We start from the raw sequence: 125,834 nt of genomic DNA, 5'->3' as shown, positions 1-125,834 counted from the left end.
TCACAAATTTCAGGGTTTCGGAATATAAATTTCAAGGTTTCCAGTATAGGGACATACACAAATGTGTCATTCACTGGAACTTGACTATACATGCCAGTTGTCCCATTACGTCTCGTGTCATACCTAACACCTAAAACAATTTCTAGAGGTTCAACAATACCCCATTTCTCACCAAAGTACTTCACTCGTTTGTATTCTGAGTTTAAACCAGAAAATGGGTTTTGAAAATCTTCCAATGTTTGCTCAACTGCTGGTTTCAAAAGAATACTATCCGGAATGACTGATAGCACAGTTTGCTTAATTTGGGAATGCATTTCAGTTGCAAATTCTTCCAAATCTGAAACAACCGATGTGACTGTGTTACTGGATGCACCACTTCTCTGTATCTTTGAAACAATTGCTGCACACATGTCTTTTATTTTCTCTGTATTGAGACCTACCCCACTGTTCTCAAAATTCCCTGAATGGGATGAGTCTTGAACTACAGAACTCGACTCAGAGAAATCAAGCCTTGACGAGTCATCAGAAGGAACATTTAACTCAACAGCCAGGCTACTTACACAAGTCTGATCTACCTGATGACTACAATCTAAATGTTTACGAAATCCGGCATATCCAGCAAATTGCTTTCTACATGTTTGCTGTGAACACATTACTTTGAAACTCTTGTTGGGATAAAAACCATGTTCAAACCGTAAATGAGTAACAAGAAACTGGCTGGTTTCAAAAGTGGATTGGCATTTAAAACAAAAAAACATGTTTAACCTAGTTGATTAGTTTAGCACGAAGTTCTTTAACTCTAGGCGATTCTTTGGTTTTCCCAATGTCAATTTTATATACTGTTGTCTGCATGAAAGTGAAGAAGAGCATCGTCATACATTAAGTTGAAGCAAAAGTGGATTTTGAACAATTCATCAAAGGCAGAGAGGGAACCACCCGCCTGACAAGGAATGAGCTTCTGGTCAAGAGCTATGTAGTACTGGTCGATCTGGCGGGGTGATCCTCCTACAGCAAGCAGATAGGGTTGTCGACCTTTCCTTTGGCGCAGGTGTTCTTCTATGCTGTTGCATGACTATATGGAGAAACAAAAGATTTGTTATTTATTTTGTATAAATATATTGTGTCAGGTTTGACTCAATAAAGGCCAGGGCACTCGTATGAAAGGCAAACATTCTAATTAAACCATAGGAGAGAAGCTATAGCACATAATTGATACCTTGTGATGCACAAGAATCCTGCTGGCTGCATCCACTGCACTTATCTTCAGAGCCCTCTTCGCTCCAGATTGGGGTGGAAGAAGATGAATCAGCAAAAGCAGCGTAGCCATATCACTGTCCCAGTCTGAAATGATGATTAATACATTAAGAAGTACATCCAGACCTTTTCCAACTTGAATGTTAGGACCTGTGCATGCATTTTAGACAGGGCCCACATTGACACATTCCAACTTGACATATGTTTAACACTTGCTGCAAAACCATGCATTGCACACAGAAGAACAACACTAGGCATGTTCCTTATAGTTACTACAGAACTTACAAGTACATACACAGTTCAAAGTTCTACACTTAACTAGAATTTCTTACTGGAGCAATCTTGACTGTCTGTTTCGTTTTTTGCCGACCGAAGAAGGGAACACACAGCAGGCGTTGAAGTGATGGACATGGCTTCACTGATGATCTTCTGCTTGAAAGTTGTGTCCCACCTTTCCAGCAATTTTGAAGCAGTCTCGGCATCAAAGAGCAGTTTGAAGTCCTGGTTAACCTTCAAGACAAACTTTCTTAGAACATAAAAATCCCTCACCACAATACCCAACTCCCTCAACTAGCTTAACAAGGTCATCCCAACATGTAAAAAGAAAGTCCTGAATACTCAGATTGCACATTTCAGTCATTGCTAATTTGAAACGTAGCAGGGGGAAAACACTCATCTTACCAGTCCTTTGGTGTTCAAAAACCTTGGAAAGATCTGTAGTATATCAGCGGCCTTGTTTGGGTCATGGACAAGTGAATTTCTATGCTGAAAAGTTTCTTTCATTTTTTGGAAGATCTGTGCTTCATCTGAAGAATGGGTAAGAAAGGCAATGGCCTCCCTTACAGCATCTTCATCAAGCTCTTCGGGATAGGTACATCTGTTTAAGGAAGGTCCAAAGCCAGTTCTCTCCCCCAGAGGGATGCTGGCATCCAGGTTTGTTCGGGTATGATGGGATATACTCCTCTGCACAGTTTTAAGGCGCCATGCAATGTAGCCAGTACCGCCATCAGGATCGTAGAAGTGCTCCTACAGAAATAAAAGCGAACATTTGCAAGACACAATCAATGAGGTATTAAATGCTTTGGCGTTGCACAGCAGCAGCTATACTAAATAGAGCCATCAAGACTACTGGCATCACACTGAACCCAGGCAAGATGGTAGTCAGTAGGAGACCTTATTGGTTGTTGGAGACAACTGGAAATGTGTAAGATGCTCTTTGGTTCTGGGAAGACTACTTTTTTTTTTTATAAATGCAGTGAAACATGTTAGTTAAGTACTTACATAGTCCTTCTTTGAAAAAGGATCTTTGAACGATGGGAAAAGTGTTACAATTCCAAGAGCATATTGCTCTTTCTTATTCTTTGTGGGGATTCTCCTTAAACGGGAAACAAAGAAAAACCCACGCCCTTAGAAATTAGATGTATCCAGTCATATTTGCCACACATACCAGTACCTTAAAACAATTTAAAACATTCCTTACGATTCGTGGTTTACCAAATTATGTTCAGTTCTGTTTATGTGTAAGATGTTTTACATGAATCTGTTTTTTAAGTTGAGGAATGTTACTTTAGAGCCACATTGGTTCCTTTAAAAAATAAATAAAAAAACTTACCCATGCATCTCAACCATGTGTCCAACAAGTATGTTGACAAGAAGTCGTCTTGTTTCACTTGACAGAGAGGTTTTATCTTTGTACTCTGTTAGGATAACATCTCCCCCTGCTTTCTGCTTGAGGACAGCAAGGACCATCTTCAAAAACAACAATTATAATGTTATGTTTTAAGCACATTTAGTGTGTGTAACACATACACAATGTCCATCTGTATAAATGTACATGTAAGCTTATTAGAAAAAAGTACAGGTTACCTCTTTTGCCTCAGATGCTGATTCATCTGATGTCCTGGGTCTCTTGTGAGGACGTTCTGGGCGACTAGGTGTTCTATCTTGATCACTTGAGTGGCTAGACAGCGACACATCTGTGCAGGAACTCCACCATGTATCTGAAACTGTAAGGGCTGATTAGAGGAGGCATCCACACAACTATACCAACAAGGCCAGTGCATGACAGCATACCTTCATTTTGGTCTTTGACCGTTAACATCAGGTTAGGTTTTTCGTTCAGTAATTCTTCCAGGACATCCTCCTCTACTTCAGTTTCAGTGTCATCATATATGTGAAGCACTGTGTCAGACGCTAGGCCAAACTTACTCTGAACTGCACAGAAACATGCAAATTAAATATCTCAATGATAAGGATAATGTAAATATACAGTTAAATATGCCATTGAAGGCAAATCACCTTCTTTTATGAAATCCGCGTGTGTGAAGCCATCTGGAAGTTTGATGAATTTTTTGGCGTTCTCAAATTTTACCTTTACTAACATCTTTAAATTCTGAAAGACAATAAATGGTTAACAATAGTTAATACCTAACTATATTAACTTAATGTTGCTCCTTGAGTTTGCCGTCTAAATCCTTAAACTATCTTTCCTATTTTTTAAATCCATTGCCACTTGCAAAGTACATCATATTTCCCTCAGAAAATGAAATAAACTATAAAATGAATACTTTTTTTCTGAAATGGGGGGCTTGTCTTTTTTCAGAAAAATTAATATGATCACATTTTTCAAGTAAATATATCACAAATAATTGGTTCAAGAAAACGTTTCGACTAGCAACTATGCGCGCCATTCTTAGCTTCTCATGCTAGTTACCTAGTTAGCTACCGTAGCCAGCTTAACCTAGATATCTAGACCTAGCCTAACTCGATAGGCTACAGTACATTAAAGTAGGCTAGGTCTACCATGTTATTTCACCTAAATTACTCACCCACTGCATTAAAATAGCTTGTGATTTAACTTCGATACATGCTCTTGTAGCTAAATCACGTGAAACGCGATGGTGTCGAGGTCTAGGCTAGCTACTGTACCCTGACTCTAGCTGTTAGTAATTCATTTTTTCGATGAGCTATAACTTGAATTTGTTCGGAATTTTTCATTTCCTTTGTCAAAATAATGAATTGATAAATTACACAATCTTAATGTCGATATAACACTAGCTTGCTGATATATTTTCCAAAATCAATTCACTCACCCGTGTGCTTTCTCCTGTCCTCCTGGGCGAGAAGCTGGTTTTGACCGTTGGTGTGTGACGTGCGCAAACGACATTTTTACACCACGAGTGTAAGTAGCATTTTCAATCAACTCTAGTAAATGGAACTCTGCTCCACAGCGCCCCTTGTGGCATATTTTAACACCACCAGTGTTGCAAGTATTTTTATCAACTCGGACATTAACACTGGTCAACTCTAGGCTACTTAACACTGGAAATTTAACACTGTTTTTACTGTGTATGTTGCACTGTTATGTTTTGTTGTGCAAGAAACAGCACCTGTACTGTTGATAGTTCGCACTTACACCTACTTACAATGCCAAGTCCCTTGGAAAACATGCCTCTATATTCGCCATGTAGAATAGAACATTTAATTTATGTATTCCTTTTCACATGGTATATGGTGTGTTTATTTTTTGTATTCTTTAACATGCACAGAGAATGAAGCACTGGATTCAGGGGATTGTCTAAGCAGGCATGTTTATTTTGTTTATAAGTTATAAAATAACACTATAATAATATAATTTATGAATTTACTTTGCTGTTACAATAAAATTTTGATCATAAAAAAGGAATTGCTATGTGTATTTTATTCTGGCTAAAATGAATTAAGTTACTAACACAAAGTTAAGGTAACAATTTGCATGGACATTTCTGAGTAGAATGGAAGCAAATTAAATAACTTAAAATGGCCTAAATTAAATAATTTGAAAACTTAATATTACCTAAACATTTTCAGGAAATGTAAGTAGATTTACTTTAATTACGTTTGTTAGTCATGTTGGTTGTACTTAAATAATTGAGTTAGTCTGACTATAAAAGAATCACGGAATTTACTCAATAATGGCTGAGTTGGAACTACTTAAAAAAGTCCATGCAAATTGTTACCTTAATTTTTTTAAGTTGAGCCACTATAATTTTCTTTAGAGTGTGTATCTTCTTCAAACACGCAGAGCAGTTTACGTCTTCCCAGTGGGGGGAGCTGATAAAAGTCTCCTACCGCCAGAACCGACATGCCACCAAACGGTTTCTTACTGCCTTTGATTTGCTGTAATCTCCAGTTGACTTAGGCAAACAAGGGCTTTGAAATCATTGACACCTCGTCAATAATGATGATCTCGGCGTTTGACAGCTGGGCCCTCACTTCATCTATAAGATTTCCAAGTCCTTGGTACGGTGGCTTTAAACACCGTGGCAACTTTAGGACATAATGCAAAGTGTTGCCTGAAATGTTGAAAGCAGTGGTTCCTGTAAATGCAGTCAGTAAAACGGTTGGCATGGATATGTCGGTTTCCTCGCATAGTCTAGGCAGTTTACTGAGTATTTTTGTTGCCTCAGCATGAACACACTTTATGAGGTGAGATTTTCCTGTGCCTGCGCCACCAGTGACAAAGTAAAAGAAAGGGTCAGGATTTAGGCCACGCACACGGTTAACGCACCAATCACGAACCAAGTAGAATGTGCCAGCTTGTGTCCGGTTAAGGTTTAGATACATTTTGCGAACAAAATCTGGGCACATTTGTGGGGCCTTTACAGTAAATGCAATCCCCCCAGTGTGCTTCTCACGTGTAAACTCCGGAACATCATCTTGTTCATTCTCATGAAGTGGTTCTGCTTGTTTTCGTTCTTCTATACATTCCAACTTGTCCAACTCAGCTTCCGGGGCAAAGGTGTTCCAAGCATCTTCCACAGGGCCGTTCTGCATGTAGTCGTTTAAGACTTGTTCCACTATCTTACTGTGTTGTTCAAAATTCTGTTGGTTTATTTGAACAATTGCAGTGTCTGCGCATATCTTGTGTGTTCCTGGTAATCTCACATAGACATGTTTGTAAAACTCCTGGTGTGTGGGGAACATTTCCGTTTTCAGCGATGACTCTGAAAGATGGGGGAGGTAGAGTTTGAGCAATCTTCCGTAGAAGTTCTCTGGGTCCTTCTTTTCTGAAAAGCGAGCATATCTGATGACTGCAGGCTTCCCTCTGGTGCGTTTCTGGATCATTCCCATGTTGTTTAATAGACTGACACGCTTGCCGTCTTCCGTTTCCTTTCCGTAGACAATCCTGTAATGTGATGCAAAGTCTGCTAGACACATGTTTTCAAACTCTGGCGTTTCAGGCCTGGCTCTGTATTTGTCGGGTATACCCGTCATCCACACACTCACTTTCTTCTGGTTTCTTCTGCAACGCGCTAAGCGGGAGACTCATTCTCAGTGCGTTGTCACTCGTTTGTAGAAATAAAACCTCGCGTGAGCAAGACTTCATTTTTAGGCTGCACGTACGGGCCACAGACTCCTGGGCGATGACCTCTCTGTGTTTTGAATAAGCCTGAAGAACACCTTTCATTTCTTCTCGTTCCGTCTGATTTTCTGGGCTCATGTCTTTGACTATCGTTTTGAGATGGTCACTCATCTCTCGCTCTGGCTTGGATATGTAGGAGAGCATGTACATGATGCAACCATACTCATCAAGAATGTACTGGATGTCCATGTTTGCGTTCCACGCCATTAGCAAATTTGGATTGTAGTTGTTCACCCAGCAGTCCTTGACATCACGCTTCATTAAAATGACGCTTGCGGAGGTCAACGACTCAACATGTGTCGTACTCATCAAATGTCATATTACACTGCGCCAATAGCTGTGACATGTCTTCAACCTGTGCTTTTGGGTCGTTTAGCAAGTCCCAGACCGGTTTCAGGTTGTTCTTGGCTGCTTGTGGTGCCATTGCATGTTCTTGGGGTGGTCCTTCCTCTTCTTGTGGCATAGGGTAAGTTACGCGCGGTTTTTTTTATAGGTGGTTTTGGAAATCCAAATCTGCATACTTTGTTACCTTTCCTGCATGAGTTGGAATGACTTCTGCTGTGCATTTGAACGTCCGTGACATATCTGTGAAGTAAGGGTTGTTTGTCTTCATCAGGTAGCTGGCATGAAATGTAGCGATCCACAAAGTCACATACCTCGTCATCCCGGTCTTCTCCGACGATAGGAGCTCCTGCTACCCAACAGAGACAATGTATATGGGGGCTTCCTTTCGCCTGAAATTCTACCCGGTAAAAGTAATCGATAACTTCACCGATTGGCTGCGCAGGACCCAACAGCAACTGTCTCATCAGAGCATCAACCCTCTTGTCAAACATGCGCATGGTGGTTACAGGGTTACTTCTGAGAATGTCACATTTCTCAGCCCAGTCCAGCTCAGAAAAATCCACCCATTGACCTTGTTGTGCTTTGATGGCTGTGATTACCTCTGGCCATCTGAATTCTGCAGCAGAGAAGGTCAAGAAGAAAGTTGGCTTTCCTAATTGTCTGACCATGGCTAGCAAATCCTTCAGAGTTCTATCCCAGTAAGCTTGAGTCCCTCTCAGTGGTTGCATGAATCTTGTAGCATCTCTGTTTCTCACCAACCTCTCAACCTCACGTTTGTCCTGTAGCAACTTGTTGGATATTTTCCGTCCGTCCTTGGTCTTGGATTTTCCTTAACTGAATTGACATGACATTTTTGCCAGGTGAGTCTCTGTGACAAACTGTGCCAAAAACAGGTAGCTTTGGTCTCTTGCAAAACGAGTGTCAACACAGAAAAGCCTTGCATTGAAATACATGCTCGGGGATAGTTTGACTTGTCTTGTCTCGTCTAATGTATTCTTTCCAGTAGGGAACTTAACAGGGAAAGCCATTGCCTCAAGCCTTGGGAAAAGCTAACAGGCGTGTTTCCTTGTGCTGGGGCAATGCTGAAAATCCCATCCCCATAGGTCAGTGTTTCTTCTCCAAGGTCAGGTGGCTGTAAACAACTGTCCAAGCCAACTCCAGGTCTTAGTGCAGCTTTCTCAGTCTCTGCATTGGGAGGTTGTTGGTCATGGTCTTCGTGTTGCTCATAAGCAGGCTGTAAAGCTGCAGACTTTACCTCTGATAGATCAGCACTTTCTATGCGATGAAGTACCTCCATCATTTCTGTTTCATCATCGCTATCAAGGTCCATCGGATCATCATCATCCGTTTTCTCATCAGCTCTGATTGTAATGTTTCTGTAGTCAGGGTGTGTGTCAATGAGCTTTGAGAGTCCCGCTACAAAATTTCTCATGTTTACAGTGTGAAACAGCTGGTGGCCTTTGTAAACCAGACGCATTTTCAGCTTCACTCTGTATAACTGGGATGAGCTGCATGGTCTTGGTAAAGTATTTACCGTTGTTTCCACCTCGGATGGCACACACACCACAGCCCCATGTATAGCTGCTTGTCGACCTTTAGGAAGTGTGACAATCTTGGCAAATGGCAGTATTTTGGCCAAAAGTTGTCTTTCCAGCACGTTCAAATCACAGAGCTCTGGGGGAATGGGCTCCAGCTCCAGGTTGTTAGCCACAGCAATGGATGATTTGTTTCCTGCCTTCAAACGGGAATGACAGCTGTGACAAATCCACTCTTTTTTCCTTTCTTCTGGTACAGCGCATTGTTCAGGACCTTGACATTGACCCTAACCCAGCAACAACGTGTGGATTCTTCTTGTAATTGCTGCGATTGCAACACATTACTTGGTTGGGGAAAAGGGTGCGATGGCTCTGTCCATTCGCGCACCTCACAGTAGCGAATTGATCAGACAAGAAGACGCGCTTATCAACTCGATTACTATTGATCAAAACAGAACGAAGGTTCGGCTTTAACCTACTTGAAAAATACTATTTGAGAACATATTCACTGACATGCATTGCACGCGTGATGAACACAGCTTTTATTTTTTATCGCAGACTTTTTTTTTGCCTTAGGCGCTCGGGATTTGTTAACGGTTTAGGCGCGCGCCCAAATTTTCTCTATGCAGGAATTACCCTGGTAATTGTTTATCCTTGCTAAATAATTCTCAGTAAAGCCATGAAAAGTGAAGCATCGTGTCTTGTATTATTGTTAAATGTTGTCCCTTACAGGAGTACTACAAGTACAGTTATAGGAGAAATAAAGATTTACCTTCACAAATGTCACTGGGCAACAGGGCTCAGGCTGGCCTTCTGGAGATGCAGAGCACAGATCAGGAACTATTCGAAATAAATAAAAACATAATTTGCACAGAGACCCAAAAATGCAATGAAAAGTCATGAGAACGTTTTATGACCAGATATGCTTGCCATTTAAGACGGCCAAGCACGCTGAACACGACAACGGACAGAATTCTTACTGTAGCATAGGCCTACTGGCTAGAATTGCCATAAGTGCTGGATAACTTTAATATTTCAGTCTTGACATGAAATACTGTTAATATTCGTTTTTCTATTCAACTACTGTACTGATAAACCAATTAAATCAAATAATGTGTATTCGTAAGCAAATTACCAGAAGCACTGAGACCGCTAAAACGTTTCTTTGACAACCACTCGAAATATTTAACTACAATATAAATTCTGTGCAATCAATATTAGAATGTATGGCCGAAATAGGTCTCTGTGATATTTGATTTCCCTTTAATGTCATTTAAATACATTATTTCATTGAAAATACACTTATGTGAAAAGTCAGTTAGCGTTAGCAGTTTATTGCACATTTCAAAACGGCTGTTCTGGTAATAAACAATTTTTTCACGACAAACTATAAATTTAGGTATTGTTCTTGCATTTTAACTGTTCCTTTACTAGCTAAATATTTAAAAAGCCCAACTAGCCCGAGTGGCTACAGGTTAGCTGCTGGCTCCAGATATAAGCGAACAATGCAAACTGTGGCAAATTAGTTAGCTAGAGCTAGCTCGCTCTAACTAGAAAAACGGCTCTGGTCTGGTTTCATTCGGTTTGCACTGTTACCGATCACAATCCTAGCTAGCACTACTGTACCCAGCTACATTTTCCTGTCAGATTTGTTGACGCTAGAATACATATATATTTTCTTGTCTAACCTCTGTGACTGAAAAGCAAATACTTGGCAAAATATGTAACTGTATCAGTAGCAACAATGCTAGCTAGCATTACCCAGTTACATTTTCCTGTCAGATCTTTTGACGCTAGAATATATACATTTTAATGTCTTACCTCTGTGAGTGACGATTGAAAAGCAAATAGTTGGCAAAATATCAGTAGCACTGAAGATCAGGAACGTGAAGATAAAAGCGTTGGGGAAATCTCAATTGACAAGCCGTTTGATTTTGTCAAGGTTTGCAATGCCGGTAGCGTAGCTCGAAAGCCAAGTGACCGGATTGCTTGTCATACGTCAGTATATACCATGGTCAGGGTGAATACTCGATTCTTATTGGCTGCAGGGGTGTCCGTATAATCAGGTGATAATGAACGCAGACTAAGTAGTTCCAGTAACACTGTCTGTTCACCGTTCTAAATTATTGCGCTGGCTATGAGCCTGTACAAATTGTCTGAAAAAAGTAACCATAAAAAAGGGGACGCAGTCAAAGCCTCCGTTGACTTTAACAAGCTAACATGTAATTACAACGAGTGACTTCAATAGCCTATTTCTTGTAACGTAACCTATATTTGGTCCCGATTAAACATTATGAAGAGTTATTTAATAACTAAACTATCGCTATATGTATAGCATAAAGTAGGCTACTGGACACGCTTGCAATGTAGGCTACAATGTATTTACATTTAGTCATTTGGCAGACGCTCTTATCCAGAGCGACTTACAGTAAGTACAGGGACATTCCCCCGAGGCAAAGTAGGGTGAAGTGCCTTGCCCAAGGACACGTCATTTTACACGGCCAAGAATCGAACTGGCAACCTTTAGATTACTAGCCCGATTCCCTAACCGCTCAGCCACCTGACTCCCCGTATGTATGTATGATGCTGCTTTTAATTACACACTTCAAAAATTTAAAGATGGTACAACATGGAAGGTGAAAGAAATATGCTGCTCCATCTCTATAATTTATTTGCCAGTTTAGTTAGTGTACTTCAGGTACAAGTATTATCACTTAATAGATACGCGTCACAGTGTGTTCACACAACATGTTTTCCATTCATTTTCTATGGCCAATCGGAGTGTTTTCTTGTTTATCGTAACGTAGCAACCATGGTGAACATTTCTAGCTTTCTAGGTTTCAAGGTGGAGGAGAAACTAATCGTTTGTGTGGCTGCTTACCCAGTCCTGTACGATACATAGCTGTATTCGTACAGAGATGTATGAGATTGTTTTCAATTCTAATACGCGTATATGTACTTACCCGGGCTAGTGTGGACGGGGCCTAAGCGGTGGAAGGCAAAACTGACATTTTTGGTCTGTCCACCCAACCGAAAGTAGATCTAATGTCAGCGTACCCAGAAATTAATTATTTTCATGAACAGATTGACAACGTTTAGGCTGTGGCAATGAAGTTCAGGTTAGTAGTTAGATAGACTTTTGATTTAAGTAAGGGGAGTGCCGAACATGTTCTGTCGCCGTTTGACTTCCTACAGCTGTGTAGATGTTTTTGTAGTGTCTCGCGTAGGCTACAGCATTGCAGTGAGCAACACTGGTTTGAAACCACAGGTAATGATAATTTCACCCACAAATCGTTTACTTGTAATGTAATGTCATAATAAATCCTACAACGAAAATGTATTTGTGAGGAATGTTTATTTTAAAGATTGAAAACAAATGCATCATAGACCACTGTAGTATGTGTTGCCCGGGCAACAGAGGCTAATGTCATGATGCTAATGCTTCAGTGAAATAGTAGACTACCGTTTCCAAAAGTAGATGTGGGCCTACTTCCTTAATAATATCAGCTAATATTGTACATTACATTTCATAATTGTGTTTCACATCACAAAGTAAAATGAGTAAATAGTTATCACCCTGGCCTCTTTGCTTGTGGCGTTCCTGCAGCTGCCTTGCAGTAAAGCTATAGATAGCCTATCTATCCCCCAAGTTAACAGATGTGAAACGAATGTTCTGCTACAGGTAGTCACGCGTGTTTTCGTGACGTAGTGACGTTAGTAACGTCAGTGACTGTGGCTAGCAAATTAGCCACCGTTAGCTTCACTTTTCACCACAAAAACGCAATTTCTACTTAAACCATGCAACGGAACGTAAATAAAAATACAACCAACGCAATCGCTACCAAGACAAACCTTTTGACACCGCCGTTGTGTATGTAGTCCAAATATTGACTGATCCTTAGGGGGGCGAAAATAAATAATAATAATAAATAAATATATATGTGAGAGAACAATGGTTGTGCTCTCGCCGAAGGCTTGAGCACACCCAAATATGGGTCCCCAGAAAGAAGGTTTGGGAAACACTGCTCTATGCAGTGTGGTGAAGATGTGGGATGAGAGATGGGCTTTCAGCCGCTGCAGGTACACCAAGGAATTAGGTGCTCAACGATTTAGATGATGTTCAGCAGGGATGGGTCGCTTTGTGCTGACCTTACTTGCTCTGCACACCTGAGAGAAGGCCATGTAGTACTATACATGGACAATTTGTACAGCAGTGCAATCCTCTTTCAACATGTCTTTTGGTACGGGGCCTGTGCGGGCCAACATTCACATTCACCTGTAAAATTAGAAAGGGAGATGTTCAATATATAGAAAACGGTCAACAGCAGGCATTCCAAAAACGAGAACAACTTACGGCTTTTAAAGCTCTTCAACAGCAATCAAGATCCATCATGCTGATGACAAACAAGAAGGGACTCAAACCCTTAATCTTCTGATCCGAAGTCAGACGCCTTATCCATTAGGCCACGTGGTGTCTTGCTTAAGAATTAACCACAAACATTTTGAGATAGCTTGTTTCCAATTACAAGAACACCATTCCTTAATTAGGCATCTTCAACAGCTTGAGAGGAGTCAAGATGGATCTAGTTCAGAGAAAGGAACACAATTCTGTGGACAACCAGGAAGCGATTCTCAATCTTCTCACTATGAGCCAGACGCCTTATCGGTAACGACATGTATTCACTTCTTGCTAATTTAACCACACACACTTTGAGACAGACTGTTTCCTACAACATGGGAACAATTTTTCCAATCAAGCATCTTCGACAGCTCGACTGGAGACGCGATTCATCAAGTTCAGATCAATACTTTGAGATGGCTTTTTTCCAAAAACGAGACCAACTTATGGCTTTTAAACCTCTTCAACAGCAATCAAGATCCATCATGCTGATGACAACCACGAAGGGACTCGAACCCTTAATCTTCTGATCCGAAGTCAGACGCCTTGTCCATTAGGCCACGTGGTCTCTTGCTTAAGAATTAACCACAAACATTTTGACATAGCTTGTTTCCAATTACAAGAACACCATTCCTTAATTAGGCATCTTCAACAGCTTGAGAGGAGTCCAGATGGATCTAGTTCAGAGAAAGGAACACAATTCTGTGGACAACCAGGAAGCGACTCTCAATCTTCTCACCATAAGCCAGACGCCTTATCCGCAACGACATGTATTCACTTCTTGCTAATTTAACCACACACACTTTGAGACAGACTGTTTCCTACAACATGGGAACAACTTTTTCCATCAAGCATCTTCGACAGCTCGACTGGAGTCGCGATCCATCAAGTTCAGATCAACACTTTGAGATGGCTTTTTTCCAAAAACGAGACCAACTTATGGCTTTTAAAGCTCTTCAACAGCAATCAAGATCCATCATGCTGATGACAACCACGAAGGGACTCGAACCCTTAATCTTCTGATCCGAAGTCAGACGCCTTATCCATTAGGCCACGTGGTCTCTTGCGTCAGAACTAACCATAAACATTTTGAGATAGCTTGTTTCCAATTACGAGAACACTATTCCTTAAGTCAGATGCCTTTTCCGTAACGACATGTATTCACTTCTTGCTAATTTAACCACACACACTTTGAGACAGACTGTTTCCTACAACATGGGAACAACTTTATCCATCAAGCATCTTCGACAGCTCGACTGGAGTCGCGATCCATCAAGTTCAGATCAACACTTTGAGATGGCTTGATTCCAAAAACGAGAACAACTTATGGCTTTCAAAGCTCTTCAACAGCAATGAAGATCCATCATGCTGATGACAGCCACAAATGGACTTGAACCCTTAATCTTCTGGTTTGAAGTCAGACGCCTTATCCATTGGGCCACGTGGTCTCTTGCTTAAGAATTAACCACAAACATTTTGAGATAGCTTGTTTTCAATTACAAAAACACCATTCCTTAATTAGGCATCTTCAACAGCTTGAGAGGAGTCAAGATGGATCTAGTTCAGAGAAAGGAACACAATTCTGTGGACAACCAGGAAGCGACTCTCAATCTTCTCACCATAAGCCGGACGCCTTATCCGCAACGACATGTATTCACTTCTTGCTAATTTAACCACACACACTTTGAGACAGACTGTTTCCTACAACATGGGAACAACTTTTCCAATCAAGCATCTTTGACAGCTCGACTTGATTTATCAAGTTCAGATCAACACTTTGAGATGGCTTGTTTCCAAAAACGAGAACAACTTCTGGCTTTTAAAGCTCTTCAACAGCAATCAAGATCCATCATGCTGATGACAACCACGAAGGGACTCGAACCCTTAATCTTCTGATCCGAAGTCAGACACCTTCTCCATTAGGCCACTTGGTCTCTTGCTTCAGAACTAACCATAAACATTTTGAGATAGCTTGTTTCCAATTGCGAGAACACTATTCCTTAAGTCAGATGCCTTTTCCGTAACGACATGTATTCACTTCTTGCTAATTTAACCACACACACTTTGAGACAGACTGTTTCCTACAACATGGGAACAACTTTATCCATCAAGCATCTTCGACAGCTCGACTGGAGTCGCGATCCATCAAGTTCAGATCAACACTTTGAGATGGCTTGATTCCAAAAACGAGAACAACTTATGGCTTTTAAAGCTCTTCAACAGCAATGAAGATCCATCATGCTGATGACAGCCACAAAGGGACTCGAACCCTTAATCTTCTGATCCGAAGTCAGATGCCCTATCGATTACGCCAAGTGGTCTCTTGCTTACGAATTAACCACAAACATTTTGAGATAGCTTGTTTCCAATTACAAGAACACCATTCCTTAATTAGGCATCTTCAACAGCTTGAGAGGAGTCAAGATGGATCTAGTTCAGAGAAAAGAACACAATTCTGTGGACAACCAGGAAGCGATTCTCAATCGTCTCAGCATAAGTCAGACGCCTAATCCGTAACGACATGTATTCACTTCTTGCTGATTTAACCACACACACTTTGGGACAGACTGTTTCCTACAACATGTGAACAACTTTTTCCATCAAGCATCTTCGACAGCTCGACTGGAGTCGCAATCCATCAAGTTCAGTTCAACACTTTGAGATGGCTTGATTCCAAAAACGAGAACAACTTATGGCTTTTAAAGCTCTTCAACAGCAATGAAGATCCATCATGCTGATGACAGCCACAAAGGGACTTGAACCCTTAATCTTCTGAATTGAAGTCAGACGCCTTATCCATTAGGCCACGTGGTCTCTTGCTTAAGAATTAACCACAAACATTTTGAGATAGCTTGTTTAAAATTACAAAAACACCATTCCTTAATTAGGCATCTTCAACAGCTTGAGAGGAGTCAAGATGGATCTAGTTCAGAGAAAGGAACACAATTCTGTGGACAACCAGGAAGCGACTCTCAATCTTCTCACCATAAGCCAGACGCCTTATCCGTAACGACGTGTATTCACTTCTTGCTAATTTAAACACACACACTTTGAGACAGAATGTTTCCTACAACATGGGAACAACTTTTTCCATCAAGCATCTTCGACAGCTCGACTGGAGTCGCGATCCATCAAGTTCAGATCAACACTTTGAGATGGCTTGTTTCCAAAAACGAGAACAACTTATGGCTTTTAAAGCTCTTCAACAGCAATCAAGATCCATCATGCTGATGACAATCACGAAGGGACTCGAACCCTTAATCTTCTGATCCGAAGACAGACGCCTTAACCATTAGGCCACTTGGTCTCTTGCTTCAGAACTAACCATAAACATTTTGAGATAGCTTGTTTCCAATTACGAGAACACTATTCCTTAAGTCAGATGCCTTTTCCGTAACGACATGTATTCACTTCTTGCTAATTTAACCACACACACTTTGAGACAGACTGTTTCCTACAACATGGGAACAACTTTTTCCATCAAGCATCTTCGACAGCTCGACTGGAGTCGCGATCCATCAAGTTCAGATCAACACTTTGAGATGGCTTGTTTTCAAAAACGAGAACAACTTATGGCTTTTAAAGCTCTTCAACAGCAATCAAGATCCATCATGCTGATGACAACCACAAAGGGACTCGAACCCTTAATCTTCTGATCCTAAGTCAGACGCCTTATCCATTAGGCCACGTGGTCTCTTGCTTAAAAATTAACCACAAACATTTTGAGATAGCTTGTTTCCAATTACGAGAACACCATTCCTTAAGTCAGACGCCTTATCCGTAACGACATGTATTCACTTCTTGCTAATTTAACCACACACACTTTGAGACAGACTTGTTTCCTACAACATGTGAACAACTTTTTCTATAAAGCATCTTCGACAGCTCAACTGGAGTTGCGATCCATCAAGTTCAGATCAACACTTTGAGATGGCTTGATTCCAAAAACGAGAACAACTTATGGCTTTTAAAGCTCTTCAACAGCAATGAAGATCCATCATGCTGATGACAGCCACAAAGGGACTTGAACCCTTAATCTTCTGAATTGAAGTCAGACGCCTTATCCATTAGGCCACGTGGTCTCTTGCTTAAGAATTAACCACAAACATTTTGAGATAGCTTGTTTCCAATTACAAAAACACCATTCCTTAATTAGGCATCTTCAACAGCTTGAGAGGAGTCAAGATGGATCTAGTTCAGAGAAAGGAACACAATTCTGTGGACAACCAGGAAGCGACTCTCAATCTTCTCACCATAAGCCAGACGCCTTATCCGTAACGACATGTATTCACTTCTTGCTAATTTAAACACACACACTTTGAGACAGAATGTTTCCTACAACATGGGAACAACTTTTTCCATCAAGCATCTTCGACAGCTCGACTGGAGTCGCGATCCATCAAGTTCAGATCAACACTTTGAGATGGCTTGTTTCCAAAAACGAGAACAACTTATGGCTTTTAAAGCTCTTCAACAGCAATCAAGATCCATCATGCTGATGACAATCACAAAGGGACTCGAACCCTTAATCTTCTGATCCGAAGTCAGACGCCTTATCCATTAGGCCACTTGGTCTCTTGCTTCAGAACTAACCTTAAACATTTTGAGATAGCTTGTTTCCAATTACGAGAACACTATTCCTTAAGTCAGATGCCTTTTCCGTAACGACATGTATTCACTTCTTGCTAATTTAACCACACACACTTTGAGACAGACTGTTTCCTACAACATGGGAACAACTTTTTCCATCAAGCATCTTCGACAGCTCGACTGGAGTCGCGATCCATCAAGTTCAGATCAACACTTTGAGATGGCTTGTTTTCAAAAACGAGAACAACTTACGGCTTTTAAAGCTGTTCAACAGCAATCAAGAACCATCATGCTGATGACAATCACGAAGGAACTCGAACCCTTAATCTTCTGATCCGAAGTCAGACGCCTTATCCATTAGGCCACTTGGTCTCTTGCTTAAAAATTAACCACAAACATTTTGAGATAGCTTGTTTCCAGTTACAAAAACACCATTTCTTAATTAGGCATCTTCAACAGCTTGAGAGGAGTCAAGATGGATCTAGTTCAGAGAAAGGAACACAATTCTGTGGACAACGAGGAAGCGACTCTCAATCTTCTCACCATAAGCCAGACGCCTTATCAGTAACAACATGTATTCACTTCTTGCTCATTTAACCACACACACTTTGAGACAGACTGTTTCCTACAACATGGGAACAACTTTTTCCATCAAGCATCTTCGACAGCTCAACTGGAGTTGCGATCCATCAAGTTCAGATCAACACTTTGAGATGGCTTGATTCCAAAAACGAGAACAACTTACGGCTTTTAAAGCTGTTCAACAGCAATGAAGATCCATCATGCTGATGACAGCCACAAAGGGACTTGAACCCTTAATCTTCTGAATTGAAGTCAGACGCCTTATCCATTAGGCCACGTGGTCTCTTGCTTAAGAATTAACCACAAACATTTTGAGATAGCTTGTTTCCAATTACAAAAACACCATTCCTTAATTAGGCATCTTCAACAGCTTGAGAGGAGTCAAGATGGATCTAGTTCAGAGAAAGGAACACAATTCTGTGGACAACCAGGAAGCGACTCTCAATCTTCTCACCATAAGCCAGACGCCTTATCCGTAACGACATGTATTCACTTCTTGCTAATTTAAACACACACACTTTGAGACAGAATGTTTCCTACAACATGGGAACAACTTTTTCCATCAAGCATCTTCGACAGCTCGACTGGAGTCGCGATCCATCAAGTTCAGATCAACACTTTGAGATGGCTTGTTTCCAAAAACGAGAACAACTTATGGCTTTTAAAGCTCTTCAACAGCAATCAAGATCCATCATGCTGATGACAACCACGAAGGGACTCGAACCCTTAATCTTCTGATCCGAAGTCAGACGCCTTATCCATTAGGCCACGTGGTCTCTTGCTTCAGAACTAACCATAAACATTTTGAGATAGCTTGTTTCCAATTGCGAGAACACTATTCCTTAAGTCAGATGCCTTTTCCGTAACGACATGTATTCACTTCTTGCTAATTTAACCACACACACTTTGAGACAGACTGTTTCCTACAACATGGGAACAACTTTATCCATCAAGCATCTTCGACAGCTCGACTGGAGTCGCGATCCATCAAGTTCAGATCAACACTTTGAGATGGCTTGATTCCAAAAACGAGAACAACTTACGGCTTTTAAAGCTCTTCAACAGCAATGAAGATCCATCATGCTGATGACAGCCACAAAGGGACTTGAACCCTAAATCTTCTGATTTGAAGTCAGACGCCTTATCCATTAGGCCACGTGGTCTCTTGCTTAAGAATGAACCACAAACATTTTGAGATAGCTTGTTTCCAGTTACAAAAACACCATTTCTTAATTAGGCATCTTCAACAGCTTGAGAGGAGTCAAGATGGATCTAGTTCAGAGAAAGGAACACAATTCTGTGGACAACGAGGAAGCGACTCTCAATCTTCTCACCATAAGCCAGATGCCTTATTAGTAACGACATGTATTCACTTCTTGCTCATTTAACCACACACACTTTGAGACAGACTGTTTCCTACAACATGGGAACAACTTTTTCCATCAAGCATCTTCGACAGCTCGACTGGAGTCGCGATCCATCAAGTTCAGATCAACACTTTGAGATGGCTTGTTTTCAAAAACGAGAACAACTTACGGCTTTTAAAGCTGTTCAACAGCAATCAAGATCCATCATGCTGATGACAACCACAAAGGGACTCGAACCCTTAATCTTCTGATCCTAAGTCAGACGCCTTATCCATTAGGCCACGTGGTCTCTTGCTTAAAAATTAACCACAAACATTTTGAGATAGCTTGTTTCCAATTACAAGAACACCATTCCTTAATTAGGCATCTTCAACAGCTTGAGAAGAATCAAGACGGACCCAGTTCAGAGAAAGGAACACAATTCTGTGGACAACGAGGCAGCGACTCTCAATCTTCTCACCATAAGTCAGACGCCTTATCCGTAACAACATGTATTCACTTCTTGATAATTTAACCACACACACTTTGAGACAGACTGTTTCCAACAACATGGGAACAACTTTTCCAATCAAGCATCTTCGACAGCTCAACTGAAGACGCGATTCATCAAGTTCAGATCAACACTTTGAGATGGCTTTTTTCCATAAACGAGACCAACTTATGGCTTTTAAAGCTCTTCAACAGCAATTAAGATCCATCATGCTGATGACAATCACGAAGGGACTCGAACCCTTAATCTTCTGATCCGAAGTCAGACGCCTTATCCATTAGGCCACTTGGTCTCTTGCTTCAGAACTAACCTTAAACATTTTGAGATAGCTTGTTTCCAATTACGAGAACACTATTCCTTAAGTCAGATGCCTTTTCCGTAACGACATGTATTCACTTCTTGCTAATTTAACCACACACACTTTGAGACAGACTGTTTCCTACAACATGGGAACAACTTTTTCCATCAAGCATCTTCGACAGCTCGACTGGAGTCGCGATCCATCAAGTTCAGATCAACACTTTGAGATGGCTTGTTTTCAAAAACGAGAACAACTTACGGCTTTTAAAGCTGTTCAACAGCAATCAAGAACCATCATGCTGATGACAATCACAAAGGGACTTGAACCCTAAATCTTCTGATTTAAAGTCAGACGCCTTATCCATTAGGCCACGTGGTCTCTTGCTTAAGAATTAACCACAAACATTTTGAGATAGCTTGTTTCCAGTTACAAAAACACCATTTCTTAATTAGGCATCTTCAACAGCTTGAGAGGAGTCAAGATGGATCTAGTTCAGAGAAAGGAACACAATTCTGTGGACAACGAGGAAGCGACTCTCAATCTTCTCACCATAAGCCAGACGCCTTATCAGTAACGACATGTATTCACTTCTTGCTCATTTAACCACACACACTTTGAGACAGACTGTTTCCTACAACATGGGAACAACTTTTTCCATCAAGCATCTTCGACAGCTCGACTGGAGTCGCGATCCATCAAGTTCAGATCAACACTTTGAGATGGCTTGTTTTCAAAAACGAGAACAACTTACGGCTTTTAAAGCTGTTCAACAGCAATCAAGATCCATCATGCTGATGACAACCACAAAGGGACTCGAACCCTTAATCTTCTGATCCTAAGTCAGACGCCTTATCCATTAGGCCACGTGGTCTCTTGCTTAAAAATTAACCACAAACATTTTGAGATAGCTTGTTTCCAATTACAAGAACACCATTCCTTAATTAGGCATCTTCAACAGCTTGAGAAGAATCAAGACGGACCCAGTTCAGAGAAAGGAACACAATTCTGTGGACAAAGAGGCAGCGACTCTCAATCTTCTCACCATAAGTCAGACGCCTTATCCGTAACAACATGTATTCACTTCTTGCTAATTTAACCACACACACTTTGAGACAGACTGTTTCCTACAACATGGGAACAACTTTTTCCATCAAGCATCTTCGACAGCTCGACTGGAGTCGCGATCCATCAAGTTCAGATAAACACTTTGAGATGGCTTGTTTCCAAAAATGAGACCAACTTATGGCTTTTAAAGCTCTTCAACAGCAATCAAGAACCATCATGCTGATGACAACCACGAAGGGACTCGAACCCTTAATCTTCTGATCCGAAGTCAGACGCCTTATCCATTAGGCCACGTGGTCTCTTGCTTCAGAAGTAACCACAAACATTTTAAAATAGCTTGTTTCCAATTACAAGCACACCATTCCTGAATTAGGCATCTTCAACAGCTTGAGAGGAATCAAGACGGATCTAGTTCAGAGAAAGGAACACAATTCTGTGGACAACCAGGAAGCGACTCTCAATCTTCTCACCATAATCCAGACGCCTTATCCGTAACGACATGTATTCACTTCTTGCTAATTTAACCACACACACTTTGAGACAGACTGTTTCCAACAACATGGGAACAACTTTTCCAATCAAGCATCTTCGACAGCTCAACTGAAGACGCGATTCATCAAGTTCAGATCAACACTTTGAGATGGCTTTTTTCCATAAACGAGACCAACTTATGGCTTTTAAAGCTCTTCAACAGCAATTAAGATCCATCATGCTGATGACAATCACGAAGGGACTCGAACCCTTAATCTTCTGATCCGAAGTCAGACGCCTTATCCATTAGGCCACTTGGTCTCTTGCTTCAGAACTAACCATAAACATTTTGAGATAGCTTGTTTCCAATTACGAGAACACTATTCCTTAAGTCAGATGCCTTTTCCGTAACGACATGTATTCACTTCTTGCTAATTTAACCACACACACTTTGAGACAGACTGTTTCCTACAACATGGGAACAACTTTATCCATCAAGCATCTTCGACAGCTCGACTGGAGTCGCGATCCATCAAGTTCAGATCAACACTTTGAGATGGCTTGTTTTCAAAAACGAGAACAACTTACGGCTTTTAAAGCTGTTCAACAGCAATCAAGAACCATCATGCTGATGACTACCACGAAGGGACTCGAACCCTTAATCTTCTGATCCGAAGTCAGACGCCTTATCCATTAGGCCACGTGGTCTCTTGCTTCAGAAGTAACCACAAACATTTTAAAATAGCTTGTTTCCAATTACAAGAACACCATTCCTTAATTAGGCATCTTCAACAGCTTGAGAGGAATCAAGACGGACCCAGTTCAGAGAAAGGAACACAATTCTGTGGACAACGAGGAAGCGACTCTCAATCTTCTCACCATAAATCAGACGCCTTATCCGTAACGACATGTATTCACTTCTTGCTAATTTAACCACACACACTTTGAGACAGACTGTTTCCTACAACATGTGAACAACTTTTTCCATCAAGCATCTTCGACAGCTCGACTGGAGTCGCGATCCATCAAGTTCAGATCAACACTTTGAGATGGCTTGTTTCCAAAAAAGAGAACAACTTATGGCTTTTAAAGCTCTTCAACAGCAATCAAGATCCATCATGCTGATGACAACCACGAAGGGACTCGAACCCTTAATCTTCTGATCCGAAGTCAGACGCCTTATCCATTAGGCCACGTGGTCTCTTGCTTCAGAACTAACCATAAACATTTTTAGATAGCTTGTTTCCAATTACGAGAAAACTATTCCTTAAGTCAGATGCCTTTTCCGTAACGACATGTATTCACTTCTTGCTAATTTAACCACACACACTTTGAGACAGACTGTTTCCTACAACATGGGAACAACTTTATCCATCAAGCATCTTCGACAGCTCGACTGGAGTCGCGATCCATCAAGTTCAGATCAACACTTTGAGATGGCTTGATTCCAAAAACGAGAACAACTTACGGCTTTTAAAGCTCTTCAACAGCAATGAAGATCCATCATGCTGATGACAGCCACAAAGGGACTTGAACCCTAAATCTTCTGATTTGAAGTCAGACGCCTTATCCATTAGGCCACGTGGTCTCTTGCTTAAGAATTAACCACAAACATTTTGAGATAGCTTGTTTCCAGTTACAAAAACACCATTTCTTAATTAGGCATCTTCAACAGCTTGAGAGGAGTCAAGATGGATCTAGTTCAGAGAAAGGAACACAATTCTGTGGACAACGAGGCAGCGACTCTCAATCTTCTCACCATAAGCCAGACGCCTTATCCGTAACAACATGTATTCACTTCTTGCTAATTTAACCACACACACTTTGAGACAGACTGTTTCCAACAACATGGGAACAACTTTTTCCATCAAGCATCTTCGACAGCTCAACTGAAGACGCGATTCATCAAGTTCAGATCAACACTTTGAGATGGCTTTTTTCCATAAACGAGACCAACTTATGGCTTTTAAAGCTCTTCAACAGCAATTAAGATCCATCATGCTGATGACAACCACGAAGGGACTCGAACCCTTAATCTTCTGATCCGAAGTCAGACGCCTTATCCATTAGGCCACGTGGTCTCTTGCTTCAGAACTAACCATAAACATTTTGAGATAGCTTGTTTCCAATTGCGAGAACACTATTCCTTAAGTCAGATGCCTTTTCCGTAACAACATGTATTCACTTCTTGCCAATTTAACCACACACACTTTGAGACAGACTGTTTCCTACAACATGGGAACAACTTTATCCATCAAGCATCTTCGACAGCTCGACTGGAGTCGCGATCCATCAAGTTCAGATCAACACTTTGAGATGGCTTGATTCCAAAAACGAGAACAACTTATGGCTTTTAAAGCTCTTCAACAGCAATGAAGATCCATCATGCTGATGACAGCCACAAAGGGACTTGAACCCTTAATCTTCTGAATTGAAGTCAGACGCCTTATCCATTAGGCCACGTGGTCTGTTGCTTAAGAATTAACCACAAACATTTTGAGATAGCTTGTTTCCAATTACAAAAACACCATTCCTTAATTAGGCATCTTCAACAGCTTGAGAGGAGTCAAGATGGATCTAGTTCAGAGAAAGGAACACAATTCTGTGGACAACCAGGAAGCGACTCTCAATCTTCTCACCATAAGCCAGACGCCTTATCCGTAACGACATGTATTCACTTCTTGCTAATTTAAACACACACACTTTGAGACAGACTGTTTCCTACAACATGGGAACAACTTTTTCCATCAAGCATCTTCGACAGCTCGACTGGAGTCGCGATCCATCAAGTTCAGATCAACACTTTGAGATGGCTTGTTTCCAAAAACGAGAACAACTTATGGCTTTTAAAGCTCTTCAACAGCAATCAAGATCCATCATGCTGATGACAACCACGAAGGGACTCGAACCCTTAATCTTCTGATCCGAAGACAGACGCCTTATCCATTCGGCCACGTGGTCTCTTGCTTCAGAACTAACCATAAACATTTTGAGATAGCTTGTTTCCAATTGCGAGAACACTATTCCTTAAGTCAGATGCCTTTTCCGTAACGACATGTATTCACTTCTTGCTAATTTAACCACACACACTTTGAGACAGACTGTTTCCTACAACATGGGAACAACTTTATCCATCAAGCATCTTCGACAGCTCGACTGGAGTCGCGATCCATCAAGTTCAGATCAACACTTTGAGATGGCTTGATTCCAAAAACGAGAACAACTTACGGCTTTAAAAGCTCTTCAACAGCAATGAAGATCCATCATGCTGATGACAGCCACAAAGGGACTTGAACCCTAAATCTTCTGATTTGAAGTCAGACGCCTTATCCATTAGGCCACGTGGTCTCTTGCTTAAAAATTAACCACAAACATTTTGAGATAGCTTGTTTCCAATTACAAGAACACCATTCCTTAATTAGGCATCTTCAACAGCTTGAGAAGAATCAAGACGGACCCAGTTCAGAGAAAGGAACACAATTCTGTGGACAACGAGGCAGCGACTCTCAATCTTCTCACCATAAGTCAGACGCCTTATCCGTAACAACATGTATTCACTTCTTGATAATTTAACCACACACACTTTGAGACAGACTGTTTCCAACAACATGGGAACAACTTTTCCAATCAAGCATCTTCGACAGCTCAACTGAAGACGCGATTCATCAAGTTCAGATCAACACTTTGAGATGGCTTTTTTCCATAAACGAGACCAACTTATGGCTTTTAAAGCTCTTCAACAGCAATTAAGATCCATCATGCTGATGACAATCACGAAGGGACTCGAACCCTTAATCTTCTGATCCGAAGTCAGACGCCTTAACCATTAGGCCACTTGGTCTCTTGCTTCAGAACTAACCATAAACATTTTGAGATAGCTTGTTTCCAATTACGAGAACACTATTCCTTAAGTCAGATGCCTTTTCCGTAACGACATGTATTCACTTCTTGCTAATTTAACCACACACACTTTGAGACAGACTGTTTCCTACAACATGGGAACAACTTTTTCCATCAAGCATCTTCGACAGCTCGACTGGAGTCGCGATCCATCAAGTTCAGATCAACACTTTGAGATGGCTTGTTTTCAAAAACGAGAACAACTTACGGCTTTTAAAGCTGTTCAACAGCAATCAAGAACCATCATGCTGATGACAATCACGAAGGGACTCGAACCCTTAATCTTCTGATTCGAAGTCAGACGCCTTATCCATTAGGCCACTTGGTCTCTTGCTTAAAAATTAACCACAAACATTTTGAGATAGCTTGTTTCCAATTACGAGAACACCATTCCTTAAGTCAGACGCCTTATCCGTAACGACATGTATTCACTTCTTGCTAATTTAACCACACACACTTTGAGACAGACTGTTTCCTACAACATGGGAACAACTTTTTCCATCAAGCATCTTCGACAGCTCGACTGGAGTCGCGATCCATCAAGTTCAGATCAACACTTTGAGATGGCTTGTTTTCAAAAACGAGAACAACTTATGGCTTTTAAAGCTCTTCAACAGCAATCAAGATCCATCATGCTGATGACAACCACAAAGGGACTCGAACCCTTAATCTTCTGATCCTAAGTCAGACGCCTTATCCATTAGGCCACGTGGTCTCTTGCTTAAAAATTAACCACAAACATTTTGAGATAGCTTGTTTCCAATTACGAGAACACCATTCCTTAAGTCAGACGCCTTATCCGTAACGACATGTATTCACTTCTTGCTAATTTAACCACACACACTTTGAGACAGACTTGTTTCCTACAACATGTGAACAACTTTTTCTATAAAGCATCTTCGACAGCTCAACTGGAGTCGCGATCCATCAAGTTCAGATAAATACTTTGAGATGGCTTGTTTCCAAAAATGAGACCAACTTATGGCTTTTAAAGCTCTTCAACAGCAATCAAGAACCATCATGCTGATGACAACCACGAAGGGACTCGAACCCTTAATCTTCTGATCCGAAGTCAGACGCCTTATCCATTAGGCCACGTGGTCTCTTGCTTCAGAAGTAAACACAAACATTTTAAAATAGCTTGTTTCCAATTACAAGAACACCATTCCTTAATTAGGCATCTTCAACACCTTGAGATGAATCAAGATGGACCCAGTTCAGAGAAAGGAACACAATTCTGTGGACAACAAGGAAGCGACTCTTAATCTTCTCACCATAAGTCAGACGCCTTATCCGTAACGACATGTATTCACTTCTTGCTAATTTAACCACACACACTTTGAGAAAGACTGTTTCCTACAACATGGGAACAACTTTATCCATCAAGCATCTTCGACAGCTCAACTGGAGTTGCGATCCATCAAGTTCAGATCAACACTTTGAGATGGCTTGATTCCAAAAACGAGAACAACTTATGGCTTTTAAAGCTCTTCAACAGCAATGAAGATCCATCATGCTGATGACAGCCACAAAGGGACTTGAACCCTTAATCTTCTGAATTGAAGTCAGACGCCTTATCCATTAGGCCACGTGGTCTCTTGCTTAAGAATTAACCACAAACATTTTGAGATAGCTTGTTTCCAATTACAAAAACACCATTCCTTAATTAGGCATCTTCAACAGCTTGAGAGGAGTCAAGATGGATCTAGTTCAGAGAAAGGAACACAATTCTGTGGACAACCAGGAAGCGACTCTCAATCTTCTCACCATAAGCCAGACGCCTTATCCGTAACGACATGTATTCACTTCTTGCTAATTTAACCACACACACTTTGAGACAGACTGTTTCCTACAACATGGGAACAACTTTTTCCATCAAGCATCTTCGACAGCTCGACTGGAGTCGCGATCCATCAAGTTCAGATCAACACTTTGAGATGGCTTGTTTTCAAAAACGAGAACAACTTACGGCTTTTAAAGCTGTTCAACAGCAATCAAGAACCATCATGCTGATGACAATCACGAAGGAACTCGAACCCTTAATCTTCTGATCCGAAGTCAGACGCCTTATCCATTAGGCCACTTGGTCTCTTGCTTAAAAATTAACCACTAACATTTTGAGATAGCTTGTTTCCAGTTACAAAAACACCATTTCTTAATTAGGCATCTTCAACAGCTTGAGAGGAGTCAAGATGGATCTAGTTCAGAGAAAGGAACACAATTCTGTGGACAACGAGGAAGCGACTCTCAATCTTCTCACCATAAGCCAGACGCCTTATCAGTAACAACATGTATTCACTTCTTGCTCATTTAACCACACACACTTTGAGACAGACTGTTTCCTACAACATGGGAACAACTTTTTCCATCAAGCATCTTCGACAGCTCAACTGGAGTTGCGATCCATCAAGTTCAGATCAACACTTTGAGATGGCTTGATTCCAAAAACGAGAACAACTTACGGCTTTTAAAGCTGTTCAACAGCAATGAAGATCCATCATGCTGATGACAGCCACAAAGGGACTTGAACCCTTAATCTTCTGAATTGAAGTCAGACGCCTTATCCATTAGGCCACGTGGTCTCTTGCTTAAGAATTAACCACAAACATTTTGAGATAGCTTGTTTCCAATTACAAAAACACCATTCCTTAATTAGGCATCTTCAACAGCTTGAGAGGAGTCAAGATGGATCTAGTTCAGAGAAAGGAACACAATTCTGTGGACAACCAGGAAGCGACTCTCAATCTTCTCACCATAAGCCAGACGCCTTATCCGTAACGACATGTATTCACTTCTTGCTAATTTAAACACACACACTTTGAGACAGAATGTTTCCTACAACATGGGAACAACTTTTTCCATCAAGCATCTTCGACAGCTCGACTGGAGTCGCGATCCATCAAGTTCAGATCAACACTTTGAGATGGCTTGTTTCCAAAAACGAGAACAACTTATGGCTTTTAAAGCTCTTCAACAGCAATCAAGATCCATCATGCTGATGACAACCACGAAGGGACTCGAACCCTTAATCTTCTGATCCAAAGTCAGACGCCTTATCCATTAGGCCACGTGGTCTCTTGCTTCAGAACTAACCATAAACATTTTGAGATAGCTTGTTTCCAATTGCGAGAACACTATTCCTTAAGTCAGATGCCTTTTCCGTAACGACATGTATTCACTTCTTGCTAATTTAACCACACACACTTTGAGACAGACTGTTTCCTACAACATGGGAACAACTTTATCCATCAAGCATCTTCGACAGCTCGACTGGAGTCGCGATCCATCAAGTTCAGATCAACACTTTGAGATGGCTTGATTCCAAAAACGAGAACAACTTACGGCTTTTAAAGCTCTTCAACAGCAATGAAGATCCATCATGCTGATGACAGCCACAAAGGGACTTGAACCCTAAATCTTCTGATTTGAAGTCAGACGCCTTATCCATTAGGCCACGTGGTCTCTTGCTTAAGAATGAACCACAAACATTTTGAGATAGCTTGTTTCCAGTTACAAAAACACAATTTCTTAATTAGGCATCTTCAACAGCTTGAGAGGAGTCAAGATGGATCTAGTTCAGAGAAAGGAACACAATTCTGTGGACAACGAGGAAGCGACTCTCAATCTTCTCACCATAAGCCAGACGCCTTATCAGTAACGACATGTATTCACTTCTTGCTCATTTAACCACACACACTTTGAGACAGACTGTTTCCTACAACATGGGAACAACTTTTTCCATCAAGCATCTTCGACAGCTCGACTGGAGTCGCGATCCATCAAGTTCAGATCAACACTTTGAGATGGCTTGTTTTCAAAAACGAGAACAACTTACGGCTTTTAAAGCTGTTCAACAGCAATCAAGATCCATCATGCTGATGACAACCACAAAGGGACTCGAACCCTTAATCTTCTGATCCTAAGTCAGACGCCTTATCCATTAGGCCACGTGGTCTCTTGCTTAAAAATTAACCACAAACATTTTGAGATAGCTTGTTTCCAATTACAAGAACACCATTCCTTAATTAGGCATCTTCAACAGCTTGAGAAGAATCAAGACGGACCCAGTTCAGAGAAAGGAACACAATTCTGTGGACAAAGAGGCAGCGACTCTCAATCTTCTCACCATAAGTCAGACGCCTTATCCGTAACAACATGTATTCACTTCTTGCTAATTTAACCACACACACTTTGAGACAGACTGTTTCCTACAACATGGGAACAACTTTTTCCATCAAGCATCTTCGACAGCTCGACTGGAGTCGCGATCCATCAAGTTCAGATAAACACTTTGAGATGGCTTGTTTCCAAAAATGAGACCAACTTATGGCTTTTAAAGCTCTTCAACAGCAATCAAGAACCATCATGCTGATGACAACCACGAAGGGACTCGAACCCTTAATCTTCTGATCCGAAGTCAGACGCCTTATCCATTAGGCCACGTGGTCTCTTGCTTCAGAAGTAACCACAAACATTTTAAAATAGCTTGTTTCCAATTACAAGCACACCATTCCTGAATTAGGCATCTTCAACAGCTTGAGAGGAATCAAGACGGACCCAGTTCAGAGAAAGGAACACAATTCTGTGGACAACGAGGAAGCGACTCAATCTTCTCACCATAAATCAGACGCCTTATCCGTAACGACATGTATTCACTTCTTGCCAATTTAACCACACACACTTTGAGACAGACTGTTTCCTACAACATGGGAACAACTTTATCCATCAAGCATCTTCGACAGCTCGACTGGAGTCGCGATCCATCAAGTTCAGATCAACACTTTGAGATGGCTTGATTCCAAAAACAAGAACAACTTACGGCTTTTAAAGCTCTTCAACAGCAATGAAGATCCATCATGCTGATGACAGCCACAAAGGGACTTGAACCCTAAATCTTCTGATTTGAAGTCAGACGCCTTATCCATTAGGCCACGTGGTCTCTTGCTTAAGAATTAACCACAAACATTTTGAGATAGCTTGTTTCCAGTTACAAAAACACCATTTCTTAATTAGGCATATTCAACAGCTTGAGAGGAGTCAAGATGGATCTAGTTCAGAGAAAGGAACACAATTCTGTGGACAACGAGGAAGCGACTCTCAATCTTCTCACCATAAGCCAGACGCCTTATCAGTAACGACATGTATTCACTTCTTGCTCATTTAACCACACACACTTTGAGACAGACTGTTTCCTACAACATGGGAACAACTTTTTCCATCAAGCATCTTCGACAGCTCGACTGGAGTCGCGATCCATCAAGTTCAGATCAACACTTTGAGATGGCTTGTTTTCAAAAACGAGAACAACTTACGGCTTTTAAAGCTGTTCAACAGCAATCAAGATCCATCATGCTGATGACAACCACAAAGGGACTCGAACCCTTAATCTTCTGATCCTAAGTCAGACGCCTTATCCATTAGGCCACGTGGTCTCTTGCTTAAAAATTAACCACAAACATTTTGAGATAGCTTGTTTCCAATTACAAGAACACCATTCCTTAATTAGGCATCTTCAACAGCTTGAGAAGAATCAAGACGGACCCAGTTCAGAGAAAGGAACACAATTCTGTGGACAACGAGGCAGCGACTCTCAATCTTCTCACCATAAGTCAGACGCCTTATCCGTAACGACATGTATTCACTTCTTGCTAATTTAACCACACACACTTTGAGACAGACTGTTTCCAACAACATGGGAACAACTTTTCCAATCAAGCATCTTCGACAGCTCAACTGAAGACGCGATTCATCAAGTTCAGATCAACACTTTGAGATGGCTTTTTTCCATAAACGAGACCAACTTATGGCTTTTAAAGCTCTTCAACAGCAATTAAGATCCATCATGCTGATGACAATCACGAAGGGACTCGAACCCTTAATCTTCTGATCCGAAGTCAGACGCCTTATCCATTAGGCCACTTGGTCTCTTGCTTCAGAACTAACCATAAACATTTTGAGATAGCTTGTTTCCAATTACGAGAACACTATTCCTTAAGTCAGATGCCTTTTCCGTAACGACATGTATTCACTTCTTGCTAATTTAACCACACACACTTTGAGACAGACTGTTTCCTACAACATGGGAACAACTTTTTCCATCAAGCATCTTCGACAGCTCGACTGGAGTCGCGATCCATCAAGTTCAGATCAACACTTTGAGATGGCTTGTTTTCAAAAACGAGAACAACTTACGGCTTTTAAAGCTGTTCAACAGCAATCAAGAACCATCATGCTGATGACAATCACGAAGGGACTCGAACCCTTAATCTTCTGATCCGAAGTCAGACGCCTTATCCATTAGGCCACGTGGTCTCTTGCTTCAGAACTAACCATAAACATTTTGAGATAGCTTGTTTCCAATTGCGAGAACACTATTCCTTAAGTCAGATGCCTTTTCCGTAACGACATGTATTCACTTCTTGCTAATTTAACCACACACACTTTGAGACAGACTGTTTCCTACAACATGGGAACAACTTTATCCATCAAGCATCTTCGACAGCTCGACTGGAGTCGCGATCCATCAAGTTCAGATCAACACTTTGAGATGGCTTGATTCCAAAAACGAGAACAACTTACGGCTTTTAAAGCTCTTCAACAGCAATGAAGATCCATCATGCTGATGACAGCCACAAAGGGACTTGAACCCTAAATCTTCTGATTTGAAGTCAGACGCCTTATCCATTAGGCCACGTGGTCTCTTGCTTAAGAATGAACCACAAACATTTTGAGATAGCTTGTTTCCAGTTACAAAAACACAATTTCTTAATTAGGCATCTTCAACAGCTTGAGAGGAGTCAAGATGGATCTAGTTCAGAGAAAGGAACACAATTCTGTGGACAACGAGGAAGCGACTCTCAATCTTCTCACCATAAGCCAGACGCCTTATCAGTAACGACATGTATTCACTTCTTGCTCATTTAACCACACACACTTTGAGACAGACTGTTTCCTACAACATGGGAACAACTTTTTCCATCAAGCATCTTCGACAGCTCGACTGGAGTCGCGATCCATCAAGTTCAGATCAACACTTTGAGATGGCTTGTTTTCAAAAACGAGAACAACTTACGGCTTTTAAAGCTGTTCAACAGCAATCAAGATCCATCATGCTGATGACAACCACAAAGGGACTCGAACCCTTAATCTTCTGATCCTAAGTCAGACGCCTTATCCATTAGGCCACGTGGTCTCTTGCTTAAAAATTAACCACAAACATTTTGAGATAGCTTGTTTCCAATTACAAGAACACCATTCCTTAATTAGGCATCTTCAACAGCTTGAGAAGAATCAAGACGGACCCAGTTCAGAGAAAGGAACACAATTCTGTGGACAAAGAGGCAGCGACTCTCAATCTTCTCACCATAAGTCAGACGCCTTATCCGTAACAACATGTATTCACTTCTTGCTAATTTAACCACACACACTTTGAGACAGACTGTTTCCTACAACATGGGAACAACTTTTTCCATCAAGCATCTTCGACAGCTCGACTGGAGTCGCGATCCATCAAGTTCAGATAAACACTTTGAGATGGCTTGTTTCCAAAAATGAGACCAACTTATGGCTTTTAAAGCTCTTCAACAGCAATCAAGAACCATCATGCTGATGACAACCACGAAGGGACTCGAACCCTTAATCTTCTGATCCGAAGTCAGACGCCTTATCCATTAGGCCACGTGGTCTCTTGCTTCAGAAGTAACCACAAACATTTTAAAATAGCTTGTTTCCAATTACAAGCACACCATTCCTGAATTAGGCATCTTCAACAGCTTGAGAGGAATCAAGACGGACCCAGTTCAGAGAAAGGAACACAATTCTGTGGACAACGAGGAAGCGACTCAATCTTCTCACCATAAATCAGACGCCTTATCCGTAACGACATGTATTCACTTCTTGCCAATTTAACCACACACACTTTGAGACAGACTGTTTCCTACAACATGGGAACAACTTTATCCATCAAGCATCTTCGACAGCTCGACTGGAGTCGCGATCCATCAAGTTCAGATCAACACTTTGAGATGGCTTGATTCCAAAAACAAGAACAACTTACGGCTTTTAAAGCTCTTCAACAGCAATGAAGATCCATCATGCTGATGACAGCCACAAAGGGACTTGAACCCTAAATCTTCTGATTTGAAGTCAGACGCCTTATCCATTAGGCCACGTGGTCTCTTGCTTAAGAATTAACCACAAACATTTTGAGATAGCTTGTTTCCAGTTACAAAAACACCATTTCTTAATTAGGCATATTCAACAGCTTGAGAGGAGTCAAGATGGATCTAGTTCAGAGAAAGGAACACAATTCTGTGGACAACGAGGAAGCGACTCTCAATCTTCTCACCATAAGCCAGACGCCTTATCAGTAACGACATGTATTCACTTCTTGCTCATTTAACCACACACACTTTGAGACAGACTGTTTCCTACAACATGGGAACAACTTTTTCCATCAAGCATCTTCGACAGCTCGACTGGAGTCGCGATCCATCAAGTTCAGATCAACACTTTGAGATGGCTTGTTTTCAAAAACGAGAACAACTTACGGCTTTTAAAGCTGTTCAACAGCAATCAAGATCCATCATGCTGATGACAACCACAAAGGGACTCGAACCCTTAATCTTCTGATCCTAAGTCAGACGCCTTATCCATTAGGCCACGTGGTCTCTTGCTTAAAAATTAACCACAAACATTTTGAGATAGCTTGTTTCCAATTACAAGAACACCATTCCTTAATTAGGCATCTTCAACAGCTTGAGAAGAATCAAGACGGACCCAGTTCAGAGAAAGGAACACAATTCTGTGGACAACGAGGCAGCGACTCTCAATCTTCTCACCATAAGTCAGACGCCTTATCCGTAACGACATGTATTCACTTCTTGCTAATTTAACCACACACACTTTGAGACAGACTGTTTCCAACAACATGGGAACAACTTTTCCAATCAAGCATCTTCGACAGCTCAACTGAAGACGCGATTCATCAAGTTCAGATCAACACTTTGAGATGGCTTTTTTCCATAAACGAGACCAACTTATGGCTTTTAAAGCTCTTCAACAGCAATTAAGATCCATCATGCTGATGACAATCACGAAGGGACTCGAACCCTTAATCTTCTGATCCGAAGTCAGACGCCTTATCCATTAGGCCACTTGGTCTCTTGCTTCAGAACTAACCATAAACATTTTGAGATAGCTTGTTTCCAATTACGAGAACACTATTCCTTAAGTCAGATGCCTTTTCCGTAACGACATGTATTCACTTCTTGCTAATTTAACCACACACACTTTGAGACAGACTGTTTCCTACAACATGGGAACAACTTTTTCCATCAAGCATCTTCGACAGCTCGACTGGAGTCGCGATCCATCAAGTTCAGATCAACACTTTGAGATGGCTTGTTTTCAAAAACGAGAACAACTTACGGCTTTTAAAGCTGTTCAACAGCAATCAAGAACCATCATGCTGATGACAATCACGAAGGGACTCGAACCCTTAATCTTCTGATCCGAAGTCAGACGCCTTATCCATTAGGCCACGTGGTCTCTTGCTTCAGAACTAACCATAAACATTTTGAGATAGCTTGTTTCCAATTACGAGAACACTATTCCTTAAGTCAGATGCCTTTTCCGTAACGACATGTATTCACTTCTTGCTAATTTAACCACACACACTTTGAGACAGACTGTTTCCTACAACATGGGAACAACTTTATCCATCAAGCATCTTCGACAGCTCGACTGGAGTCGCGATCCATCAAGTTCAGATCAACACTTTGAGATGGCTTGTTTTCAAAAACGAGAACAACTTACGGCTTTTAAAGCTGTTCAACAGCAATCAAGAACCATCATGCTGATGACTACCACGAAGGGACTCGAACCCTTAATCTTCTGATCCGAAGTCAGACGCCTTATCCATTAGGCCACGTGGTCTCTTGCTTCAGAAGTAACCACAAACATTTTAAAATAGCTTGTTTCCAATTACAAGAACACCATTCCTTAATTAGGCATCTTCAACAGCTTGAGAGGAATCAAGACGGACCCAGTTCAGAGAAAAGAACACAATTCTGTGGACAACGAGGAAGCGACTCTCAATCTTCTCACCATAAATCAGACGCCTTATCCGTAACGACATGTATTCACTTCTTGCTAATTTAACCACACACACTTTGAGACAGACTGTTTCCTACAACATGTGAACAACTTTTTCCATCAAGCATCTTCGACAGCTCGACTGGAGTCGCGATCCATCAAGTTCAGATCAACACTTTGAGATGGCTTGTTTCCAAAAAAGAGAACAACTTATGGCTTTTAAAGCTCTTCAACAGCAATCAAGATCCATCATGCTGATGACAACCACGAAGGGACTCGAACCCTTAATCTTCTGATCCGAAGTCAGACGCCTTATCCATTAGGCCACGTGGTCTCTTGCTTCAGAACTAACCATAAACATTTTTAGATAGCTTGTTTCCAATTACGAGAAAACTATTCCTTAAGTCAGATGCCTTTTCCGTAACGACATGTATTCACTTCTTGCTAATTTAACCACACACACTTTGAGACAGACTGTTTCCTACAACATGGGAACAACTTTATCCATCAAGCATCTTCGACAGCTCGACTGGAGTCGCGATCCATCAAGTTCAGATCAACACTTTGAGATGGCTTGATTCCAAAAACGAGAACAACTTACGGCTTTTAAAGCTCTTCAACAGCAATGAAGATCCATCATGCTGATGACAGCCACAAAGGGACTTGAACCCTAAATCTTCTGATTTGAAGTCAGACGCCTTATCCATTAGGCCACGTGGTCTCTTGCTTAAGAATTAACCACAAACATTTTGAGATAGCTTGTTTCCAGTTACAAAAACACCATTTCTTAATTAGGCATCTTCAACAGCTTGAGAGGAGTCAAGATGGATCTAGTTCAGAGAAAGGAACACAATTCTGTGGACAACGAGGCAGCGACTCTCAATCTTCTCACCATAAGCCAGACGCCTTATCCGTAACAACATGTATTCACTTCTTGCTAATTTAACCACACACACTTTGAGACAGACTGTTTCCAACAACATGGGAACAACTTTTTCCATCAAGCATCTTCGACAGCTCAACTGAAGACGCGATTCATCAAGTTCAGATCAACACTTTGAGATGGCTTTTTTCCATAAACGAGACCAACTTATGGCTTTTAAAGCTCTTCAACAGCAATTAAGATCCATCATGCTGATGACAATCACGAAGGGACTCGAACCCTTAATCTTCTGATCCGAAGTCAGACGCCTTATCCATTAGGCCACTTGGTCTCTTGCTTCAGAACTAACCATAAACATTTTGAGATAGCTTGTTTCCAATTACGAGAACACTATTCCTTAAGTCAGATGCCTTTTCCGTAACGACATGTATTCACTTCTTGCCAATTTAACCACACACACTTTGAGACAGACTGTTTCCTACAACATGGGAACAACTTTATCCATCAAGCATCTTCGACAGCTCGACTGGAGTCGCGATCCATCAAGTTCAGATCAACACTTTGAGATGGCTTGATTCCAAAAACAAGAACAACTTACGGCTTTTAAAGCTCTTCAACAGCAATGAAGATCCATCATGCTGATGACAGCCACAAAGGGACTTGAACCCTAAATCTTCTGATTTGAAGTCAGACGCCTTATCCATTAGGCCACGTGGTCTCTTGCTTAAGAATTAACCACAAACATTTTGAGATAGCTTGTTTCCAGTTACAAAAACACCATTTCTTAATTAGCCATATTCAACAGCTTGAGAGGAGTCAAGATGGATCTAGTTCAGAGAAAGGAACACAATTCTGTGGACAACGAGGAAGCGACTCTCAATCTTCTCACCATAAATCAGACGCCTTATCCGTAACGACATGTATTCACTTCTTGCTAATTTAACCACACACACTTTGAGACAGACTGTTTCCTACAACATGTGAACAACTTTTTCCATCAAGCATCTTCGACAGCTCGACTGGAGTCGCGATCCATCAAGTTCAGATCAACACTTTGAGATGGCTTGTTTCCAAAAAAGAGAACAACTTATGGCTTTTAAAGCTCTTCAACAGCAATCAAGATCCATCATGCTGATGACAACCACGAAGGGACTCGAACCCTTAATCTTCTGATCCGAAGTCAGACGCCTTATCCATTAGGCCACGTGGTCTCTTGCTTCAGAACTAACCATAAACATTTTTAGATAGCTTGTTTCCAATTACGAGAAAACTATTCCTTAAGTCAGATGCCTTTTCCGTAACGACATGTATTCACTTCTTGCTAATTTAACCACACACACTTTGAGACAGACTGTTTCCTACAACATGGGAACAACTTTATCCATCAAGCATCTTCGACAGCTCGACTGGAGTCGCGATCCATCAAGTTCAGATCAACACTTTGAGATGGCTTGATTCCAAAAACGAGAACAACTTACGGCTTTTAAAGCTCTTCAACAGCAATGAAGATCCATCATGCTGATGACAGCCACAAAGGGACTTGAACCCTAAATCTTCTGATTTGAAGTCAGACGCCTTATCCATTAGGCCACGTGGTCTCTTGCTTAAGAATTAACCACAAACATTTTGAGATAGCTTGTTTCCAGTTACAAAAACACCATTTCTTAATTAGCCATATTCAACAGCTTGAGAGGAGTCAAGATGGATCTAGTTCAGAGAAAGGAACACAATTCTGTGGACAACGAGGAAGCGACTCTCAATCTTCTCACCATAAATCAGACGCCTTATCCGTAACAACATGTATTCACTTCTTGCTAATTTAACCACACACACTTTGAGACAGACTGTTTCCTACAACATGTGAACAACTTTTTCCATCAAGCATCTTCGACAGCTCGACTGGAGTCGCGATCCATCAAGTTCAGATCAACACTTTGAGATGGCTTGTTTCCAAAAAAGAGAACAACTTATGGCTTTTAAAGCTCTTCAACAGCAATCAAGATCCATCATGCTGATGACAACCACGAAGGGACTCGAACCCTTAATCTTCTGATCCGAAGTCAGACGCCTTATCCATTAGGCCACGTGGTCTCTTGCTTCAGAACTAACCATAAACATTTTTAGATAGCTTGTTTCCAATTACGAGAAAACTATTCCTTAAGTCAGATGCCTTTTCCGTAACGACATGTATTCACTTCTTGCTAATTTAACCACACACACTTTGAGACAGACTGTTTCCTACAACATGGGAACAACTTTATCCATCAAGCATCTTCGACAGCTCGACTGGAGTCGCGATCCATCAAGTTCAGATCAACACTTTGAGATGGCTTGATTCCAAAAACGAGAACAACTTACGGCTTTTAAAGCTCTTCAACAGCAATGAAGATCCATCATGCTGATGACAGCCACAAAGGGACTTGAACCCTAAATCTTCTGATTTGAAGTCAGACGCCTTATCCATTAGGCCACGTGGTCTCTTGCTTAAGAATTAACCACAAACATTTTGAGATAGCTTGTTTCCAGTTACAAAAACACCATTTCTTAATTAGGCATCTTCAACAGCTTGAGAGGAGTCAAGATGGATCTAGTTCAGAGAAAGGAACACAATTCTGTGGACAACGAGGCAGCGACTCTCAATCTTCTCACCATAAGCCAGACGCCTTATCCGTAACAACATGTATTCACTTCTTGCTAATTTAACCACACACACTTTGAGACAGACTGTTTCCAACAACATGGGAACAACTTTTTCCATCAAGCATCTTCGACAGCTCAACTGAAGACGCGATTCATCAAGTTCAGATCAACACTTTGAGATGGCTTTTTTCCATAAACGAGACCAACTTATGGCTTTTAAAGCTCTTCAACAGCAATTAAGATCCATCATGCTGATGACAATCACGAAGGGACTCGAACCCTTAATCTTCTGATCCGAAGTCAGACGCCTTATCCATTAGGCCACTTGGTCTCTTGCTTCAGAACTAACCATAAACATTTTGAGATAGCTTGTTTCCAATTACGAGAACACTATTCCTTAAGTCAGATGCCTTTTCCGTAACGACATGTATTCACTTCTTGCCAATTTAACCACACACACTTTGAGACAGACTGTTTCCTACAACATGGGAACAACTTTATCCATCAAGCATCTTCGACAGCTCGACTGGAGTCGCGATCCATCAAGTTCAGATCAACACTTTGAGATGGCTTGATTCCAAAAACAAGAACAACTTACGGCTTTTAAAGCTCTTCAACAGCAATGAAGATCCATCATGCTGATGACAGCCACAAAGGGACTTGAACCCTAAATCTTCTGATTTGAAGTCAGACGCCTTATCCATTAGGCCACGTGGTCTCTTGCTTAAGAATTAACCACAAACATTTTGAGATAGCTTGTTTCCAGTTACAAAAACACCATTTCTTAATTAGCCATATTCAACAGCTTGAGAGGAGTCAAGATGGATCTAGTTCAGAGAAAGGAACACAATTCTGTGGACAACGAGGAAGCGACTCTCAATCTTCTCACCATAAATCAGACGCCTTATCCGTAACGACATGTATTCACTTCTTGCTAATTTAACCACACACACTTTGAGACAGACTGTTTCCTACAACATGTGAACAACTTTTTCCATCAAGCATCTTCGACAGCTCGACTGGAGTCGCGATCCATCAAGTTCAGATCAACACTTTGAGATGGCTTGTTTCCAAAAAAGAGAACAACTTATGGCTTTTAAAGCTCTTCAACAGCAATCAAGATCCATCATGCTGATGACAACCACGAAGGGACTCGAACCCTTAATCTTCTGATCCGAAGTCAGACGCCTTATCCATTAGGCCACGTGGTCTCTTGCTTCAGAACTAACCATAAACATTTTTAGATAGCTTGTTTCCAATTACGAGAAAACTATTCCTTAAGTCAGATGCCTTTTCCGTAACGACATGTATTCACTTCTTGCTAATTTAACCACACACACTTTGAGACAGACTGTTTCCTACAACATGGGAACAACTTTATCCATCAAGCATCTTCGACAGCTCGACTGGAGTCGCGATCCATCAAGTTCAGATCAACACTTTGAGATGGCTTGATTCCAAAAACGAGAACAACTTACGGCTTTTAAAGCTCTTCAACAGCAATGAAGATCCATCATGCTGATGACAGCCACAAAGGGACTTGAACCCTAAATCTTCTGATTTGAAGTCAGACGCCTTATCCATTAGGCCACGTGGTCTCTTGCTTAAGAATTAACCACAAACATTTTGAGATAGCTTGTTTCCAGTTACAAAAACACCATTTCTTAATTAGGCATCTTCAACAGCTTGAGAGGAGTCAAGATGGATCTAGTTCAGAGAAAGGAACACAATTCTGTGGACAACGAGGCAGCGACTCTCAATCTTCTCACCATAAGCCAGACGCCTTATCCGTAACAACATGTATTCACTTCTTGCTAATTTAACCACACACACTTTGAGACAGACTGTTTCCAACAACATGGGAACAACTTTTTCCATCAAGCATCTTCGACAGCTCAACTGAAGACGCGATTCATCAAGTTCAGATCAACACTTTGAGATGGCTTTTTTCCATAAACGAGACCAACTTATGGCTTTTAAAGCTCTTCAACAGCAATTAAGATCCATCATGCTGATGACAATCACGAAGGGACTCGAACCCTTAATCTTCTGATCCGAAGTCAGACGCCTTATCCATTAGGCCACTTGGTCTCTTGCTTCAGAACTAACCATAAACATTTTGAGATAGCTTGTTTCCAATTACGAGAACACTATTCCTTAAGTCAGATGCCTTTTCCGTAACGACATGTATTCACTTCTTGCCAATTTAACCACACACACTTTGAGACAGACTGTTTCCTACAACATGGGAACAACTTTATCCATCAAGCATCTTCGACAGCTCGACTGGAGTCGCGATCCATCAAGTTCAGATCAACACTTTGAGATGGCTTGATTCCAAAAACAAGAACAACTTACGGCTTTTAAAGCTCTTCAACAGCAATGAAGATCCATCATGCTGATGACAGCCACAAAGGGACTTGAACCCTAAATCTTCTGATTTGAAGTCAGACGCCTTATCCATTAGGCCACGTGGTCTCTTGCTTAAGAATTAACCACAAACATTTTGAGATAGCTTGTTTCCAGTTACAAAAACACCATTTCTTAATTAGCCATATTCAACAGCTTGAGAGGAGTCAAGATGGATCTAGTTCAGAGAAAGGAACACAATTCTGTGGACAACGAGGAAGCGACTCTCAATCTTCTCACCATAAATCAGACGCCTTATCCGTAACGACATGTATTCACTTCTTGCTAATTTAACCACACACACTTTGAGACAGACTGTTTCCTACAACATGTGAACAACTTTTTCCATCAAGCATCTTCGACAGCTCGACTGGAGTCGCGATCCATCAAGTTCAGATCAACACTTTGAGATGGCTTGTTTCCAAAAAAGAGAACAACTTATGGCTTTTAAAGCTCTTCAACAGCAATCAAGATCCATCATGCTGATGACAACCACGAAGGGACTCGAACCCTTAATCTTCTGATCCGAAGTCAGACGCCTTATCCATTAGGCCACGTGGTCTCTTGCTTCAGAACTAACCATAAACATTTTGAGATAGCTTGTTTCCAATTACGAGAAAACTATTCTTTAAGTCAGATGCCTTTTCCGTAACGACATGTATTCACTTCTTGCTAATTTAACCACACACACTTTGAGACAGACTGTTTCCTACAACATGGGAACAACTTTATCCATCAAGCATCTTCGACAGCTCGACTGGAGTCGCGATCCATCAAGTTCAGATCAACACTTTGAGATGGCTTGATTCCAAAAACGAGAACAACTTACGGCTTTTAAAGCTCTTCAACAGCAATGAAGATCCATCATGCTGATGACAGCCACAAAGGGACTTGAACCCTAAATCTTCTGATTTGAAGTCAGACGCCTTATCCATTAGGCCACGTGGTCTCTTGCTTAAGAATTAACCACAAACATTTTGAGATAGCTTGTTTCCAGTTACAAAAACACCATTTCTTAATTAGGCATCTTCAACAGCTTGAGAGGAGTCAAGATGGATCTAGTTCAGAGAAAGGAACACAATTCTGTGGAAAACGAGGCAGCGACTCTCAATCTTCTCACCATAAGCCAGACGCCTTATCCGTAACAACATGTATTCACTTCTTGCTAATTTAACCACACACACTTTGAGACAGACTGTTTCCAACAACATGGGAACAACTTTTTCCATCAAGCATCTTCGACAGCTCAACTGAAGACGCGATTCATCAAGTTCAGATCAACACTTTGAGATGGCTTTTTTCCATAAACGAGACCAACTTATGGCTTTTAAAGCTCTTCAACAGCAATTAAGATCCATCATGCTGATGACAATCACGAAGGGACTCGAACCCTTAATCTTCTGATCCGAAGTCAGACGCCTTATCCATTAGGCCACTTGGTCTCTTGCTTCAGAACTAACCATAAACATTTTGAGATAGCTTGTTTCCAATTACGAGAACACTATTCCTTAAGTCAGATGCCTTTTCCGTAACGACATGTATTCACTTCTTGCTAATTTAACCACACACACTTTGAGACAGACTGTTTCCTACAACGGAGGGAGTCAGATGGCTGAGCGGTGAGGGAGTCGGGCTAGTAATCTGAAGGTTGCCAGTTCGATTCCCCGCCCGTGCCAAATGACGTTGTGTCCTTGGGCAAGGCACTTCACCCTACTTGCTTCGGGGAGAATGTCCCTGTACTTACTGTAAGTCGCTCTGGATAAGAGCGTCTGCTAAATGACTAAATGTAAATGTAAATGTAAACATGGGAACAACTTTTTCCATCAAGCATCTTCGACAGCTCGACTGGAGTCGCGATCCATCAAGTTCAGATCAACACTTTGAGATGGCTTGTTTTCAAAAACGAGAACAACTTACGGCTTTTAAAGCTGTTCAACAGCAATCAAGAACCATCATGCTGATGACAATCACGAAGGGACTCGAACCCTTAATCTTCTGATCCAAAGTCAGACGCCTTATCCATTAGGCCACGTGGTCTCTTGCTTCAGAACTAACCATAAACATTTTGAGATAGCTTGTTTCCAATTACGAGAACACTATTCCTTAAGTCAGATGCCTTTTCCGTAACGACATGTATTCACTTCTTGCTAATTTAACCACACACACTTTGAGACAGACTGTTTCCTACAACATGGGAACAACTTTATCCATCAAGCATCTTCGACAGCTCGACTGGAGTCGCGATCCATCAAGTTCAGATCAACACTTTGAGATGGCTTGTTTTCAAAAACGAGAACAACTTACGGCTTTTAAAGCTGTTCAACAGCAATCAAGAACCATCATGCTGATGACTACCACGAAGGGACTCGAACCCTTAATCTTCTGATCCGAAGTCAGACGCCTTATCCATTAGGCCACGTGGTCTCTTGCTTCAGAAGTAACCACAAACATTTTAAAATAGCTTGTTTCCAATTACAAGAACACCATTCCTTAATTAGGCATCTTCAACAGCTTGAGAGGAATCAAGACGGACCCAGTTCAGAGAAAGGAACACAATTCTGTGGACAACGAGGAAGCGACTCTCAATCTTCTCACCATAAATCAGACGCCTTATCCGTAACGACATGTATTCACTTCTTGCTAATTTAACCACACACACTTTGAGACAGACTGTTTCCTACAACATGTGAACAACTTTTTCCATCAAGCATCTTCGACAGCTCGACTGGAGTCGCGATCCATCAAGTTCAGATCAACACTTTGAGATGGCTTGTTTCCAAAAAAGAGAACAACTTATGGCTTTTAAAGCTCTTCAACAGCAATCAAGATCCATCATGCTGATGACAACCACGAAGGGACTCGAACCCTTAATCTTCTGATCCGAAGTCAGACGCCTTATCCATTAGGCCACGTGGTCTCTTGCTTCAGAACTAACCATAAACATTTTGAGATAGCTTGTTTCCAATTACGAGAACACTATTCCTTAAGTCAGATGCCTTTTCCGTAACGACATGTATTCACTTCTTGCTAATTTAACCACACACACTTTGAGACAGACTGTTTCCTACAACATGGGAACAACTTTTTCCATCAAGCATCTTCGACAGCTCGACTGGAGTCGCGATCCATCAAGTTCAGATCAACACTTTGAGATGGCTTGTTTTCAAAAACGAGAACAACTTACGGCTTTTAAAGCTGTTCAACAGCAATCAAGATCCATCATGCTGATGACAACCACAAAGGGACTCGAACCCTTAATCTTTTGATCCTAAGTCAGACTCCTTATCCATTAGGCCACGTGGTCTCTTGCTTAAAAATTAACCACAAACATTTTGAGATAGCTTGTTTCCAATTACAAGAACACCATTCCTTAATTAGGCATCTTCAACAGCTTGAGAAGAATCAAGACGGACCCAGTTCAGAGAAAGGAACACAATTCTGTGGACAACGAGGCAGCGACTCTCAATCTTCTCACCATAAGTCAGACGCCTTATCCGTAACAACATGTATTCACTTCTTGCTAATTTAACCACACACACTTTGAGACAGACTGTTTCCAACAACATGGGAACAACTTTTCCAATCAAGCATCTTCGACAGCTCAACTGAAGACGCGATTCATCAAGTTCAGATCAACACTTTGAGATGGCTTTTTTCCATAAACGAGACCAACTTATGGCTTTTAAAGCTCTTCAACAGCAATTAAGATCCATCATGCTGATGACAATCACGAAGGGACTCGAACCCTTAATCTTCTGATCCGAAGTCAGACGCCTTATCCATTAGGCCACATGGTCTCTTGCTTCAGAAGTATCCATAAACATTTTGAGATAGCTTGTTTCCAATTGCGAGAACACTATTCCTTAAGTCAGATGCCTTTTCCGTAACGACATGTATTCACTTCTTGCTAATTTAACCACACACACTTTGAGACAGACTGTTTCCAACAACATGGGAACAACTTTTCCAATCAAGCATCTTCGACAGCTCAACTGAAGACGCGATTCATCAAGTTCAGATCAACACTTTGAGATGGCTTTTTTCCATAAACGAGACCAACTTGTGGCTTTTAAAGCTCTTCAACAGCAATTAAGATCCATCATGCTGATGACAATCACGAAGGGACTCGAACCCTTAATCTTCTGATCCGAAGTCAGACGCCTTATCCATTAGGCCACTTGGTCTCTTGCTTCAGAACTAACCATAAACATTTTGAGATAGCTTGTTTCCAATTGCGAGAACACTATTCCTTAAGTCAGATGCCTTTTCCGTAACGACATGTATTCACTTCTTGCTAATTTAACCACACACACTTTGAGACAGACTGTTTCCTACAACATGGGAACAACTTTTTCCATCAAGCATCTTCGACAGCTCGACTGGAGTCGCGATCCATCAAGTTCAGATCAACACTTTGAGATGGCTTGTTTTCAAAAACGAGAACAACTTACGGCTTTTAAAGCTGTTCAACAGCAATCAAGAACCATCATGCTGATGACAATCACGAAGGGACTCGAACCCTTAATCTTCTGATCCGAAGTCAGACGCCTTATCCATTAGGCCACGTGGTCTCTTGCTTCAGAACTAACCATAAACATTTTGAGATAGCTTGTTTCCAGTTACGAGAACACTATTCCTTAAGTCAGATGCCTTTTCCGTAACGACATGTATTCACTTCTTGCTAATTTAACCACACACACTTTGAGACAGACTGTTTCCTACAACATGGGAACAACTTTATCCATCAAGCATCTTCGACAGCTCGACTGGAGTCGCGATCCATCAAGTTCAGATCAACACTTTGAGATGGCTTGTTTTCAAAAACGAGAACAACTTACGGCTTTTAAAGCTGTTCAACAGCAATCAAGAACCATCATGCTGATGACTACCACGAAGGGACTCGAACCCTTAATCTTCTGATCCGAAGTCAGACGCCTTATCCATTAGGCCACGTGGTCTCTTGCTTCAGAAGTAACCACAAACATTTTAAAATAGCTTGTTTCCAATTACAAGAACACCATTCCTTAATTAGGCATCTTCAACAGCTTGAGAGGAATCAAGACGGACCCAGTTCAGAGAAAGGAACACAATTCTGTGTACAACGAGGAAGCGACTCTCAATCTTCTCACCATAAATCAGACGCCTTATCCGTAACGACATGTATTCACTTCTTGCTAATTTAACCACACACACTTTGAGACAGACTGTTTCCTACAACATGTGAACAACTTTTTCCATCAAGCATCTTCGACAGCTCGACTGGAGTCGCGATCCATCAAGTTCAGATCAACACTTTGAGATGGCTTGTTTCCAAAAAAGAGAACAACTTATGGCTTTTAAAGCTCTTCAACAGCAATCAAGATCCATCATGCTGATGACAACCACGAAGGGACTCGAACCCTTAATCTTCTGATCCGAAGTCAGACGCCTTATCCATTAGGCCACGTGGTCTCTTGCTTCAGAACTAACCATAAACATTTTGAGATAGCTTGTTTCCAATTACGAGAACACTATTCCTTAAGTCAGATGCCTTTTCCGTAACGACATGTATTCACTTCTTGCTAATTTAACCACACACACTTTGAGACAGACTGTTTCCTACAACATGGGAACAACTTTATCCATCAAGCATCTTCGACAGCTCGACTGGAGTCGCGATCCATCAAGTTCAGATCAACACTTTGAGATGGCTTGATTCCAAAAACGAGAACAACTTACGGCTTTTAAAGCTCTTCAACAGCAATGAAGATCCATCATGCTGATGACAGCCACAAAGGGATTTGAACCCTAAATCTTCTGATTTGAAGTCAGACGCCTTATCCATTAGGCCACGTGGTCTCTTGCTTAAGAATTAACCACAAACATTTTGAGATAGCTTGTTTCCAGTTACAAAAACACCATTTCTTAATTAGGCATCTTCAACAGCTTGAGAGGAGTCAAGATGGATCTAGTTCAGAGAAAGGAACACAATTCTGTGGACAACGAGGAAGCGACTCTCAATCTTCTCACCATAAGTCAGACGCCTTATCCGTAACAACATGTATTCACTTCTTGCTAATTTAACCACACACACTTTGAGACAGACTGTTTCCAACAACATGGGAACAACTTTTCCAATCAAGCATCTTCGACAGCTCAACTGAAGACGCGATTCATCAAGTTCAGATCAACACTTTGAGATGGCTTTTTTCCATAAACGAGACCAACTTATGGCTTTTAAAGCTCTTCAACAGCAATTAAGATCCATCATGCTGATGACAATCACGAAGGGACTCGAACCCTTAATCTTCTGATCCGAAGTCAGACGCCTTATCCATTAGGCCACATGGTCTCTTGCTTCAGAAGTATCCATAAACATTTTGAGATAGCTTGTTTCCAATTGCGAGAACACTATTCCTTAAGTCAGATGCCTTTTCCGTAACGACATGTATTCACTTCTTGCTAATTTAACCACACACACTTTGAGACAGACTGTTTCCAACAACATGGGAACAACTTTTCCAATCAAGCATCTTCGACAGCTCAACTGAAGACGCGATTCATCAAGTTCAGATCAACACTTTGAGATGGCTTTTTTCCATAAACGAGACCAACTTGTGGCTTTTAAAGCTCTTCAACAGCAATTAAGATCCATCATGCTGATGACAATCACGAAGGGACTCGAACCCTTAATCTTCTGATCCGAAGTCAGACGCCTTATCCATTAGGCCACTTGGTCTCTTGCTTCAGAACTAACCATAAACATTTTGAGATAGCTTGTTTCCAATTGCGAGAACACTATTCCTTAAGTCAGATGCCTTTTCCGTAACGACATGTATTCACTTCTTGCTAATTTAACCACACACACTTTGAGACAGACTGTTTCCTACAACATGGGAACAACTTTTTCCATCAAGCATCTTCGACAGCTCGACTGGAGTCGCGATCCATCAAGTTCAGATCAACACTTTGAGATGGCTTGTTTTCAAAAACGAGAACAACTTACGGCTTTTAAAGCTCTTCAACAGCAATCAAGATCCAACATGCTGATGACAACCACAAAGGGACTCGAACCCTTAATCTTCTGATCCTAAGTCAGACGCCTTATCCATTAGGCCACGTGGTCTCTTGCTTAAAAATTAACCACAAACATTTTTAAATAGCTTGTTTCCAATTACAAGAACACCATTCCTTAATTAGGCATCTTCAACAGCTTGAGAAGAATCAAGACGGACCCAGTTCAGAGAAAGGAACACAATTCTGTGGACAACGAGGCAGTGACTCTCAATCTTCTCACCATAAGTCAGACTCCTTATCCGTAACAACATGTATTCACTTCTTGCTAATTTAACCACACACACTTTGAGACAGACTGTTTCCAACAACATGGGAACAACTTTTCCAATCAAGCATCTTCGACAGCTCAACTGAAGACGCGATTCATCAAGTTCAGATCAACACTTTGAGATGGCTTTTTTCCATAAACGAGACCAACTTATGGCTTTTAAAGCTCTTCAACAGCAATTAAGATCCATCATGCTGATGACAATCACGAAGGGACTCGAACCCTTAATCTTCTGATCCGAAGTCAGACGCCTTATGCATTAGGCCACTTGGTCTCTTGCTTCAGAACTAACCATAAACATTTTGAGATAGCTTGTTTCCAATTACGAGAACACTATTCCTTAAGTCAGATGCCTTTTCCGTAATGACATGTATTCACTTCTTGCTAATTTAACCACACACACTTTGAGACAGACTGTTTCCTACAACATGGGAACAACTTTTTCCATCAAGCATCTTCGACAGCTCGACTGGAGTCGCGATCCATCAAGTTCAGATCAACACTTTGAGATGGCTTGTTTTCAAAAACGAGAACAACTTACGGCTTTTAAAGCTCTTCAACAGCAATCAAGATCCATCACGCTGATGACAACCACGAAGCGACTCGAACCCTTAATCTTCTGATCCGAAGTCAGACGCCTTATCCATTAGGCCACGTGGTCTCTTGCTTCAGAACTAACCGTAAACATTTTGAGATAGCTTGTTTCCAATTACGAGAACACTATTCCTTAAGTCAGATGCCTTTTCCGTAACGACATGTATTCACTTCTTGCTAATTTAACCACACACACTTTGAGACAGACTGTTTCCTACAACATGGGAACAACTTTATCCATCAAGCATCTTCGACAGCTCGACTGGAGTCGCGATCCATCAAGTTCAGATCAACACTTTGAGATGGCTTGTTTTCAAAAACGAGAACAACTTACGGCTTTTAAAGCTGTTCAACAGCAATCAAGAACCATCATGCTGATGACTACCACGAAGGGACTCGAACCCTTAATCTTCTGATCCGAAGTCAGACGCCTTATCCATTAGGCCACGTGGTCTCTTGCTTCAGAAGTAACCACAAACATTTTAAAATAGCTTGTTTCCAATTACAAGAACACCATTCCTTAATTAGGCATCTTCAACAGCTTGAGAGGAATCAAGACGGACCCAGTTCAGAGAAAGGAACACAATTCTGTGTACAACGAGGAAGCGACTCTCAATCTTCTCACCATAAATCAGACGCCTTATCCGTAACGACATGTATTCACTTCTTGCTAATTTAACCACACACACTTTGAGACAGACTGTTTCCTACAACATGTGAACAACTTTTTCCATCAAGCATCTTCGACAGCTCGACTGGAGTCGCGATCCATCAAGTTCAGATCAACACTTTGAGATGGCTTGTTTCCAAAAAAGAGAACAACTTATGGCTTTTAAAGCTCTTCAACAGCAATCAAGATCCATCATGCTGATGACAACCACGAAGGGACTCGAACCCTTAATCTTCTGATCCGAAGTCAGACGCCTTATCCATTAGGCCACGTGGTCTCTTGCTTCAGAACTAACCATAAACATTTTGAGATAGCTTGTTTCCAATTACGAGAACACTATTCCTTAAGTCAGATGCCTTTTCCGTAACGACATGTATTCACTTCTTGCTAATTTAACCACACACACTTTGAGACAGACTGTTTCCTACAACATGGGAACAACTTTATCCATCAAGCATCTTCGACAGCTCGACTGGAGTCGCGATCCATCAAGTTCAGATCAACACTTTGAGATGGCTTGATTCCAAAAACGAGAACAACTTACGGCTTTTAAAGCTCTTCAACAGCAATGAAGATCCATCATGCTGATGACAGCCACAAAGGGATTTGAACCCTAAATCTTCTGATTTGAAGTCAGACGCCTTATCCATTAGGCCACGTGGTCTCTTGCTTAAGAATTAACCACAAACATTTTGAGATAGCTTGTTTCCAGTTACAAAAACACCATTTCTTAATTAGGCATCTTCAACAGCTTGAGAGGAGTCAAGATGGATCTAGTTCAGAGAAAGGAACACAATTCTGTGGACAACGAGGAAGCGACTCTCAATCTTCTCACCATAAGCCAGACGCCTTATCAGTAACGACATGTATTCACTTCTTGCTCATTTAACCACACACACTTTGAGACAGACTGTTTCCTACAACATGGGAACAACTTTTCCATCAAGCATCTTCGACAGCTCGACTGGAGTCGCGATCCATCAAGTTCAGATCAACACTTTGAGATGGCTTGTTTTCAAAAACGAGAACAACTTACGGCTTTTAAAGCTCTTCAACAGCAATCAAGATCCAACATGCTGATGACAACCACAAAGGGACTCGAACCCTTAATCTTCTGATCCTAAGTCAGACGCCTTATCCATTAGGCCACGTGGTCTCTTGCTTAAAAATTAACCACAAACATTTTTAAATAGCTTGTTTCCAATTACAAGAACACCATTCCTTAATTAGGCATCTTCAACAGCTTGAGAAGAATCAAGACGGACCCAGTTCAGAGAAAGGAACACAATTCTGTGGACAACGAGGCAGCGACTCTCAATCTTCTCACCATAAGTCAGACTCCTTATCCGTAACAACATGTATTCACTTCTTGCTAATTTAACCACACACACTTTGAGACAGACTGTTTCCAACAACATGGGAACAACTTTTCCAATCAAGCATCTTCGACAGCTCAACTGAAGACGCGATTCATCAAGTTCAGATCAACACTTTGAGATGGCTTTTTTCCATAAACGAGACCAACTTATGGCTTTTAAAGCTCTTCAACAGCAATTAAGATCCATCATGCTGATGACAATCACGAAGGGACTCGAACCCTTAATCTTCTGATCCGAAGTCAGACGCCTTATGCATTAGGCCACTTGGTCTCTTGCTTCAGAACTAACCATAAACATTTTGAGATAGCTTGTTTCCAATTACGAGAACACTATTCCTTAAGTCAGATGCCTTTTCCGTAATGACATGTATTCACTTCTTGCTAATTTAACCACACACACTTTGAGACAGACTGTTTCCTACAACATGGGAACAACTTTTTCCATCAAGCATCTTCGACAGCTCGACTGGAGTCGCGATCCATCAAGTTCAGATCAACACTTTGAGATGGCTTGTTTTCAAAAACGAGAACAACTTACGGCTTTTAAAGCTCTTCAACAGCAATCAAGATCCATCACGCTGATGACAACCACGAAGCGACTCGAACCCTTAATCTTCTGATCCGAAGTCAGACGCCTTATCCATTAGGCCACGTGGTCTCTTGCTTCAGAACTAACCATAAACATTTTGAGATAGCTTGTTTCCAATTACGAGAACACTATTCCTTAAGTCAGATGCCTTTTCCGTAACGACATGTATTCACTTCTTGCTAATTTAACCACACACACTTTGAGACAGACTGTTTCCTACAACATGGGAACAACTTTATCCATCAAGCATCTTCGACAGCTCGACTGGAGTCGCGATCCATCAAGTTCAGATCAACACTTTGAGATGGCTTGTTTTCAAAAACGAGAACAACTTACGGCTTTTAAAGCTGTTCAACAGCAATCAAGAACCATCATGCTGATGACTACCACGAAGGGACTCGAACCCTTAATCTTCTGATCCGAAGTCAGACGCCTTATCCATTAGGCCACGTGGTCTCTTGCTTCAGAAGTAACCACAAACATTTTAAAATAGCTTGTTTCCAATTACAAGAACACCATTCCTTAATTAGGCATCTTCAACAGCTTGAGAGGAATCAAGACGGACCCAGTTCAGAGAAAGGAACACAATTCTGTGTACAACGAGGAAGCGACTCTCAATCTTCTCACCATAAATCAGACGCCTTATCCGTAACGACATGTATTCACTTCTTGCTAATTTAACCACACACACTTTGAGACAGACTGTTTCCTACAACATGTGAACAACTTTTTCCATCAAGCATCTTCGACAGCTCGACTGGAGTCGCGATCCATCAAGTTCAGATCAACACTTTGAGATGGCTTGTTTCCAAAAAAGAGAACAACTTATGGCTTTTAAAGCTCTTCAACAGCAATCAAGATCCATCATGCTGATGACAACCACGAAGGGACTCGAACCCTTAATCTTCTGATCCGAAGTCAGACGCCTTATCCATTAGGCCACGTGGTCTCTTGCTTCAGAACTAACCATAAACATTTTGAGATAGCTTGTTTCCAATTACGAGAACACTATTCCTTAAGTCAGATGCCTTTTCCGTAACGACATGTATTCACTTCTTGCTAATTTAACCACACACACTTTGAGACAGACTGTTTCCTACAACATGGGAACAACTTTATCCATCAAGCATCTTCGACAGCTCGACTGGAGTCGCGATCCATCAAGTTCAGATCAACACTTTGAGATGGCTTGATTCCAAAAACGAGAACAACTTACGGCTTTTAAAGCTCTTCAACAGCAATGAAGATCCATCATGCTGATGACAGCCACAAAGGGATTTGAACCCTAAATCTTCTGATTTGAAGTCAGACGCCTTATCCATTAGGCCACGTGGTCTCTTGCTTAAGAATTAACCACAAACATTTTGAGATAGCTTGTTTCCAGTTACAAAAACACCATTTCTTAATTAGGCATCTTCAACAGCTTGAGAGGAGTCAAGATGGATCTAGTTCAGAGAAAGGAACACAATTCTGTGGACAACGAGGAAGCGACTCTCAATCTTCTCACCATAAGCCAGACGCCTTATCAGTAACGACATGTATTCACTTCTTGCTCATTTAACCACACACACTTTGAGACAGACTGTTTCCTACAACATGGGAACAACTTTTCCATCAAGCATCTTCGACAGCTCGACTGGAGTCGCGATCCATCAAGTTCAGATCAACACTTTGAGATGGCTTGTTTTCAAAAACGAGAACAACTTACGGCTTTTAAAGCTCTTCAACAGCAATCAAGATCCAACATGCTGATGACAACCACAAAGGGACTCGAACCCTTAATCTTCTGATCCTAAGTCAGACGCCTTATCCATTAGGCCACGTGGTCTCTTGCTTAAAAATTAACCACAAACATTTTTAAATAGCTTGTTTCCAATTACAAGAACACCATTCCTTAATTAGGCATCTTCAACAGCTTGAGAAGAATCAAGACGGACCCAGTTCAGAGAAAGGAACACAATTCTGTGGACAACGAGGCAGCGACTCTCAATCTTCTCACCATAAGTCAGACTCCTTATCCGTAACAACATGTATTCACTTCTTGCTAATTTAACCACACACACTTTGAGACAGACTGTTTCCAACAACATGGGAACAACTTTTCCAATCAAGCATCTTCGACAGCTCAACTGAAGACGCGATTCATCAAGTTCAGATCAACACTTTGAGATGGCTTTTTTCCATAAACGAGACCAACTTATGGCTTTTAAAGCTCTTCAACAGCAATTAAGATCCATCATGCTGATGACAATCACGAAGGGACTCGAACCCTTAATCTTCTGATCCGAAGTCAGACGCCTTATGCATTAGGCCACTTGGTCTCTTGCTTCAGAACTAACCATAAACATTTTGAGATAGCTTGTTTCCAATTACGAGAACACTATTCCTTAAGTCAGATGCCTTTTCCGTAATGACATGTATTCACTTCTTGCTAATTTAACCACACACACTTTGAGACAGACTGTTTCCTACAACATGGGAACAACTTTTTCCATCAAGCATCTTCGACAGCTCGACTGGAGTCGCGATCCATCAAGTTCAGATCAACACTTTGAGATGGCTTGTTTTCAAAAACGAGAACAACTTACGGCTTTTAAAGCTCTTCAACAGCAATCAAGATCCATCACGCTGATGACAACCACGAAGCGACTCGAACCCTTAATCTTCTGATCCGAAGTCAGACGCCTTATCCATTAGGCCACGTGGTCTCTTGCTTCAGAACTAACCATAAACATTTTGAGATAGCTTGTTTCCAATTACGAGAACACTATTCCTTAAGTCAGATGCCTTTTCCGTAACGACATGTATTCACTTCTTGCTAATTTAACCACACACACTTTGAGACAGACTGTTTCCTACAACATGGGAACAACTTTTTCCATCAAGCATCTTCGACAGCTCGACTGGAGTCGCGATCCATCAAGTTCAGATCAACACTTTGAGATGGCTTGTTTTCAAAAACGAGAACAACTTACGGCTTTTAAAGCTGTTCAACAGCAATCAAGAACCATCATGCTGATGACAATCACGAAGGGACTCGAACCCTTAATCTTCTGATCCGAAGTCAGACGCCTTATCCATTAGGCCACGTGGTCTCTTGCTTCAGAACTAACCATAAACATTTTGAGATAGCTTGTTTCCAATTACGAGAACACTATTCCTTAAGTCAGATGCCTTTTCCGTAACGACATGTATTCACTTCTTGCTAATTTAACCACACACACTTTGAGACAGACTGTTTCCTACAACATGGGAACAACTTTTTCCATCAAGCATCTTCGACAGCTCGACTGGAGTCGCGATCCATCAAGTTCAGATCAACACTTTGAGATGACTTGTTTTCAAAAACTAGAACAACTTACGGCTTTTAAAGCTGTTCAACAGCAATCAAGAACCATCATGCTGATGACAACCACGAAGGGACTCGAACCCTTAATCTTCTGATCCGAAGTCGGACGCCTTATCCATTAGGCCACGTGGTCTCTTGCTTCAGAAGTAACCACAAACATTTTAAAATAGCTTGTTTCCAATTACAAGAACACCATTCCTTAATTAGGCATCTTCAACAGCTTGAGAGGAATCAAGACGGACCCAGTTCAGAGAAAGGAACACAATTCTGTGGACAACGAGGCAGCGACTCTCAATCTTCTCACCATAAGTCAGACGCCTTATCCGTAACGACATGTATTCACTTCTTGCTAATTTAACCACACACACTTTGAGACAGACTGTTTCCAACAACATGGGAACAACTTTTCCAATCAAGCATCTTCGACAGCTCGACTGAAGACGCGATTCATCAAGTTCAGATCAACACTTTGAGATGGCTTTTTTCCATAAACGAGACCAACTTATGGCTTTTAAAGCTCTTCAACAGCAATCAAGATCCATCATGCTGATGACAACCACGAAGGGACTCGAACCCTTAATCTTCTGATCCGAAGTCAGACGCCTTATCCATTAGGCCACGTGGTCTCTTGCTTCAGAACTAACCATAAACATTTTGAGATAGCTTGTTTCCAATTACGAGAACACTATTCCTTAAGTCAGATGCCTTTTCCGTAACGACATGTATTCACTTCTTGCTAATTTAACCACACACACTTTGAGACAGACTGTTTCCTACAACGGAGGGAGTCAGATGGCTGAGCGGTGAGGGAGTCGGGCTAGTAATCTGAAGGTTGCCAGTTCGATTCCCCGCCCGTGCCAAATGACGTTGTGTCCTTGGGCAAGGCACTTCACCCTACTTGCTTCGGGGAGAATGTCCCTGTACTTACTGTAAGTCGCTCTGGATAAGAGCGTCTGCTAAATGACTAAATGTAAATGTAAACATGGGAACAACTTTTTCCATCAAGCATCTTCGACAGCTCGACTGGAGTCGCGATCCATCAAGTTCAGATCAACACTTTGAGATGGCTTGTTTTCAAAAACGAGAACAACTTACGGCTTTTAAAGCTGTTCAACAGCAATCAAGAACCATCATGCTGATGACAATCACGAAGGGACTCGAACCCTTAATCTTCTGATCCAAAGTCAGACGCCTTATCCATTAGGCCACGTGGTCTCTTGCTTCAGAACTAACCATAAACATTTTGAGATAGCTTGTTTCCAATTACGAGAACACTATTCCTTAAGTCAGATGCCTTTTCCGTAACGACATGTATTCACTTCTTGCTAATTTAACCACACACACTTTGAGACAGACTGTTTCCTACAACATGGGAACAACTTTATCCATCAAGCATCTTCGACAGCTCGACTGGAGTCGCGATCCATCAAGTTCAGATCAACACTTTGAGATGGCTTGTTTTCAAAAACGAGAACAACTTACGGCTTTTAAAGCTGTTCAACAGCAATCAAGAACCATCATGCTGATGACAATCACGAAGGGACTCAAACCCTTAATCTTCTGATCCGAAGTCAGACGCCTTATCCATTAGGCCACGTGGTCTCTTGCTTCAGAACTAACCATAAACATTTTGAGATAGCTTGTTTCCAATTACGAGAACACTATTCCTTAAGTCAGATGCCTTTTCCGTAACGACATGTATTCACTTCTTGCTAATTTAACCACACACACTTTGAGACAGACTGTTTCCTACAACATGGGAACAACTTTTTCCATCAAGCATCTTCGACAGCTCGACTGGAGTCGCGATCCATCAAGTTCAGATCAACACTTTGAGATGGCTTGTTTTCAAAAACTAGAACAACTTACGGCTTTTAAAGCTGTTCAACAGCAATCAAGAACCATCATGCTGATGACAACCACGAAGGGACTCGAACCCTTAATCTTCTGATCCGAAGTCAGACGCCTTATCCATTAGGCCACGTGGTCTCTTGCTTCAGAAGTAACCACAAACATTTTAAAATAGCTTGTTTCCAATTACAAGAACACCATTCCTTAATTAGGCATCTTCAACAGCTTGAGAGGAATCAAGACGGACCCAGTTCAGAGAAAGGAACACAATTCTGTGGACAACGAGGAAGCAACTCTCAATCTTCTCACCATAAATCAGACGCCTTTTCCGTAACGACATGTATTCACTTCTTGCTAATTTAACCACACACACTTTGAGACAGACTGTTTCCTACAACATGTGAACAACTTTTTCCATCAAGCATCTTCGACAGCTCGACTGGAGTCGCGATCCATCAAGTTCAGATCAACACTTTGAGATGGCTTGTTTCCAAAAAAGAGAACAACTTATGGCTTTTAAAGCTCTTCAACAGCAATCAAGATCCATCATGCTGATGACAACCACGAAGGGACTCGAACCCTTAATCTTCTGATCCGAAGTCAGACGCCTTATCCATTAGGCCACGTGGTCTCTTGCTTCAGAACTAACCATAAACATTTTGAGATAGCTTGTTTCCAATTACGAGAACACTATTCCTTAAGTCAGATGCCTTTTCCGTAACGACATGTATTCACTTCTTGCTAATTTAACCACACACACTTTGAGACAGACTGTTTCCTACAACATGGGAACAACTTTATCCATCAAGCATCTTCGACAGCTCGACTGGAGTCGCGATCCATCAAGTTCAGATCAACACTTTGAGATGGCTTGATTCCAAAAACGAGAACAACTTACGGCTTTTAAAGCTCTTCAACAGCAATGAAGATCCATCATGCTGATGACAGCCACAAAGGGACTTGAACCCTAAATCTTCTGATTTGAAGTCAGACGCCTTATCCATTAGGCCACTTGGTCTCTTGCTTCAGAACTAACCATAAACATTTTGAGATAGCTTGTTTCCAATTACGAGAACACTATTCCTTAAGTCAGATGCCTTTTCCGTAACGACATGTATTCACTTCTTGCCAATTTAACCACACACACTTTGAGACAGACTGTTTCCTACAACATGGGAACAACTTTATCCATCAAGCATCTTCGACAGCTCGACTGGAGTCGCGATCCATCAAGTTCAGATCAACACTTTGAGATGGCTTGATTCCAAAAACAAGAACAACTTACGGCTTTTAAAGCTCTTCAACAGCAATGAAGATCCATCATGCTGATGACAGCCACAAAGGGACTTGAACCCTAAATCTTCTGATTTGAAGTCAGACGCCTTATCCATTAGGCCACGTGGTCTCTTGCTTAAGAATTAACCACAAACATTTTGAGATAGCTTGTTTCCAGTTACAAAAACACCATTTCTTAATTAGCCATATTCAACAGCTTGAGAGGAGTCAAGATGGATCTAGTTCAGAGAAAGGAACACAATTCTGTGGACAACGAGGAAGCGACTCTCAATCTTCTCACCATAAATCAGACGCCTTATCCGTAACGACATGTATTCACTTCTTGCTAATTTAACCACACACACTTTGAGACAGACTGTTTCCTACAACATGTGAACAACTTTTTCCATCAAGCATCTTCGACAGCTCGACTGGAGTCGCGATCCATCAAGTTCAGATCAACACTTTGAGATGGCTTGTTTCCAAAAAAGAGAACAACTTATGGCTTTTAAAGCTCTTCAACAGCAATCAAGATCCATCATGCTGATGACAACCACGAAGGGACTCGAACCCTTAATCTTCTGATCCGAAGTCAGACGCCTTATCCATTAGGCCACGTGGTCTCTTGCTTCAGAACTAACCATAAACATTTTGAGATAGCTTGTTTCCAATTACGAGAAAACTATTCTTTAAGTCAGATGCCTTTTCCGTAACGACATGTATTCACTTCTTGCTAATTTAACCACACACACTTTGAGACAGACTGTTTCCTACAACATGGGAACAACTTTATCCATCAAGCATCTTCGACAGCTCGACTGGAGTCGCGATCCATCAAGTTCAGATCAACACTTTGAGATGGCTTGATTCCAAAAACGAGAACAACTTACGGCTTTTAAAGCTCTTCAGCAGCAATGAAGATCCATCATGCTGATGACAGCCACAAAGGGACTTGAACCCTAAATCTTCTGATTTGAAGTCAGACGCCTTATCCATTAGGCCACGTGGTCTCTTGCTTAAGAATTAACCACAAACATTTTGAGATAGCTTGTTTCCAGTTACAAAAACACCATTTCTTAATTAGGCATCTTCAACAGCTTGAGAGGAGTCAAGATGGATCTAGTTCAGAGAAAGGAACACAATTCTGTGGAAAACGAGGCAGCGACTCTCAATCTTCTCACCATAAGTCAGACGCCTTATCCGTAACGACATGTATTCACTTCTTGCTAATTTAACCACACACACTTTGAGACAGACTGTTTCCAACAACATGGGAACAACTTTTCCAATCAAGCATCTTCGACAGCTCGACTGAAGACGCGATTCATCAAGTTCAGATCAACACTTTGAGATGGCTTTTTTCCATAAACGAGACCAACTTATGGCTTTTAAAGCTCTTCAACAGCAATCAAGATCCATCATGCTGATGACAACCACGAAGGGACTCGAACCCTTAATCTTCTGATCCGAAGTCAGACGCCTTATCCATTAGGCCACGTGGTCTCTTGCTTCAGAACTAACCATAAACATTTTGAGATAGCTTGTTTCCAATTACGAGAACACTATTCCTTAAGTCAGATGCCTTTTCCGTAACGACATGTATTCACTTCTTGCTAATTTAACCACACACACTTTGAGACAGACTGTTTCCTACAACGGAGGGAGTCAGATGGCTGAGCGGTGAGGGAGTCGGGCTAGTAATCTGAAGGTTGCCAGTTCGATTCCCCGCCCGTGCCAAATGACGTTGTGTCCTTGGGCAAGGCACTTCACCCTACTTGCTTCGGGGAGAATGTCCCTGTACTTACTGTAAGTCGCTCTGGATAAGAGCGTCTGCTAAATGACTAAATGTAAATGTAAACATGGGAACAACTTTTTCCATCAAGCATCTTCGACAGCTCGACTGGAGTCGCGATCCATCAAGTTCAGATCAACACTTTGAGATGGCTTGTTTTCAAAAACGAGAACAACTTACGGCTTTTAAAGCTGTTCAACAGCAATCAAGAACCATCATGCTGATGACAATCACGAAGGGACTCGAACCCTTAATCTTCTGATCCAAAGTCAGACGCCTTATCCATTAGGCCACGTGGTCTCTTGCTTCAGAACTAACCATAAACATTTTGAGATAGCTTGTTTCCAATTACGAGAACACTATTCCTTAAGTCAGATGCCTTTTCCGTAACGACATGTATTCACTTCTTGCTAATTTAACCACACACACTTTGAGACAGACTGTTTCCTACAACATGGGAACAACTTTATCCATCAAGCATCTTCGACAGCTCGACTGGAGTCGCGATCCATCAAGTTCAGATCAACACTTTGAGATGGCTTGTTTTCAAAAACGAGAACAACTTACGGCTTTTAAAGCTGTTCAACAGCAATCAAGAACCATCATGCTGATGACAATCACGAAGGGACTCAAACCCTTAATCTTCTGATCCGAAGTCAGACGCCTTATCCATTAGGCCACGTGGTCTCTTGCTTCAGAACTAACCATAAACATTTTGAGATAGCTTGTTTCCAATTACGAGAACACTATTCCTTAAGTCAGATGCCTTTTCCGTAACGACATGTATTCACTTCTTGCTAATTTAACCACACACACTTTGAGACAGACTGTTTCCTACAACATGGGAACAACTTTTTCCATCAAGCATCTTCGACAGCTCGACTGGAGTCGCGATCCATCAAGTTCAGATCAACACTTTGAGATGGCTTGTTTTCAAAAACTAGAACAACTTACGGCTTTTAAAGCTGTTCAACAGCAATCAAGAACCATCATGCTGATGACAACCACGAAGGGACTCGAACCCTTAATCTTCTGATCCGAAGTCAGACGCCTTATCCATTAGGCCACGTGGTCTCTTGCTTCAGAAGTAACCACAAACATTTTAAAATAGCTTGTTTCCAATTACAAGAACACCATTCCTTAATTAGGCATCTTCAACAGCTTGAGAGGAATCAAGACGGACCCAGTTCAGAGAAAGGAACACAATTCTGTGGACAACGAGGAAGCAACTCTCAATCTTCTCACCATAAATCAGACGCCTTTTCCGTAACGACATGTATTCACTTCTTGCTAATTTAACCACACACACTTTGAGACAGACTGTTTCCTACAACATGTGAACAACTTTTTCCATCAAGCATCTTCGACAGCTCGACTGGAGTCGCGATCCATCAAGTTCAGATCAACACTTTGAGATGGCTTGTTTCCAAAAAAGAGAACAACTTATGGCTTTTAAAGCTCTTCAACAGCAATCAAGATCCATCATGCTGATGACAACCACGAAGGGACTCGAACCCTTAATCTTCTGATCCGAAGTCAGACGCCTTATCCATTAGGCCACGTGGTCTCTTGCTTCAGAACTAACCATAAACATTTTGAGATAGCTTGTTTCCAATTACGAGAACACTATTCCTTAAGTCAGATGCCTTTTCCGTAACGACATGTATTCACTTCTTGCTAATTTAACCACACACACTTTGAGACAGACTGTTTCCTACAACATGGGAACAACTTTATCCATCAAGCATCTTCGACAGCTCGACTGGAGTCGCGATCCATCAAGTTCAGATCAACACTTTGAGATGGCTTGATTCCAAAAACGAGAACAACTTACGGCTTTTAAAGCTCTTCAACAGCAATGAAGATCCATCATGCTGATGACAGCCACAAAGGGACTTGAACCCTAAATCTTCTGATTTGAAGTCAGACGCCTTATCCATTAGGCCACGTGGTCTCTTGCTTAAGAATTAACCACAAACATTTTGAGATAGCTTGTTTCCAGTTACAAAAACACCATTTCTTAATTAGGCATCTTCAACAGCTTGAGAGGAGTCAAGATGGATCTAGTTCAGAGAAAGGAACACAATTCTGTGGACAACGAGGCAGCGACTCTCAATCTTCTCACCATAAGCCAGACGCCTTATCCGTAACAACATGTATTCACTTCTTGCTAATTTAACCACACACACTTTGAGACAGACTGTTTCCAACAACATGGGAACAACTTTTTCCATCAAGCATCTTCGACAGCTCAACTGAAGACGCGATTCATCAAGTTCAGATCAACACTTTGAGATGGCTTTTTTCCATAAACGAGACCAACTTATGGCTTTTAAAGCTCTTCAACAGCAATTAAGATCCATCATGCTGATGACAATCACGAAGGGACTCGAACCCTTAATCTTCTGATCCGAAGTCAGACGCCTTATCCATTAGGCCACTTGGTCTCTTGCTTCAGAACTAACCATAAACATTTTGAGATAGCTTGTTTCCAATTACGAGAACACTATTCCTTAAGTCAGATGCCTTTTCCGTAACGACATGTATTCACTTCTTGCCAATTTAACCACACACACTTTGAGACAGACTGTTTCCTACAACATGGGAACAACTTTATCCATCAAGCATCTTCGACAGCTCGACTGGAGTCGCGATCCATCAAGTTCAGATCAACACTTTGAGATGGCTTGATTCCAAAAACAAGAACAACTTACGGCTTTTAAAGCTCTTCAACAGCAATGAAGATCCATCATGCTGATGACAGCCACAAAGGGACTTGAACCCTAAATCTTCTGATTTGAAGTCAGACGCCTTATCCATTAGGCCACGTGGTCTCTTGCTTAAGAATTAACCACAAACATTTTGAGATAGCTTGTTTCCAGTTACAAAAACACCATTTCTTAATTAGCCATATTCAACAGCTTGAGAGGAGTCAAGATGGATCTAGTTCAGAGAAAGGAACACAATTCTGTGGACAACGAGGAAGCGACTCTCAATCTTCTCACCATAAATCAGACGCCTTATCCGTAACGACATGTATTCACTTCTTGCTAATTTAACCACACACACTTTGAGACAGACTGTTTCCTACAACATGTGAACAACTTTTTCCATCAAGCATCTTCGACAGCTCGACTGGAGTCGCGATCCATCAAGTTCAGATCAACACTTTGAGATGGCTTGTTTCCAAAAAAGAGAACAACTTATGGCTTTTAAAGCTCTTCAACAGCAATCAAGATCCATCATGCTGATGACAACCACGAAGGGACTCGAACCCTTAATCTTCTGATCCGAAGTCAGACGCCTTATCCATTAGGCCACGTGGTCTCTTGCTTCAGAACTAACCATAAACATTTTGAGATAGCTTGTTTCCAATTACGAGAAAACTATTCTTTAAGTCAGATGCCTTTTCCGTAACGACATGTATTCACTTCTTGCTAATTTAACCACACACACTTTGAGACAGACTGTTTCCTACAACATGGGAACAACTTTATCCATCAAGCATCTTCGACAGCTCGACTGGAGTCGCGATCCATCAAGTTCAGATCAACACTTTGAGATGGCTTGATTCCAAAAACGAGAACAACTTACGGCTTTTAAAGCTCTTCAGCAGCAATGAAGATCCATCATGCTGATGACAGCCACAAAGGGACTTGAACCCTAAATCTTCTGATTTGAAGTCAGACGCCTTATCCATTAGGCCACGTGGTCTCTTGCTTAAGAATTAACCACAAACATTTTGAGATAGCTTGTTTCCAGTTACAAAAACACCATTTCTTAATTAGGCATCTTCAACAGCTTGAGAGGAGTCAAGATGGATCTAGTTCAGAGAAAGGAACACAATTCTGTGGAAAACGAGGCAGCGACTCTCAATCTTCTCACCATAAGCCAGACGCCTTATCCGTAACAACATGTATTCACTTCTTGCTAATTTAACCACACACACTTTGAGACAGACTGTTTCCAACAACATGGGAACAACTTTTTCCATCAAGCATCTTCGACAGCTCAACTGAAGACGCGATTCATCAAGTTCAGATCAACACTTTGAGATGGCTTTTTTCCATAAACGAGACCAACTTATGGCTTTTAAAGCTCTTCAACAGCAATTAAGATCCATCATGCTGATGACAATCACGAAGGGACTCGAACCCTTAATCTTCTGATCCGAAGTCAGACGCCTTATCCATTAGGCCACTTGGTCTCTTGCTTCAGAACTAACCATAAACATTTTGAGATAGCTTGTTTCCAATTACGAGAACACTATTCCTTAAGTCAGATGCCTTTTCCGTAACGACATGTATTCACTTCTTGCTAATTTAACCACACACACTTTGAGAAAGACTGTTTCCTACAACGGAGGGAGTCAGATGGCTGAGCGGTGAGGGAGTCGGGCTAGTAATCTGAAGGTTGCCAGTTCGATTCCCCGCCCGTGCCAAATGACGTTGTGTCCTTGGGCAAGGCACTTCACCCTACTTGCTTCGGGGAGAATGTCCCTGTACTTACTGTAAGTCGCTCTGGATAAGAGCGTCTGCTAAATGACTAAATGTAAATGTAAACATGGGAACAACTTTTTCCATCAAGCATCTTCGACAGCTCGACTGGAGTCGCGATCCATCAAGTTCAGATCAACACTTTGAGATGGCTTGTTTTCAAAAACGAGAACAACTTACGGCTTTTAAAGCTGTTCAACAGCAATCAAGAACCATCATGCTGATGACAATCACGAAGGGACTCGAACCCTTAATCTTCTGATCCGAAGTCAGACGCCTTATCCATTAGGCCACGTGGTCTCTTGCTTCAGAACTAACCATAAACATTTTGAGATAGCTTGTTTCCAATTACGAGAACACTATTCCTTAAGTCAGATGCCTTTTCCGTAACGACATGTATTCACTTCTTGCTAATTTAACCACACACACTTTGAGACAGACTGTTTCCTACAACATGGGAACAACTTTATCCATCAAGCATCTTCGACAGCTCGACTGGAGTCGCGATCCATCAAGTTCAGATCAACACTTTGAGATGGCTTGTTTTCAAAAACGAGAACAACTTACGGCTTTTAAAGCTGTTCAACAGCAATCAAGAACCATCATGCTGATGACTACCACGAAGGGACTCGAACCCTTAATCTTCTGATCCGAAGTCAGACGCCTTATCCATTAGGCCACGTGGTCTCTTGCTTCAGAAGTAACCACAAACATTTTAAAATAGCTTGTTTCCAATTACAAGAACACCATTCCTTAATTAGGCATCTTCAACAGCTTGAGAGGAATCAAGACGGACCCAGTTCAGAGAAAGGAACACAATTCTGTGGACAACGAGGAAGCGACTCTCAATCTTCTCACCATAAATCAGACGCCTTATCCGTAACGACATGTATTCACTTCTTGCTAATTTAACCACACACACTTTGAGACAGACTGTTTCCTACAACATGTGAACAACTTTTTCCATCAAGCATCTTCGACAGCTCGACTGGAGTCGCGATCCATCAAGTTCAGATCAACACTTTGAGATGGCTTGTTTCCAAAAAAGAGAACAACTTATGGCTTTTAAAGCTCTTCAACAGCAATCAAGATCCATCATGCTGATGACAACCACGAAGGGACTCGAACCCTTAATCTTCTGATCCGAAGTCAGACGCCTTATCCATTAGGCCACGTGGTCTCTTGCTTCAGAACTAACCATAAACATTTTGAGATAGCTTGTTTCCAATTACGAGAACACTATTCCTTAAGTCAGATGCCTTTTCCGTAACGACATGTATTCACTTCTTGCTAATTTAACCACACACACTTTGAGACAGACTGTTTCCTACAACATGGGAACAACTTTATCCATCAAGCATCTTCGACAGCTCGACTGGAGTCGCGATCCATCAAGTTCAGATCAACACTTTGAGATGGCTTGATTCCAAAAACGAGAACAACTTACGGCTTTTAAAGCTCTTCAACAGCAATGAAGATCCATCATGCTGATGACAGCCACAAAGCGACTTGAACCCTAAATCTTCTGATTTGAAGTCAGACGCCTTATCCATTTGGCCACGTGGTCTCTTGCTTAAGAATTAACCACAAACATTTTGAGATAGCTTGTTTCCAGTTACAAAAACACCATTTCTTAATTAGGCATCTTCAACAGCTTGAGAGGAGTCAAGATGGATCTAGTTCAGAGAAAGGAACACAATTCTGTGGACAACGAGGAAGCGACTCTCAATCTTCTCACCATAAGCCAGACGCCTTATCAGTAACGACATGTATTCACTTCTTGCTCATTTAACCACACACACTTTGAGACAGACTGTTTCCTACAACATGGGAACAACTTTTTCCATCAAGCATCTTCGACAGCTTGACTGGAGTCGCGATCCATCAAGTTCAGATCAACACTTTGAGATGGCTTGTTTTCAAAAACGAGAACAACTTACGGCTTTTAAAGCTGTTCAACAGCAATCAAGATCCATCATGCTGATGACAACCACAAAGGGACTCGAACCCTTAATCTTTTGATCCTAAGTCAGACTCCTTATCCATTAGGCCACGTGGTCTCTTGCTTAAAAATTAACCACAAACATTTTGAGATAGCTTGTTTCCAATTACAAGAACACCATTCCTTAATTAGGCATCTTCAACAGCTTGAGAAGAATCAAGACGGACCCAGTTCAGAGAAAGGAACACAATTCTGTGGACAACGAGGCAGCGACTCTCAATCTTCTCACCATAAGTCAGACGCCTTATCCGTAACAACATGTATTCACTTCTTGCTAATTTAACCACACACACTTTGAGACAGACTGTTTCCAACAACATGGGAACAACTTTTCCAATCAAGCATCTTCGACAGCTCAACTGAAGACGCGATTCATCAAGTTCAGATCAACACTTTGAGATGGCTTTTTTCCATAAACGAGACCAACTTATGGCTTTTAAAGCTCTTCAACAGCAATTAAGATCCATCATGCTGATGACAATCACGAAGGGACTCGAACCCTTAATCTTCTGATCCGAAGTCAGACGCCTTATCCATTAGGCCACTTGGTCTCTTGCTTCAGAAGTATCCATAAACATTTTGAGATAGCTTGTTTCCAATTGCGAGAACACTATTCCTTAAGTCAGATGCCTTTTCCGTAACGACATGTATTCACTTCTTGCTAATTTAACCACACACACTTTGAGACAGACTGTTTCCAACAACATGGGAACAACTTTTCCAATCAAGCATCTTCGACAGCTCAACTGAAGACGCGATTCATCAAGTTCAGATCAACACTTTGAGATGGCTTTTTTCCATAAACGAGACCAACTTATGGCTTTTAAAGCTCTTCAACAGCAATTAAGATCCATCATGCTGATGACAATCACGAAGGGACTCGAACCCTTAATCTTCTGATCCGAAGTCAGACGCCTTATCCATTAGGCCACTTGGTCTCTTGCTTCAGAACTAACCATAAACATTTTGAGATAGCTTGTTTCCAATTGCGAGAACACTATTCCCTAAGTCAGATGCCTTTTCCGTAACGACATGTATTCACTTCTTGCTAATTTAACCACACACACTTTGAGACAGACTGTTTCCTACAACATGGGAACAACTTTTTCCATCAAGCATCTTCGACAGCTTGACTGGAGTCGCGATCCATCAAGTTCAGATCAACACTTTGAGATGGCTTGTTTTCAAAAACGAGAACAACTTACGGCTTTTAAAGCTGTTCAACAGCAATCAAGATCCATCATGCTGATGACAACCACAAAGGGACTCGAACCCTTAATCTTTTGATCCTAAGTCAGACTCCTTATCCATTAGGCCACGTGGTCTCTTGCTTAAAAATTAACCACAAACATTTTGAGATAGCTTGTTTCCAATTACAAGAACACCATTCCTTAATTAGGCATCTTCAACAGCTTGAGAAGAATCAAGACGGACCCAGTTCAGAGAAAGGAACACAATTCTGTGGACAACGAGGCAGCGACTCTCAATCTTCTCACCATAAGTCAGACGCCTTATCCGTAACAACATGTATTCACTTCTTGCTAATTTAACCACACACACTTTGAGACAGACTGTTTCCAACAACATGGGAACAACTTTTCCAATCAAGCATCTTCGACAGCTCAACTGAAGACGCGATTCATCAAGTTCAGATCAACACTTTGAGATGGCTTTTTTCCATAAACGAGACCAACTTATGGCTTTTAAAGCTCTTCAACAGCAATTAAGATCCATCATGCTGATGACAATCACGAAGGGACTCGAACCCTTAATCTTCTGATCCGAAGTCAGACGCCTTATCCATTAGGCCACTTGGTCTCTTGCTTCAGAAGTATCCATAAACATTTTGAGATAGCTTGTTTCCAATTGCGAGAACACTATTCCTTAAGTCAGATGCCTTTTCCGTAACGACATGTATTCACTTCTTGCTAATTTAACCACACACACTTTGAGACAGACTGTTTCCAACAACATGGGAACAACTTTTCCAATCAAGCATCTTCGACAGCTCAACTGAAGACGCGATTCATCAAGTTCAGATCAACACTTTGAGATGGCTTTTTTCCATAAACGAGACCAACTTATGGCTTTTAAAGCTCTTCAACAGCAATTAAGATCCATCATGCTGATGACAATCACGAAGGGACTCGAACCCTTAATCTTCTGATCCGAAGTCAGACGCCTTATCCATTAGGCCACTTGGTCTCTTGCTTCAGAACTAACCATAAACATTTTGAGATAGCTTGTTTCCAATTGCGAGAACACTATTCCTTAAGTCAGATGCCTTTTCCGTAACGACATGTATTCACTTCTTGCTAATTTAACCACACACACTTTGAGACAGACTGTTTCCTACAACATGGGAACAACTTTTTCCATCAAGCATCTTCGACAGCTTGACTGGAGTCGCGATCCATCAAGTTCAGATCAACACTTTGAGATGGCTTGTTTTCAAAAACGAGAACAACTTACGGCTTTTAAAGCTGTTCAACAGCAATCAAGATCCATCATGCTGATGACAACCACAAAGGGACTCGAACCCTTAATCTTTTGATCCTAAGTCAGACTCCTTATCCATTAGGCCACGTGGTCTCTTGCTTAAAAATTAACCACAAACATTTTGAGATAGCTTGTTTCCAATTACAAGAACACCATTCCTTAATTAGGCATCTTCAACAGCTTGAGAAGAATCAAGACGGACCCAGTTCAGAGAAAGGAACACAATTCTGTGGACAACGAGGCAGCGACTCTCAATCTTCTCACCATAAGTCAGACGCCTTATCCGTAACAACATGTATTCACTTCTTGCTAATTTAACCACACACACTTTGAGACAGACTGTTTCCAACAACATGGGAACAACTTTTCCAATCAAGCATCTTCGACAGCTCAACTGAAGACGCGATTCATCAAGTTCAGATCAACACTTTGAGATGGCTTTTTTCCATAAACGAGACCAACTTATGGCTTTTAAAGCTCTTCAACAGCAATTAAGATCCATCATGCTGATGACAATCACGAAGGGACTCGAACCCTTAATCTTCTGATCCGAAGTCAGACGCCTTATCCATTAGGCCACTTGGTCTCTTGCTTCAGAAGTATCCATAAACATTTTGAGATAGCTTGTTTCCAATTGCGAGAACACTATTCCTTAAGTCAGATGCCTTTTCCGTAACGACATGTATTCACTTCTTGCTAATTTAACCACACACACTTTGAGACAGACTGTTTCCAACAACATGGGAACAACTTTTCCAATCAAGCATCTTCGACAGCTCAACTGAAGACGCGATTCATCAAGTTCAGATCAACACTTTGAGATGGCTTTTTTCCATAAACGAGACCAACTTATGGCTTTTAAAGCTCTTCAACAGCAATTAAGATCCATCATGCTGATGACAATCACGAAGGGACTCGAACCCTTAATCTTCTGATCCGAAGTCAGACGCCTTATCCATTAGGCCACTTGGTCTCTTGCTTCAGAACTAACCATAAACATTTTGAGATAGCTTGTTTCCAATTGCGAGAACACTATTCCTTAAGTCAGATGCCTTTTCCGTAACGACATGTATTCACTTCTTGCTAATTTAACCACACACACTTTGAGACAGACTGTTTCCTACAACATGGGAACAACTTTTTCCATCAAGCATCTTCGACAGCTCGACTGGAGTCGCGATCCATCAAGTTCAGATCAACACTTTGAGATGGCTTGTTTTCAAAAACGAGAACAACTTACGGCTTTTAAAGCTGTTCAACAGCAATCAAGAACCATCATGCTGATGACAATCACGAAGGGACTCGAACCCTTAATCTTCTGATCCGAAGTCAGACGCCTTATCCATTAGGCCACGTGGTCTCTTGCTTCAGAACTAACCATAAACATTTTGAGATAGCTTGTTTCCAGTTACGAGAACACTATTCCTTAAGTCAGATGCCTTTTCCGTAACGACATGTATTCACTTCTTGCTAATTTAACCACACACACTTTGAGACAGACTGTTTCCTACAACATGGGAACAACTTTATCCATCAAGCATCTTCGACAGCTCGACTGGAGTCGCGATCCATCAAGTTCAGATCAACACTTTGAGATGGCTTGTTTTCAAAAACGAGAACAACTTACGGCTTTTAAAGCTGTTCAACAGCAATCAAGAACCATCATGCTGATGACTACCACGAAGGGACTCGAACCCTTAATCTTCTGATCCGAAGTCAGACGCCTTATCCATTAGGCCACGTGGTCTCTTGCTTCAGAAGTAACCACAAACATTTTAAAATAGCTTGTTTCCAATTACAAGAACACCATTCCTTAATTAGGCATCTTCAACAGCTTGAGAGGAATCAAGACGGACCCAGTTCAGAGAAAGGAACACAATTCTGTGTACAACGAGGAAGCGACTCTCAATCTTCTCACCATAAATCAGACGCCTTATCCGTAACGACATGTATTCACTTCTTGCTAATTTAACCACACACACTTTGAGACAGACTGTTTCCTACAACATGTGAACAACTTTTTCCATCAAGCATCTTCGACAGCTCGACTGGAGTCGCGATCCATCAAGTTCAGATCAACACTTTGAGATGGCTTGTTTCCAAAAAAGAGAACAACTTATGGCTTTTAAAGCTCTTCAACAGCAATCAAGATCCATCATGCTGATGACAACCACGAAGGGACTCGAACCCTTAATCTTCTGATCCGAAGTCAGACGCCTTATCCATTAGGCCACGTGGTCTCTTGCTTCAGAACTAACCATAAACATTTTGAGATAGCTTGTTTCCAATTACGAGAACACTATTCCTTAAGTCAGATGCCTTTTCCGTAACGACATGTATTCACTTCTTGCTAATTTAACCACACACACTTTGAGACAGACTGTTTCCTACAACATGGGAACAACTTTATCCATCAAGCATCTTCGACAGCTCGACTGGAGTCGCGATCCATCAAGTTCAGATCAACACTTTGAGATGGCTTGATTCCAAAAACGAGAACAACTTACGGCTTTTAAAGCTCTTCAACAGCAATGAAGATCCATCATGCTGATGACAGCCACAAAGGGATTTGAACCCTAAATCTTCTGATTTGAAGTCAGACGCCTTATCCATTAGGCCACGTGGTCTCTTGCTTAAGAATTAACCACAAACATTTTGAGATAGCTTGTTTCCAGTTACAAAAACACCATTTCTTAATTAGGCATCTTCAACAGCTTGAGAGGAGTCAAGATGGATCTAGTTCAGAGAAAGGAACACAATTCTGTGGACAACGAGGAAGCGACTCTCAATCTTCTCACCATAAGCCAGACGCCTTATCAGTAACGACATGTATTCACTTCTTGCTCATTTAACCACACACACTTTGAGACAGACTGTTTCCTACAACATGGGAACAACTTTTCCATCAAGCATCTTCGACAGCTCGACTGGAGTCGCGATCCATCAAGTTCAGATCAACACTTTGAGATGGCTTGTTTTCAAAAACGAGAACAACTTACGGCTTTTAAAGCTCTTCAACAGCAATCAAGATCCAACATGCTGATGACAACCACAAAGGGACTCGAACCCTTAATCTTCTGATCCTAAGTCAGACGCCTTATCCATTAGGCCACGTGGTCTCTTGCTTAAAAATTAACCACAAACATTTTTAAATAGCTTGTTTCCAATTACAAGAACACCATTCCTTAATTAGGCATCTTCAACAGCTTGAGAAGAATCAAGACGGACCCAGTTCAGAGAAAGGAACACAATTCTGTGGACAACGAGGCAGCGACTCTCAATCTTCTCACCATAAGTCAGACTCCTTATCCGTAACAACATGTATTCACTTCTTGCTAATTTAACCACACACACTTTGAGACAGACTGTTTCCAACAACATGGGAACAACTTTTCCAATCAAGCATCTTCGACAGCTCAACTGAAGACGCGATTCATCAAGTTCAGATCAACACTTTGAGATGGCTTTTTTCCATAAACGAGACCAACTTATGGCTTTTAAAGCTCTTCAACAGCAATTAAGATCCATCATGCTGATGACAATCACGAAGGGACTCGAACCCTTAATCTTCTGATCCGAAGTCAGACGCCTTATGCATTAGGCCACTTGGTCTCTTGCTTCAGAACTAACCATAAACATTTTGAGATAGCTTGTTTCCAATTACGAGAACACTATTCCTTAAGTCAGATGCCTTTTCCGTAATGACATGTATTCACTTCTTGCTAATTTAACCACACACACTTTGAGACAGACTGTTTCCTACAACATGGGAACAACTTTTTCCATCAAGCATCTTCGACAGCTCGACTGGAGTCGCGATCCATCAAGTTCAGATCAACACTTTGAGATGGCTTGTTTTCAAAAACGAGAACAACTTACGGCTTTTAAAGCTCTTCAACAGCAATCAAGATCCATCACGCTGATGACAACCACGAAGCGACTCGAACCCTTAATCTTCTGATCCGAAGTCAGACGCCTTATCCATTAGGCCACGTGGTCTCTTGCTTCAGAACTAACCATAAACATTTTGAGATAGCTTGTTTCCAATTACGAGAACACTATTCCTTAAGTCAGATGCCTTTTCCGTAACGACATGTATTCACTTCTTGCTAATTTAACCACACACACTTTGAGACAGACTGTTTCCTACAACATGGGAACAACTTTTTCCATCAAGCATCTTCGACAGCTCGACTGGAGTCGCGATCCATCAAGTTCAGATCAACACTTTGAGATGGCTTGTTTTCAAAAACGAGAACAACTTACGGCTTTTAAAGCTGTTCAACAGCAATCAAGAACCATCATGCTGATGACAATCACGAAGGGACTCGAACCCTTAATCTTCTGATCCGAAGTCAGACGCCTTATCCATTAGGCCACGTGGTCTCTTGCTTCAGAACTAACCATAAACATTTTGAGATAGCTTGTTTCCAATTACGAGAACACTATTCCTTAAGTCAGATGCCTTTTCCGTAACGACATGTATTCACTTCTTGCTAATTTAACCACACACACTTTGAGACAGACTGTTTCCTACAACATGGGAACAACTTTTTCCATCAAGCATCTTCGACAGCTCGACTGGAGTCGCGATCCATCAAGTTCAGATCAACACTTTGAGATGACTTGTTTTCAAAAACTAGAACAACTTACGGCTTTTAAAGCTGTTCAACAGCAATCAAGAACCATCATGCTGATGACAACCACGAAGGGACTCGAACCCTTAATCTTCTGATCCGAAGTCAGACGCCTTATCCATTAGGCCACGTGGTCTCTTGCTTCAGAAGTAACCACAAACATTTTAAAATAGCTTGTTTCCAATTACAAGAACACCATTCCTTAATTAGGCATCTTCAACAGCTTGAGAGGAATCAAGACGGACCCAGTTCAGAGAAAGGAACACAATTCTGTGGACAACGAGGCAGCGACTCTCAATCTTCTCACCATAAGTCAGACGCCTTATCCGTAACGACATGTATTCACTTCTTGCTAATTTAACCACACACACTTTGAGACAGACTGTTTCCAACAACATGGGAACAACTTTTCCAATCAAGCATCTTCGACAGCTCGACTGAAGACGCGATTCATCAAGTTCAGATCAACACTTTGAGATGGCTTTTTTCCATAAACGAGACCAACTTATGGCTTTTAAAGCTCTTCAACAGCAATCAAGATCCATCATGCTGATGACAACCACGAAGGGACTCGAACCCTTAATCTTCTGATCCGAAGTCAGACGCCTTATCCATTAGGCCACGTGGTCTCTTGCTTCAGAACTAACCATAAACATTTTGAGATAGCTTGTTTCCAATTACGAGAACACTATTCCTTAAGTCAGATGCCTTTTCCGTAACGACATGTATTCACTTCTTGCTAATTTAACCACACACACTTTGAGACAGACTGTTTCCTACAACATGGGAACAACTTTATCCATCAAGCATCTTCGACAGCTCGACTGGAGTCGCGATCCATCAAGTTCAGATCAACACTTTGAGATGGCTTGATTCCAAAAACGAGAACAACTTACGGCTTTTAAAGCTCTTCAACAGCAATGAAGATCCATCATGCTGATGACAGCCACAAAGGGACTTGAACCCTAAATCTTCTGATTTGAAGTCAGACGCCTTATCCATTAGGCCACGTGGTCTCTTGCTTAAGAATTAACCACAAACATTTTGAGATAGCTTGTTTCCAGTTACAAAAACACCATTTCTTAATTAGGCATCTTCAACAGCTTGAGAGGAGTCAAGATGGATCTAGTTCAGAGAAAGGAACACAATTCTGTGGACAACGAGGAAGCGACTCTCAATCTTCTCACCATAAGCCAGACGCCTTATCAGTAACGACATGTATTCACTTCTTGCTCATTTAACCACACACACTTTGAGACAGACTGTTTCCTACAACATGGGAACAACTTTTTCCATCAAGCATCTTCGACAGCTCGACTGGAGTCGCGATCCATCAAGTTCAGATCAACACTTTGAGATGGCTTGTTTTCAAAAACGAGAACAACTTACGGCTTTTAAAGCTGTTCAACAGCAATCAAGATCCATCATGCTGATGACAACCACAAAGGGACTCGAACCCTTAATCTTTTGATCCTAACTCAGACGCCTTATCCATTAGGCCACGTGGTCTCTTGCTTAAAAATTAACCACAAACATTTTGAGATAGCTTGTTTCCAATTACAAGAACACCATTCCTTAATTAGGCATCTTCAACAGCTTGAGAAGAATCAAGACGGACCCAGTTCAGAGAAAGGAACACAATTCTGTGGACAACGAGGCAGCGACACTCAATCTTCTCACCATAAGTCAGACGCCTTATCCGTAACAACATGTATTCACTTCTTGCTAATTTAACCACACACACTTTGAGACAGACTGTTTCCAACAACATGGGAACAACTTTTCCAATCAAGCATCTTCGACAGCTCAACTGAAGACGCGATTCATCAAGTTCAGATCAACACTTTGAGATGGCTTTTTTCCATAAACGAGACCAACTTATGGCTTTTAAAGCTCTTCAACAGCAATTAAGATCCATCATGCTGATGACAATCACGAAGGGACTCGAACCCTTAATCTTCTGATCCGAAGTCAGACGCCTTATCCATTAGGCCACTTGGTCTCTTGCTTCAGAACTAACCATAAACATTTTGAGATAGCTTGTTTCCAATTACGAGAACACTATTCCTTAAGTCAGATGCCTTTTCCGTAACGACATGTATTCACTTCTTGCTAATTTAACCACACACACTTTGAGACAGACTGTTTCCTACAACATGGGAACAACTTTTTCCATCAAGCATCTTCGACAGCTCGACTGGAGTCGCGATCCATCAAGTTCAGATCAACACTTTGAGATGGCTTGTTTTCAAAAACGAGAACAACTTACGGCTTTTAAAGCTGTTCAACAGCAATCAAGAACCATCATGCTGATGACAATCACGAAGGGACTCGAACCCTTAATCTTCTGATCCGAAGTCAGACGCCTTATCCATTAGGCCACGTGGTCTCTTGCTTCAGAACTAACCATAAACATTTTGAGATAGCTTGTTTCCAATTACGAGAACACTATTCCTTAAGTCAGATGCCTTTTCCGTAACGACATGTATTCACTTCTTGCTAATTTAACCACACACACTTTGAGACAGACTGTTTCCTACAACATGGGAACAACTTTATCCATCAAGCATCTTCGACAGCTCGACTGGAGTCGCGATCCATCAAGTTCAGATCAACACTTTGAGATGGCTTGTTTTCAAAAAGGAGAACAACTTACGGCTTTTAAAGCTGTTCAACAGCAATCAAGAACCATCATGCTGATGACTACCACGAAGGGACTCGAACCCTTAATCTTCTGATCCGAAGTCAGACGCCTTATCCATTAGGCCACGTGGTCTCTTGCTTCAGAAGTAACCACAAACATTTTAAAATAGCTTGTTTCCAATTACAAGAACACCATTCCTTAATTAGGCATCTTCAACAGCTTGAGAGGAATCAAGACGGACCCAGTTCAGAGAAAGGAACACAATTCTGTGGACAACGAGGAAGCGACTCTCAATCTTCTCACCATAAATCAGACCCCTTATCCGTAACGACATGTATTCACTTCTTGCTAATTTAACCACACACACTTTGAGACAAACTGTTTCCTACAACATGTGAACAACTTTTTCCATCAAGCATCTTCGACAGCTCGACTGGAGTCGCGATCCATCAAGTTCAGATCAACACTTTGAGATGGCTTGTTTCCAAAAAAGAGAACAACTTATGGCTTTTAAAGCTCTTCAACAGCAATCAAGATCCATCATGCTGATGACAACCACGAAGGGACTCGAACCCTTAATCTTCTGATCCGAAGTCAGACGCCTTATCCATTAGGCCACGTGGTCTCTTGCTTCAGAACTAACCATAAACATTTTGAGATAGCTTGTTTCCAATTACGAGAACACTATTCCTTAAGTCAGATGCCTTTTCCGTATCGACATGTATTCACTTCTTGCTAATTTAACCACACACACTTTGAGACAGACTGTTTCCTACAACATGGGAACAACTTTATCCATCAAGCATCTTCGACAGCTCGACTGGAGTCGCGATCCATCAAGTTCAGATCAACACTTTGAGATGGCTTGATTCCAAAAACGAGAACAACTTACGGCTTTTAAAGCTCTTCAACAGCAATGAAGATCCATCATGCTGATGACAGCCACAAAGGGACTTGAACCCTAAATCTTCTGATTTGAAGTCAGACGCCTTATCCATTAGGCCACGTGGTCTCTTGCTTAAGAATTAACCACAAACATTTTGAGATAGCTTGTTTCCAGTTACAAAAACACCATTTCTTAATTAGGCATCTTCAACAGCTTGAGAGGAGTCAAGATGGATCTAGTTCAGAGAAAGGAACACAATTCTGTGGACAACGAGGAAGCGACTCTCAATCTTCTCACCATAAGCCAGACGCCTTATCAGTAACGACGTGTATTCACTTCTTGCTCATTTAACCACACACACTTTGAGACAGACTGTTTCCTACAACATGGGAACAACTTTTTCCATCAAGCATCTTCGACAGCTCGACTGGAGTCGCGATCCATCAAGTTCAGATCAACACTTTGAGATGGCTTGTTTTCAAAAACGAGAACAACTTACGGCTTTTAAAGCTGTTCAACAGCAATCAAGATCCATCATGCTGATGACAACCACAAAGGGACTCGAACCCTTAATCTTCTGATCCGAAGTCAGACGCCTTATCCATTAGGCCACTTGGTCTCTTGCTTAAAAATTAACCACAAACATTTTTAAATAGCTTGTTTCCAATTACAAGAACACCATTCCTTAATTAGGCATCTTCAACAGCTTGAGAAGAATCAAGACGGACCCAGTTCAGAGAAAGGAACACAATTCTGTGGACAACGAGGCAGCGACTCTCAATCTTCTCACCATAAGTCAGACGCCTTATCCGTAACAACATGTATTCACTTCTTGCTAATTTAACCACACACACTTTGAGACAGACTGTTTCCAACAACATGGGAACAACTTTTCCAATCAAGCATCTTCGACAGCTCAACTGAAGACGCGATTCATCAAGTTCAGATCAACACTTTGAGATGGCTTTTTTCCATAAACGAGACCAACATGGCTTTTAAAGCTCTTCAACAGCAATTAAGATCCATCATGCTGATGACAATCACGAAGGGACTCGAACCCTTAATCTTCTGATCCGAAGTCAGACGCCTTATCCATTAGGCCACTTGGTCTCTTGCTTCAGAACTAACCATAAACATTTTGAGATAGCTTGTTTCCAATTACGAGAACACTATTCCTTAAGTCAGATGCCTTTTCCGTAACGACATGTATTCACTTCTTGCTAATTTAACCACACACACTTTGAGACAGACTGTTTCCTACAACATGGGAACAACTTTTTCCATCAAGCATCTTCGACAGCTCGACTGGAGTCGCGATCCATCAAGTTCAGATCAACACTTTGAGATGGCTTGTTTTCAAAAACGAGAACAACTTACGGCTTTTAAAGCTGTTCAACAGCAATCAAGAACCATCATGCTGATGACAATCACGAAGGGACTCGAACCCTTAATCTTCTGATCCGAAGTCAGACGCCTTATCCATTAGGCCACGTGGTCTCTTGCTTCAGAACTAACCATAAACATTTTGAGATAGCTTGTTTCCAATTACGAGAACACTATTCCTTAAGTCAGATGCCTTTTCCGTATCGACATGTATTCACTTCTTGCTAATTTAACCACACACACTTTGAGACAGACTGTTTCCTACAACATGGGAACAACTTTATCCATCAAGCATCTTCGACAGCTCGACTGGAGTCGCGATCCATCAAGTTCAGATCAACACTTTGAGATGGCTTGATTCCAAAAACGAGAACAACTTACGGCTTTTAAAGCTCTTCAACAGCAATGAAGATCCATCATGCTGATGACAGCCACAAAGGGACTTGAACCCTAAATCTTCTGATTTGAAGTCAGACGCCTTATCCATTAGGCCACGTGGTCTCTTGCTTAAGAATTAACCACAAACATTTTGAGATAGCTTGTTTCCAGTTACAAAAACACCATTTCTTAATTAGGCATCTTCAACAGCTTGAGAGGAGTCAAGATGGATCTAGTTCAGAGAAAGGAACACAATTCTGTGGACAACGAGGAAGCGACTCTCAATCTTCTCACCATAAGCCAGACGCCTTATCAGTAACGACGTGTATTCACTTCTTGCTCATTTAACCACACACACTTTGAGACAGACTGTTTCCTACAACATGGGAACAACTTTTTCCATCAAGCATCTTCGACAGCTCGACTGGAGTCGCGATCCATCAAGTTCAGATCAACACTTTGAGATGGCTTGTTATCAAAAACGAGAACAACTTACGGCTTTTAAAGCTGTTCAACAGCAATCAAGATCCATCATGCTGATGACAACCACAAAGGGACTCGAACCCTTAATCTTCTGATCCGAAGTCAGACGCCTTATCCATTAGGCCACGTGGTCTCTTGCTTAAAAATTAACCACAAACATTTTTAAATAGCTTGTTTCCAATTACAAGAACACCATTCCTTAATTAGGCATCTTCAACAGCTTGAGAAGAATCAAGACGGACCCAGTTCAGAGAAAGGAACACAATTCTGTGGACAACGAGGCAGCGACTCTCAATCTTCTCACCATAAGTCAGACTCCTTATCCGTAACAACATGTATTCACTTCTTGCTAATTTAACCACACACACTTTGAGACAGACTGTTTCCAACAACATGGGAACAACTTTTCCAATCAAGCATCTTCGACAGCTCAACTGAAGACGCGATTCATCAAGTTCAGATCAACACTTTGAGATGGCTTTTTTCCATAAACGAGACCAACTTATGGCTTTTAAAGCTCTTCAACAGCAATTAAGATCCATCATGCTGATGACAATCACGAAGGGACTCGAACCCTTAATCTTCTGATCCGAAGTCAGACGCCTTATGCATTAGGCCACTTGGTCTCTTGCTTCAGAACTAACCATAAACATTTTGAGATAGCTTGTTTCCAATTACGAGAACACTATTCCTTAAGTCAGATGCCTTTTCCGTAATGACATGTATTCACTTCTTGCTAATTTAACCACACACACTTTGAGACAGACTGTTTCCTACAACATGGGAACAACTTTTTCCATCAAGCATCTTCGACAGCTCGACTGGAGTCGCGATCCATCAAGTTCAGATCAACACTTTGAGATGGCTTGTTTTCAAAAACGAGAACAACTTACGGCTTTTAAAGCTGTTCAACAGCAATCAAGAACCATCATGCTGATGACAATCACGAAGGGACTCGAACTCTTAATCTTCTGATCCGAAGTCAGACGCCTTATCCATTAGGCCACGTGGTCTCTTGCTTCAGAACTAACCATAAACATTTTGAAATAGCTTGTTTCCAATTACGAGAACACTATTCCTTAAGTCAGATGCCTTTTCCGTAACGACATGTATTCACTTCTTGCTAATTTAACCACACACACTTTGAGACAGACTGTTTCCTACAACATGGGAACAACTTTTTCCATCAAGCATCTTCGACAGCTCGACTGGAGTCGCGATCCATCAAGTTCAGATCAACACTTTGAGATGGCTTGTTTTCAAAAACTAGAACAACTTACGGCTTTTAAAGCTGTTCAACAGCAATCAAGAACCATCATGCTGATGACAACCACAAAGGGACTCGAACCCTTAATCTTCTGATCCGAAGTCAGACGCCTTATCCATTAGGCCACGTGGTCTCTTGCTTCAGAAGTAACCACAAACATTTTAAAATAGCTTGTTTCCAATTACAAGAACACCATTCTTTAATTAGGCATCTTCAACAGCTTGAGAGGAATCAAGACGGACCCAGTTCAGAGAAAGGAACACAATTCTGTGGACAACGAGGAAGCGACTCTCAATCTTCTCACCATAAATCAGACGCCTTATCCGTAACGACATGTATTCACTTCTTGCTAATTTAACCACACACACTTTGAGACAGACTGTTTCCTACAACATGTGAACAACTTTTTCCATCAAGCATCTTCGACAGCTCGACTGGAGTCGCGATCCATCAAGTTCAGATCAACACTTTGAGATGGCTTGTTTCCAAAAAAGAGAACAACTTATGGCTTTTAAAGCTCTTCAACAGCAATCAAGATCCATCATGCTGATGACAACCACGAAGGGACTCGAACCCTTAATCTTCTGATCCGAAGTCAGACGCCTTATCCATTAGGCCACGTGGTCTCTTGCTTCAGAACTAACCATAAACATTTTGAGATAGCTTGTTTCCAATTACGAGAACACTATTCCTTAAGTCAGATGCCTTTTCCGTAACGACATGTATTCACTTCTTGCTAATTTAACCACACACACTTTGAGACAGACTGTTTCCTACAACATGGGAACAACTTTTTCCATCAAGCATCTTCGACAGCTCGACTGGAGTCGCGATCCATCAAGTTCAGATCAACACTTTGAGATGGCTTGTTTTCAAAAACTAGAACAACTTACGGCTTTTAAAGCTGTTCAACAGCAATCAAGAACCATCATGCTGATGACAACCACGAAGGGACTCGAACCCTTAATCTTCTGATCCGAAGTCAGACGCCTTATCCATTAGGCCACGTGGTCTCTTGCTTCAGAAGTAACCACAAACATTTTAAAATAGCTTGTTTCCAATTACAAGAACACCATTCCTTAATTAGGCATCTTCAACAGCTTGAGAGGAATCAAGACGGACCCAGTTCAGAGAAAGGAACACAATTCTGTGGACAACGAGGAAGCAACTCTCAATCTTCTCACCATAAATCAGACGCCTTTTCCGTAACGACATGTATTCACTTCTTGCTAATTTAACCACACACACTTTGAGACAGACTGTTTCCTACAACATGTGAACAACTTTTTCCATCAAGCATCTTCGACAGCTCGACTGGAGTCGCGATCCATCAAGTTCAGATCAACACTTTGAGATGGCTTGTTTCCAAAAAAGAGAACAACTTATGGCTTTTAAAGCTCTTCAACAGCAATCAAGATCCATCATGCTGATGACAACCACGAAGGGACTCGAACCCTTAATCTTCTGATCCAAAGTCAGACGCCTTATCCATTAGGCCACGTGGTCTCTTGCTTCAGAACTAACCATAAACATTTTGAGATAGCTTGTTTCCAATTACGAGAACACTATTCCTTAAGTCAGATGCCTTTTCCGTAACGACATGTATTCACTTCTTGCTAATTTAACCACACACACTTTGAGACAGACTGTTTCCTACAACATGGGAACAACTTTATCCATCAAGCATCTTCGACAGCTCGACTGGAGTCGCGATCCATCAAGTTCAGATCAACACTTTGAGATGGCTTGATTCCAAAAACGAGAACAACTTACGGCTTTTAAAGCTCTTCAACAGCAATGAAGATCCATCATGCTGATGACAGCCACAAAGGGACTTGAACCCTAAACCTTCTGATTTGAAGTCAGACGCCTTATCCATTAGGCCACGTGGTCTCTTGCTTCAGAAGTAACCACAAACATTTTAAAATAGCTTGTTTCCAATTACAAGAACACCATTCCTTAATTAGGCATCTTCAACAGCTTGAGAGGAATCAAGACGGACCCAGTTCAGAGAAAGGAACACAATTCTGTGGACAACGAAGCAGCGACTCTCAATCTTCTCACCATAAGTCAGACGCCTTATCCGTAACAACATGTATTCACTTCTTGCTAATTTAACCACACACACTTTGAGACAGACTGTTTCCAACAACATGGGAACAACTTTTCCAATCAAGCATCTTCGACAGCTCGACTGAAGACGCGATTCATCAAGTTCAGATCAACACTTTGAGATGGCTTTTTTCCATAAACGAGACCGACTTATGGCTTTTAAAGCTCTTCAACAGCAATCAAGATCCATCATGCTGATGACAACCACGAAGGGACTCGAACCCTTAATCTTCTGATCCGAAGTCAGACGCCTTATCCATTAGGCCACGTGGTCTCTTGCTTCAGAACTAACCATAAACATTTTGAGATAGCTTGTTTCCAATTACGAGAACACTATTCCTTAAGTCAGATGCCTTTTCCGTAAAGACATGTATTCACTTCTTGCTAATTTAACCACACACACTTTGAGACAGACTGTTTCCTACAACATGGGAACAACTTTTTCCATCAAGCATCTTCGACAGCTCGCCTGGAGTCGCGATCCATCAAGTTCAGATCAACACTTTGAGATGGCTTTTTTCCAAAAACGAGACCAACTTCTGGCTTTTAAAGCTCTTCAACAGCAATCAAGATCCATCATGCTGATGACAACCACGAAGGGACTCGAACCCTTAATCTTCTGATCCGAAGTCAGACGCCTTATCCATTAGGCCACGTGGTCTCTTGCTTAAAAATTAACCACAAACATTTTGAGATAGCTTGTTTACAATTACAAGAACACCATTCCTTAATTAGGCATCTTCAACAGCTTGAGAGGAATCAAGACGTACCCAGTTCAGAGAAAGGAACACAATTCTGTGGACAACGAGGCAGCGACTCTCAATCTTCTCACCATAAGTCAGACGCCTTATCCGTAACAACATGTATTCACTTCTTGCTAATTTAACCACACACACTTTGAGACAGACTGTTTCCAACAACATGGGAACAACTTTTCCAATCAAGCATCTTCGACAGCTCGTCTGAAGACGCGATTCATCAAGTTCAGATCAACACTTTGAGATGGCTTTTTTCCATAAACGAGACCAACTTATGGCTTTTAAAGCTCTTCAACAGCAATCCTGTTTTTTCCCGAGAAGGATGCGGTTCTCCCCGGTTCGCCACGGTTCGCCCCCTTGGACGGGTGAGTCAGGGCCAACGGAGGGCTTGGGGGTAGGCCGTTTGGGTCGTTTCAAATCGACACTCTGGTTCCCCTTCAGCACGCACAAGCCTTTCGCCTTTTACTAAAGACTTCCGTGGAGGGGAGCGCCGACGAGTGGAACGTGGTATTTTTGGGAGGCTTTGCCCGAGGGAGGGCAGAGCCTGATGGACGTGTGACAAAAGCAGGGTGAGGTTGGCTTTGGGGTTAGATGCCTGCGTGCCTGCGGGTAAGGCAGGTTTTGTCTTTGCTTCTTCTGTAGCTGTTTCAATTCTGTTGCCTTTTCCTTGGCTTTCCGCTTCCGTCCCTGCTTGTCCTGCGGCTTTTGGCCTCGGCTTTCCGCTTCCGTCCCTGCTTGTCCTGCGGCTTTTGGCCTCGGCTTTCTGCTTCCGTCCCTGCTTGTCCTGCGGCTTTTGGCCTCGGCTTTCCGCTTCCGTCCCTGCTTGTCCTGCGGCTTTTGGCCTCGGCTTTCCGCTTCCGTCCCTGCTTGTTCTGCCGCTTTTGGCCTCGGCTTTCCGCTTCCGTGGTTTCGGCCGTTCTTGGTGTGGTGACCGAGCGGCCCAGGTGGTGCACGGAGGGTCCGCGCGCCGGGGGCGTCCGATAACGCGGTCATCGCTTCTCGGCCTTTTGGCTAAGATCAAGTGAGTATCTGCTCATATCGAGCAGATATTGGCCCGCCCCCGTCGATACCGGATCGCCTTATAGGGATCCGGTGACGGGGGCGGGTCGGAGCGGTCGTCTGCCTGGGGGTTTCGGCCCCGACGCCAGACGGGGACTCGTCCCCATTTTCAGAGCGTTGGGCGCTTCGGCGCCCAACGTTGCTGGTCAACCCGAGAAGCAGGCCAGGCTGCTAGAGGGACTGACGGTTGGATGGACGGAGGGCCGGACGACCTGAGGATCTGAATCCTCGCAAGAGGACCAGGAAATCCTCGCCGAAGGGCAGCCTGGGAGAAGTGGCGAAGGGATGGTGCCTTCCCAGGGGCCGTCGCGATTGAGGGCAGAGGGCCAGTCGCTCGACTCCACTGGCGAGGACGACGGGAGGAGAGGGAGACGGAGCCATCGGGGCGAAAGCCTGGATGGACCCCGTCAAACTTGGACTTCCACTTGTAACCCCCTAGGGGGTAATTGATATGTGCGCCGCCTCGGCGGTTTTTGTCCTGTACCCCCTTGTGGGGATTCTGTATTTGTAACGGACGTCTTGTTGATTGTCTTTTATTTGAACGTTTTTAATGAATTGATAAATACTTCTTTTTCTTAAAAAAAAAAAAAAAAAAAAAAAAAAAAAAAAAAAAAACGAACCCTATCGATGCTAATCGAGATCTAGCTAATTAGCCCGTGAGCGATCGACCGGCCGGAGGGAGTTATTGTTTTGATTTGCCTTCTTGTCCTTATCATTTTGATTGTCCTTAATTACTTGTCAGTGCTGGAGGAGGAGACACTCACCGGAAATTTCCATCTTCCACTGGCCTAGCCCAGTGCTGGGCCAGGTGAGTGCCTCCAAGGCGAGTATCTTTCCGCCGCCCCCGTGGGCTTGTGTCCTTTGTTTGGTGTATTTTTTCAGTGTTTAGCCTTATCTTTTGTTTTTGTCTCCCCTTGTCTTTGTACCTTGTTTGTTTGTAGTTGTCCTTTTTGTGTTAAAACGTGTAGTGTTGTTTGACTTTTTTTGTTCTTGTTTAGTGTAGCCTAGCCACTAGCTTCCAACTGGTGGCAGGTGTGTCTTGTCAGTGTTAACGTGGTCCCAGTGTTTTCCCCCCCCCCGGTGTTTTTCCGTGCCATCAGTTGGCCTGGCCTACCAGCCAGCTAATTGGTGGCAGGTGTGTCTTGTCAGTGTCAGTGTTTGTTTTAGTGTGTGTTTGGTGTAGTTTTGTCTAGTTGTTACTTGTTTTCCCTTAAGTGTAGTTCTGGTTTTCTTTTAGCCGGTCCTTTTAGTTCATTTTTGTTAAATTGGTTATTTTGGTGGGGTGTTTGTGTGATCTTGTCCAGTTCGTCAACCTCCATTGTATTGTTAGTGTGCCCCCCCCCCCCCCCCCCCCCTTCCCATATCAGTGTTGTTGTGTGTCCCCAACCCCTTGTGCTGGTGTTCCCCCCCCCCCTCCCCCTGTTACCTTGTAGTGTCACTCTAACCCCCCCTTTTGTCACATTTTGTTGAGTGTTGTTGTGCCTCAAAATGTCGGCTGCACGTGCCGGCATGAAGAGGCACAACACTGTCCGTTTTCTGTTCAAGGTGGTGGATGGTGTAAAACTGGAGATGTCCAGATTGGACTTCTCCAGGAACCTGCTTCAGAAGGTGTTAAAATTCTCAGCAGCAGAGCTGAACTGCATCTTGGCCTTGCCCTCCGCGCAGGGCTTTGATGTCAGTTTCAGCACTGCTTCAGTGCTGAAGGAATTTTGGTCAAGGTATGAGGACAGCAGAGAGTATATTTCCCGAGCCTTTGATATGGAAAAACTGACGGACAACACCTTAAAAGTGGTTATTGTCCGGATGTTTAACGAGACGGTTAACCCGGAAGATGTTTCTTTGTGGTTGAGCAGGTACTGCAAAGTAACCGGGCCACCGGCTAGAGTGATGGATCAGGATGGCATCTGGAATGGGGCTTGGAGAGTGCCCATTAAGCAGCTCCCTGATCCTACAGGATACGAGGGACTGAGGCAGTTACCCTCAATCATTGTGTTGGGGGAGAACAGGGGCTTCGTACACTATCAGGGACAGCCTAAATTGTGCAGAAAGTGTAGGAAGCACGGGCACCTCGCGGAGGCATGCCAAGAGGTGGTCTGTGGGAAGTGTAAGGAGATCGGGCATGTCTTCGCGGAGTGCCCGAATGGGAGAGCCTGCAACTTGTGTGGCGGGCTCTCCCACCTGTTCAGAGACTGTCCTCAGTCCTTTGCAAACAGGCTCAGGGCGGCCAGGGCGCCTGTGGAGCCTGTGGTGGAGGAGGTGGAGGCAGAGAAGGAAGGCCAGGGGAAGGAGGGGGCGGCCCCGGTTTTAGACCCTGTTTTAACATCGGTTTTAACACCCCTGAGCCAGGAAACGGAGGAGGTGGAAGTAGGACCGGGAACGGGAGCAGAGGAGGGGAGTAGGGGGAAAGGATCGGTAGAGACTACTTCCACCTCCTCTTCGAGCACCAGCACCAGCGAAGGGGATTTTATCCAGTGCGGGCAGAATTTTATAGGGAAGCGGCCCAGAGATCTGTCCTCTGACATCGATCCTGCCGTGACAGGGAGGCCTGAAGTGAGCTCTGGGGAGTCAGATTCCTCCCCTAGGGTATTTCCTTCGAACTCTCCTAACCAGCTGGAGTTTTTAGACGTGGAACTCACCTCCACCCTGAAGGAGAGTAAAGGCCTCCCCCAAACCAAGAAGAAAAAAGAAATGAAGAGCGAGGAGGTAAGTCTCCCCATTTTATCATGATTGTGTTTTATCAGTTTTATGCCTTGTGTTTAGGGGACTGCGACGCCACACGCTGCCCAGCACTGGCGACGGCCCCATCCAGAGAACAAGTGATGACAGCCCGGGACGGCCCCCCATCTCAGGATCCAAGAGCGGACCCAAAAGGACCTGAGGACGCCAGTGCTTTTTAAGTCTTCCCCGTGTATATGGCCTTTTAAGATTTTTTTTTAAGGAGGCTTGAATTTGTTGCTTTTACCGTTTTGACCCACAGTTGCTCTGTTTCCTCTCTCGTGCAGGGATGCGGGGAGGCCGCTCGGACCCTTCCTGCTCTGCTGGGCAGGTGCCGGACCCTCCCCTGGACGGGGGCCCATGAGATCCTCCCGGCCAGAGCCGTCAAGCACTCCCGGGGCACGTCGACTACATCTAGGCGCCCACGGTCGACTCAGGGCGGAGAGGAGACTGTGAGGTGGCCCGCCCTGGAAGTGCAGCGCCGTCCGGGACCTGTGTTTCCAAGCGGGGCCCCTAGAATCCCGTGCCTGCCGGCGGGGGAAGTCCGGGTGGGCCGGAGCCCCTCCGCCAGCTCTGGTCCACCCCACCGCAATGCAAAAGACTCTTTGGACCTCCGGAAACCGGTCGGCAGGGAAGGCCACCCCGGCAGCGGCGATACTGGTTGCAGAGACCCGAGGGTGGCACTTCCCACGCGCCATTCGGAGGGGGCCCCCACACGCGCGAAGTGGTCCGGACGGCAGCGGCCTGGCTGCGCTGGAACAGCTGCCACGGTTGAGGATCTCCGCTGGGCCCTTGAGGGGGGGGGTTGCGGGCCCGCTTGGCGGAGGGGGAGTGGACTGCCCGGGCGGGCTCGCCTCGTTCCTGTACGGGAGAGGAGCAGAGCTTTTAAAGCGCACACAGACAAACACGCGCAGTGTTTTTAAAGACACTTTTGAAAATGTTTCTCCTTTTAAAAATGTCTTAATTTGCCCAAACCCGTAATTGATGCAGTGCTTTTAATGAAGATACACCGGTGTTTTTACTTTCTACAATTGTTTGCCAGTTTTGCACATTTTTAAAAGTAATGATAATTTTTAAGCAAAGAAAATAGGAGAATGTTTTAGTGTCTTGTTTAACGGAAATTTGTCAACGGTTATGTAATAATAAAAAGTTTCAAAAGAAAAATCTGTTCTTATCAGTTTAATATCTGATATGTCCTCCATGCGAGGACAACATATTAAACGGATTTTTGCAACAGGGAGTCGGAACAGGGGCTCGCTCCGTCCGCTCCGCGCATCGCCCCGGTATTGCAGCATCTCCGGGAAGGGTGCAATCTTTCTAAGCGTGTCAAAGAGAAAAGCTAGGGAGGGAGGGAACGTCTGAATGATTGAGGTTTGGGGGAGAGGGGTTTAGGTTAGGGCTAGGGTTTTTGGGGTGAGGGTCAAAAAACCCTCAAAAGGGGGGGGGGGGGCCAACAAAGCGAAACAAGCGATCCCTACAAAAAAACGGGGTGAAAAGGGGGTGTGGGCGGAGCCCTGTCGGCCGGTGGCGTTTTCCCGCCCTTTTAGATATAAAAAAAAAAAAAAAGTGAGTGAGTGACAGAGAGAGAGAGCTGGCTGACATTCAGCGGGGCCGAGGTGAAAAACTGGAACGCAATCGGAATGAGTTTTTTATCGCCGTGTCAGTCGACACCAACACGGAGTCGATTGGCTGGAAGGCGCATACGATAAACGTGTAGGGATCTTAATGGAGTTTAAGCGATCAATGAAATGGATAAAGTGCGGTAAGAAAAGAAAAGCCAAGCGGGCGGGCCGAGCCCCTCTGCGGCCCGTGGCGTTTCCGCGCCTTTTTTTTCCCGAGAAGGATGCTGTTCGCCCCGGTTCTCCCCGGTTCGCCCCCGCGGACGGGTGAGTCAGGGCCAACGGAGGGGTTGGGGGTAGGCCGTTTGGGTCGTTTCAAATCGACACTCTGGTTCCCCTTCAGGCGCATGGGTGAACAAAGAAATCGAAAGTCCGGGGTCGAGCGGTGTATGGGACACGGCTTGCGATTGCTTTGTTGACTGTGCGGTGGGAAACCAGGTATCGGTCCCCCCTCTCTTTCTCACTACTTTCCCTCTTTTTTCACCACTCGGCTGGAGACGGAGGCCGAATACGTGGCGTGACCGCGGTTCGGCCAAAATCCCCAGCCCAACCACCCCCTCCCCCAGTTGCGGAACACCCCGAACCGGCCCGGAACCCTCCGGTGCCACAGGGCCTGGTGAGAGGCAGGAGGCAGGAAAGCGGGAGGAGGGTGCTAGGTCGTGGTAGACCGGCCCCGAACCCCCCCAGCTTTTCCCAGCACCCCCGCCGACTCCCGGACCCGTCCAGCTGCGGAACACCCAGGACGGGACCGGAAGCCTCCGGTGCCCGCTGGCCCCGGCGAGAGGCGAGAGGCAGAGGAGCAAGAGGAGAGGCTAGGTCGTTGTAGACCGGCCCGACCCTCCATTCCCAGTACTCGGCACTCTCCCGGACCCCCATACCCCCCCCTCCCTTGCGGCTGGCCAGACCGCTCGACGAGTCGGGATCGGGATCGTCCTTTCCCGCCAGACTAGACCGGAGGGAGGAAGGAGGGACAGACGGGCAAGAGCCCCACCACCTTCGCCGAGAGCAGGCAGGCCACAGGAGAGTGGCACCCCTAGGGCCAAGCACTCGGGTGGCCTTACCCTGCTCTCAGGTCTCCCTCTGCCCTTCACAGGGAGACTCTCCACCCCAGACCAGACGGGAGGAGGGCCAGGAGCCCCAACACCAACGTTAGGAGCGGGCGAGCCACAGGAGAGTGCCGTCCCTTGGGGACGGGCTACCGAGTGGCCTCAGCCCGCTCTGAGTTTCTCTTCTCCCCCCTTACCCTAGCAGGTTCGGGGGACACGCACCACCACCATCATCATGGCTGCCAGGATGAACCCTGGGGCGATGAGACGGGTGAACGCCGTCAGAGTGACAGTGAAATCCGAGGAGGCTGCCGGGGACGGAGCCACCACAGGATCCACAACCACCGCAACAACGACAGGACAGAAAGACACGACAACCGGAATGACCCGCCTGGAATTCAGCAGAGCCGTACTCCAACGAGGTATGGGCTTTGTGCCGAACGACCTCAACTGCCTGGTGAAACCACCCTCAACCCCCAACACCTTTGAGGTCAGTTTCAAAACACCACAACTGTTAGAGCAATTCTGGACCATGTACCGCCAAAATAAAAATAACCCGCCCTTCAGTCATCTCCACACAGAACCACTTTCAGACAGGGAAAACAAAGTAGTCACCATCCAATTCCATAATGAAGCTGTGCAGGAGTACGACGTGGAGGTTTGGCTGCGCCGCTATGCCCGCGTCAACTCTGGAGCGAGGAGGGTCCTGGACGAGGATGGAGTGTGGAACGGGGCACGGAAATGGCTGGTCCAGCTCACACTGGATCCATCAGCGGTGGGCGGTGTCCAACACATCCCCAGTACCATCAACCTGGGGAACCACAGGGGCACCGTCCACTACTACGGTATGCCCAAATTGTGCAGGACCTGCGGCCACCTTGGACATCTGGCCGCGGCCTGCACAAAGATCATCTGCCGCATCTGTAGAGGGGAACACCCCACGGCGGCGTGCACCCACACACGCCCCTGCAACCTGTGTGGGCTTCAGGGACACCTCTACAGAGACTGCCCCCAGTCCTACGCCAACAAAACCAGGAGACCGGCCACTACCACCACTACGGCAGCTCCACCGACTCCCCCCCCCCCTACCCCTGACCCCCCCCCCTTCAGACTCCTCCACACCCCCCCTTTTCATCATTACGGATCCCGACCCGGTTCCTGACTCCCCCACCAACCCCACCCCCGACCCAAAGACCGACATCCTACCACCGGGGGCAGTCTCCCCCCCACCGACACAATTAGGCCTACTGGACCCTCAGACAGACTTACCCATCCCTCTCCAACCGACACCCGTCTCGACAAATCAGCCAACATTACAGGACTCTGACTCCACTGACATGACTTCCCCGATATACTTACCCATACGCACCTCCACCCCTGCCGGGTCGGTAACCGTAAGGGAGCCGGCCCTGGTAGGGATTGTCACCCCCCACGACTTACCCCCACATTCCCAGTCACTGTACAACGAGAACAGCAACAACACGCCGCCCACAGACTGGAACCAAGTCGTTCTGAAGAGGAAACGTAAAACCATCACTGCGACCTCCGAAGACGACTCCACCTCGACATCCGACTCCCCCTCCCCCCCGGAACCACCACCAAAGCCTCCAGGCCCCCCTCCCCCCCCCCCCCTCCTCCCCTTCCCCCACGTCCCCGCCCTTGCCCCAAGTCCAGACGCCAACCCCCCACAGCAGTCTCTGAGCCCACACAGGATCAGACCAGCCAGCCCCGGCCCACCCAAGGACCCTCCGTGCCGGCCGAACCTCCACCACCAGGCAGACGGTGGGGGGACGACGAAGCCGTGAGCAACCAGGGGGAGGTGCCCCATCCGGACTACGCACAGGAGGCCATCAGGAACCTCCAAATCATCGCCACAGGAATCGCCGGACCCGTCAAACCATCACAATCACCATGACCATCACAATAACATCACTCAACACCCGCAGCATGTTACAACAGGAGAAGAGGGCAACCGTTTTCAGACACCTCTCAACACAACCGGCCGACATCTACCTCCTCCAGGAGTGTGCCATTCCCTACAAAGGGATGGATGCACTTCTGGAGGGGGAGTGGACTCGGGGAGACTCTCTCTGGTCAGGTTCCAACACGGCCAGAGCGGACGGGGTCGGGATGTTGGTGGCCAATCCATTCCTCCGACAAACCAGCCATCGAGTCGTCGAGAGCGGGCGGATCCTGGCCGTCGACCTGGAGGTCCGGGGTTCCCCGCTCAGGGTCATCAACATCTACGGCCCCACCAGCGTCGCAGAGAGGGTCTCCCTCTACGCCAAGCTCCGACCTCTCCTGATGACCCCCATGCCAGTAGTGGTAGGGGGCGACTTCAACTTCAACTGCGCTCTGAGGGACGAGGATCGGAGCAAACCCAGGAAGGACAGATCCACCACAGCACTACAGGACATAATCAACGACTTCTCCCTGGTGGACGTCGGCGGCACCTCCCCCCCAACACACACGTGGGTGAGATCCTCGGGCTCTGCCTCTTCAAGGATCGACATGTTCTTGCTCTCGCCAGGCCTGGGAGTGTGTTCCTTCAAGACCCAGGCGACGCACTTCTCAGACCACAGGATGCTGACCGTGACCCTGCGATGGGAGGGGCCAGCCAGACCAACGAGGGGGCCCTGGAGGATGAACACATCGGCACTCCAGGACCCCTCCACTAGCCACTCCTTCTCCAGGCGCTACCTGGAGTGGAGGACCCTGAAGGAACTATTTACATCCCCGATAGAGTGGTGGGAAATGGTTAAGTCCCGGGTCAAGGGGTTCTTCGGAGGGGTGGGAAGGAGGAAGGCTAGGGAACAAAGGGCCCGTTTTCACCACCACAACGAGGCCCTACAACGCCTTAGCCTCCTCCAACTCAGAGGATTCGACGTGACCCGGGAGCTGTCAGAGACCAAGGAACATCTGGCCACACTCTATCGGGAAGAACAGGAGAGGAAGACCTTCAGGGATAAACTCCGGGGCCTGGAGGAGGAGGAGAAATGCACAAGATCTTTTTTTTCCGCAGGGCACGGTCCAAACAACAAGGCATCCTGTCCCTCTATAACTCCAGCGGCCAGACCGTCACGGACAGCGACGACATCAGGGAGGTGACCGAGGAGTTCTACGGCCGGCTGTTTGACACCAAGCCGGCAGACGGGGCTCTGGCGGAAACCTTCCTCGACGGTCTGGACCAAATCAAAGAGGGGGGCGAGAGCGAGGAACCAGAGCTGAGCCTGGAGGAGCTCACCCGGGCCGTGCACTCCATGAACACCCGGAAGGCCCCGGGACCGGACGGGATCCCGGCGGAATTCTATCAGGCCTTCTGGGAACTCGTCAAGGGCGATCTGGCCCAGGTCCTCCGGGCAGTCTACAGGGAAAGGAGGCTAGGAGAATCAATGCGACAGAGTACAGTTACACTAATACCCAAGAAGGGGGACCTCAAGGACCTTCGGAACTGGCGCCCCATCAACCTCCTCTGTTCGGACTACAAGATTCTCACGAAGGCCCTCATGTGGCGCTTCCAAACACACCTCCCCACAGTCATCAACCCGGACCAGACCTGCGGCGTCCCCGGAAGGTCCATCAACGACAACTTGCTCCTGGTGAGAGACCTCATCTTCCACTCCCAGGAGCGGAGGTCCCCCTTCGCGCTCCTCTGCCTCGACCAAGAGAAGGCCTTCGACCGGGTAAGCCATGGCTTCCTGCAGGAGGTGCTAGGGAGGATGAACTTCCCACAACACCTCATCCACTGGACCAGGCTCTGCTACAACAACATCACGAGCAGAGTCCTGGTCAACAAACAGCTCACAGACCCCTTTCCTATCCGGTCTGGGGTCAGACAAGGATGCCCCCTAGCACCCCTGCTGTACCTCATCTACCTGGAGCCTTTCCTCCGTAAAATCAGAGCTACACACACCATCCAGGGTTATCACCTCCCGGGGGCCCAGGGAGAGAGGCTTCAGGTGGTGGCGTACATGGACGACATCACCATCGTCGGCACGGATAGTCGGTCCATCGCCGCGGCAACGAAGGTGGTGGACGACTACTGTGCAGCCACTGGCGCCCTGGTCAATCGAGGTAAGAGCGAACTGTACCTGTCGCAACACTGGAAAGAAGCGATGACCACCTCTTTCCCTGTAAAAACAGACAACATCAAGCTGCTCGGAGTCACCTATCAGAACAACGGGAAAGGGACCCTGACCTGGGCCAACACCATCAGTCAAGCCAAGCAGAAGATCGCCCAATGGAGTGCGCGGTCCCTCACAATAACGGGTAAGATCCTGATCCTGAAGGCAATAATCCTCCCCATTCTCCTCTATGTCGGTAGGGTGTTTCCCCCGGACAGGGTGACGAGCAAGACCATCGAGCGGCTGATGTTCACCTTTGTCTGGGGGAGCAACATGGAGCGCTTGAAGAGGACCATCATGTACAGCGCAGAGGAGAAGGGGGGGAAGGGGGTCCCAGACATCCTCAACATCATAAGGGCACAGGGCCTCTCCCAACTGGTCACAAATATCCATAAACCGGACAGGAAGGCAGGAGCCTTTGAGAGGTACTTCGCCACACCCATACTCAGAGCACTCCGTATCACCAACACCACCATCAACCACACTGTGCCCTACTGCTGGGACCCCCCGAAAGTATACAAGGAGTGGAAGAACTTTGCCTTCAGGACGGGTCTCCCCGCAGCCGGCCTGGCCTCCTGGAAATACAAGGACATCATGGCACACATCAGAGGGAAGGACAACATCACACCACCCAAGGCCAGGCCGGCCCTGGACATCCAACAGGTATGGAAAAACATTAGCCACAAGTGCATCAGCAATAAGCAAAAGGATTTAAACTGGTCAACTGCTCACGGCTGTCTCCCCACCAGAGAGTTCATGTACAGACGGCACATAGCCCGTACCGAGCTCTGCCCCCACGGTTGCACTGACACTGAAAACATTTACCACCTGTTTGTCAAGTGCACCGTGGCCAGGCGGGTCTGGGCCCTGTTTGTTCCCTCTGTCTCCCTCTACAGGAACATCATCTTGCCTCGCTTGGCGGCAGACGACATCCTGTTCGGTCCTCCGGGAGGCTGCACGACCCCCCGCCTACAACATCAGTGGAGGATCGTCAGCGCCGTCAAGCAGGTGATATGGGAGACAAGGAACATCAGGGTCTACCATAAACAGGACCAACCTCTCACCGTCCAGAGGAGGAGAATCACTCTCCTCCTCAGGGACTACGCCATCCTGGACTTCAAACACCACCCGGACACCGCCAGAGACACATGGGGGGTTGAAAGGTGGAAGGACGTGTCCATCTAGCTCAGCCCCCCATGCCACCACATCGCCACACCAGCTCTGCACTCCGCCCTCCGTCCCCGAAGGCCAGACGGCGTTCCCCGTTCAACACCCTCATCGCCCCCAACACCACCACCTTCCGGGCAGCCACCACTTCACCCGTTCCGGCACCAAGCCCGAAGACCCGGGGGCACCAACACCTGCCCCCAGTACGAGGGTCCGGAGAGGAGAAACCCACCAGGCTCAATGGGAAGTACACAGAACATTACACCTGCACCCCAGTACCCTTTCTCACCCCCTTCCTTCCTCCCCTCTCCACCATCTCCCCCTATCACCTCACAGGGTTCCAGTTGGCCACATCAGCCCAGCAGCAACATCCTCCACCCTTCAAGGACCGGTCAACCCCCCCACCCCCCCCAGCACATCTGCTGCAGCACCTGGAACCCTCCTCCCTGGACCCCCGAAAAGGACACTACAGCCCCCCCCCCCCCCCATCTCATCCAGAAGACTGGCCCCTCCGCCCCCCCTTTTTTCACCCATACACCCCACCCTACTTACCCGGACACCACAGGGCACACTGCACCGCACCTGGACTGGGCCCGAACTGCAGCACCCCCAACCATCCCTGGAGGAGGGGATACCCCCTCGAATGGCTCCTCCCGAGGTTTCTTCGAAATTTTCTCAAAAGAGTTTTTGAGGAGTTTTTCCTCGCTTTTTTGGAGGGTTTTAGGTTGGCGCAGGGAGGGCCCACACTCTGGTGAAAGATTAATGAGTTTTTGAGGTAATTGTTATTGGGTGATTGTATATGTTTTGTATTATTTGCATTGGGTGAAATGTGGTGGAAGTTATAACATGTATTTGTAAATATTTGTTTTTAATTTTGGTAAAACCAATAAATACGTAAAATTTTACTAAAGACTTCAGGCGCATGGGTGAACAAAGAAATCGAAAGTCCGGGGTCGAGCGGTGTATGGGACACGGCTTGCGATTGCTTTGTTGACTGTGCGGTGGGAAACCAGGTATCGGTCCCCCCTCTCTTTCTCACTACTTTCCCTCTTTTTTCACCACTCGGCTGGAGACGGAGGCCGAATACGTGGCGTGACCGCGGTTCGGCCAAAATCCCCAGCCCAACCACCCCCTCCCCCAGTTGCGGAACACCCCGAACCGGCCCGGAACCCTCCGGTGCCACAGGGCCTGGTGAGAGGCAGGAGGCAGGAAAGCGGGAGGAGGGTGCTAGGTCGTGGTAGACCGGCCCCGAACCCCCCCAGCTTTTCCCAGCACCCCCGCCGACTCCCGGACCCGTCCAGCTGCGGAACACCCAGGACGGGACCGGAAGCCTCCGGTGCCCGCTGGCCCCGGCGAGAGGCGAGAGGCAGAGGAGCAAGAGGAGAGGCTAGGTCGTTGTAGACCGGCCCGACCCTCCATTCCCAGTACTCGGCACTCTCCCGGACCCCCATACCCCCCCCTCCCTTGCGGCTGGCCAGACCGCTCGACGAGTCGGGATCGGGATCGTCCTTTCCCGCCAGACTAGACCGGAGGGAGGAAGGAGGGACAGACGGGCAAGAGCCCCACCACCTTCGCCGAGAGCAGGCAGGCCACAGGAGAGTGGCACCCCTAGGGCCAAGCACTCGGGTGGCCTTACCCTGCTCTCAGGTCTCCCTCTGCCCTTCACAGGGAGACTCTCCACCCCAGACCAGACGGGAGGAGGGCCAGGAGCCCCAACACCAACGTTAGGAGCGGGCGAGCCACAGGAGAGTGCCGTCCCTTGGGGACGGGCTACCGAGTGGCCTCAGCCCGCTCTGAGTTTCTCTTCTCCCCCCTTACCCTAGCAGGTTCGGGGGACACGCACCACCACCATCATCATGGCTGCCAGGATGAACCCTGGGGCGATGAGACGGGTGAACGCCGTCAGAGTGACAGTGAAATCCGAGGAGGCTGCCGGGGACGGAGCCACCACAGGATCCACAACCACCGCAACAACGACAGGACAGAAAGACACGACAACCGGAATGACCCGCCTGGAATTCAGCAGAGCCGTACTCCAACGAGGTATGGGCTTTGTGCCGAACGACCTCAACTGCCTGGTGAAACCACCCTCAACCCCCAACACCTTTGAGGTCAGTTTCAAAACACCACAACTGTTAGAGCAATTCTGGACCATGTACCGCCAAAATAAAAATAACCCGCCCTTCAGTCATCTCCACACAGAACCACTTTCAGACAGGGAAAACAAAGTAGTCACCATCCAATTCCATAATGAAGCTGTGCAGGAGTACGACGTGGAGGTTTGGCTGCGCCGCTATGCCCGCGTCAACTCTGGAGCGAGGAGGGTCCTGGACGAGGATGGAGTGTGGAACGGGGCACGGAAATGGCTGGTCCAGCTCACACTGGATCCATCAGCGGTGGGCGGTGTCCAACACATCCCCAGTACCATCAACCTGGGGAACCACAGGGGCACCGTCCACTACTACGGTATGCCCAAATTGTGCAGGACCTGCGGCCACCTTGGACATCTGGCCGCGGCCTGCACAAAGATCATCTGCCGCATCTGTAGAGGGGAACACCCCACGGCGGCGTGCACCCACACACGCCCCTGCAACCTGTGTGGGCTTCAGGGACACCTCTACAGAGACTGCCCCCAGTCCTACGCCAACAAAACCAGGAGACCGGCCACTACCACCACTACGGCAGCTCCACCGACTCCCCCCCCCCCCTACCCCTGACCCCCCCCCCCTTCAGACTCCTCCACACCCCCCCTTTTCATCATTACGGATCCCGACCCGGTTCCTGACTCCCCCACCAACCCCACCCCCGACCCAAAGACCGACATCCTACCACCGGGGGCAGTCTCCCCCCCACCGACACAATTAGGCCTACTGGACCCTCAGACAGACTTACCCATCCCTCTCCAACCGACACCCGTCTCGACAAATCAGCCAACATTACAGGACTCTGACTCCACTGACATGACTTCCCCGATATACTTACCCATACGCACCTCCACCCCTGCCGGGTCGGTAACCGTAAGGGAGCCGGCCCTGGTAGGGATTGTCACCCCCCACGACTTACCCCCACATTCCCAGTCACTGTACAACGAGAACAGCAACAACACGCCGCCCACAGACTGGAACCAAGTCGTTCTGAAGAGGAAACGTAAAACCATCACTGCGACCTCCGAAGACGACTCCACCTCGACATCCGACTCCCCCTCCCCCCCGGAACCACCACCAAAGCCTCCAGGCCCCCCTCCTCCCCTTCCCCCACGTCCCCGCCCTTGCCCCAAGTCCAGACGCCAACCCCCCACAGCAGTCTCTGAGCCCACACAGGATCAGACCAGCCAGCCCCGGCCCACCCAAGGACCCTCCGTGCCGGCCGAACCTCCACCACCAGGCAGACGGTGGGGGGACGACGAAGCCGTGAGCAACCAGGGGGAGGTGCCCCATCCGGACTACGCACAGGAGGCCATCAGGAACCTCCAAATCATCGCCACAGGAATCGCCGGACCCGTCAAACCATCACAATCACCATGACCATCACAATAACATCACTCAACACCCGCAGCATGTTACAACAGGAGAAGAGGGCAACCGTTTTCAGACACCTCTCAACACAACCGGCCGACATCTACCTCCTCCAGGAGTGTGCCATTCCCTACAAAGGGATGGATGCACTTCTGGAGGGGGAGTGGACTCGGGGAGACTCTCTCTGGTCAGGTTCCAACACGGCCAGAGCGGACGGGGTCGGGATGTTGGTGGCCAATCCATTCCTCCGACAAACCAGCCATCGAGTCGTCGAGAGCGGGCGGATCCTGGCCGTCGACCTGGAGGTCCGGGGTTCCCCGCTCAGGGTCATCAACATCTACGGCCCCACCAGCGTCGCAGAGAGGGTCTCCCTCTACGCCAAGCTCCGACCTCTCCTGATGACCCCCATGCCAGTAGTGGTAGGGGGCGACTTCAACTTCAACTGCGCTCTGAGGGACGAGGATCGGAGCAAACCCAGGAAGGACAGATCCACCACAGCACTACAGGACATAATCAACGACTTCTCCCTGGTGGACGTCGGCGGCACCTCCCCCCCAACACACACGTGGGTGAGATCCTCGGGCTCTGCCTCTTCAAGGATCGACATGTTCTTGCTCTCGCCAGGCCTGGGAGTGTGTTCCTTCAAGACCCAGGCGACGCACTTCTCAGACCACAGGATGCTGACCGTGACCCTGCGATGGGAGGGGCCAGCCAGACCAACGAGGGGGCCCTGGAGGATGAACACATCGGCACTCCAGGACCCCTCCACTAGCCACTCCTTCTCCAGGCGCTACCTGGAGTGGAGGACCCTGAAGGAACTATTTACATCCCCGATAGAGTGGTGGGAAATGGTTAAGTCCCGGGTCAAGGGGTTCTTCGGAGGGGTGGGAAGGAGGAAGGCTAGGGAACAAAGGGCCCGTTTTCACCACCACAACGAGGCCCTACAACGCCTTAGCCTCCTCCAACTCAGAGGATTCGACGTGACCCGGGAGCTGTCAGAGACCAAGGAACATCTGGCCACACTCTATCGGGAAGAACAGGAGAGGAAGACCTTCAGGGATAAACTCCGGGGCCTGGAGGAGGAGGAGAAATGCACAAGATCTTTTTTTTCCGCAGGGCACGGTCCAAACAACAAGGCATCCTGTCCCTCTATAACTCCAGCGGCCAGACCGTCACGGACAGCGACGACATCAGGGAGGTGACCGAGGAGTTCTACGGCCGGCTGTTTGACACCAAGCCGGCAGACGGGGCTCTGGCGGAAACCTTCCTCGACGGTCTGGACCAAATCAAAGAGGGGGGCGAGAGCGAGGAACCAGAGCTGAGCCTGGAGGAGCTCACCCGGGCCGTGCACTCCATGAACACCCGGAAGGCCCCGGGACCGGACGGGATCCCGGCGGAATTCTATCAGGCCTTCTGGGAACTCGTCAAGGGCGATCTGGCCCAGGTCCTCCGGGCAGTCTACAGGGAAAGGAGGCTAGGAGAATCAATGCGACAGAGTACAGTTACACTAATACCCAAGAAGGGGGACCTCAAGGACCTTCGGAACTGGCGCCCCATCAACCTCCTCTGTTCGGACTACAAGATTCTCACGAAGGCCCTCATGTGGCGCTTCCAAACACACCTCCCCACAGTCATCAACCCGGACCAGACCTGCGGCGTCCCCGGAAGGTCCATCAACGACAACTTGCTCCTGGTGAGAGACCTCATCTTCCACTCCCAGGAGCGGAGGTCCCCCTTCGCGCTCCTCTGCCTCGACCAAGAGAAGGCCTTCGACCGGGTAAGCCATGGCTTCCTGCAGGAGGTGCTAGGGAGGATGAACTTCCCACAACACCTCATCCACTGGACCAGGCTCTGCTACAACAACATCACGAGCAGAGTCCTGGTCAACAAACAGCTCACAGACCCCTTTCCTATCCGGTCTGGGGTCAGACAAGGATGCCCCCTAGCACCCCTGCTGTACCTCATCTACCTGGAGCCTTTCCTCCGTAAAATCAGAGCTACACACACCATCCAGGGTTATCACCTCCCGGGGGCCCAGGGAGAGAGGCTTCAGGTGGTGGCGTACATGGACGACATCACCATCGTCGGCACGGATAGTCGGTCCATCGCCGCGGCAACGAAGGTGGTGGACGACTACTGTGCAGCCACTGGCGCCCTGGTCAATCGAGGTAAGAGCGAACTGTACCTGTCGCAACACTGGAAAGAAGCGATGACCACCTCTTTCCCTGTAAAAACAGACAACATCAAGCTGCTCGGAGTCACCTATCAGAACAACGGGAAAGGGACCCTGACCTGGGCCAACACCATCAGTCAAGCCAAGCAGAAGATCGCCCAATGGAGTGCGCGGTCCCTCACAATAACGGGTAAGATCCTGATCCTGAAGGCAATAATCCTCCCCATTCTCCTCTATGTCGGTAGGGTGTTTCCCCCGGACAGGGTGACGAGCAAGACCATCGAGCGGCTGATGTTCACCTTTGTCTGGGGGAGCAACATGGAGCGCTTGAAGAGGACCATCATGTACAGCGCAGAGGAGAAGGGGGGGAAGGGGGTCCCAGACATCCTCAACATCATAAGGGCACAGGGCCTCTCCCAACTGGTCACAAATATCCATAAACCGGACAGGAAGGCAGGAGCCTTTGAGAGGTACTTCGCCACACCCATACTCAGAGCACTCCGTATCACCAACACCACCATCAACCACACTGTGCCCTACTGCTGGGACCCCCCGAAAGTATACAAGGAGTGGAAGAACTTTGCCTTCAGGACGGGTCTCCCCGCAGCCGGCCTGGCCTCCTGGAAATACAAGGACATCATGGCACACATCAGAGGGAAGGACAACATCACACCACCCAAGGCCAGGCCGGCCCTGGACATCCAACAGGTATGGAAAAACATTAGCCACAAGTGCATCAGCAATAAGCAAAAGGATTTAAACTGGTCAACTGCTCACGGCTGTCTCCCCACCAGAGAGTTCATGTACAGACGGCACATAGCCCGTACCGAGCTCTGCCCCCACGGTTGCACTGACACTGAAAACATTTACCACCTGTTTGTCAAGTGCACCGTGGCCAGGCGGGTCTGGGCCCTGTTTGTTCCCTCTGTCTCCCTCTACAGGAACATCATCTTGCCTCGCTTGGCGGCAGACGACATCCTGTTCGGTCCTCCGGGAGGCTGCACGACCCCCCGCCTACAACATCAGTGGAGGATCGTCAGCGCCGTCAAGCAGGTGATATGGGAGACAAGGAACATCAGGGTCTACCATAAACAGGACCAACCTCTCACCGTCCAGAGGAGGAGAATCACTCTCCTCCTCAGGGACTACGCCATCCTGGACTTCAAACACCACCCGGACACCGCCAGAGACACATGGGGGGTTGAAAGGTGGAAGGACGTGTCCATCTAGCTCAGCCCCCCATGCCACCACATCGCCACACCAGCTCTGCACTCCGCCCTCCGTCCCCGAAGGCCAGACGGCGTTCCCCGTTCAACACCCTCATCGCCCCCAACACCACCACCTTCCGGGCAGCCACCACTTCACCCGTTCCGGCACCAAGCCCGAAGACCCGGGGGCACCAACACCTGCCCCCAGTACGAGGGTCCGGAGAGGAGAAACCCACCAGGCTCAATGGGAAGTACACAGAACATTACACCTGCACCCCAGTACCCTTTCTCACCCCCTTCCTTCCTCCCCTCTCCACCATCTCCCCCTATCACCTCACAGGGTTCCAGTTGGCCACATCAGCCCAGCAGCAACATCCTCCACCCTTCAAGGACCGGTCAACCCCCCCACCCCCCCCAGCACATCTGCTGCAGCACCTGGAACCCTCCTCCCTGGACCCCCGAAAAGGACACTACAGCCCCCCCCCCCCCCATCTCATCCAGAAGACTGGCCCCTCCGCCCCCCCTTTTTTCACCCATACACCCCACCCTACTTACCCGGACACCACAGGGCACACTGCACCGCACCTGGACTGGGCCCGAACTGCAGCACCCCCAACCATCCCTGGAGGAGGGGATACCCCCTCGAATGGCTCCTCCCGAGGTTTCTTCGAAATTTTCTCAAAAGAGTTTTTGAGGAGTTTTTCCTCGCTTTTTTGGAGGGTTTTAGGTTGGCGCAGGGAGGGCCCACACTCTGGTGAAAGATTAATGAGTTTTTGAGGTAATTGTTATTGGGTGATTGTATATGTTTTGTATTATTTGCATTGGGTGAAATGTGGTGGAAGTTATAACATGTATTTGTAAATATTTGTTTTTAATTTTGGTAAAACCAATAAATACGTAAAATTTTACTAAAGACTTCAGGCGCATGGGTGAACAAAGAAATCGAAAGTCCGGGGTCGAGCGGTGTATGGGACACGGCTTGCGATTGCTTTGTTGACTGTGCGGTGGGAAACCAGGTATCGGTCCCCCCCTCTCTTTCTCACTACTTTCCCTCTTTTTTCACCACTCGGCTGGAGACGGAGGCCGAATACGTGGCGTGACCGCGGTTCGGCCAAAATCCCCAGCCCAACCCCCCCCCCCCCCCACCTCATCAAGAAGACTGGCCCCTCCCCCCCCCCCTTTCACCCATACACCCCACCCTACTTACCCGGACACCACAGGGCACACTGCACCGCACCTGGACTGGGCCCGACCTGCAGCACCCCCAACCATCCCTGGAGGAGGGGATACCCCCTCGAATGGCTCCTCCCGAGGTTTCTTTGAAATTTTCTCAAAAGAGTTTTTGTGAGGAGTTTTTCCTCGCTTTCTTGGAGGGTTTTAGGTTGGCGCAGGGAGGGCCCACACTCTGGTGAAAGATTAGATGTGGTGGAAGTTATAACATATATTTGTTTTAATTTTGGTAAAACCAATAAATACGTAAAATTTTACTAAAGACTTCCGTGGAGGGGAGCGCCGACGAGTGGAACGTGGTATTTTTGGGAGGCTTTGCCCGAGGGAGGGCAGAGCCTGATGGACGTGTGACAAAAGCAGGGTGAGGTTGGCTTTGGGGTTAGGTGCCTGCGTGCCTGCGGGTAAGGCAGGTTTTGTCTTTGCTTCTTCTGTAGCTGTTTCAATTCTGTTGGCTTTCCGCTTCCGTCCCTGCTTGTTCTGCGGCTTTTGGCCTCGGCTTTTCCGCTTCCGTGGTTTCGGCCGTTCTTGGTGTGGTGACCGAGCGGCCCAGGTGGTGCACGGAGGGTCCGCGCGCGGGGGGCGTCCGATAATGCGGTCATCGCTTCTCGGCCTTTTGGTTGAGATTAAGAGCAAAGATCAAAATCTCTCCTTGGGCCGTGGGCGTTACCCTTTTCAGTTGGTTTTTGTCCTTATCATTTTGAATTTGATTTGTCTGGATACTGTGTTTGATTTCTGTCTCTGTCCTTGTTCCCAGGTCCACAGACGGTTACCGGAGCCAGTGCTGGAGGAGGAGTCACTCACCGGAAATTTCCATTCTTCCACTGGCCTAGCCCAGTGCTAGGTGAGTGCCTCCAAGGCCAGTACTTTTCCGGTCCCCCTGTGGGCCTTGTCTTGTGTTTGTTTAGTTTAGCCTGTTTTTTGTTTAGCTTCTTGTTTGTTCTGTGTGTCCTATTTGTTAAATATTGTTAGGTGTTTCCTTTCTGTCTTGTTTTAGTAGTTTGTCCATAGCTTGTTTGTCCATAGTCTTTTTTTTGTGAGTTTTAGTGTTTGTTTGGTGTGTCTAGTTAAGTGTGGTTGTCAGTGTTTTTCCGTGCCGCCAGTTGCCAGGCCTAGCAAGCCAGGTAATTGGTGGCAGGTGTGTCTTGTTAGTGTGAGTGTTTGTCTCGGTAGTTTTCCGTTTGGTGTATTCTTTTATTCTTGTCTTGTGTTTTTGTGTATTGTCTAAGTGTATTTGTGGTTCATTTCTTTTGGCCGGTCTTTTCAGTTGCTTTTCCTTTGTTGATTTGGTTTTTGGTGGGGTGTTTGTGTAGTCCAGTTCAGTGTTTGTTACCCTCCATTGTATTGTTAGTGTCCCCCCCCCCCCTCCATCCCCTCCCCTATCCCCCCCCCACACCAGTGTTTGTCTCTCCCCTACCCTCTTGTGTTGGTGTTCCCTCCCCCCCCCCTCCTGTTCACTCTTGCTGTGTCACCCCCCCCCCCCACGTGTCTGATTGTTTTTTGTTCAGTGTTGTTCGTGCCTCCAAAATGTCGGCCGCTCGTGCTGGCATGAGGAGGCACAACAGTGTCCGTTTTTTGTTCAAGGTGGTGGGTGGAGTGAAGGTGGAGATGTCCAGGTTGGACTTCTCAAGAAAGGTGCTGCAGAAGCTGCTCAGGTTCTCGCCGGCCGAGCTGAACTGCATCGTGGCCTTGCCTGCTGGGCAGGGCTTCGATGTCAGCTTCAGCACGGCCATGGTACTGAAAGAATTCTGGACACGTTTCGAGGTGAGCAAAGATCAAGTTACCCAAACGTTCTGCGTGGAAAAACTGACTGACAACACCTTGAAAGTGGTGATTGTCAGGATGTTTAATGAAACTGTGAACCCCGAGGATGTCTGTGTCTGGTTGAAAAGGTACTGCACAGTTAAAGGGGTTCCAGTTAGAGTGAAGGATCTGGATGGCATATGGAATGGAGCTTGGAGAGTGCCCATCCAGCAGGTTCCAGATCCGACAGGTTCCAGATCCGACAGGTTTTGAAGGACTGAGGCAGTTACCCTCAATCATAGTGTTGGGGGAGAACAGGGGCTTCGTGCACTACATGGGACAGCCAAAGTTATGCAGAAAGTGCATGAAGCATGGGCACCTCGCGGAGGCGTGCCAGGAGGTGGTTTGCGGAAAATGTCGGGAGATCGGGCACGTCTTCGCGGAGTGCCCAAATGGGAGAGCTTGCAACTTGTGTGGCGAGTTCTCCCACCTGTTCAGAGACTGTCCTCAGTCCTTCGCCAACAAGCTCCGGGCGGCCAGGGCGCCCGTGGAGCCGATGGGACCAGCCACAGAGGAGAGAGTGGTGGTGGAGGTGGTGGAAGGGGAAAAGGAAGTGGACGAGGAAAGGGCAAAAAAGGAGGTGCAGGAGGAAGTGGCAAAGAGAACGGTCCCTGTTTTAAATATTTTAGACCAGGAGGCCGAGCACGGGAGGCGGGAGGAGCGCGTAGAGGAGGAAGAGAGCCCAGGAGAGGCCGACAAGGTCACCTCCTCCTCCTCCGACTCCCGTGACTCGGCCGAAAGTGAGGTTTTAATGCAGTGTGGCCAACTCCCGGCGGGGGAGAAACATAAAGATCTGTCCACTGACATCGATCACGCCGGGAAGCGGGGGAGGCCCGAAGTGAGCTCTGAAGAGTCAGATTCCTCTTCCAGGGTATTTCCTTCCAGCTCTCCGAACCAACTGTCCTTTTTAACTGTGAACCTGGTCACATCGTCCCCTAAGAAGAGCTCGGGCCTCCCCCAACGAAAGAAAAAGAAGGCCAAGAGTGAGCAGAATAGTGTGGAGGTCACATAGATCCGTTTTTAGTGCTTGTTTTATTTGCTGATTATTGTCTCTCTGTTTTATTGGTTTTATTTGATCACCTTTTTAGACCCAACCCCCCTCCCTGTTTTTAGTAATGCACACGTCCCTTTTAACCCCCTTCACCTTTTTTATGGCGCTCACTTTTACCACTCTTAATGTAAGATCGATTAAGTCGAGTTTTAGAGCCCAGTCCATTTGAACCTTTTTAAGCACTGTTCAGACGGACATTGTTTTAATTCAGGAGTGTGGACTGCCTTTTAAAACTTTTTACCAACAGTGGGAAAATAAGTGGAGCCAAGGACCCTCGGTGTGGAGTGGGTCAAACAACAATAAGAATGACGGAGTGGCGGTTTTAATAAAAAATGCACACATCTTGGTGAAGGGGAGCACGGTTTTACATAACGGACGCATGCTTTTACTACATTTGAACTTTTTAGGGAAGGATTTTAAATTGATAAATGTGTATGGTTTTAGCGGGAAAAATGAGAGGTGTGACCTTTTAGAAGATCTGCAGTCCCACCTGCTAGGGAGGGATCCCCTGGTGGTAGGAGGGGATTTTAACTGTGTTTTATCAAGAAGAGATAGGAGAGGAGCTGGGGAACTTTTTAAAGTAGACAGATCGTCGGTTTTATTACACGGACTTTGTAGGGATTTTAAACTAGTTGACTGTTTTAGATCCCTGCATCCTAGAGAGGAGGGCTTCACCTGGTTCAGTGGTGATGGCACCAAAGCCTCTCGCATTGACTACTTACTGACCCGGGACGCCCCCCCAACCGATGCTAGATTAACCCCGGTATTCTTTTCGGACCACTGTATGCTCACGTGCACCCTTTCACAGACCCTTCAGGACATGTTTGAAACACGAGCACAGTGGTGGGAGATGGTAAAACACAGGACACAGACTTTTTTTAAGCAAAAAGGGAGGGAAAAAAGAAGGAAAGCAGAGAGACGCATGGTGGGACTGCAGAAAAGGCTAGAGAGGTATTTTAAACATCAAGGGTTGGATTTTAACGACGAAATAAGAGAGGTGAAAAAGGAAATGGTTTTAATGGCGGAGGAGGTAAGTAGAGGTGTGATTTTAAGAAGTAAAGAGAGAGACCTGGAGGAAGGAGAGAAATGCTCCAGGTACTTTAAGAAAATCATCAGTAAAAGCAACGTTTTAACAAGCATGAAGGACAAAGATGGGTTTTTAAAAACAGATACAAAAAAGGGTGTGTGTACTGACAAAAACCCGACAAAGATCCTAGCGGGGCCCCTCTTGAACCCGTGCCTGCCAGCAGGGGAGGTCCTAAACGCACAGCTGGTGCTCTACGGGGTGAGCCAGAGAACCATGACATCTGGACAGTTCCGCCAACTCTGGCTCACCCTGACGTGCTTCAAGAAAGCCCTCTGGACCTCCAGAAACCTGCTGGCGGGGAAGCGCGTGAAGCTGTCCACCCAGGCAGCGGCGGAACTGGCTGCAGGGACCCTTGGGTGGTACAGCCCACGCGCCATACGGAAGGGGCCCCCACCCACGTGAAGTGGTCCGGGCGGCAGCGGCCTGGCTGCGCCGGAATGGCTGCCTAGGTTGAGGATCTCCGCTGGGCCCCGGAGGGGGAGCGAATCGGTGGCTTGTTCAGCGGGGCAGGTGGATGTGAGCCAGACAGACTCACCCCGGTCCTGCACAACTGAAGAACAGAACTTTTAAACGCACCCACACACTCACACAGACACACATGTACACACACACACCACACCTTTAATGACACATTGTAAAACATTCCTTTAAAAATGTCTTAATTGAAGTGTACATCCTTTTTATGGCCTTTTAACACTGCTGTATTCATATGATTTCCCTGTTTTGTTTTAGCCGGCACTTTTTAAACACGACTTCGATTCAGTGCTTTTAATGTAAATACACCAGTGTTTTTACCCTCTTTATGTCCTGTAAACAATGTACCTTTTAAAACACGAAAATACATGTAAAGTGATTTGTTTTTTAATGAAATGTCAACGGTGAGAACCAATAAATATTTCAAAAGAAAAATCTGTTCTTATCGAGACAGTGATCGAGCGACGGTGAGGCGATGGTGGCCGAGGACGGTGGTGTGGCGGTGGCGGCAAGCGGCGGCGGAGAGCGGCGGTGCGAGGATGGCCGGTGGCGGGTCGGAGGGCGGAGTCGGTGGTGCCAGTGATCGGGGCCGAGCGGTGTATGGGGCACGGTCACTGGCGGAGGAGAGAGGAGAGGCGAGCGGGGCCCAGGGCGGAAGGGTCGACGGAGCTGCAGGGGTCAGCGGGACGCCCGCGCCTGCAGCTGCCGTTATGTCCGTGGCGGACTGCGTCGGGGTACCCGGCGTCAGTACCGGCGGCAGGGGAGCGACGGGAGCAGTTGGCGGAGCGGCGGTCGGAGACGGCGGCGCACCGGGGAGCGGAGCGGCGGTGGTGTACCCGGTGGCAGCGGGGCGCCAGACGGCGGCGGTGTGCCCGGTGGCAGCGGGGTGCCAGGCGGAGGGGACGGGGCCAGGAGGCTGCGTCGCCCGGAGCAGGGGATGAGAGAATCGATCCGGTTTATCTGGAAAGACCCTGCGGCCAAGAGGCTGGTGAGGGACGATTTCACCAGGGGCGTGGTGATGGGACTGCTGCGGCTCACCCCGGCCGAGGTCCTGTGCATCCAGGACAACGTGCCGGAGAGGGGTTTCGACCTGACCCTGAAGACGGGGCCCATAGCGGCATCTGTCCTGGCCAGGTGCAGGGCTCTGGGGCAGCAGAAGCCCCTGAGCCACTATGAGGTGGTGGACTTGGCCAGGCAGAACCTCCGGGTGGTCACGGTGACCATGTTCAGCCCCCACGTGCCTGAGCAGGCGATTGTCGCCAGCCTGGGGAGGTACGGGACGGTCGTCTCGGCGGCCAGGCCCGTCAGGGACATTTTCGGGTTGGTAGAAGACAGTATCAGGTCCAGCTGGGGGAGGATCCGGAGGGCGTGGACGGGCTCAGCCACCCCCCGGCCTATTTCACCGTGGGGGCTGACCGGGGGTATCTTTATTACCCCAGGTAGCCCCCCAACTGCCGGAGGTGCCGAGCGGTGGGGCACACCGAGTCCGCCTGCCCGGGGCCCCGCTGCAGGGGGTGCGGGGTGGAGGGTCACCTGCTGCGGGACTGCTCCGCCCCGAAGACCTGTAACGCTTGTGGGGAGCGGGGGCACGTGTGGCGGGGGTGCCCGACGAGGGCGCGATCATACGCGGCCGCAGCAGGGGGGCCCGGGGGGGCCACGGAGGAGGAGCAGCGGGCGCGGCGGTCGGCGGGCCCGGTGGCGGAGGCCCTGGAGGTCGAGGAGCCGGGGACGTTGGAGGTGCCGGCCGACCCTGGCGCCCCGGGGGCTGCGGTCGGCGTGGCGGTTCCTGCTCCGGGGGAGGACTGTTGGCGCTGGTGTCGGCCCTGGAAGAGGTCCCGGCGGCGCAGGACCCCCCCGGCCCCCTGGGGGGCGCTTTCGAGGCCCTCTTTTCTGGGCAACCGGGGCCCGCGGAGGGTGGTACGGTGGAGCGGGTCGGGGCGGAGGAGCAGAACGGGCTGGAGCCCCTGCGGCGCCTCCAGCAGGCGCTGGACGAGGTCGACCGGGGGAAGGCGGCGTCCTCGTCAAGGAGCCGGAGGAAGGCGGAGGTCCTGGAGGGGGGCCCCAGGGGGACTCAAGGTAGGTAAAGAATGGGTAATTTACATTTACATTTAGTCATTTAGCAGACGCTCTTATCCAGAGCGACCTACAATAAGTACAGGGACATTCCCCCGAGGCAAGTAGGGTGAAGTGCCTTGCCCAAGGACACAACGTCATTTGGTTGGCATAGCCGGGAATCGAACTAGAAACCTTCTGATTACTAGCCCGATTCCCTCACCTGGGAATCAGCCACCTGACTCCTGGAATTGTAATATTCAATCAAAAAAAATTACATTGGGACTAGGCTCTGGCTGGGTTAGGTTTAGGGAAGGTCTCAGCCCATTGCTGGGTTGGAGTTGCACTGGCACTAGTCCGCTATGTTCATGTTAAATGATTACCCCAAGATAAATAAGTGAATATTCTGGCACTTGCCAAAAGACTCAGATGTGTCAGGGTATAAAATGAGGCGGCAAAAGGTTTGAATGCGTGAGACCTTGGTTGAGATATTTGTGAGATATCGAGAAAGTTAGTTACTTGTGTGCCATTAGCGAAATCCTGTTTTGTTCATTTGTCTATGTGGTGTGTATAAAATATATTAATATTAGCTTTAGTGTACTTTATCGTGCTGCCTTAGTTAGTTCATTGTGTGTTTCCATAGTTAGTTTATATTCAGTATTAGTTATATTTAGTCATTTAGCAGACGCTCTTATCCAGAGCGACTTACAGTAAGTATAGGGACATTCTCCCCGAGGCAAGTAGGGTAAAGTGCCTTGCCCAAGGACACGTCATTTCCCACTGCCGGGAATCGAACCGGCAACCTCCTGATTACTAGCCCGATTCCCTAACCGCTCAGCTGTCTGACTAGAGTTTATAGTAGGCCTAGTGCTAGCTGAAGAAATGCAGAATAGGGCCAACAAGAGACAAAGGTCCTTTTACGGGGAGTCAGGTGGCTGAGCAGTGAGGGAGTCGGGCTAGTAATCTGAAGGTTGCCAGTTCGATTCCCGGCCGTGCCAAATGACGTTGGGTCCTTGGGCAAGGCACTTCACCCTACTTGCCTCGGGGGAATGTCCCTGAACTTACTGTAAGTCGCTCTGGATAAGAGCGTCTGCTAAATGACTAAATGTAAATGTGATGTGGGAGCACTTTGATATGGTCTCCTCTAACAAGGTGCAGTGTTTGCAATGCTCTATGCATTTGTCATATTGTAAGAATACCTCTTTAATGTTAAGGCATCTGTATGCTAAGCACCCAGGGCTGGCCAACCCACCTGCACCCAATGCAGAGTATGCTGCTGGGAGGCCTGCGGTCCTACCATGAGGTATGATTGCTTACACAATGCAGTTGTACATAATTGGGTGTGCTCAAGCCTTCGGCGAGAGCACAACCTTTGTTCTCTCACATATATATTATTATTATTCTTTTAGCCCCCCTAAATCTCAGTCAATATTTGGCCTACATAGACAACCTGGGTGTCAAAAGTTTCGTCTTGGTAGCGATTGAGTTGCTTCTATTGGGATTTACGTTCCGTTGCATGGTTTAGGCTCAAGTTACGTTTTTGTGGCGAAAAGTAAAGCTAACGGTGGCTAACTTGCTAGCCACAGTCAATGACGCTACTTACGTCACTAAAGTCACGAAAACACGCGTGACTACCTGTAAGCAGAACATTCATTTCGCATCTGTTAACTGGGGGGATAGCTAGGCTAACTATAGCTTTACTGTAAGGCAGCTGCAGAAACGCCACAAGCAAAGAGGCCAGGGTGATAACTATTTACTCATTTTACTTTGTGATATGACACACAATTGTGATGTGTAATGTACAATATAAGATGATATTATTAAGGAAGTACATCTACTTTCAGAAACAGTAGTCTACTATTTCACTGAAGCATTAGCATCATGACATTAGCCTGTGTTGCCCGGGCAACAAATACTACAGTGGTCTATGATGTATCTGTTTTCAATCGTTAAAATAAACATTCCTCACATATAAATTTTCGAAAAAAAAAATTCAAAAAAAAAAAAAATCTATGTAATCTTTATAAATAATAAGTATGCATTTTTATATAAAATATACAGAAATATCAGTTGTAAAAATGTCATTCAAAAACGGACCCCTGTGCAACCGACGCAAGCAAGCACACCCTACAATTTCCCCATAAATTGTACCCTCTCTAGTTATATATGTATGAAAGTTACTATACAATTAATATGTTAAATGGTGATACATATTCAAACGATTATTTGTCTTGACAGCCAGGAACCAAGCACTTGATAATGCACTGGTGGAGATGGTAGAGAAGGATTTACAGACGTTTTCTGTGGTGGAGGATGAGGGCTTCAGAGTATTTGTTGGGCTGGATCCAGCCTACACTCTAACAAGAAGAGCGTTAAAGATCATTGGGCCTCATTCTCGAACATTTTCTGAAGTTTCTTCTGAAATGTTTCTTACGGGATTCGGAAAAACAACGTAAGAAAAAGACATCCGTCTTGAGCCTTTTCTTGAAGGTGGCGAGACAGTCAGTGTCCCTGATGGAGGTGGGGAGTTGATTCTACCATTGGGGGGCCAGACAGGAGAAGAGCTTGTGTTATAAGGGCACGCAACAGCAGTGACGTGTGCAGTCAGAATCGACACAATTAGGAAAGCAACAGGAACGTAAGTTATGTCCAAGCAAAAAGCAACTGTGCCATATTGTATGCCTATGGTGCACACTCGTCCCTTTAAAAAGGTTGAGTGATCAGTGATAATTGGATGGCCTGGTTGAATTTATATGATGTTCAAGTGCAAGTTAATGGTTCTATTTGTCAAGTGCAATGATTTTATTTGTCACATACAACATCATACGTTTAAACATACAATAAACATCATGTTTATTGTATGCACCTTCCTGCCAAAGCAAATTCCTTGTCTGTGCAAACTTTCATGGCGAATAAATCCCATTCTGATTCTGATACTAGTAAGATGAGCAGTGGAATTGTTCTCCACTGGATCTAACAGTGTGCACACTAAGCAAGGTAAATTATTATAATTATTTTTATCCGAGGATGTCTGTAGAGCGTAAATGCGATTGCCCATCTTGTGTTTTTTTTAAGGAATCACATTTGAGACAACTCTGGGCGATTTACGACTGCTATTTCAAGTTTGGAAATTCTACTGAAGTTCAGAACAAATCCCAGATGAGAAAACTTTCATGAATGTCAAATGTTTTCCTAAATCCAATTCCGAAGAAATTCCTTCTTAAATTCTTAACTGCGTTCGAGAATGAGGCCCAATGTGTGTGAGAAATACCACACCAAGGAGAAGGTGACAGCTGAGCAGTTTGTGGACCTCCAATAACATGGATTCATACCTGGGCATTACATGCCACTTCACCAAAGAAGATGAAAGAAAAAAGAAAGTGTATGAAAATGTTATCCACCCCCACTAACACACCAAAAGAAGGATGCTGAGCCAACTCAGGAGGTGCCCACTGCCTATAAAGTGCTATATATTGTGTGCCAAATGTGCAGAAAATTGGTCTTTAAAAGGACTAAAAGTTCAAAGATTTTGAATAAAACCATATTATTAACAAGAGCTAAAAGTTTTTCCCCCCCCATAAAAGAATACAAGAATAAGAAGTTTTTAAAAGAAGAGAGAGCTTTTAATGTTTCACCTCATCAAGGCTTCCTCAAAGAAGTACTGAGCTGATTGAGCCAAACAGGAAGTTTTATAGGGATTTGGAGGAAGGCGCTTGTCCACCTCCTGTGGATTGTGATTGGCTCTCCAGGCCATACCCCTCTCACTCCCCTGTGTTTAATTAAGGCCTAATTCAGCCAAACACGCCCATCGTTTTAGCACGTGTTCGTGTTTTCTGAAGTCGCCCAACAACTCACCTCCTATCAACACTCAACCAAGGAGAGAGAGGAGCCCCCTCTCTTTGCTTTTGTCTTTGCTTCTTCAGTAGCTGTTTCCTTTTTGTAGGTTTTTCCTTTGCTTTTGTCTTTGCTTCTTGTGTAGCTTTGGCCCTTGCTTTTGGCTTTGCTTCCTCTGTAGCAACTATGCAAGGAAATATGATGGGTGCACTTTGCTCCAAAGCAGTACCTGAATATTCTCATCAGTTTTCCAGATAATCTTGAAACACAAAGAGGAGACTTTTTATTCAACTGTATAAAGTATTTTCATTGCCTATATGTTGACAAGCCTCTGTATTACTTCATCCCCTCCTTCTGGCTTCCCCAATGTTATAGGTGCAATATACTGTCCCCATGGGTGTGTCCAGGCCCACTGGAAGACTCAGGGGCTGACTACCAAAGCGTTTCTAAAATGCCCTCTAGAGTGGCAATAATGAGACCAATTGCCCTACTGTCTGCCATTCACATTGTGAAATATGCTTGAGTGCCCAGGATGCCCCTTAACGCAATAAATGATAGTGTGCCGTCTACATTTAAAATCATGTCTTAATGAATTCCTTTAACCCTTGTGTTATCGTCGGGTCATTCTGACCCATCAGTCATTGTGACCCACCGTCGTATTGCGACAAATTTACCTCATACAAAAACGAAGTGAAGCATTTTCTTTTAACTGTCGGGCTGTCTCAGACCCCCCACATTGGAATGGTTAAAAGAAAATAATTTGTATTTGTTTTTGTATTGGGTAAAATTGGGTAAACACAACGATGGTTCGTTATGAACCTTTGGGTCATGTGACTCGAAGGCAGCACGAGGGTTATAGTAGAGAAAATGTGATGCAGTACCCTATAAGGTGCCTTTACAATGGTCCAAATTTGACTGTTCCCGTGCCCTTACTTCCAATGGAAAAGGGTGCTGTTATGAAGTGTCCTTTATGCTGCCCCTACATGAGTGGTGCCCTTTCCCAAAGAAGACGATTAGATGCTGTGCCCAACAGTCTCCCCTACAATGTGCCCACTAGGGCATTATTTCCCAAAGTGAGGCTGTGACGACACTTGGGGTGTCGTCCCATTCCCATTGTTACACTGGTGAGAGCCCATGTCGTGCAGCCCTTTAAAATGTTCTGCCCCTGCCCTTCAAACAGCCAGCTTCAAATGCCAAGTAAAGTGTGCTACAGTTTGGGTCACCTTCTGTCTGACCTGGATCTGTGCAATAATACTTATTTTAGTGAATTCCCATTTTAGTCATCGTTATCTTTCCCTTTTATTTTCATTTCATCATTTAGCCTATGAAGGATTCAAAATCAATGTGTCTATTCCAATATGTAATGATGGTATTCAATGACACAAGTCTGTGTTCTAGAAAGAGTGTTCTGGAGTCGCAGAGGTCCCATAATATCAGCTTTAATGCAGCAGTTGGAAATCAACAAGTCAGAGCTCTGGGGTTGTCTACGTTTCCCTACCCGCAACAGAGTTTGGGCTGGTTCATGAAGTCCAACTGGCTATCTTTCCCTGCCCCAGCATATCATATACAATGCAATTGAAAACACAAGTATCCAAAAAAGGGTTGAGCTTGTTCTCTCGTGCGTCCCACCTGCTCGGGTGCCATCTCCACCCAGTTTCAAGGTTGTTTCTGAAAATTAAGAGACACAAAGAACAGCCTGCTTCCCACACTCAGTGTGAGACCCAATGTTTAAGCCTGAGCACACTTCTAAGTTCATAACTTTAATAAGCACAATGCATAACTTTAATAAGAACAATATATTCTTTACCTATCAGTTAATAAATGTGTGTGGAAAAGTTATTTTGAAGTAATTTATTAATTTTGTTCAAGATCTGATGACTAAAACATTATTAGCCCACATCAAGTCCAAACCATGGCCTTCTGCAGTGTGTTGAATTTATACATAACTTCCAAATACAATTTTCAATTGCTGCCACGTTCTTTTTTTTCTCATCAAATTACGCTAATTATCAGTAGGCCTAAATGCATTAGTTATGTGAAGTAGATTTGGTAGGCCTACAATTTAGGCATTTTAACAGTCGTAATGGTTTGACAATTTGTCTCCCTTGTCGTTAATTGCGGCAACATTGGCCTTTTTGGGGACAACTCAAAAAAATCAAAAAAATCTATTTATGCAGCTGAAAATAACACCACTCAGCTGGTTTACGCTTAGCTTTTATCGACATAACAGTGCATTTACACTGCAGCGACGCAAATCGCTTGCCATCGCTCTTCTTCCCACAGTGCACCACGCTCAGGGGGCGTGTCAAACAGATTAATGCAGAGTTGTAGTTCTCTAAAGTCACTGCTGTAGTTCGTATAATGTCATGGCAAAGTGTGCAGACAAAATACAACTTTTACACACAAATCTGATACGCTTTCTAGATCTGACATGATCTTCTTCACAGGGGTCCGTTTTTGAATGAAATAGATGTCTTCTCATTTCCCCTGCAAGAGGCAGCCTCATAGTTGAATCAAAACAAATACATTTGGCAGACCGGTGTAAAAATTGACCTAATCTCTATGACTCAAAAGTCCTTTTAAGTTTTTCCCTTCTCGTGATATTTTCAAGCATTTAGCCTACTCATATTGCATTCATTAATAAAGAACCCCCTTTGAAGATTATTCTACGACATTAGCCGGCAGTAGAAGATGGAATCACAATTCAAACAGTACCATTTGCTAACTGAAAATATGCCCCCAAAAATGTAAATAAGCAAGACATTTATGTATTGGAAAATCGCTCATTCATAAAAAGCTCACTGGTAGCGATCATTGTCAGTAACAACGCAAAATGGGATATAGCCCTGTGTGGAGAAGCTGCCCCGGTAAATGGTACTACTACAGTACAGTACTAGACTACTGCTGTGTTCGTCTTGGTAGCTATTGCGTTGCTTGAATTGGATTTAACGTTCCGTTGTACGGTGTAGGCTGACATTATTTATTTTCATGAACAGATTGACAATTGAAGTTTAGGCTGTGGCAATGAAGTTCAGGTTAGTAGTTTGTCTAGATAGTAGTGATGGGTCGTTCGCGAACGATCCGGCTCTAAGAGCCGGCTCTTGAAGGTGAACGTCGGGAGCTGGCTCGCATATCTGAAGAGCCGACTCTATTTTTAATAGATTAATACAGCCTATAAAAACTCAATGATTATGAAATAATGAATTTTTATAGTATTGAAAATAATTGACTAATTCAAAGAACAACAAAAAAATACTTGTAGTCTTAAAGGCGCACACGATCATCCTCACATTCTGTTCCTGTCAATCCTGCATGAGGGAGGGCCGAGCCAACTCACAGAGAGTAGTCAAAACTCGGAGAGCCATGATAAATCAATGCATTTTTAAAGATATGTGGTTACGGTCGAGTATGATTTCATTTCATAATTTAATTCAAATTGTTTTCACACCCATCATAGTCAAATTCATAGTTATTTTTTAAAGAGCCGTTCGGAATCCAAAAGAGCCGGCTCTTTTTGGTGAGCTGAGCCATACGAGCCGGCTCACGAAAAAGAGCCGAAATGCCCATCACTACTAAATAGGCTTTTGATTTAAGTAAGGGGAGTGCCGAACATGTTCTGTCGCCATTTAACTTCCTAAACAGCTGTGTAGATGCTTTTGTAGTGTCTCGCGTAGGCTACAGCGTTGCAGTGAGCTACACTGGTTTGAAACCACAGGTAATGATAATTTCACCCACAAATCGTTTACTTGTAATCTAATGTCATAATAAATCCTACAACGAAAATGTATTTGTGAGGAATGTTTACTTTAACGATTGAAAACAGATGCATCATAGACCACTGTAGTATGTGTTCCCCGGGCAACAGAGGCTAATGTCATGATGCTAATACTTCAGTGAAATAGTAGACTACTGTTTCCGAAAGTACATGTACTTACTTAATAATATCAGCTTATATTGTACATTACACATCACAATTGTGTGTCATATCACAAAGTAAAATTTGTAAATAGTTATCACCCTGGCCTCTTTGCTTGTGGTGTTTCTGCAGCTGCCTTGCAGTTAGCCTAGCTATCTCCCAGAAGTTAACGAGCTGCTAAACTAATGTTCTGCTAGAGATAGTCACGCGAGTTTTCGTGACATTGGTAACATCAGTGACTGTGGCTAGAAAAGTAGCCACTTTTATCTTCACTTTTCGTCATAAAAACGTAATTTCTACTTAAACCGTGCAACGGAACGTAAATACAAATACAAGCAACTCAATTCCAACTAAGACAAAACTTTTGACACCTACGTTGTCTATGTAGACCAAATATTTACTGAGATTTAAGTGGGGCAAAAATAAATAATAATAATAATATATATGTGAGAGAACAAGGGTTGTGCCCTTGCCGAAAGCAAAGCACACCCAATCATATATATGTGAGAGAACAAAGGTTGTGCCCTTGCCGAAGGCAAAGCACACCCAATAATATATATGTGAGAGAACAAAGGTTGTGCCCTTGCCGAAGGCAAAGCACACCCAATAATATATATGTGAGAGAACAAAGGTTGTGCCCTTGCCGAAGGCAAAGCACACCCAATAATATATATCTGAGAGAACAAAGGTTGTGCCCTTGCCGAAGGCAAGCACACCCAATTACAATCAATTTGAGACAATATAAGTGCATCAATAACAATTTCCAAGTCCTTGAAAGAGAGTAAAGATTTTAGTTTTGCAATAGTCCTTAAATGAAATAAACTACCTTTGACAACAGAATTCATTTGTTTGTCAAATGTTAGTGCTGAATCAAAGATAACACCCACATTTCTGGCATGGGACTGTACATTGGTGGACAGGGAGCCCTTTAATTAAGGATTAAGTCGGAGAAAGTTTTTGGCCATCCAGCACTTGATATCTTTAAGGCAATCAAAAATGGACACCAGAGAGTTGGTATCACCTGGTTTTAACGGTAAGTATAACTGTGTATCATCAGCATAACAGTGATATGGTATATTATGTTTACAGAGAATGGAGCCCAGAGGGAGCATATACAAAGAAAATAGAATTGGACCCAGGATTGAACCTTGAGATACACATGTAATCGCTGCCGAAGAGGAGGAAATATTTCCAATATTGACAGAAAAGGTTCGATCTTTCAAATAAGAGTGGAACCACTGGAGAGCCACACCCTGGATACCAACCCATTGCTGGAGACGATCCAGGAGGATGGCATGATCACAGTATCAAAAGCAGCACTGAGGTCAAGTAATATTAAAACAGCACAATTCCCAGAATCACCGAACAACAACAAATCATTCAGTACCTTAAGCAATGCTGTTTCTGTGCTATGGTGTCCTCTGAAACCTGACTGAAAGTTGTCTAACACAAAATTCTCACTAAGAAAGGGAGAGAGCTGAGAAAGAACTACCTTCTCCAGTATTTTGGACATAAATGATAGAAGAAATGGGCCTAAAATTGTTAAGATCTGTAGGGTCTAGATTAGGTTTTTAAATAAGAACAGTTCCATTAATAAGAGAGCATAAGTGCATCTCCGTCATGGAGGGGTTAACAGTGGTGATATATTAATTAGTTGAGGTGTTAACACTTCTGTATGTAAACTGCAGATCCTATGAAGAGGCCAATTTTTTTGCAATGCTGCAGCAGCCTGTTGGTTGTGGAACCTGTGTGTAGCAGTGGAAGGCAGACTACAGTTACTGCCCAAGGTGCAGAGCTGTGGACTTCTGGACGACGCTTTAGCAGCACTGCACAACCTTTTCTAAAAAACAATAATATTCAGATGGTCTGAAAATTCCACAGTTCTTAGCCCTTTGACGCATAAGAACATACAGGTATGTTGAGTCCTGGCTGGTCCCTGAAGCGTACGAACATACCAGTATGTTTAGAACACGTCCTTTAGAACATCCAATTTTGTTTATAAATGTCACAATAGAGTTCAGCATTAGCCTACATGTATATTATGAACATGTGTTTACCTTACCTTACATGTTTACCTTAGCTATATGAAAACGTTCAGACAATTCACGCTGTACTCACGTCACCTAGTAAACCATAAAATTATCAGTTTTCCTTGACTTGGCTATCACTTTCAATACATTTTACTATTGTATAACCAACCAGAAATCGAACTAGTAGATATACATTCACAAATATCCATCCAACACATCCGACAAGCGTCTGTTTTTCGTCTTGTTTTGAGCTACTTGAGGCCATCATTAATTTTTTTTGGTGTTCCGGCAACAAATTTGATCCTTGATGATGTACCACTTACATTTACATTTAGTCATTTAGCAGACGCTCTTATCCAGAGCGACTTACAGTAAGTACAAACATGTGCTTCATGTTTTGGCTACTCGCGATGTTTTTTGGCTATCTTGTTGTTATGATCAGTGACCTATGCACTTTGTAAAGCTCTCTCTTGGAAGTCGCTTTGGATAAAAGCGTCTGCTAAATGAGTAAATGTAAATGTAAGTACAGGGACATTCCCCCGAGGCAAGTAGGGTGAAGTGCCTTGCCCAAGGACACAACGTCAGTTGGCACGACCAGGAATCGAACTGGCAACCTTCGGATTACCAGCCCGATTCCCTCACCGCTCAGCCACCTGACTCCCACTTGACCCCGTACACCTCATAGTCTTTTCTCGTGAGAAGAGTAGGTTATCTCGTTGACCCTTTGACACCCACAATGCATTGAGTACTGATCAAAACAAACAAAAAACTGCGCACATTTTCGGTTCAGGCAGGAGGACTCAGTATGTCTTTACTAATACTTTATTGCACACTCTACAATACATGATTGTCCATAGATTTGGCATTGTGGTTCTGCTTGCATCGGCTCCCTGCCGCATCCGACGAGACACCGTCTCGACCTCCGAGCAGAGACGCATTCCCCCTACAACAGAACAGAACCAAGGGTGGAGGCCGGGGAGGCGGAGGCAGTAGGACTGATGTCTATGTCGCACTAGCAATGCATATGCCGGTATACCCCGCTATATACCCCGCCCTATTAGGAGGGAGTACCCTGCAGCATAATATGACGCGTTGCTAGTGACGCGCTATGTCTCGCGTCCTCCTTCATGAACCTGGGGGGTGTTCCATCAACGTCGCTAACGCAAGTCGCTCTAACACGAATAAGTCTCACTTGGGTAAACGTCAACTTAGACTTAAGCCTCAAGCCGTTCCACTAACGTTCCGTTCCACTAACAGGCAACGCTAATTCAAGCTAGACCTCAATAAGCTTAGACTGTGCAGCCAAGATCAGGCGATCGTCGAAAAGAGGAGTTATGTCGCAAAAAGTATAGCGTAAACCAGCAGAGGTGTGTTGTTTCAGCAGCGTAAATTTTTTTATTTTATTTTTTTTGTTCCCAAAAAGGGCAATGTTGCCGCAATTAACATGGCAAGGGAGACAACTTGTCAAACCATTACGACCGTTAAAATGCGTAAATTGTAGACCTACCAAATCTACTTAACATATATATATATATATATATGCATTTAGGCCTACTGATAATTAGCGTAATTTGATGAGCTGTCTGAAACCGTTCTGACAGGCTAGCCTATGATCGATATTCTCAACAGGAGATTGAGAATAATAGCCCAAAAAAGAACATGGCAGCAATTGAAAATTGTAGGATAAAATTCAAAACACTGAAGAAGGCCATGGTTAATTGCACTTGATGTGGGCTAATAATGTTTTTGTCTTCACATCTTGAACAAAATCAAAAATTACTTCAAAATAACTTTGCCACACACATTTATTAACTGAAAGGCTAAATGCTGAGCTTTAAGATAAAAGGGAAAGATAACCATGACTTAAATGGGGATTCACTGAAATGACTAGTATTGCACAGATCCAGCACTGACTTTTTATATCAGAAGGTGACCCAAACTGCGAGTATTTCCAATTAACATAGTCTGCCTCCACAGATCCAGAGGGGGCTTGGACAGTGACAGACTGTGGCTGTGCCAAGTGTTGTCACAGCCTCACTTTGGGAAAGCATGCCCTACTGGGAACATTAGGGGAGACTGTTGGGCACAGAATCTAATTGTCTTCTTTGGAAAGGGCAACATTTGGGACACTGTCATGTAGGGGCAGCATAAAGGGCACTTCATAACAGCACCTTTTTCCATTGGAAGTAAGGGCATGGGAACAGTCCAATTTAGGCCATTGTAAGGGCACCTTATAGGGTACTGCATCACATTTTCTATACAATAAAGGAACTCTTTTTACATTTATAGAGGGCACACTGTCATTTATTGCATGGGGCATCCTGTGCACTCAAGCATATTTCACAATGTGAATGGCAGACAGTAGGGCACTTGGTCTAATTTTTGCCACTCTGGGCATTTTAGAAACGCTTTCAACCATGGGGGCACCAGGCAGTCACCCCCTGAGTCTTCCAATGGGCCTGGATACACCCATGGGGACAGTATATTGCACCTATAATATTGGGGAAGCCAGAGGAGAGGTAATATACAGGCTTGTCAACATATAGGCTACTTTAAACATTGAAAATTGGGAGTCAGGTGGCCGAGCGGTTAGGGAAGCGGGCTAGTAATCAGAAGGTTGCCAGTTCGATTCCCGGCCGTGTCAAATGACGTTGTGTCCTTGGGCAAGGCACTTCACCCTACTTGCCTCGGGGGAATGTCCCTTTACTTACTGAGCGTCTGCTAAATGACTAAATGTAAAATACTTTATACAATTGAATAAAAAGTCCTCCTTGATTCTTTGTTTTTCAAGATTACCTGAAAAACTGATGATAATATTCAGGTACTGCTTTGGAGCAAGGTATACCCTTCATATTTCCTGGCATAGTTGCCCGTTCAAGAATGTCCCACATGCAAAGACATAGACAGATGCAGACAGACTGAACAGTGTCAAGGCTTGGCTACAGTGGGTTTGCTTCCTTGTGTGTGATTCCAGCAGACTACTACCCTCCTTTCTACTATTATAGTCTACTCAGAATGGGATTTATTCGCCATGAAAGTTTGCACAGACAAGGAATTTGCTTTGGCAGGAAGGTGCATACAATAAACATATACCTACAATTTAAATATGTGGACTATCTATACTAAGGGTACATAAACTAGCAGTACTAAGTGGGATTAGAATAGAATTAAATATACAATAAAATAAAATATAAGTTGCCGTAAATTCCAATATAAAAATACAAATATTACAAAAAATACAAATGTACAAGATACCATTATTGTAATGCAGTGCAAAAAGCAGTGTGTTTTAAGCAAGAAGTCATTAGAGTCAGTGTGGTCCCTTGGCCTTGTTGAAGAGGCCAACAGCGGAAGGGAAGAAACTGTTTTTGTGGCGTGAGGTATTGGTCCTGATGGACCGCAGCCTTCTGCCGGAGGGGAGTGACTGAAACAGGGAGTGTCCAGGGTGGGAGGAGTCGGCCACAATCTTCCTCGCTCGCCTCAGGGTCCTCGAGGTGCGCAGGTCCTCGAGGGTAGGCAGATTGCAGCCAATCACCTTCTCAGCAGTGCGGATGATACGCTGCAGTCTGCTCTTGTCCTTGGCAGTGGCAACAGCGTACCAGATGGTGATGGAGGAGGTGAGGATGGACTCAATGATGGCTGAGTAGAAGTGCACCATCATTGTCTTTGGCAGGTTGAACTTCTTCAGCTGCCGAAGGAAGTACATCCTCTGTTGTGCTTTCTTGATGAGGGAGCTGATGTTCAGTTCCCACTTGAGGTCCTGGGAGAGGATAGTGCCCAGGAAGCGGGGGGAGTCACACAGGGTGATGGGGGTGAGTGGGGCTGTGTTCCTCGTGAAGTCCACAACCATCTCCACTGTCTTAAGAGCATTGAGCTCTAAGTTGTTCTGGCTGCACCAGGTCACCAGGTTGGCCGCTTCCCACCTATAATCAGACTCGTCTCCACCAGAGATGAGCCCAATAAGGGTGGTGTCGTCCGCAAACTTCAGGAGTTTGACAGACGGATGACTGGAGGTGCAACTGTTGGTGTACAGGGAGAAGAGCAGAGGAGAAAGGACGCAGCCCTGAGGTGATCCGGTGCTGATGGACCGGGAGTCAGAGACTTGTGTTCCCAGCTTAACGCACTGCTTCCTGTCAGACAGGAAGTCTGTGATCCAACTGCAGGTGGAATCAGGCACGTTCAGCTGGGAGAGCTTGTCCTGAAGCAGAGCGGGGATGATGGTATTGAAGGCAGAGCTGAAGTCCACAAACAGGATCCTGGCATAGGATGCTGGGGAGTCCAGGTGCTGTAGGGTTAAGTGGAGGGCCATGTTAACTGCATCGTCCACAGACCTGTTGGCTCTGTAGGCAAACTGCAGGGGGTCCAGTAGAGGGTCAGTGATGGATTTAAGGTGTGCCAGCACCAGGCACTCGAAAGACTTCATTACCAGAGGTCAGGGCGACGGGTCTGTAGTCATTATGTCCTGTTGGCCTTGGCTTTTTGGGCACAGGGATGATGGTGGAGGACTTGAGACAGGCTGGCACATGGCATGTCTCAAGGGAGGTGTTAAAGATGTAGGTAAACACCGGAGACAGCTGGTCAGCGCAGTGCTTGAGGGTGGCTGGAGAGACAGAGTACGGCCCAGCTGCTTTGCGGGGATTCTGCCTCTTGAAAAGTCTGTTAACTTCACCCTCCTGAATGGAGAGAGTCGTCACTGTAGACGGGGGGAGGTGGGAGGCCTCCTGGGTGGGAAGGGGTAGTTCAGGACTGTCCAATTGTCTTTCAAATCTGCAGTAGAACTCATTCAGGTCGTTGGCCAGGCGGGAGTCGTTAGGAGTGGGGGGCTCTGGGCTTGTAGTTGGTAATCTGCCTGAGCCCTCTCCAGACAGAAGCAGAGTCGTTTGCAGAGAATTTGTGTTTTAGTCTCTCTGAGTACAGTCGTTTAGCCTCCCTCACCGCCTTGCTAAACCTGTTCTTCGACTCCTTGAAACTGTCTTTGTCCCCACTCCTAAACGCGGCCTCTTTCTCTGACCTCAACCTTCTGAGTTTAGCTGTAAACCAGGGTTTGTCGTTGTTGTAGCTTACCCTGGTGCGTGTTGGTATACAGCAGTCCTCACAGAAGCTGATGTATGATGTCACAGCCTCTGTGAGCTCATCCAGACTATTGGTAGCAGCTGTGAACATGTCCCAGTCAGTGCAGTCCAAGCACGCCTGCAGATCCTCCATAGCTTCACTGGTCCACTGTTTTGATGTCCTCACAGCAGGCTTGCAGCGCTTTAGCTTCTGCCTGTATGCAGGAACCAGGTGGACCATGGCGTGGTCAGAGTGACCCAGTGCTGCTCGGGGGACCGCATGGTATGCTTTGCTGATTGTAGAGTAGCAGTGATCCAAGGTGTTTCCTTCTCTGGTAGGGCATTTGATGAATTGTCTATATTTTGGGAGTTCTTGAGTGAGATTGCCTTTGTTAAAGTCGCCTAGCACAATAACCAAGGAATCCGGATTTTCATGCTCCACACTCTGTATCTGGCTGGCGAGCACACGTTGAGCCTCGTTGACGCTAGCCTGCGGAGGCATGTAGACGCCAACCAGAATGAATGATGCAAACTCTCGTGGCGAGTAAAAAGATCTACAGTTAATAAAAAATGATTCCAGATCAGG

The 125,834-nt window shown here is 44.8% G+C and overlaps 1 protein-coding gene, 51 non-coding genes and 3 pseudogenes across 52 annotated transcripts; 4 read left to right on the top strand and 51 right to left on the bottom strand.

The window, feature by feature from the left end:
• Positions 1 to 765: 765 nt before the first annotated feature.
• On the bottom strand, positions 766 to 3,003 carry LOC136951931 (uncharacterized; annotated as a pseudogene).
• Positions 3,004 to 13,432: 10,429 nt separating this feature from the next.
• On the bottom strand, positions 13,433 to 13,505 carry trnar-ucg (transfer RNA arginine (anticodon UCG)). Its single transcript has one exon. It is a non-coding gene; the product is annotated as a tRNA-Arg (tRNA).
• A 420-nt stretch (positions 13,506 to 13,925) lies between these two features.
• trnar-ucg (transfer RNA arginine (anticodon UCG)) lies at positions 13,926 to 13,998 on the bottom strand. Its single transcript has one exon. It is a non-coding gene; the product is annotated as a tRNA-Arg (tRNA).
• A 4,814-nt stretch (positions 13,999 to 18,812) lies between these two features.
• trnar-ucg (transfer RNA arginine (anticodon UCG)) lies at positions 18,813 to 18,885 on the bottom strand. The gene has a single exon. It is a non-coding gene; the product is annotated as a tRNA-Arg (tRNA).
• A 2,673-nt stretch (positions 18,886 to 21,558) lies between these two features.
• trnar-ucg (transfer RNA arginine (anticodon UCG)) lies at positions 21,559 to 21,631 on the bottom strand. The gene has a single exon. It is a non-coding gene; the product is annotated as a tRNA-Arg (tRNA).
• Positions 21,632 to 22,435: 804 nt separating this feature from the next.
• On the bottom strand, positions 22,436 to 22,511 carry trnar-ucg (transfer RNA arginine (anticodon UCG)). The gene has a single exon. It is a non-coding gene; the product is annotated as a tRNA-Arg (tRNA).
• A 420-nt stretch (positions 22,512 to 22,931) lies between these two features.
• trnar-ucg (transfer RNA arginine (anticodon UCG)) lies at positions 22,932 to 23,004 on the bottom strand. Its single transcript has one exon. It is a non-coding gene; the product is annotated as a tRNA-Arg (tRNA).
• Positions 23,005 to 23,811: 807 nt separating this feature from the next.
• On the bottom strand, positions 23,812 to 23,884 carry trnar-ucg (transfer RNA arginine (anticodon UCG)). The gene has a single exon. It is a non-coding gene; the product is annotated as a tRNA-Arg (tRNA).
• Positions 23,885 to 24,691: 807 nt separating this feature from the next.
• On the bottom strand, positions 24,692 to 24,764 carry trnar-ucg (transfer RNA arginine (anticodon UCG)). Its single transcript has one exon. It is a non-coding gene; the product is annotated as a tRNA-Arg (tRNA).
• Positions 24,765 to 26,733: 1,969 nt separating this feature from the next.
• trnar-ucg (transfer RNA arginine (anticodon UCG)) lies at positions 26,734 to 26,806 on the bottom strand. The gene has a single exon. It is a non-coding gene; the product is annotated as a tRNA-Arg (tRNA).
• Positions 26,807 to 28,705: 1,899 nt separating this feature from the next.
• Positions 28,706 to 28,778, bottom strand: trnaq-uug (transfer RNA glutamine (anticodon UUG)). Its single transcript has one exon. It is a non-coding gene; the product is annotated as a tRNA-Gln (tRNA).
• A 1,300-nt stretch (positions 28,779 to 30,078) lies between these two features.
• On the bottom strand, positions 30,079 to 30,151 carry trnar-ucg (transfer RNA arginine (anticodon UCG)). The gene has a single exon. It is a non-coding gene; the product is annotated as a tRNA-Arg (tRNA).
• A 3,164-nt stretch (positions 30,152 to 33,315) lies between these two features.
• trnar-ucg (transfer RNA arginine (anticodon UCG)) lies at positions 33,316 to 33,388 on the bottom strand. Its single transcript has one exon. It is a non-coding gene; the product is annotated as a tRNA-Arg (tRNA).
• Positions 33,389 to 35,563: 2,175 nt separating this feature from the next.
• Positions 35,564 to 35,639, bottom strand: trnar-ucg (transfer RNA arginine (anticodon UCG)). The gene has a single exon. It is a non-coding gene; the product is annotated as a tRNA-Arg (tRNA).
• Positions 35,640 to 36,059: 420 nt separating this feature from the next.
• trnar-ucg (transfer RNA arginine (anticodon UCG)) lies at positions 36,060 to 36,132 on the bottom strand. Its single transcript has one exon. It is a non-coding gene; the product is annotated as a tRNA-Arg (tRNA).
• Positions 36,133 to 37,819: 1,687 nt separating this feature from the next.
• Positions 37,820 to 37,892, bottom strand: trnar-ucg (transfer RNA arginine (anticodon UCG)). Its single transcript has one exon. It is a non-coding gene; the product is annotated as a tRNA-Arg (tRNA).
• Positions 37,893 to 38,699: 807 nt separating this feature from the next.
• trnar-ucg (transfer RNA arginine (anticodon UCG)) lies at positions 38,700 to 38,772 on the bottom strand. The gene has a single exon. It is a non-coding gene; the product is annotated as a tRNA-Arg (tRNA).
• Positions 38,773 to 40,459: 1,687 nt separating this feature from the next.
• Positions 40,460 to 40,532, bottom strand: trnar-ucg (transfer RNA arginine (anticodon UCG)). Its single transcript has one exon. It is a non-coding gene; the product is annotated as a tRNA-Arg (tRNA).
• A 1,687-nt stretch (positions 40,533 to 42,219) lies between these two features.
• trnar-ucg (transfer RNA arginine (anticodon UCG)) lies at positions 42,220 to 42,292 on the bottom strand. Its single transcript has one exon. It is a non-coding gene; the product is annotated as a tRNA-Arg (tRNA).
• A 1,402-nt stretch (positions 42,293 to 43,694) lies between these two features.
• On the bottom strand, positions 43,695 to 43,767 carry trnaq-uug (transfer RNA glutamine (anticodon UUG)). Its single transcript has one exon. It is a non-coding gene; the product is annotated as a tRNA-Gln (tRNA).
• Positions 43,768 to 44,078: 311 nt separating this feature from the next.
• trnar-ucg (transfer RNA arginine (anticodon UCG)) lies at positions 44,079 to 44,154 on the bottom strand. Its single transcript has one exon. It is a non-coding gene; the product is annotated as a tRNA-Arg (tRNA).
• Positions 44,155 to 44,574: 420 nt separating this feature from the next.
• trnar-ucg (transfer RNA arginine (anticodon UCG)) lies at positions 44,575 to 44,647 on the bottom strand. The gene has a single exon. It is a non-coding gene; the product is annotated as a tRNA-Arg (tRNA).
• Positions 44,648 to 46,612: 1,965 nt separating this feature from the next.
• On the bottom strand, positions 46,613 to 46,688 carry trnar-ucg (transfer RNA arginine (anticodon UCG)). Its single transcript has one exon. It is a non-coding gene; the product is annotated as a tRNA-Arg (tRNA).
• A 420-nt stretch (positions 46,689 to 47,108) lies between these two features.
• On the bottom strand, positions 47,109 to 47,181 carry trnar-ucg (transfer RNA arginine (anticodon UCG)). Its single transcript has one exon. It is a non-coding gene; the product is annotated as a tRNA-Arg (tRNA).
• Positions 47,182 to 50,026: 2,845 nt separating this feature from the next.
• Positions 50,027 to 50,102, bottom strand: trnar-ucg (transfer RNA arginine (anticodon UCG)). Its single transcript has one exon. It is a non-coding gene; the product is annotated as a tRNA-Arg (tRNA).
• A 420-nt stretch (positions 50,103 to 50,522) lies between these two features.
• trnar-ucg (transfer RNA arginine (anticodon UCG)) lies at positions 50,523 to 50,595 on the bottom strand. Its single transcript has one exon. It is a non-coding gene; the product is annotated as a tRNA-Arg (tRNA).
• Positions 50,596 to 52,665: 2,070 nt separating this feature from the next.
• trnar-ucg (transfer RNA arginine (anticodon UCG)) lies at positions 52,666 to 52,741 on the bottom strand. Its single transcript has one exon. It is a non-coding gene; the product is annotated as a tRNA-Arg (tRNA).
• Positions 52,742 to 53,161: 420 nt separating this feature from the next.
• On the bottom strand, positions 53,162 to 53,234 carry trnar-ucg (transfer RNA arginine (anticodon UCG)). Its single transcript has one exon. It is a non-coding gene; the product is annotated as a tRNA-Arg (tRNA).
• Positions 53,235 to 56,187: 2,953 nt separating this feature from the next.
• Positions 56,188 to 56,260, bottom strand: trnar-ucg (transfer RNA arginine (anticodon UCG)). The gene has a single exon. It is a non-coding gene; the product is annotated as a tRNA-Arg (tRNA).
• A 516-nt stretch (positions 56,261 to 56,776) lies between these two features.
• trnaq-uug (transfer RNA glutamine (anticodon UUG)) lies at positions 56,777 to 56,849 on the bottom strand. The gene has a single exon. It is a non-coding gene; the product is annotated as a tRNA-Gln (tRNA).
• A 701-nt stretch (positions 56,850 to 57,550) lies between these two features.
• Positions 57,551 to 57,623, bottom strand: trnar-ucg (transfer RNA arginine (anticodon UCG)). The gene has a single exon. It is a non-coding gene; the product is annotated as a tRNA-Arg (tRNA).
• A 420-nt stretch (positions 57,624 to 58,043) lies between these two features.
• On the bottom strand, positions 58,044 to 58,116 carry trnar-ucg (transfer RNA arginine (anticodon UCG)). Its single transcript has one exon. It is a non-coding gene; the product is annotated as a tRNA-Arg (tRNA).
• A 1,194-nt stretch (positions 58,117 to 59,310) lies between these two features.
• On the bottom strand, positions 59,311 to 59,383 carry trnar-ucg (transfer RNA arginine (anticodon UCG)). The gene has a single exon. It is a non-coding gene; the product is annotated as a tRNA-Arg (tRNA).
• Positions 59,384 to 60,190: 807 nt separating this feature from the next.
• Positions 60,191 to 60,263, bottom strand: trnar-ucg (transfer RNA arginine (anticodon UCG)). Its single transcript has one exon. It is a non-coding gene; the product is annotated as a tRNA-Arg (tRNA).
• A 516-nt stretch (positions 60,264 to 60,779) lies between these two features.
• Positions 60,780 to 60,852, bottom strand: trnaq-uug (transfer RNA glutamine (anticodon UUG)). The gene has a single exon. It is a non-coding gene; the product is annotated as a tRNA-Gln (tRNA).
• A 701-nt stretch (positions 60,853 to 61,553) lies between these two features.
• trnar-ucg (transfer RNA arginine (anticodon UCG)) lies at positions 61,554 to 61,626 on the bottom strand. Its single transcript has one exon. It is a non-coding gene; the product is annotated as a tRNA-Arg (tRNA).
• Positions 61,627 to 62,046: 420 nt separating this feature from the next.
• trnar-ucg (transfer RNA arginine (anticodon UCG)) lies at positions 62,047 to 62,119 on the bottom strand. Its single transcript has one exon. It is a non-coding gene; the product is annotated as a tRNA-Arg (tRNA).
• A 1,687-nt stretch (positions 62,120 to 63,806) lies between these two features.
• Positions 63,807 to 63,879, bottom strand: trnar-ucg (transfer RNA arginine (anticodon UCG)). The gene has a single exon. It is a non-coding gene; the product is annotated as a tRNA-Arg (tRNA).
• A 1,780-nt stretch (positions 63,880 to 65,659) lies between these two features.
• On the bottom strand, positions 65,660 to 65,735 carry trnar-ucg (transfer RNA arginine (anticodon UCG)). The gene has a single exon. It is a non-coding gene; the product is annotated as a tRNA-Arg (tRNA).
• Positions 65,736 to 66,155: 420 nt separating this feature from the next.
• On the bottom strand, positions 66,156 to 66,228 carry trnar-ucg (transfer RNA arginine (anticodon UCG)). Its single transcript has one exon. It is a non-coding gene; the product is annotated as a tRNA-Arg (tRNA).
• Positions 66,229 to 71,220: 4,992 nt separating this feature from the next.
• Positions 71,221 to 71,296, bottom strand: trnar-ucg (transfer RNA arginine (anticodon UCG)). The gene has a single exon. It is a non-coding gene; the product is annotated as a tRNA-Arg (tRNA).
• A 420-nt stretch (positions 71,297 to 71,716) lies between these two features.
• Positions 71,717 to 71,789, bottom strand: trnar-ucg (transfer RNA arginine (anticodon UCG)). The gene has a single exon. It is a non-coding gene; the product is annotated as a tRNA-Arg (tRNA).
• A 2,460-nt stretch (positions 71,790 to 74,249) lies between these two features.
• trnar-ucg (transfer RNA arginine (anticodon UCG)) lies at positions 74,250 to 74,322 on the bottom strand. Its single transcript has one exon. It is a non-coding gene; the product is annotated as a tRNA-Arg (tRNA).
• Positions 74,323 to 74,742: 420 nt separating this feature from the next.
• trnar-ucg (transfer RNA arginine (anticodon UCG)) lies at positions 74,743 to 74,815 on the bottom strand. Its single transcript has one exon. It is a non-coding gene; the product is annotated as a tRNA-Arg (tRNA).
• Positions 74,816 to 76,886: 2,071 nt separating this feature from the next.
• On the bottom strand, positions 76,887 to 76,962 carry trnar-ucg (transfer RNA arginine (anticodon UCG)). Its single transcript has one exon. It is a non-coding gene; the product is annotated as a tRNA-Arg (tRNA).
• A 420-nt stretch (positions 76,963 to 77,382) lies between these two features.
• Positions 77,383 to 77,455, bottom strand: trnar-ucg (transfer RNA arginine (anticodon UCG)). Its single transcript has one exon. It is a non-coding gene; the product is annotated as a tRNA-Arg (tRNA).
• A 4,325-nt stretch (positions 77,456 to 81,780) lies between these two features.
• trnar-ucg (transfer RNA arginine (anticodon UCG)) lies at positions 81,781 to 81,853 on the bottom strand. Its single transcript has one exon. It is a non-coding gene; the product is annotated as a tRNA-Arg (tRNA).
• A 314-nt stretch (positions 81,854 to 82,167) lies between these two features.
• Positions 82,168 to 82,240, bottom strand: trnar-ucg (transfer RNA arginine (anticodon UCG)). The gene has a single exon. It is a non-coding gene; the product is annotated as a tRNA-Arg (tRNA).
• A 420-nt stretch (positions 82,241 to 82,660) lies between these two features.
• On the bottom strand, positions 82,661 to 82,733 carry trnaq-uug (transfer RNA glutamine (anticodon UUG)). Its single transcript has one exon. It is a non-coding gene; the product is annotated as a tRNA-Gln (tRNA).
• Positions 82,734 to 83,540: 807 nt separating this feature from the next.
• On the bottom strand, positions 83,541 to 83,613 carry trnar-ucg (transfer RNA arginine (anticodon UCG)). The gene has a single exon. It is a non-coding gene; the product is annotated as a tRNA-Arg (tRNA).
• Positions 83,614 to 83,927: 314 nt separating this feature from the next.
• trnar-ucg (transfer RNA arginine (anticodon UCG)) lies at positions 83,928 to 84,000 on the bottom strand. Its single transcript has one exon. It is a non-coding gene; the product is annotated as a tRNA-Arg (tRNA).
• A 518-nt stretch (positions 84,001 to 84,518) lies between these two features.
• Positions 84,519 to 84,636, top strand: LOC136952355 (U5 spliceosomal RNA). The gene has a single exon (XR_010877859.1). It is a non-coding gene; the product is annotated as a U5 spliceosomal RNA (small nuclear RNA).
• Positions 84,637 to 89,010: 4,374 nt separating this feature from the next.
• On the top strand, positions 89,011 to 89,188 carry LOC136952354 (U2 spliceosomal RNA; annotated as a pseudogene).
• A 1,977-nt stretch (positions 89,189 to 91,165) lies between these two features.
• Positions 91,166 to 92,451, top strand: LOC136951428 (uncharacterized). The gene is given in 2 exon segments (XM_067245804.1): positions 91,166 to 92,155; positions 92,158 to 92,451. Coding segments are annotated over 2 exon segments (1,284 nt in total).
• A 5,626-nt stretch (positions 92,452 to 98,077) lies between these two features.
• On the top strand, positions 98,078 to 99,351 carry LOC136951429 (uncharacterized; annotated as a pseudogene).
• The last annotated feature ends 26,483 nt before the right edge of the window (positions 99,352 to 125,834 follow it).

The sequence above is a fragment of the Osmerus mordax genome, chromosome 11, assembly GCF_038355195.1.
Source record: "Osmerus mordax isolate fOsmMor3 chromosome 11, fOsmMor3.pri, whole genome shotgun sequence".
Lineage (NCBI taxonomy): Eukaryota > Metazoa > Chordata > Actinopteri > Osmeriformes > Osmeridae > Osmerus > Osmerus mordax.
The sequence above is the reverse complement of the archived record's forward strand: the minus strand, read 5'-3'. Positions and strand labels throughout refer to the sequence as shown.